Below are 140,107 nucleotides of genomic sequence, written 5' to 3' on the forward strand. Positions count from 1 at the left end.
CTGGAAGCCTTCGGCACCCTGCCCAACATGGAAGGGGACCTGGCCGAGCCCCTCACCTGCCCGGCTCCCCGCCGTAGCAGGAAAACACGCAAGTTCCTGCAAGCCAAAGGGTCGCGGCTCAACAACCACATCGCGGAGGTGTCGCCGTCGTTGTCGCCGTCGTCCACGGGAACTCAGGAACGCCCCAGTCCGCCCAGCCAGGCGTCCCCTGCCCCAGCGTTTAGCCACCCCCGTGAGGAAGAGGAGGAGGGGGCCATGTCCCTCTCACGCGCCTTTCCCTTCCCGTACGGCCTCTCCCCAGAAGACCTGGGTTCAGACGACGAGCCGACGGATCAGGAGATCCTAAACTACATGCGTCGGCTGAACCCGGAGGGGCTGCCTGTGGGTCTCGAACCGCCGGACAAGCTGGTACGCAAACGGCGCTCGCAGATGCCCCAGGAGTGTCCCGTCTGTCACAAGATTATCCACGGGGCGGGCAAGCTACCTCGTCACATGCGGACCCACACCGGGGAGAAGCCCTTCGCCTGTGACGTGTGTGGCGTCCGTTTTACCAGGTAAGGAGTAGACGTCGTCTCAGGAGGGGCTGTCGCATCTGAGGCCCTTCCCCAAATTAATCCCAGTATTATTAAGAGGCTGGGCATCGAGTAATTGGTTTTGGGTAGGCCAAAAGATTCCCCGTTCGTGGATAATTTTGAGACGGAGGGAGGGAGGGAGGAAGAAAAAAAAGGGAAGGGGGGAGGAAGGAAGGAAGGAAGGTGGGAAGGGAGGAGGAGGGAGGGAGGGAGGGAAGGAAGGGAAGAACTAAGGAGAGAGTGAAGGAAGGAGGGAAAGAAGAAAGGAAGGAAGATGGCAGAGAGGAAGGGAGGACAAAAGGGGAAAGAAAGAAGGAAGGAAGGAAGGAAGGAAAGAGTGGATAGAGAAAGAAAAGAAAGTGGAAGAGGAGGAAAGGAGAGAGAAACAAGACAGGTAATAAAATAAGAGAAAACTCAAAGCAAGTGTTTCAGTTGACAGCATAAATTTTAGACAATTGTGGTCGTAACCTGGGGCCTACCTAGAATTGCACCTCCATTTTCCTGCCATTCTAAGGCCTAGGCTAAGCGCGAAACGCCTCCCTCCACTGACCCCCGCCTCCCTTCCCTCTCCTCTCCCCAGGAACGACAAACTCAAGATCCACATGCGCAAACACACCGGCGAACGCCCCTATTCCTGCCCGCACTGCGCGGCGCGCTTCCTGCACAGCTACGACCTGAAAAACCACCTCCACTTGCACACGGGTGCCCGCCCCTACGAGTGCTGCCTCTGCCACAAGGCCTTCGCCAAGGACGACCACCTCCAGCGCCACCTGAAGGGCCAGAACTGCCTGGAAGTTCGGACCAGGCGCCGGCGGAGGGGCCCTGACCCGGAGAGTGATTCCCTGGCACCCGCCGGCATCCCTCTGCCCTCTGCTCCACTCAGCTTGACAAACGGCCGCGCGGAGGAGCTGCACCACTACTGGCCCACGGGGGCGGCCCCCATATCGCCCGCCCCCAAAGAGGAAGAGGAGGAGGAAGAGGAGGAAGAAGGGGCCATCGAGGGGTTACAGAGCGACGTCCCGATGGCAGAGGTCCAGACGGCGTGACGTCCTTTGCCGCAAGACTCGTTTGTGCACTATCGCAATTCATTCGCTCGACCGGACTGTCGGTTGTGGGGTGATACGGCACTCCCTGGACATTGTGACGTAGACCAAATGCACTAGGACCCTCTTCCCCCACTCTCCCGATTCCGTGCCTTAAGCAGCCTATAAAGCCAAGGGGAGTGGGGGGTCAAGTGGACAGGTGGGGTGAACGGTGGGCATCCAGGGCCCACTGGTGTAAGTTTGCTCAGGGCGTCTCAAATAAGCATATACAGTGGTACCTCTACCTACGAACTTAATTCGTTCCGTGACCAGGTTCTTAAGTAGAAACGTTTGTAAGAAAAAGCAATTTTTCCCATAGGAATCAATGTAAAAGCAAATAAGGCGTGCGACTGGGGAAACCACAGGGAGGGTGGAGGCCCTGTTTCCTCCCAGGAGATTCCTAGAGAGGCCCCAAGGAGGCTTCCCCCTGCCTTTTCTGGCCCTGTTCCCAGGAGATTCCTAGAGAGGCCCCAAGGAGGCTTCTCCCCACCTTTTCCGGCCCTGTTTCCTCCCAGGAGATTCCTAGAGAGGCCCCACGGAGACTTCTCCCCGCCTTTTCCAGTTACATTTTCGGAGGCTTGGGTTTGTAAGTGGAAAATGGGTCTTGAGAAGAGGCAAAAAAATCTTGAACACCTGGTTCTTATCTAGAAAAGTTTGTAAGTAGAGGCCTTCGTAGGTAGAGGTATCACTGTATATATATATATATATATATATTTATATTTGCAGGGAGGGAAGTTCAGTCGAATTTTGCTTCCCCGACCGATGAAAAAAACCCGAATGGGTTGTGGGGCAGGGAGGAGCGGGACTTGGGGTGGGGTGGGGGATATTTGGGTGGGGGCATCGCTTCACATTAGGAAGGAGAAAAGAGTAGCAACAGGGGGCGATTTCTTCTTTCCCTTCTCTGTTCAGGATATCGTTTTAGGATCAGGACGGGAGAGAAGAGACAAAGCAGATTCCTTTCCCTGTCCAGGTGTCCAGAAATTCAATGCTAAACAAATTTTCTCGCTCACAGGATCCAAGATCCATTTGAATGACATGTCAGGGCTCAGTTGTTGCATTTTGAGTGCCCCCCAAACCACCACAACTTCAGGAAGTTACAAAGAATAAAATATATTTCACCCACCCAATAAGATCATTCCGAACAGGCTCTCTACAAAGCAAGGGGGCTGACCTGGCCCCCTACTCTCAGTCCCATCATCCACCCTTGTTTTCTTCCCCCCTGCTGATAATCCTCGACTTATAAGAATTCACTTTGCGACTGTTCGAAGTTATAACAGCGCTGGAAAAAAAGGGCTTTTTCACACCTAAGGACTGTTGTAACACCCCTGGTGGTCAAAATTCAGAGGCTTGGTTCATACTTACGACATAGTGTCCTGGGGGGGTCATTTTGATCCCCCTTTTGCGACGGTCTGACAAGGGGGAGATAGCTTCACTGAACAAGACTGCGGCGCACTTAGCAATGGCAGGGATTCACTTAACAAGAATGGTCATAAAACGGGGTGAAAACGCCCTTCGACATCTATCCCCCTTAGCGACAGTCACTTTTGATTACGTCGAGGATTATATGTTACACACGCAGCTCCAATTTCCCTACCGGAGCTACAGTGTGGCCCGTACCTGTAGGAACCCAGTCACGATGTATTCCGTCGAAAGATTCCCGCCCGATCCCAGAGATCCAGTTTGGGAAATGGGATTCCTTGGATCAAAATTTGGACCAATCTCTGCACTTTAAAAATTAAACAAATAAAAAAGTTGGCTCTTCTATGACATGTGGACTCCAACTCCCAGGATTCCTGAGCTAGCATGCATTAGCTCAGGAATTCTGGGAGTTGAAGTCCACAAGTCATGGAAGAGCCCACCGCCTGCGCTCTGCTGCCCCCTGGTGGCTGCCTTGCACGGTGCAGAGAGCTGCTTTCTGAACGCTCGCTCGGATCCTTTATAGCTTGGCCCCCTAACTTCCCATGAATGTGCTGCAAAAACCCACCCCACACACCCAACTTCCTACATCCGTCCATAAATATTTAGCACATAAATATGGGAATCTCCCCCATCACTCGAGCTTTGCCCCCTCCTTCCTCAACCAAAGGTACCCCCCCCCCGTGGGAGTTTGCACAAAAAACGAATATTTTGTTTTTAATTCTATTTTTTAAAAAAGAAAACTCCTTTTTTCGGGAGTTTTAGCCCTTTTTTTAAAAGAAACTCTTTGGCATCCTTTCCCTTTTGAATTTCCTGACTTGATTGCACTAAAAATACGCCTTCCTGGTGGGAATTTTCTCACTCTTGTCTTTTATTTTTTTCTTTTGCACACTTTCCTCGCATTTTTCCTGGAGTCTGAGAGATAAAGTTAGGTGTGTATGCGTGTATATATGTGTGTTTGTAAGTGTGTGTGTGTACGAAAACCTGCAGGAAGCTCCCGCCCTCCAGAAGTATTTGCTAAGAGTTAATCTGTATTTAAGAGAGATAATATATTATATCCCCCTGTTTCCATCCACCCCCCCTCTCCTTCCAGGAAAAAGAAGAAATAACTGAATTTTCCTTAGCCTTAAAAGTGCCTTTTGCATTTAAACTTGAATTAGCTACTTGAAACCAAGGAAGGAGGAAGAGAGAGAAAGAGAGAAAGTTCCTGATTATTTTATGCAACGTTTCCTGTCTTATTTCCTCGGTTTCCCCGTTGGAAGATGGTTTTTTTTTAATGGTCTGTTGAGTAAATCACTCCTTCTCTTACAGTGTCCTACCTGGCAAGGGTGGCGCTAGTCGAAAAGTGGGGGGAAAGCATATTTACTCGGACTGTTTGGGGAAACAGGGACTGTTCCTGCTCCAGTTTTAAAGTTTTTATTAAATAAATAAATAAAACTATTGTTATTGTTGTTAAGTGTGCTGGAATTCCAGATATTATTATTATTTTTCGATCTGTGCCGAGGGCTTGATAATAAAATGGAGAGCAGGGAACCGTTGTCGCGTTGTGTGTTGTGTGTTATCTTTTGCTCATTCCCCCCCCCCCCCTGCAACACGTCCAACCTTAGATTTCTACCGTAAGGTCCAACTTATAAAACGCCTTTTTGGATGTCTTCAGAACCGGTAGTGGGAATTTGCCGCACTTCCCTTGCGGTAGGGAAATGTGAATAGCCTACAATTCCAAATAATAAATAGAAACATAGAAGATTGACGGCAGAAAAAGATCTCCTGGTCCATCTTATAAAAAGACCTCATGGTCCATCTAGTCTGCCCTTATACTATTTTCTGTATTTTATCTTAGGATGGATCTATGTTTATCCCAGGCATGTTTGAATTCAGTTCCTGTGGATTGACCAACCACGTCTGCTGGAAGTTTGTTCCAAGCATCTACTGCTCTTTCAGTCAAATAATATTTTCTCACGTTGCTTCTGATCTTTCCCCCCAACTAACCTCAGATTGTGGCACCTTGTTCTTGGGTTCCCTTTCCTATTAAAAACACTTCTCTCCTGTCCATCATCCAATCCACCCCCTCTCTCTTTCCTGCCTTCCTTCTCCTCCCTCCCTTGCCTCTACTGGTCTGTCTATTTATCTGTCCATCATTCATCCATCCATCCTGTCTATTTCCTTCCTTCCTTCCTTCCTTCCTTCCTTCCTTCCTTCCCTCCCTCCCCATCCTAAGCTGCATTAACAGAGGGATACACTCCAAGACCAGGGAAGTATTAATACCACTCTACTACACCCTGGTCAGACCACATCTGGAGTACTGCATCCAGTTCTGGTCACCACACTTCAAAAGAGACATTGAAACTCTGGAGAAGGCGCAGAAAAGAGCAACCAAAATGATTAGGGGACTTGAAACCAAGACTTACGGAGAGAGATTGCGGGAACTGGGCATGGATAGCCTTGAGAAAAGGAGGGCCAGAGGGGACATGATAGCTGTATACAGGTATATGAGGGGTTGCCACAGAGAGGAGGGGGTCACTCTATTCTCCAGAGCACCAGAGGGCCGAACGAGGAACAACGGCTGGAAGCTGACCAAGGAGAGATTCAACCTAGAAGTAAGGAAGAACTTCCTGACGGTCAGAGCAATCAACCAGTGGAACAACCTGCCTGCGGAGGTTGTGAACTCCCCAACTCTGGACACTTTCAAGAGGAGATTGGAGTGCCACTTGGCTGGGGTGGTCTAGGATTCCTGCTCAGGCAGGGGGTTGGACTTGGTCCCTGCATGGTCCCTTTCAACTCCAACAATAAATAAAACAAATATCTAGGCCAGGAGAAGAGTCGGAGCCTGGGATTCCCTCAGTAGAGCCTCCAGAGTTAGGAGTAGACTATCCTCAAATGCCAAGTGCTTGGCAACAAATCTTTTCAACTTGTAATAAGTGACCAACCTGAATCCATCTCGGGCATCCTTTCTGAGCAACCATAGCCCTGCAGTTAGAGAGGATTTCCTGGGTGCCTGGAAGATGGGGAAATAGATTTTTTTAGGGGGGGGGAGGGGGCTAGCCTGGAGATTTTTTGGGAGCCATGTGAGATTCGAACTCAGAATGAAGAAAACAGAGGATGGAAAAAGGGGGGAGAAATAATTGCAGATTTGCAATTAGCGGAATGTCTATCCTTAACCTTATTTAACCCTTTAATATATTTAAATGTTTCGATCATGTCCCCCCTTTTCCTTCTGTCCTCCAGACTCTACAGATGGAGTTCATGAAGTCTTTCCTGATACGTTTTATGCTTAAGACCTTCCACCATTCTTGTAGCCCCTCTTTGGACCCCTTCAATTTTCTCAATATCTTTTTGTAGGTGAGGCCTCCAGAACTGGACACAGTATTATTCCAAGTGGGGTCTCACCAGCGCTCTATACAGCGGGCCCACAATCTCCCCCTTCCTGCTTGTGATACCTCTAGCTATGCAGCCAAGCATTCTACCATTCTAAATAATAATGAATAAATAAAGCCGCCCCTGAAAGTAAAGTTTACTAAAAGTAAAACGAGTTTCGGGCTCGTCAGTACCAAGAATGGGAGACCACCAAGAAATCATGCTGCAAAACACATTGGAAAGCTTTTTTTCCCCCGTCCCCGCAATGGTGTTTGCGTTTTTGCCAAAAATCTGAATGCTAAAAAGATCCTTTAAAATCCCCAAGGACACCAAGATTTTGGGGCATAGCGAGAATAATTCCATATTTCGCCTGGGTTGAATCACTCTGTTTAATGTCAGGTCGATTATCTTCTCTACGTAGACAAGAAGATCCGACTACGGAGGAAAAAACCCGGAGACAGGCGGCATACAAATCTAATAAATTATTGTTATTAAATTATTATTATTATTATTATTATTATTTTCTCTTTCCCATTTTATCCGAGGGAAGTTTTTGGTCAGTTTTGACCTCTTCCAATTCCTCGCCGCTGCTTCCCTGGGCCTCGTCTTGGTAATTGAAGTCAAGATGGCTAAAAAGGAGAAAAGGAAACGCCCGCGCGTCTTCATTTTATATTTTATTTTAATTTTTTAAAAAAAATTTTATTGCTGGGAGGTTGCATTTTTGGCCCGATGGTCCCTGACTTATAAAAAAGAGTTTTAAAGCTAGCCAATATTTTGGTCTTTTTCTTCACTCAAGGGAGGGGGAAATACGTTTTAAGAATATTTTTTTTAAAAAAATTAAAAAATATTTTTTTCTAAATATATTTTCCGAATCTACCTTCTGGCCCTAGGCCAGAAAGTTTGAAACCCCTAGTCATTCGTAATTCTTTGTCTATGTTCCAATTCAGGGAACATAAACTTTGTGTTTGTGGACTTCAACTCCCAGAATTCCCTAGACAGCATCACTTTAAAACTTATGGATTTCAATTCCCAGAATTCCCTAGACAGCATCACTTTAAAACTTATGGATTTCAATTCCCAGAATTCCCTAGACAGCATCGCTTTAAGACTTATGGACTTCAACTCCCAGAATTCCCCAGCCAGCATCGCTTTAAGATACATGGACTATAATTCCCAGAATTCCCCAGCCAGCATCGCTTTAAGATACATGGACTATAATTCCCAGAATTCCCTAGACAGCATCGCTTTAAGACTATGGACTTCAACTCCCAGAATTCCTCAACCAGCATCGCTTTAAGATACATGGACTATAATTCCCAGAATTCCCTAGACAGCATCGCTTTAAGACTTATGGACTTCAACTCCCAGAATTCCCCAACCAGCATCGCTTTAAGATACATGGACTATAATTCCCAGAATTCCCTAGACAGCATCGCTTTAAGATACATGGACTATAATTCCCAGAATTCCCTAGACAGCATCGCTTTAAGATACATGGACTATAATTCCCAGAATTCCCTAGACAGCATCTCTTTAAGACTATGGACTTCAACTCCCAGAATTCCCCAACCAGCATTGCTTTAAGATACATGGACTATAATTCCCAGAATTCCCTAGACAGCATCGCTTTAAGATACATGGACTATAATTCCCAGAATTCCCTAGACAGCATCGCTTTAAGATACATGGACTATAATTCCCAGAATTCCCTAGACAGCATCGCTTTAAGACTTATAGACTTCAACTCCCAGAATTCCCCAACCAGCATCGCTTTAAGATACATGGACTATAATTCCCAGAATTCCCTAGACAGCATCGCTTTAAGATACATGGACTTCAACTCCCAGAATTCCCCAACCAGCATCGCTTTAAGACTTAATTTTTTCAGCCAACATCGCTTTAAGACCTAAGGACTTCAAATCCCAGAATTCCCTCAGCCAGCATGGCTGAGGAATTCTGGGAGTTGAAGTCCACCAATCTTAAACTTGCTACGTTTGGAGACCCCACTGTTCCAATTGGCCAGCCCAACCCATTTGGGAGGGCTTCTTTCCGAGCTGAAGCCACCGTTCAACCGATGACCTATGATTAAACCCTGACTCAGCCATGATTAAACCCTGATCCGGCCACAATTAAACCCCGATCCCACCCACCGTGTGTCGCAACCCAAGGCGGAAACCCCGGTGACGTATCTGGGCTGCAACACCTTCACTCCCCCCAGCAAAGAGAGATGCAAATTCCGTCACCCTTCCACCCCTGCAGTGCGGGACGCTCTATTGTGGGAACGGCCGATGGGAGGCAGAAGGGGGGAGGGAGAGAATTCGCTCCTCACCTTGTGTCCGTACTCAACGTACTGCTCTCGCCGTCGGAACTGGAGGACGGCTCTTCCTCGCTTCCATCACCTTCTTCTTTCTCCTCCTCCTCCTCTTCCTCCTCGTTCAGTTGTGCCAGGATCTTCCTCGCCAGCTGGGCCGGCAATGCGCGGCACCCGCCTTCTCCCTTCACGGCCCGCAGGACCCGCCCCTTCAGCAACTGCCGCTGCTTCTGCCGCTTCTCCCCCGGGACTCCGCGCAGCGCCTGGACCGCGTTCGTCCAGAGGACCAGGGTCTCTTCGTCGCTCGAATCGCTGCATGTGGGATTTTTTAAAAAAAAGAAAGTGGGGTCAGGACACTTCTTTTACTTAGGAGGGTCCCTGGTGCGAGGGGTTCCCCGGGGCTCTCTTACGCTGGGGGGGGGTGGGGGGAGTTCTGGCAGACGTTTCGTGACCCAGCTAAGGAGCATCATCAGGGATAGGAGGGAGTGGGGTTTGCTGGGAGGAGGAGGAGGAAGAAAGAAGGAAGGAAGAGGAAGAAGAAGAGAGGAGGAGGAGGAAGAAGAAGAAGAAGAAGAAAAAGAAGGAAAGAAGAGGAAGAAGGAGGAGGTGGAAGAAGAAGGAGGAGGTGGAAGAAGAAGAAAAAGGAAGAAGGAAAGAAGAGGAAGGAGGAGGAGGAGGAGGAAGAAGAAGAAGAAGGGAGGAGGAAGAGGAAGAAGGAAGAAGGAAGAAGAAGGGAGGAGGAGGAAGAGGAAGAGAAGGTGAAGAAAAAGAAGAAGAAGAGGGGGAGGAAGAGGAAGAAAGAAGGAAGAAGGAAGGAAGAGGAAGAAGAAGAGACGAGGAGGAAGAAGAAGAAGAAGAAGAAGAAGAAGGAAAGAAGAGGAAGAAGGAGGAGGTGGAAGAAGAAGGAGGAGGTGGAAGAAGAAGAAGAAAAAGGAAGAAGGAAAGAAGAGGAAGGAGGAGGAGGTGGAAGAAGAAGAAGAAAAAGGAAGAAGGAAAGAAGAGGAAGGAGGAGGAGGAGGAGGAGGAAGAAGAAGAAGGGAGGAGGAAGAGGAAGAACGAAGAAGGAAGAAGGGAGGAGGAAGAAGAGGAAGAGAAGGTGAAGAAAAAGAAGAAGAAGAGGGGGAGGAAGAGGAAGAAAGAAGGAAGGAAGAAGGAGAAGGAGGAGGAGGAAGAAGAAAAGGAAGAAAAATAAGGAGAAGAAGAAGGAGGAGGAGAAGAAGAAGGGAGGAGGAAGAAGAGGAAGAGAAGGTGAAGAAAAAGAAGAAGAAGAGGGGGAGGAAGAGGAAGGAAGAAGGAAGGAAGAAGGAAGGAGGAGGAGGAGGAGGAAGAAGAAAAGGAAGAAAAATAAGGAGAAGAAGGAGGAGGAGGAGGAGGAGAAGAAGAAAAAGGGAGGAGGAAGAAGAAGGGGAAGAGAAAGTGAAGAAAAAGAAGAAGAGGAGGGGGAGGAAGAGGAAGAAAGAAGGAAGAAGAAGAAGAAGGAGGAGGAAGAAGAGGAAAAGAAGGTGAAGAAAAAGAAGAGGAGGGGAGGGAGAAGAGGGGAAGAAGAAGAGGAGGAGGGGGAAGAGGAGGAGGAGGAGAGGAAGAGGAGGAAGAAGAAGAGGAGGTAGTGGAGGAGAGGAGAAGGAGAAGAAATAATAATTTGCAGAAATTTCATGACCGAACTGGGGGAGTGTCATCAGTGCTAGAAGGGGGTGGAGGTTTCCGAAGAAGCAAAGAGAACAATTCACTTAACAACATCCATAACATGAACCGCAGGCACTTACATCTCCTCATCTATGTCCCCCTGGTACATGAGTGGGGCCATGCAGATGGAACATGTGTTGTCGAGAATCCTGTAGCACGCAGGGCAGTAGATCCCTGCCAAGGATTAAAAATAGATACATATATCTGGTGCAGAGCTGAAGGGATTGGATACTGTAGCCTAGAGGATAATTCTCTCCCTTCTAGTCCTCCACCCTACCACAATCCTCCCCTCTTTGCTCATTTCCAAACCTCGGCACGCCGGGGTGATGCATGTCACGAACTCCTCACTCTCCGCACCCCTCTGGATCTTGCCGCAACCCATGCAGAAGGATTCGTGGATCCCCAGCATCTTCACCAACCAGCGACACAGGCGGAACCTGTGGCGGGAGACGAAAGAACGCACGGCGCCGGTGAGAAAGCGCACGAAAGGACGGCACACGAGGAAGAAAGAGCGCGACGGGATTCTCACGCATTCGCCACAATTTTAATTTAATTTAATTTAATTTAATTTAAATTAATCTAATTTTTTAATTTAATTTAATTTAAATTAATCTAATTTTTTAATTTATTAAATTTATTAAATTTATAAGCCACTCAACTCGACTCTAATAAAAATGATATAATATGACAATATAAAACGGTTAAAACTCCAGAAATAAAAAATTATTCATCCACCCATCAAATTCGTTCATCCATTCGTTTTAAAGAACCGCGTGTGTCCATATTAACCGCCCTGCAAATGTCTTACTTGGACGCAAAGATGAGTAAAATATTTTGGTGTCCTTCGTCCGCCGAGTTTTGCCGTACGGCCTTAAGCACAGCGCTTATGAGTTTGGTCCTGCGGGTCAAAATCGTATTGTAGAGGTAGCAAATCCGTTCCTAAATTGGAAGGGGAAATTTTTTTTTGTTTTCTTTAAAATTGAGAGATTGCTGCCTGCCAACATGTTAACACGATGCAGATCTCGGTCGAACCAGCTTGCAGCTTAGCTCCAAGAGACACCGGCGACATTAGTTGATATTTTTCTACCTACCTAGGTACCTATGTACCTACCTACCTATCTTCATATCTACCTTCCCACCTACCTACCTATCTACCTACCCATATCTACCTATCTACATACCTATCTACCTACCTACCTAACCACCCATCCTCTTACCTACCCACCTACCTACCCACCCACCTACCTATCAACCTACCTACCTACCTACCTTCATATCTATCTACCTACCTACCTATTTATCTATCTTCATATCTATCTCTCTATCTTCATATCTATCTACCTACCTTCCTACCTACCTACCTATCTTCATATCTATCTACCTACCTACCTATTTATCTATCTTCATATCTATCTCTCTATCTTCATATCTATCTACCTACCTTCCTACCTACCTACCTATCTTCATATCTACCTACCTACCTTCCTACCTACCTACCTATCTTCATATCTACCTACCTACCTATTTATCTATCTTCATATCTATCTCTCTATCTTCATATCTATCTATCTACCTACCTACCAAACTACCTACCTACCTACCTACCTTCATATCTATCTCTCTATCTTCATATCTATCTACCTACCTTCTTACCTACTTACCTACCTATCCTATCTTCATATCTACATACCTACCTACCTATTTATCTATCTTCATATCTATCTCTCTATCTTCATATCTATCTACCTACCTTCCTACCTACCTACCTATCTTCATATCTACCTACCTACCTATTTATCTATCTTCATATCTATCTCTCTATCTTCATATCTACCTACCTACCTACCTATTTATCTATCTTCATATCTACCTACCTACCTATTTATCTATCTTCATATCTATCTCTCTATCTTCATATCTATCTACCTACCTTCCTACCTACCTACCTATCTTCATATCTACCTACCTACCTATTTATCTATCTTCATATCTATCTCTCTATCTTCATATCTATCTACCTACCTTCCTACCTACCTACCTATCTTCATATCTACCTACCTACCTACCTATTTATCTATCTATCTTCATATCTATCTCTCTATCTTCATATCTATCTACCTACCTTCCTACCTACCTACCTACCTATCTTATCTTCATATCTACATACCTACCTACCTATTTATCTATCTTCATATCTATCTCTCTATCTTCATATCTATCTACCTACCTTCCTACCTACCTACCTATCTTCATATCTACCTACCTATTTATCTATCTATCTTCATATCTATCTCTCTATCTTCATATCTACCTACCTACCTATTTATCTATCTATCTTCATATCTATCTCTCTATCTTCTTATCTATCTATCTACCTACCTACCAAACTACCTACCTACCTATCTTCATATCTATCTCTCTATCTTCATATCTATCTCTCTATCTTCATATCTATCTCTCTATCTTCATATCTATCTACCTACCTTCTTACCTACTTACCTACCTACCTATCTTCATATCTACCTACCTATCTATCTACCTATCTATCTTCATTTCTACCTACCTACCTATCTATCTTCATATCTACCTACCTATCTATCTATCTTCATTTCTACCTACCTACCTATCTATCTTCATATCTACCTACCTATCTATCTACCTATCTTCATATCTACCTACCTATCTATCTATCTTCATATCTACCTACCTATCTATCTATCTACCTATCTATCTTCATATCTACCTACCTATCTATCTATCTTCATATCTACCTACCTATCTATCTACCTATCTTCATATCTACCTACCTATCTATCTATCTTCATATCTACCTACCTATCTATCTATCTACCTATCTATCTTCATATCTACCTACCTACCTATCTATCTTCATATCTACCTATCTACCTATCTATCTACCTATCTATCTTCATATCTACCTACCTATCTATCTACCTATCTATCTTCATATCTACCTACCTACCTATCTATCTTCATATCTACCTACCTATCTATCTACCTATCTTCATATCTACCTACCTATCTATCTACCTATCTATCTTCATATCTACCTACCTATCTATCTACCTATCTATCTTCATATCTACCTACCTACCTATCTATCTTCATATCTACCTACCTATCTATCTACCTATCTTCATATCTACCTACCTATCTATCTATCTTCATATCTACCTACCTATCTATCTATCTACCTATCTATCTTCATATCTACCTACCTACCTATCTATCTTCATATCTACCTACCTATCTATCTACCTATCTTCATATCTACCTACCTATCTATCTATCTTCATATCTACCTACCTATCTATCTATCTACCTATCTATCTTCATATCTACCTACCTATCTATCTATCTTCATATCTACCTATCTACCTATCTATCTATCTACCTATCTATCTTCATATCTACCTACCTATCTATCTATCTTCATATCTACCTACCTATCTATCTATCTTCATATCTACCTACCTATCTATCTATCTTCATATCTACCTACCTATCTATCTACCTATCTATCTTCATATCTACCTACCTACCTATCTATCTTCATATCTACCTACCTATCTATCTACCATGTCACCTGGTCCCATGGCCAGCAAGCCACACCCACAAAATAAGCCACGCCCCACAGTGTGGTAGTAACAAATTTCGTACCCTTTCACTGACTTAGGCACACTCACGACGGCTGCGTTCTAACCCCACGTAGAGCTTAGCTTAAACACACACACACACCCTTTCCTGGTTGCGAGGGAGGCCAGAAACATGGGGGGGGGGAACTCACCCGTTCCCGAGAGGGATAATACCACGCACAGAGAACTCGGCGCATCCGTTGGATGTAGGTGCCGAAGATGGCGCTGAACAAGCAGATCCCGTACATGAGACCTGGGGAAGAAAGCGTGAAAAAAGACGGGTGGGTAAGTCTTCTACGCCTCGGATGTCTGTGGGGGGTTGGAATAGATGACCTCTAGGGGTCCTTTCCGCCATGACAATGCTGTGATTGTCAATACGGCTGGCGTTGGCACCGAGTCAGAAGCAAGAGGCGTTAGTTATTTTGGGGGAAGATGAGATATGAAAATTGAATCAAAGATGGTTAGCCAGATGGCAAGATTGGTGATATGAATGATAGAAATTTTTTGATATATGTTTTACTTTAAGCATGTTTTTAATGTTTGTACTTATGTATTGTCTTTTATTCCATGTTGGAGAAAGATAAAATTTCTATTTGAAAAAGAAGAGGCGGTAGGAAGTTTGGCTAAACGTTGGGAAAAATATCTAACGTTTCGGTTGCCTGGCCGCCGCGTCTTATAATAGTCTCACTGCTCCCGTTAAAGTACGTTGCTGGAGTGCTTGAAAAATGGACCGTTTGTCATTTAAAGTACTTTATTATGGCTCTCTAAAGGTTTTCCTTTCCTTCCTTGAACTCAAACGCCGTGACCGAATTAAGACTCTTCGGCTTTTTGATCACCTGCCTCAGGCAGGTAAGAAATATTTGCATTCGGTCTCTTTGTGCTCTCGGCTTCCAAAGCCTCTCGCTTTTAAATCCACCCGTGGGTCCTCGAGTTACGACCTCGCGAGGGAGCCCAGATGCCGGGCGAGAGACGCCAACTCGGCGGGGTTCGCCCCTCCCTTGCCGCCGTTGTTTAGCGAATGGATGCAGTGGTTATGTCAGCGTCCTATGGTTGTAAAATGAATTGGGCTTCTTCCCCCGTTGACTTTGCCCATCGGACAGTCGCTAAAGGGGACGGAGTGACTCCGGGATGCTACACTCCGTCGTAAAGATGAATCGGTTGTGAAGCCTCTAAGTTTTGGTGACCGAGGGGGATGCCGCAACTGGTCGTTAAGCGGGGAAAACGGAGAAAGGCATGGTCAGCGTCTCGGCGGTGCGGTATTCCTTTCGCTTTTGCGGGGAAATGTCGATTCCCCGCTGTTTGGGGGTGCCGATTCAGTTTGAATCGGACCAGAACCTCCCTGGAAGGGAGGGGGAGAAGGGGACTTGGTTTGGTCCAATTTTGGGGGCGGCATACCCCACGGTGACCGGACCTGGCTCCTCCACCAAGAGTGGTGTGAAGGCGGTTAGCCGCCATTAGCCGAAGAGACTAATGCTGGAAAGTGTTGTTTGAAGAATTGGAAGTCATTCGAAAAAGAAAAGACAACGTAAGTTTTTGTTTCGGTGGTTGTGGCGAAGGAGAATTGACTGTTACGTTGAGCACTGAACAATTCTTCTGATTTTTTTGTTGATGGATTATTATTATTATTATTTATTATTATTATTTATTAGATTTGTATGCCGCCCCTCTCCGTAGACTCGGAAAAGAGTTTGAGAAATTGGGGAGAATGGTTAAATGGGTATTACAATTTCTAATTTCATATTGAATGCAAGTAAAAGCTAATGACAAAAAGTGGGGGAAATGGTCGTAAGTCCCTTTTTAATTCCGTGCCGTCGTAACTTTAAGCAATCGCTCAATGAACGGTCGTACGTCGAGGACTAGCTGTCCTCTGAAAAGTCCCTCAATTATTTTAAAGCCCTTCTTTCTAATCCCATTTACTGTTTTTTTATTTCTTTATTTATTTTTTAAAATTCTCCTGCCAACTCATTTTTTGGGGGAGGGAGAATGGACACGCAGGCAGAGTATCCGGTCAGTTTCACAGGGAAGGGAAAAAAATTGGTGAAACTGGCAGGGGTCTCTCCCTTGGCGAGCGGGAGCCAGAAGCAATGTCTGAAGGTCCAATTACCGATCACGAGGTAGCCGTTGTAGTCGGGCTCCGATGGACGCAGGCGGCATTTTGGGGACACCACGCTGATATTCCCCTCCTGAAGCACGTCGAAGGCCGAGACCAAGTCGCGGTAGAGTTCGCTGGTGTATCCGGAGCCGTTCACGCTGATCGTGGTGACCACTGGAGCTGCAGAGAACGAAAAGGAGGAGGAGGTGGACGCCCTGAGTCTTTCTAGGCTGACCTCTCTTTCGCTGTTTTGGGGATCATAGAGCATGGGGAGTTGTGAAATTTTTTTTCACTCCTTTCGCTTTCGTTTCCCCTTTCCTTTCTTTTCCTTTCCTTCTTTCCTTCCCTTCCTTTTGCCTTTCGTCTTCCCCCACCATCCTTCCGCTCTTAGTTTCACCTCTCCTTTCCTTCCCCCCCATTTTCCTTTTCCTTTCCTTCCTTCCTTTTCTCTCTCCCCTTTTCTTCCTCCATTCTCCTTTCTTATTTTCCCTTTCTCTCCTCCTTTTTCCTTTCCTTTCCCTCCAATTCTGCTTTAGCTTTCACTTTCCTTTTTCCTTTTCCTTCCTTCCTTCCTCTAAATGCTATTGCTGTATTGCTTTTGCTATTCTGGAAATCCTTCCTTCCTTCTTTCTTTTCCTTCCTTCCTCCCCTCCTTCCTTCCTTATTTTCTTTCTTACTTTTCCTTTCACTCTCCTCCTTTTCTCTTTCCTTTCCCTTCCTCTTTATTTCTTTCTCCCTCCATCCCTCTCACTTTCACTTTCACTTCCCCTCCCCTCCTTCCTTCCTTCCTTCTTTTCCTTCCTTCCTCCCCTCCTTCCTTTCTTATTTTCTTTCTTACTTTTCCTTTCACTCTCCTCCTTTTCTCTTTCCTTTTCCTTCCTCTTTATTTCTTTCTCCCTCCATCCCTCTCACTTTCACTTTCACTTCCCCTCCCCTCCTTCCTTCCTTCCTTCTTTTCCTTCCTTCCTCCCCTCCTTCCTTCCTTCTTTTCTTTCTTACTTTTCCTTTCACTCTCCTCCTTTTCTCTTTCCTTTCCCTTCCTCTTTATTTCTTTCTCCCTCCATCCCTCTCACTTTCACTTCCACTTCCCCTCCCCTCCTTCCTTCCTCTTTCTTTTCCTTCCCCGCAACAAACCTATCAGGTAGGCTGAGCAGAGAGAGAAAGCCACCGGCCCAAGCTACAGAAGCGTGCACCCGCGCCCATGTAAACGCCCTGCCTTCCTCTCTCTCTCTCTCTCTCTCTCCTTCTCCCTCCAGTGCCTCCGCCTTACCTCTGGCGACGATCTCGCCCACCAGGTGGTAGCGCACCAAGTCGAAGAGCCAGTAGACCGAGAAGTCCGCCACGATGAGGAGAATGACCAGGATAAACTGGCGGCAGATGCGGGCCAGGGCCAGGGCGTAGGCGATCTGCTCTTTGCGCGGCAACACCAGGGAGGCTGCAGAACAGGGGGGGGGGGGAATCAAACTCATCAGGACTGTGATGCTTCCTCTTTGCGTTGGACAGACTAGGGCCAGAGGTAGGCCAAGTTGGTTCTTCTATGACATGTGGACTTCAACTCCCAGAATCCCTGAGCTAGTATGATTGGCTAAGGAATTCTGGGAGTTGAAGTCCACAAGTCACAGACGAGCCAATTTTGCCTACCCCTGGAGTAGGCCGAAGCCATGCTGGCCCAATCATTTCCTCTTCGCGTTGGATAGGCCAGGAGAGCCCCGCAGGCTGGATCCCAGCACATCGTGGGCCGACTCCGGCCCATGGGCCTTTGTATTTGATGCCCCTCTCCTAGACGGATCTGTGGGCTCACCAATACAGGAAGTCCTCAACTTAACGACAGTTGGTTTAGTGATGACGGCACCAAAAATAGTGAGTTATGATTGGGGGCGGGCTTCAAATATTTTCGCAAGGGGTTCTCCGCCCAGTTGGCAAGGAAGGTGGTAAAACGAGACACAATGGACTGGACCCCTGTCTTGCTTAGCCTCCTAAATTTGGACCTCCCATCGCGGTCAATGAGCCGAGGACTCCCCGTCGTTGGTGACACCCGTACCCGTCACGCCGCGCCACTACGTACTTGGCCGGATGTATTTGCCGCTTTCCTTCGGCGACAAGGGCAGCACGGACGGACGCTTGCTTTTCCTCCGAATGGCGTCCATTTCGAGGAAGGATTCGGTGATATAAATATTGTCGAAGCTGTCCTCGTGTAGGTAATGTTTTCGGTACAGGAGAGCCCTGGAGGAGTGAAGAATTCTCGAATTAAAAGCTCATCTGTCTGGAACCTACACTACATATCGGACATTCTCTGTTCTCTGGTAATATTGTACTGCTAACTAAAGCATACAAAACATTTGCTAGACCAATTCTCGAATACAGCTCATCTGTCTGGGTCCCACAATGCATATCGGACATTACAGTGGTATCTCTACCTACAAACTTTTCTAGATAAGAACCAGGTGACCGTAACCACTGCTCAGCTGTCTGGCCAGGCAGGACAGTATAGGAGAGGGGTTTCCTGCTTGAGCAGGGGGTTGGACTAGAAGACCTCCAGGATCCCCGGCTCACCCGAGGTACATGTAAAGCATGACCAGAGTGGACATGTAGCCGAAAAGTCCCACCGCTTCCCTGGCCGGTTGGAGACGCTCGGACACTTCCTCCATGATGTCGAAGGCCACTTCTGAGAGCTTCTTGCTGGCGTTGACGCTGACCTCGTACTGGTGGATGGTGGTGAGGTTGAATTCGAACTCGGCCCGCACGCGGTTCAGCATCGCCACGATGGCTTGGAGTGGGCAAGAGAGATAAAGAAAGAGAGAGAGAGAGAGAAAGAGAAAGAAAAAGAGAGAGAAATTGAGAGAGAAAAAAGAGAGAGAAAGAGAGAGAGAAAGAGAAAGAGAGAAAGAAAAAGAGAAAGAGAAAAAGAGAGAGAGAGAAAGAGAGAAAGACAGAAAGAGAAAGACAGAAAGAGAAAGAGAGAAAGAAAGGAAGAGAAAGAGAGGAAGAGAAAAAGAGAGAGAAAGAGAGAGAAAAAGAGAGAGAGAAAGAGAGAAAAAGAAAGAGAAAGAGAGAGAGAGAAAGAGAAAGAGAGAAAGAGAGAAAGAAAGAGAGAAATAGAAAGTGAGAGAGAAAGAGAAAGTGAGAGAGAAAGAGTGAGAGCAAAACAAAGAGAGAGAGAGAAAGACAGAGAGAAAGAGAGAGAGGAAGAGAAAGAGAGAAAGAAAGAGAAAGAGAGAGCGAGAGCGAGAAAGAGAAAGAAAGAGAAAGAGAAAGTTTGGAAAATATCAGGAATGGTTGATGGATCCTTTTTCTCCCCCCCCTTCCTTTCCAGGGCAACCTGCCTTCCCAGGTAGGAGCACCTGATGGGTGGGGACCGTAAGAAAGGTGGGTGGGGCCTAAAGGAGGCGGGGACATATAGAAAGGGGCGGAGCCAGCCGATCCTCTTTTGGAAATGTTTTGTCGGCTGGCCCGTTGCAAGAGGCGGGATATCGAGAGGGCAAGGGAGGGGCCCGGGCGCGGCTCGGAGCTTACGTTCTGCAACTCTGCGGCGCAGGAATGGCACGATGTAGTCAGGAATGATGCAGAAGACCAGGAGGACTGTGGGAGGAAGGAGAAAGAGCCGAGGAGGGCGCGGTTGGCATGGATAACATCATCAGTGCTGGAACGAGTGATGTTACCTAGTTTGGTAATGAGATGTCCCGCAAGAAAACCCGCCACGCTGAAGAGAGCAAACAAAGACCCCACAGTTGTTGTCCTCTTCCTCCCCTCCCCACTCCTTTCTAACATTGATTGTTACATTGACTAAACAATGCCATCTGGCGGGCCCCAAGGGAAGAGCCTTCTCTGTGGCGGCCCCAGCCCTCTGGAATCAACTCCCCCTGGAGATTAGAACTGCCCCCACCCTCCTTGCCTTTCGTAAGTTACTAAAGACCCAGTTATGTCGCCAGGCACGGGGGAAATGAGATACCCCCCCAGGCTTATACAGTTTATGCGTGGTATGATTGTGTTGTATGGTTCCAATGTTGATTTTAGAATGTTCCTTCCTTCCTTCCTTCCTTCCTTCCTTCCTTCCTTCCTCTCTCTTTCTCACACAAATTCCCTCCCTCCCTTCCTCCCTTCCTCCCTTCCTTCCAATGCAGAACAATACACAATGAAGGTTATAGAGGTTATACTCGAGTACAATAATATATTAGAGAAAGAATAGAAGTGAAAATTTAGGAATAGAATATATCAATTAGAGAATAGAAGGATATTATGAGAGTAGTATAAGAAGAATAGAATAGAAGAATAGTAGATGCGATATATGAGATATAGAAGAGACAATAGCACAGGGGACGGGAGGCATTAGAAATGTTAGAAATTAGAAACATAGAAACATAGAAGATTGACAGCAGAAAAAGACCTCCTGGTCCACCTAGTCTGCCCTTATACTATTTCCTGTATTTCATCTTAGGATGGATCTATGTTTATCCCAGGCATGTTTACATTCAGTCACTGTGGATTGACTGATCACGTCTGCTGGATGTTTGTTCCAAGCATCTACTACTCTTTCAGTAAAACAATATTTTCTCACTTTGCTGCTGATCTCTCCCCCAACTAACCTCAGATTGTCCCCCCTTGTTTTATTAAAGAGTATATTTTGGATGTTCCGTCACAGCAAATAGGGAAATTGTATCTCTTTGAGGCGAGGCCAGGCCAGGCACCCTAACCCTTGACGTGAGTGACATCAAGTGAGCCACCTTTAAGCCAGCCGCCTGACCTTTAAGCCGCCTCCCTCAGTCATATGATCGTCAAGCCACTCCCACCTAGTCACATGGCCATCAAGCCACACCCACAAAATAAGCCACTCCCACGGCGCGAATGGAGGAAGCGCGCTCACTGTTAGCCAATCCGCAGAGGTATTTGAAGAGGAGGACGACGTAGCAGAGGAAGGAAAGGAACGGAATGGCGCGTTCGCACCGGTCCTTGGCGCTGTCGAAGATGCGGGCGCACTTCTGGTAGGGCCTGCCCATCTCCTCGTTGCAGATGTCGCCCATGTGGAGGAGGAAGTACCAGACGTTCCGCATGCAGTGGGCTGCGAGACAAGAGAACGGGCAGTCCGCGAGATTACGACGGCCATCGAACCCCAAAGTTATGTTTGCTGAGCGAGTCTGCCCCGTTTTACGACTTTGCTTGCTGCAGTTTTAGAATAAGAATAAGAATGAATAAGAAGAATAAGAATAGAGTTTTAGGATCAGAGTTTTAGGATCAGGGTTTTAGGATCAGAGTTTTAGGATCAGAGTTTTAGGATCAGAGTTTTAGGATCAGGGTTTTAGGATCAGGGTTTAGGATCAGGGTTTTAGGATCAGGGTTTTAGGATCAGGGTTTTAGGATCAGAGTTTTAGGATCAGGGTTTTAGGATCAGGGTTTTAGGATCAGGGTTTTAGGATCAGGGTTTTAGGATCAGAGTTTTAGGATCAGGGTTTTAGGATCAGGGTTTTAGAATCAGAGTTTTAGGATCAGAGTTTTAGAATTAGAATAGAATGAATAAGAATTAGAATAAAATAGAATAATGATGATGATGATGATGATGAAGAAGAAGAAGAAGAGAATGAATAAGATTGAGTAAGAAGAATAACAATGGGAATGGGATGGAATGAATTATTGGAATTAGAATTGGAATAGAATGAATACGAATAAGAATTGGAATAAGAATCAGAATAGAATAAGAGTAAGAATAGAATAAAATAGACTAGAATAAAAATGGAACAGAACAGAACAGAATTCTTTATTGGCCAAAGAAGTGTGAATGGACACACATGAAAATTGTCTTCGGTGCATAGGTTCTCAGTGTACCGTGTTTCCCTGGAAATAATCCCTCCCCAAAAACATTTAAACACATGCGCAGCTGATCCCCACCATTTCCTCCAGTTAGGGTTAGGGAGACAGAGCTGGAAATCTTGCTCCATGCGCCCCAAAATACTATGACCTCCCAAAAAAATAAGGCCAAGCGCTTATTTCGGGGTTAAAAAAAATAAAAATAAGACAGGGTCTTATTTTGGGGAAAAGTCGGTACATAAAAAGACAGGAGCCATGCTCCCATGGGGGTTAAGTGTGAAAAATAGACATAACTCGCTTTTTTCCCCCCAGGGTCGCAACTTTGAACGTTCGCTAAATGAATTGTTGTTGTAAGTTGAGGACTCCCCCCCTCCCATCTCACAAAGATCCATGTCAGTCGAGTTTCGATCCTCAAAAGTCAAACAGCGCCACTGGTGGTCGCAACCGGTAATGCCCAGGGAAATAATGTTTTCATCTCAGCACTTTTTTTTCCCCCCCTGACAAAGTTAGGAATGTAACTTTGACATGGAGCAAAGTTTTCCCGTCAGGCATTATAGGGTATGAGCCACACTGGCTGAGGAAGATGGGGATTGTGGTCCCAAAGAAGCAAGGAAAGGAATCCGCAGCCTATTCAGAAAGGGGTTTTTTGGGGAAATCCCTTTTCTTATTTATTTTAACTTGCAAAATCTTCCCTCGACTCACCGACGTGCCGCACTGAATCCATGACAGACCGGAAAAGTTTGCGCACCCGGTCTCCAACCACTTTGGCCTTTCTGGCAATATCCTTGATTTTCTTTAGGGCATCTAGGCAGAAAGAGGGAGGTGGAACTCATTACCGGACTCCATAGTGTCATCCCCAAACCCCCAACATTTTACCCTTAGACTATCCACGGTTGACCTCTCCAGATTCCTAAGAGGTCAGTAAGGGGCGAGTACAAGTGCACGAGAGTGCCTTCCATCCCCTGTCCTATTGCTCTCCTATATCTCCTATACCTTTCTTCCATTCCTATATCTCTTCTTCTATCCTTTCATTGATATGTTCTATTACTTTATCTTCTTTTCTATTCTTTCTTAGATATATTTTACTATATCTCCTCTATAACCTTCATCATGCATTTTACTATGTGCATATACATATTTATTTATTTATTATTATTATTATTTTTATTAATTAGATTTGTATGCCGTCCCTCTCCGAAGACTCAGGGCGGCTAACAACAATATAAAAAGACAATGTAAACAAATTTAATATTAAAAATAATCTTAAAAACCCCAATTTAAAGAACCAATCATACATACAAACATACCATGTATAAATTCTATAAGCCTAGGGGGAAGGGAAAATTTCAATTCCCCCATGCCTGACGACAGAGGTGGGTTTTGAGGAGCTTGCGAAAGGCAAGGAAGGTGGGGGCAACTCTGATATCTGGGGGGAGCTGGTTCCAGAGGGCCGGGGCCGCCAGAGAGAAGGCTCTTCCCCTGGGTCCCACCAGACGACATTGTTTAGTCGACGGGACCCGGAGAAGGCCCACTCTGTGGGACCTAACCGGTTGCTGGGATTCGTGTGGCAGAAGGCGGTCCCGGAGATATTCTGGTCCGATGCCATGAAGGGCTTTATAGGTCATAACCAACACGAGTCTGCGGAGAGGGGCGGCATACAAATCTAAATAAACAAACTAAATAAACAAACAAACACTTTGAATTGTGACCGGAAACCGATTGGCAACCAATGCAGACTGCGGAGTGTTGGAGTAACATGGGCATATTTGGGAAAGCCCATGATTGCTCTCGCAGCTGCATTCTGCATGATCTGAAGTTTCTGAGCTCCTTTCAAGGGTAGCCCCATGTAGAGAGCGTTACAGTAGTCGAGCCTCGAGGTGATGAGGGCATGAGTGACTGTGAGCAGTGACTCCCAGTCCAAATAGGGCCACAACTGGTGCACCAGGCGAACCTGGGCAAACGCCCCCTTCGCCACAGCTGAAAGATGTTTCTCTAATGTGAGCTGTGGATCGAGGAGGACACCCAAGTTGCGGACCCTCTCTGAGGGGGTCAATAGTCCCCCCTTCCCAGGGTTATGGACGGACAGATGGAATTGTCCTTGGGAGGCAGGACCCACAGCCACTCCGTCTTATCCGGGTTGAGCTTGAGTCTGTTGACACCCATCCAGGCCCCAACAGCCTCCAGGCACCGGCACATATACCCACTAAAACTCTCATTGTGTATTGGACAAAATAAATCAATAAATAAAATAAATAAAAATAAAATAACAACAGTAGCTGAACTGCAGCTCACCATGCCCAGCCAAAAGCTCAACCCCAGAGCATTGCCAGGAAATTAAAATAGTTTTTTTTCTGCCCAGCTGAACCTCACATTTGCTGTTTCCTGCAATGAAATCCCCATAGCGCCTCACAATTCTAGAATGAAATGGAAGGGAATTCTATATTCTGTATTCCATTTTATGTTCTATACTCTATTCTTTAATTGTTCTATATACTCTACATTCTATTCTGCATTCTACATTTTACATTGTATATACTACATTTTATTCTACAAGCTATTCTGCATTCTACATTCTATATTCTGTTTTGGATTGTGTGTTCTATTCTGCATTCTAATATATATTCTATATTCTATTCTGCATTCTGCCTTCTCTATTCTCTGTTCTCTATTCTGTATCCTATATTCTACATTCTCGACTACTGTAACGCTCTCTACATGGGGCGACCTTTGAAAAGTGTTCGGAAACTTCAGATCGTGCAGAATGCAGCTGTGAGAGCAATCATGGGCTTTCCCAAATATGCCCATGTCACACCAACACTCCGCAGTCTGCATTGGTTGCCGATCAATTTCCGGTCACAATTCAAAGTGTTGGTTATGACCTATAAAGCCCTTCATGGCACCGGACCAGATTATCTCAGGGACCGCCTTCTGCCACACGAATCCCAGTGACCAGTTAGGTCTCACAGAGTTGGCCTTCTCCGGGTCCCGTCAACCAAACAATGTCGCTTGGCGGGACCCAGGGGAAGAGCCTTCTCTGTGGAGGCCCCGGCCCTCTGGAACCAACTCCCCCCAGAGATTAGAATTGCCCCCACCCTCCTTGCCTTTCGTAAGCTGCTTAAAACCCACCTCTGCCGCCAGACATGGGGGAACTGAGATACTCTTTCCCCCTAGGCCTTTAAAATTTTATGCATGGTATGTCTGTATGTATGATTGGTTTTTATATAATGGGTTTTTAACTGTTTTTAGTATTGGATTATTGTTATATACTGTTTTATTACTGTTGTTAGCCACCCCGAGTGTGCGGAGAGGGGCGGCATACAAATCCAATAGATAGATAGATAGATAGCTAGATAGCTAGATAGATAGATAGATAGATAGATAGATAGATAGATAGATAGATAGATAGATAGATAGATAGATAAATCCTATATTCTACATTCTGTATCCTATATTCTACATTCTGTTCTGCATGCTACATTCGTGTTGTGTTTAGCTCTGGCCCAGCTCCTGCCCCAAGGAACGTGGAGGTGGATGTGGGGGAAACATCCACATGCCGCAGGCCTGTTTTGCTCCCGATGGAATCTGCCGACGAAGCCTCCTCTGACCAAGGAAGTGTGAGTGACAGGGAAGAGGGGAGTTTGGCAGACAGCCCAGGAAGAGATCAATCATCTGCATCATCTTTGGATTCTGAACAAGAATGTATGACACATCCACGCATGCGTAGAGTGATGCATAGGAGACAACAACTGAAGGATTATTACAAGAGAAAATGAGGCCACCTGTGGTTGGGTGGGGTTGCTGTAATTAGTGCTACAGATAAAAGTGCAGCCTGGTGTTTTAGCCTCATGGCAGTTTATCTGATTCATTGTTTCGTCAAGATCGTGGTCTTTGTGCTGTTCAAGATTGTGTGTGTGGACTCTCTGGACTTTGAATTGGACTCAATTTCCCAGTTATTGGGTGAGCAATTGGACTGCATTTAACCTGTGCCTTGTGTGTACCAGAAAATCCCTTTGACATTTAAAAAGGGAGTTTTTTCTGCTTTTCTGATGATAAAGACTTTTGGGTTTTCCTTTTATCGTGTGGTGTGTGTCTTCCTGGACTAATTACCTTGTAACTACGGGTCTAATCTATATTCTACATTCTATTCTGCATTCCACATCCCGCATCCCGCATTCTGCGTTCTACCCGCCCAGCTCCGCAGGCTTACTCACTGATCAGAGGTTCCCGAGCCCGGTGCAGCATTTCCGCCGTCTGGTTCAGCGCCAGTTCAGCCCCACACGAGACGGTGTCGGCGCTCCGGTTGAAATTCCGGATGATGTTGGCAAAGGGTCCTTCCATAGCCATTCCGAACGCAAGGAGTATCAGAACCATCTTCCCTTCTTCTGCCGGGGGAGAGAAAGAAAGAAAAGAAAATAAATGAATGCAGGTGGTCCTCGACTTACGACCGGAGCCGAGCGCCCAAAGTTCCGCCGCTAAGCGAGACGGTTTCGATTTCGTCCTGTTTGCCGATCTTTCTTTTTCCCCGTGGTTGTTAAGCGGAACCGCTGCTTTGTTTAGCGACTCGCACGGATTGTTAAGCAAATCTGGTTTTCCCACGGGACTTGGCCCGACAGGAGGTCACAAAAGCAGATCAAGTGACCACACCCCTTGGATACGGCAAGCAACATAGCTGAAGGGATTGGATACTGTAGCCTAGAGGATAATTCTCTGCCTTACAAGGCAAAGGTTGCAGGTTCAAGTCCCAGTGGGTATGGCTAGATGATGAGGCCAAAATAAGGCCAAAATAGATCTATCCTAGTCTCCCTTAATTTTCAAATTCAGCAAAAAACAAAAAAACAACACATATAGATAGAATTGTGGGCTATCAATAAAATTAACTGCCTTGGAAATGGCCCTGGGTTGGGCCGAGAGGCAAATAAGGAGCTGTGATGTTCCTTCAATACACCAGGGTGATTCGACACAAATATATATAACCCTTCCCTGGTGCAGAGCTGAAGGGATTGGATACTGTAGCCTAGAGGATAATTCTCTGCCTTACAAGGCAAAGGTTGCAGGTTCAAGTCCCAGTGGGTATGGCTAGCTGATGAGGCCACAATAAGGCCGAAATAGATCTATCCTAGTCTCCCTTAATTTTCAAATTCAGCAAAAAACAAAAAACAACATATATATAAATTAATATATATAAATTAATTAATTTTTCTCCACCTTAAAATAAAACAGACATGAATAAAAACACATAATCAATGCCTAACTATTTATTTATTTATTTTATTAATTGGGTTTATATTTATATATCCTTTAAGGCAGGGGTCTCCAACCGCCGGTCCGCGGACCGGGACCGGGCCGTTGGGGGTTTTCAGCCGGTCCGCGGCGCCAGGGCCCCCTCGGCCTTTCCGCGCTGCCCACCGCCCGCCCGATTTGCCCCCTCTGCTCCTCTGCCACCTCCTGCCTTTCACCGCAGCTCCTCCCGCACCCGGAACGCACGCCCTGCCCGCCTCACATTTGCCGAGAGCACTTTCGCCCCGGGCTCTCAGCAAGGGGGCTGCATGAGAGGCGGGGCCGGCGGAAGGTGATATTCAATGTCGGGGGCGCACGGGCGGTTTTGCGCGCGCTCCCTATCTCCCTGCTAGCCCACTCGGAATACTGTATTCAAAATAAGAAAAGCCTTCGCCGGCAAAGGCTTTTCTTATTTTGAATACGTATTCCGAGTGGGCTAGCAGAGAGATAGGGAGCGCGCGCAAAACCGCCCGTGCGCCCCCGACATTGAATATCACCTTCCGCCGGCCCCGCCTCTCAGGCAAACCCCCTTGCTGAGAGCCCGGGGCGAAAGTGCTCTCGGCAAATGTGAGGCGGGCAGGGCGTGCGCGCGTCACCGCTGAGAAGAACGGAGAGAGAACGAGAGTGAGTGAAAGCAACAGACAGCAAGATAGAGAGAAAGTGAGAAAGAGAGAGTGAGAGAAAGGGGGGGAGAGAAAGAGATAGCAAGAGAGAGAGAACAAGAGAGAGAAAGAGCGTGAGAAACAAAACAAGAGAGAAAGAGTGAGAGAGAGAGAAAGCAAAAGAGACAGAAAGAAAACAAGAGAGAGAAAGTGAGAAGAAGAGAGAGAAAGAGGGGGAGAGAGAGAGAAAGAGAGAGGGGGGAGAGAGAGAAAGAGAGGGAGAAAGAGAGGGAAAGGGGGAGAGATAGCAAGAGAGGGAGAGAGAAAGAGAGAGGGAAAGGGGGAGAGAGGGGGGAGAGAAAGAGGAGATAAAGGAAGAGGAGAGAAAGGAAGAGAAAGAAAGAAAGAGGGATAGAAAGAGAGAGAGAGTGAGAGATGCTCAGTGAGCCTTTCTTTGAAGTTGCCTTTCTTTCTTTCTTTCTTTCTTTCTTTCTTTCTTTCTTTCTCTTTCTTTCTTTCTTTCTTGCTCTTTTTCTTTCTCTCTTTTACCTTTACTTCCTCTATTTCTTTTCTTTCTCCTTCCTACCTTCTTCCCTCCCTCCCTCCAGTCCTTCCTCTCTTACTCTCCCCTTTCATAAGTTTCCTTGCTTCCTTCCTCTGTTCCTATCCCTTCCCTCTTTCCTTCTTTCTTCCTTCCTTCCTTCCTTTCCTCCCTTCCTTTCCTCCCTCCATTTCTTGCTTTCCTTTTCCTCCCTCCCTTCTTTCCTCCCTCATTCCCTTCTTTCACTCCTTCCTCTCTTACTCTCCCCTTTCACACCTTTCTTTGCTTCTTTGCACCCTTCTTCTGTTCCTGTACCTTCCCTCTTTCCTTCCTTCCTTCCCACCCTCCGTCCATTCATTCACCCATTCCTCTCTTGATCGCCCCTTTTACGGCGCCGCTGACAGCTAGCTCCCCCCCCCCCACCGGGCCATGGAAAACTGGTCTAGCTGAAAGCCGGTCCCTGGTGCAAAAAAGGTTGGGGACCTCTGCTTTAAGGAGAGCCGGTGGTCTTATAGTGGGGGAGATGTCAAGAGGGAACTTACTCGAAAAAAATTGGGGCAGCATCAGAAGGACGGTCACTCGGACTTTGAAGGAAAAGGCCATGCCGAGGCCCAGGACGATGGCCAAGGTGATAGTGGACACCAGGCAGTACCAGATGCTGTAGCCTTGGCCGAAAATGACCAAGGCCCCGTAAACCGCCGAGAGGATCATCCCCAGGATGAAGCCCCCTATACTACGGACTGTAGACCGGCCAAAAGTGTCCTCTTGAACCCGCGCGGCCCGTTTTGCCTTCTTGCTCCGAGCCTTCCTTTTCTTGCCTCCCTTTCCCAGCCATCGGAGGGAAAAAACAGCCCAGGAGCCCATTTGCGGCTCGGCTAAGGGCCCAGCTGAGCTCCGGGAAGAAGCCGAGGGGCACCCAGAGGGCACCTAGACAGGTTTGAACGAAGGAGGAAGGTGGGATTCGAATATTGTCCTATTTCCCTACAACGAGGCTGTCATTGGGAGTTGGAAATGCCAGTTAATGTCAGATTCTATCACCGGCTTCTAGCCCCACCCCTTTAATCTGCCTCTGTTTTGCATTGACTCCACCCACCGGCTGCTAGATTTATCTGCAGGCTCTTTAGCCCCACCCTTATTTGTTCTGGCTCTGCCCCCCCAGTGGAGTCTTTCTTTGTTCTAGCTCCACCCGCAGCCCTCCTTGGCTCCTCCCATCACAAGGTTGTCATTGGGAGTTGGAAATGCCAGTTAACGTCAAATTCCATCACTGACTTCTAGCCCCACCCCTTTAATCTGCCTCTGTTTTGCATTAACTCCGCCTACCAGCTGTTAGATTGATTCATCTCCAGGCCCTTTAGCCCCACCCTTATTTGGTTCTGGCTCCGCCCCCTCAGCAGAGTCTTTCTTAGCTTTGTTCTAGCTCCACCCGCAGCCCTCCTTGGCTCCTCCCATCCCCTGCACCATCAGGCTCCACCCCTTTTCTACTTTCACTTCTTCGAGTCCGGGTTTCCTTTAGACCAGGGGTAGGCAAAGTCGGCTCTTCTATGACATGTGGACTTCAACTCCCAGAATTCCTGAGCCAATCATGCTAGCTCAGGAATTCTGGGAGTTGAAGTCCACATGCCATAGAAGGGCCAACTTGTCCTACCCCTGCTTTAAGACCCCTTATGCGCCACATTTGGACCGTCGAGTCGCGGCCCCCAACTGTCCCAAAGCCTGATACATTCAATGCTGCAACCTTCACAACATTAGCCAAAAGTGTTTGGTTTTGGGGTTGGACTAGAAGACCTCCAGGGGTCCCATCTAACTCTGTTATTCCAATTGGAAAATGCCATTTTTTAAAAAAGGATTCCAGCACCAAACGGATCCGCAACTGCCCTGCCCACTTAATCCACTCAAATCCAGCTAGGTTCACTTTACTAAGTTCACTTTACCCTTATATATATCACTACATGTCTATTTTTCTTCCTATGTATTTGTGTATTGGACAAATGAATAAATAAATAAATAAATAATAAATAGATTCAACCCACTCTCCCCGGGCTGGAATGGGGAGAAAGTGACGGGAGATCTCTGGGTGGTGCCCCTTCCACAGTCATTCCTCAATCTGAGTATTGTATTGGCAGTTCTGTGTTAGCAAATACTTCAGAAAAGGATTTAGGGGTAGTGATTTCTGACAGTCTCAAAATGGGTGAGCAGTGCAGTCAGGCGGTAGGGAAAGCAAGTAGGATGCTTGGCTGCATAGCTAGAGGTATAACAAGCAGGAAGAGGGAGATTGTGATCCCGCTATATAGAATGCTGGTGAGACCACATTTGGAATTATACTGTGTTCAGTTCTGGAGACCTCACCTACAAAAAGATATTGACAAAATTGAACGGGTCCAAAGACGGGCTACAAAAATGGTGGAAGGTCTTAAGCATAAAACTTATCGGGAAAGACTTCATGAACTCATTCTGTATAGTCTGGAGGACAGAAGGGAAAGGGGGGACATGATCGAAACATTTAAATATATTAAAGGGTTAAATAAGGTCCAGGAGGGAAGTGTTTTTAATAGGAAAGTGAACACAAGAACAAGGGGACACAATCTGAAGTTAGTTGGGGAAAAGATCAAAAGCAACATGAGAAAATATTATTTTACTGAAAGAGTAGTAGATCCTTGGAACAAACTTCCAGCAGACGTGGTAGATAAATCCACAGTAACTGAATTTAAACATTCCTGGGATAAACATAGATCCATCCTAAGATAAAATACAGGAAATAGTATAAGGGCAGACTAGATGGACCATGAGGTCTTTTTCTGCCATCAGACTTCTATGTTTCTATTCCAGAAGTAGGGTTTGGATGGCTCAAGAGGTCTGTCTGAGTGGAATAAATCAAACCACCCACTTCCCACATGCCAAAACGTAGCATCCCTGACATGCTGGCTTTCTCGCTGCGGGGAGTTGGACCAATTTTGATAAAGCAGCGTTTCGCATCATTGTCGCTCCAAGTAATATAGAACACCCTCATATATATATCTATTGCCTCTGTGACATCAGCCTTCTAATAATGACTTAGCCGGAATTGATCCGTTTTCCTGGAATGTTTTAAAGGTGAATTAGAATTACTGGGGTTGGCCGTGGCTTCGAATCGGTCCAGCCAACCTTTGGGTCCACCATCGTACCCCAGACATTAATTTATTTGATTTAATTCAATTTATATGCCGTCCAACTCTCGGAGGACTCTGCGAGGGAAATATCAAAGGCTCATAGGACAGAAGAGGAAGCGTCTCAAGTCGCCCAACACGAGTGAGTCTAGAGAGAGAACAACAATATAATTTTCACAGACCTGATTTTAGCAGCCAGCCTCCAAGGCCCTAGTCCTCAAGAAAACGTGGAGTAGCAGATCCAAACCTCGGCGGGTCAGAAGGAAACAAAATGCAGTGATGACAAACCATGATAGTTAGCTAGGTGACCTTAGGGCTTCCATCCCTAACATTTTATAACCGAGATTAAAGCATTTTTAAAAAACTTTTAAAACTTTGAAACTTTAAAAAGAAAATGGATTTTGAGTGGAGTTTTAGCCTGCTGTTTTTTTCTTTCGATCCACACAATCTGCAACTGAATTGTTCTACCCCAGGAATAGTAAGATCAAAATCATATTATTATTACCAATCCGGCTTCTCTCATTGGCTTCGATTGTCGGAAATTGGCTAGGAAGGTGACAAATGAGAATTGCACAACCCCAGCATGTTAGAACCATCGTAAACACATGACAATTGCCACACTCCTGAGTTTTATATACATAGTGTATTTAATAGATAGATTAAATATAGATTAGATATAAATATCGATAGATGAGAGAGAGATGAGAGAGAGAAAGAGATGATAGATAGATAGATAGATAGATAGATAGATAGATAGATAGATAGATAGATAGATAGATAGATGATGGACGGCTAGATAGATATAGAGAAATGATAGAGAAAGAAATGATATACAGTATAGATAACAGATAGATAGATACGATATATAGATATATATGTAGATAGATAGATAGGTAGGTAGGTAGGTAGGTAGGTAGATATGAAAGAGAGAGAGATGATAGATAGATAGAAAGATAGATAGATGACAGAGAGAGAGATGATAGAAAGATAGATATGATAGATAGATAGTTATGAGAGAGAGATGATAGATAGACAGACAGACAGACAGACAGACAGATGATGGACGGCTAGATAGATATAGAGAAATGATAGAGAAAGAAATGATATATAGATAACATATAGATAGATAGATATGATAGATAGATAGATAGACAGACAGACAGACATAGATAGGTAAGTAGATAGATAGATAGATAGATAGATAGATAGATAGATAGATAGGTAAGTAGATATGAAAGAGAGAGAGATGATAGATACATAGAAAGATAGAAAGATAGATAGATGAGAGAGAGAGAAAGATGATAGATAGATATGATAGATAGATAGTTATGAGAGAGAGAGATGATAGATAGATAGATAGATAGATAGATAGATAGATAGATAGATAGATGGATGGATGGATGGACAGACGGACAAATAGACATAGACAGACAGACAGACGAGAGAGAGAAAGAGACAATAGATAGACAGATTTAAATGCATCCCACACCCAGCTCAAATATGCATCTAATCTCCAATGTAAGGAGAATTTGGATAAATTTTAAATACTATTTTAAATAATTTTCTCTCTCTTTTCCATACAGCCCTGAAACACTTCCTGGGTTTTTTCTTACCCCCATTCTTCGTTACCTTCCTGTGGAGTGAACCTGATGAATTTCGGCCGACCAAGTTTTTTCTCGGGGCCGGGCTTGGGATATTGTTTGCGTTGAGTAAGTCCACAGAATCGGAGAGTGGCAGGAGAGAATACACACACACACACACAAACCACAAACACACAAAACGGGTTGACACCCATATCGAAAGTAGTTGAATCTAATCGTTCAATTGCTGGAATCCTCAATAAATCTTGTTAAAGAAAACACCGAGAATCTGGTGGGGAAAAGAATCCTTTTGGAGGATGCTTGGGTGTTGGAATGGTGGAATAAAGTCGGATACCTGCTATCTCTCACCCCCCAAAGGATCTTCCTTAAAATCTACAATTCCTGTTTCCCAGGTCTTGCCAAAATCCTGATTTTTCCCATGACAATCAGGGAACAGACCAAAATCGAACTCGTAGCCGGCTTGGCAGGTAAGAAGGAGAAAGCGAGAGAGAAGAAATAGGGAAAGGGAAACAGAAAGGAGGAAAAATAAGAATTTAATTTTTTTTTAAAAAAAAATGAATAAAACAAAATGAAAATAATAATAACCTAATAATAATAACCCTAACCTAATCCTACGTAGCTTCTGCTCTGGCAATCTCACACTACTCACCAGAGCTTACAAAACTTTTGCCAGACCCATCCTCGAATACAGCTCATCTGTTTGGAACCCATATCGCATCTCAGACATCAACACCCTTGAAAATGTCCAAAGATACTTCACCAGAAGAGCCCTTCACTCCTCCACTCGAAACAGAATACCCTACGAGACTAGACTTTCAATCCTGGTCCTAGAAAGCTTAGAACTAAGACGCCTTAAACAAGATCTAAGTATTGCCCACAAGGTCATATGCTGCAACGTCCTGCCTGTCGGCGACAACTTCAGCTCCAACCACAACAACACAAGAGCACACAACAGATTTAAACTTAATTTCAACCGCTCCAAACTTGACTGTAAAAAATATGACTTCAGTAACCGAGTTGTCGAAGCGTGGAACTCATTACTGGACTCCATAGTGTCATCCCCAAACCCCCAACACTTTACCCTTAGATTATCTACGGTTGACCTATACAGATTCCTAAGAGGTCAGTAAGGGGCGAGTACAAGTGCACTAGAGTGCCTTCCGTCCCCTGTCCTATTGCTCTCCTATATCTCCTATACCTTTCTTCTATTCCTCTATCTCTTCTTCTATTCTTTCATTGATATGTTCTATTACTATATCTTCTTTTCTATTCTTTCTTAGATATATTTTACTATGAGTATCTCCTCTATAACCTTCATCATGTATTTTACTATGTGTATATAGATATACTGTATACCCACTAAAACCCTCATTGTGTATTGGAAAAAATAAATAAATAAATAAATAAAATAAAATATACAAATAATTAGTAGCTGTAAGAGTGTTTTGTAAACACTATTATTTAAAGATAAATACAAAAAGAGAAAAAATTACCGATAAGACAGTAGGATAACAATGCATTGAAAATGACATGTTGATTCTACAGAAATGTAAATGAACAGTTGTTTGAATGATTTATGTGTTTGTATTGTTTTAAAAATCTAACAAAAATTATTTTAAAAAAAAGAAAGGAGGAAAAAGAAAGGAGGGGAAAAACCCCAGCAATTAGTAGTTGTAAGTGTTCTGTAAATATTATTATTTAAAGACAAATTCAAAAGGGGAAAGATTATCGATAAGGCAGTTGGATAACAATGCATTGAAATTGACATGTTGATGCTAACAGGAATATAAGGGAAGAGTTATTGAATGATTTGTTAAGGTGTCTCATGTGTTTGTATTGTTCTAAAAATCAAAAGTATTTATTTTTAAAAAGGAGGGAAAAAACCCAGTACAACCCCATGGGAGATTAAAGGGACCTATGGGGTGTCCACCTTGGTTTAACCCAGGGGTAGGCTAAGTTGGCTCTTCTATGACTTGTGGACTTCAACTCCCAGAATTCCTGAGCCAATCATGCTATCTGAGGAATTCTGGGAGTTGAAGTCCACATGCCATAGAAGAGCCAACTTAGCCTACCCCTGGGTTAAACCAAGGTGAACTAGGGGGGAATCCCCCTCTGGCAGGCAGGGGTTGTTGTAAAACGCCTCTTTTGTGCTACGCCCTCTTTTCTGTCCTCCAGGCGTGGCGGCTGTTGGATGGGGCACCTCTCCGCAATTCCGTTGCGCCAGCCTCCTGGTGGTCCCCAAATTCTTGGGCAAGGAAGGACGGCTTTATATCCTCACCTACATGTTAGCCTCGGTCTATGACGGTACCAGGGTTTTTATTTGTTGGATGGGTCGATAGCCAGCCTTTGTGGCTTTTATTTTTTAAAAAAATAATCTTTATTAAGTTTTATTACAAATAAGACAGGAAGAAATAACAAACCAAATAAAGGGAGGTTAATAATGCGTATGGGTTGATATTTTTAAACCACAAAGTCTTCGGAGAGAGGCGGCATACAAATCTAATAAATTTATTAATATTATTGCTATTGCTATTGCTATTGCTATTGCTATTATTATTATTATTATTATTATTATTATTATTATTATTATTATTCCCAGCCTCCTTGTGATTGGCCCAAAATCACCCAGCCCACTTTTATGGCTAAGGCGGAACTGGAATTCTCAGTCTCCTAGTGATTGGTTCAAAGTCACCCAGCCCGCTTTTATGGCTAAGGTGGGACTAGAACTCCCAGTCTCCTGGTGATTGGTTCAAAGTCACCCAGCCCGCTTTTATGGCTAAGGTGGGACTAGAACTCCCAGTCTCCTGGCGATTGGTTCAAAGTCACCAAGCCCACTTTTATGGCTAAGGCGGAACTGGAACTCCCAGTCTCCTGGCGATTGGTTCAAAGTCACCCAGCCCGCTTTTATTTCTAAGGTGGGACTAGAACTCCCAGTCTCCTGGCGATTGGTTCAAAGTCACCAAGCCCACTTTTATGGCTAAGGCGGAACTAGAACTCCCAGTCTCCTGGCGATTGGTTCAAAGTCACCAAGCCCACTTTTATGGCTAAGGCGGAACTGGAATTCTCAGTCTCCTGGCGATTGGTTCAAAGTCACCCAGCCCACTTTTATGGCTAAGGTGGGACTAGAACTCCCAGTCTCCTGGCGATTGGTTCAAAGTCACCAAGCCCACTTTTATGGCTAAGGCGGAACTGGAATTCTCAGTCTCCTAGTGATTGGTTCAAAGTCACCCAGCCCGCTTTTATGGCTAAGGTGGGACTAGAACTCCCAGTCTCCTGGCGATTGGTTCAAAGTCACCCAGCCCACTTTTATGGCTAAGGCGGAACTGGAACTCCCAGTCTCCTGGCGATTGGTTCAAAGTCACCCAGCCCGCTTTTATGGCTAAGGTGGGACTAGAACTCCCAGTCTCCTGGCGATTGGTTCAAAGTCACCAAGCCCACTTTTATGGCTAAGGCGGAACTGGAACTCCCAGTCTCCTAGCGATTGGTTCAAAGTCACCCAGCTTGATTCTGAAATGATGGAAACAAACTTTAAGATGGATTTGCTGCACAGAAACTGATCAGAATTGCAGAGTCTATTTTGTATGTTCGTTTTTCTTTTCTTTTTCTCTTTCTGTCCTTCTGTCCTGTCCCTAAACGAGGAAAATGACTTTTTTTTCCAAAAAGGAGCAAAATGTCCACATTTCCACACTATTTATCCCGCAACGTGCATCACCCTCTGAAACTGTACCTTCTCTCTGCAACCTTGAGATATAAATAGAGACCCAGTCAAAGACATTCCGTTCTAAAAAAAGAATATTACAGTACATGCAATGTTTTTAAATCTCTTTTAAGCTGCAATTTCCAATCGGCCCACCAGAGGGCAGCACTAAACTCCCTCTTTGGGATGTTTTAATATTGTTAACGCTGTTTTGGGGACATACGTCCACACTCAGCCACTGGAGGGCAGCATTTCCTCACTTTTAAAAATAGAATAATTTTTTTCCCTCTTTTAAGCTTCAATCGCCAATGTGGACTAGCGCCTTTTCTGCCCCCCCTTTTGCAAAATTTGGAAACCTATGATTCCCCCAACTCTATAATCTCTTGCTTGGCAGGCCCGGTGGCAAATATCCGTCACAATCTCGGCGAAGTCGTGCGATCCATTAGCTGCACGGTGGAATTACAGATTGAAAACTCCAAAAAGGCTTGGAGAATTTCCTTGGCTCCGATGCGGAAGATCCTCAAAGACATGGTGGTGAGGATAAGGCGGCGTTCATACCGGCCAAGGGGCTAGTCCTCTTTGAGGGGCAGTTTAATTAAAGGGCCCCAGGGGAATTGTAAGAGCTTCCAATGCTGCTTATCATTAAAATTTCAAAATGATGGAGTGGATTAGATTAGATTAGTTTGAAGGGACCTTGTGGGTCATCTAGTCCAACCCCCCAAAACTAAATAGTAGTAAATAATAAATCCAGTGGTGCCAACGTATCTTCCTGGTTATAGGTTTTAGAGTTCCCTCTGCTATGAAAATACTGTTTGGAGGCTCATTTTTGGTGCACTATTTATTTATTTATTTTATTTATTTATTGGATTTGTATGCCGCCCCTCTCCATAGACTCGGGGCGGCTAACAACAATAATAAAAACAGCATGTAGCCTGGATTAAATAAAATCCAATATTTATTAATGTTTTTATGCTAAAAAGACACATTAAAGAAGTAACAAGGTCAAGTGTCCTTCCTTTCGATCTGCATGATTTAATAATATTTCAACCTTTGCAACTTTTAAGACGAGTGGACTACAACTCCCAGAATCCCCCAGCCACAGCGCCAGCAGGGGGAATTCTGGGAATTGAAAGTCTGCCCATCTTAAAAGTTTTGCCTTAAGGTTTAGAAAGGCGGGTTTGGACAGTGGACGCTTGCAACTCTGCTCGTACAAAGATCTTCCCAGCGTCGGTTTCTAGTCCTCATGAAGTTCCGGCTGTTTCCGATGCAGAGAAGCGGGAAGTCGCTGAGGAACGAGTCCCAAGACGTCTCTCGTTCCTTCACGGAGCTGAACAAGCAAGTGGCGAGCCGAGCCGGGATGGAGAGTCGTTTGGCGCGGGAGGCCGAAGGAAGCGCCTCGACGCAGGAAGTCTACGAGGCCAAGACGCGGATGCGTTGCCAAAGTAAGGCGCCGAGAGCAGCTGAAAGTCACCTTTAGAGTTGGGTTTAAGTTGAGATTTCTACCCCTAGCATCTCCAAACATGGGCGACTTTTAAGTTAGGGCTAGAACTCCCAGTCTCCTGGTGATTGGCCACCCAGCTGTCTTTCATGCCTAAAGCAGGACTAGAACTCCCAGTCTCCTGGGGATTAGCCCAAAGTCACCCAACTATTTTTCATATCTAAAGTTGGACTAGAACTCCCAGCCTCCTAGTGATTGGCCCAAAGTCACCCGTCTATCTTTCATGTCTAAGGTGGAACTAGAACTCCCAGTGTCCTGGTGATTGGCTCAAGGTGACCCACCCAGCTTTCATGCCTAAGGTGGGACTAGAACTTCCAGTCTCCTGGTGATTGGCTCAAAGTCACCCAACTATTTTTCATGCCTAAGGTGGGACTAGAACTCCCAGTCTCCTGGTGATTGGCTCAAAGTCACCCAGCCAGCTTTCATGCCTAAGGTGGGACTAGAATTCCCAGTCTCCTGGTGATTGGCTCAAAGTCACCCAAATGTATTTCATTCCTAAGGCGGGACTACCGTGTTTCCCCGATAGTAAGACACCCCCGATTGTAAGACGTATCGGGGGTTTCAGGGGGGTCGGCTAATATAAGCCGTACCCCGAAAGTAAGACATATGTCTTACTTTCGGGGAAACACGGGGGTACAGTAGAACCTCAACATACGTTCCCCCCCCACCGTCGTCCCCCCGCCGCCGCCTGCAAGCGCTCTGCCAGGCGGCTCTCCCCGCTCCGCGCCTCCTTTATCTCTGGGTCTGCGGAGGGAGGGAGGGTTCCGGCCTTCCGAAACGGCGCTGGGCGAAAGGGGGCGGGCGGGCAGCCGCGGAAGGTGAGAGGTGCCTCTTCGATATGCCGGAGAGCCGGAGAAGGGGGCGTCCGGACCCCCCCACCACAGCAGAAGCCATGGGGGGGGGTCCTTTCAAGCGGCGCTGGGCGAAAGAGGGCGGGCGGCCAGCAGCAGAAGGCGAGAGGTGCCTCCTTCTCCGGCTCTCTGGCAGATCAAGCGCGCGAAGAGGCACCTCTCACCTTCCGCCGCTGCTGGCCGCCCTCTTTTGCCCAGCGTCGCTTCGGAAGCCGCCGAACGCCGTCAGTGGGGCGCTTGGCGACCGCCTCTCCGCTCGCCAAGTGCCGCGGGGAAGTGCCGCTCGCCAAGTGGCGGCGGTGATGGAGGAGGAGGAAGAGGAGGAGAACGAGGGCGGCTGTCGCCCTTGAGGAAGCTGCCCTGGAGCCCTGAGGTTGAACTTGGAAAAGGGCTCACGAGGCTCCTGTCCCGCGGCTGCCCTTCTGGACTCTGGGGAGATGCCGCCTTCGACAATTTTTTTCCAATATAAGACATACCCCGAAAGTAAGACATAGTGGGGCTTTTGGGGATAAAAAGAAAGTAAGACACTGTCTTACTTTCGGGGAAACACGGTAGAACTCCCAGTCTCCTGGCAATTGGCCAAGAGTCACCTATCCAGCTCTTCTGCCTAAAGAACTGGAGAGATTCGGACCCTCCAATTCTTGGGGGCAACGTCGCGGACTATTATTTTTTCCTCGCAGGCATCATCCAGCGGGCCATCCGGCGCTGCCAAGCCTGGTTCCAGACCAAGCACGCCTCCTGCATGCAGACGATCGCGGTTCCCCTGGTCAACCACCTGCTCTGCCTCCCCATGAAATTCAGCTTCCTTTGCCATTTGGCCAAAGGTGAGTGGGGCTAGCTACCTTTGGCAAAGAAAAGCCCCTTCTGCCTCATTTTCTACCCGCGAGGACATCAGAAATGGGTCTGGAGCAGACTCACACACACACAAACACACACACACACACACACACGTCCCTTGGAAATAATTTAAAAAACCCTATTTGCGACGTGGCTCGCTTGCTCGATCTCACCGTTTTCTCCTCCCTTCTCTCTCTCTCTCTTCCACAGTGATGAACACTTGGTGCCGGGACAAGATCCCCGTGGAAGGCAACTTCGGGCCAACGTACGACCGGGTGAACGGCTCGGTGGAACATTTAAACCAAGATTTCACCGCCAGCGTCGTCATCCAGGTCTGTTGGGTGGATCATGGTTTGGTTGGGACGTATCTCAATTGGCGGGGCGGGCAACGTACACGCCGGCTTAGATTTATCGACCGTTGGTTTAGTGACCATTCCGACGTTGGCACAACACTGGAGGGGGGGGAAATAACCCAACTTAGGACCGCGATTGACCCTACTTACGACGGTTGCGGGATTTCGCGATCGGCTTTTGCGACCTTCTGACATGTCAAATCGAACGGGGACAACCCAGATTCGCTTAATGACGGTGGGACCAATTTAACAAGCGCCATGATTGGACTTAACGACTCGCTTAAGAGCCGGGCGGCCAGTTTAACCATTGTAGCGATTCACTGATTGATTGATTGATTGATTGATTGATTGACTGATTGAGCCACCCTGAGTCTTCGGAGAGGGGCGGCATACAAATCTAATTAAATTATTATTATTAATTATTATTTTGATTTGATTTGATTTGATTTGATTTGAGTGCCGCCCTTCTCCGAAGACTCGGGGCGGCTCACCAGACCTAATATAAACCACTGCATATAAACAAATCTAATTAATTAAAAACTACAAGCTTAACAACGGCGGTGAGTGAGGTCATCAAAGGGGGCCGAACTTGCGTCATAAGTCGAGGACTGCCTCTAAAGAAGCCCCTCCTTCTCTTCCCCCCACCTTCCCCTTCCAGGAAGAGCATCAGGAGATGCTGGTGGGGGCCAACCTGACTGCGCAGAAGGAGCTGGTGGAGAACGTCAACCAGCAGCTGCACGAGAGCGGCCAAAGCCTGGCCACGGCCCTGACCCTCCTGCGGGTGGTGCTCTCCTGCCTCTTCATCCTGGTCTTCGCCTCGTGGGTTGGGGACCTCTTTTACGGGGGGGGGGTAGAGGGGAGGGGGGCTCAGTTGCCTCTCTGTTTCTCTCTCTCTCATTCTTTCTTTCTTTCTTTCTCTTCCTTCCTTCCTTCCTCTTTCTTTCTTTCTTTCTTATTTCTCTCTCTCTTTCTTTCTTTCCCTTTTTTCTTCCCCTTTTTCTTCCCTCCCTCCCTTTTCCTTACTTTTTCTTTTTCTTTCTTTCTTTACCCCCTTTCCTACTCTTCCTCCCTTTTCCCTTTTTTCTTTTTTTCCTTTTTTCTTTCTTTCTTTCTTTTTTCCTTCTTTCTTTCCTTCTTTCTTTCTTTCTTCCCCTCTTCCCTGCCCTTTCTCCCTTTTCCTTTCTTACTTTTTCCTTTCTTTTTTCTTTCCTATTCTTTCCCTCCTTCCCTCCCTCCTTCCCCTTTCCTCCCTTCCTTTCCTTCCTCCATTCTTTCTCCCTCCCCTCCTTCTCTCCTTTTCTTCCCTCCCTCCCCCTTCTTTCTTTCCTTCCTTTCTTCCTCCCTCCCTCCCTGTCTTCTCTCCTTTGCTTCCTTTCTTTTCTACCTTACTCTCTCCATCTTTCCTCCCTCCCCTCCTTCCTTCCCCTCCTTCCTTCTCTCGTCTTATTTCTTTTCTTTACTTTTCTCTCTTCTTTCCTTTCCTTTTCTCTTTCCCTTTCTCCCTCCTTGCTGAGAAACCTTTCCGCACACACATAACCCCTTCCTCCTCCTCCTCCTCCCCAGGGCTTATTCCTACACCAACAAATACAACCAAGACATCCGCTTCGATAACCTCTACCTCTCCCGCTACTTCCGCCAGATTGACGCAAGGCGCCAAAAACAGGTGAGCCACCTTGATGGAGGCTGGGGGGGAGCAGGTGAGGGGGGGTCCCAAGGGGGAAAGGCATGAGAGACGTGAGAGGCCAATAGTCCCAGAAACCATGCATGACATGTATGTTATTCTCGGGGTGCTTGCACGCACCCATACTAACGGAACCTCCAGCACCAGCCGCAGTCTCTCTTGAAGCCTCTGATGCCAAAAATAAAAATAAAAAAATCTGGCAGTCAAAAGATTTGTGTAGTTTTGGTAGTTCAGCCTCAGCTTGAAAACTTCCCTTTCCCTTTACTTTTTCTTTCCTTCCACCTCCTTTTCACTTGTTCGACCTATTTTTCCTCCTTCCTTCTTTCCTTTTCTTCCCTTCCCTCTTTTCTTTCTTTCCACCTTTTCACTTCTTCTACCTATTTTTCCTCCTTCCTTCCTTCTTTCTTTCTTTCCTTCCCTTCTTTCTTTCTTTCCTCCTTTTTACTTCTTCTACCTATTTTTCCTCCTTCCTTCCTTCTTTCTTTCCTTCCTTCTTTCCCTTCTTTCTTTCTTTCCTTTCCTCCTTTTTACTTCTTCTACCTATTTTTCCTCCTTCCTTCCTTCCTTTTCTTCCCTTCCCTCTTTTCTTTCTTTCCACCTTTTCACTTCTACCTATTTTTCCTCCTTCCTTCCTTCTTTCTTTCCTTCTTTCCTTCCCTTTTTTCTTTCTTTCCTCCTTTTCACTTCTTCGACCTATTTTTCCTCCTTCCTTCCTTCCTTCCCTTTTTTCTTTCTTTCCTCCTTTTCACTTCTTCGACCTATTTTTCCTCCTTCCTTCCTTCCTTCCTTCCCTTTTTCCTTCCTTTCCTCCTTTTCGCCTGTCCCTTCCTCCGTGTCCCTTCCGAACCGTGCAGAAAAAGCGTACCCTTCTTCCCCTGCGCCGTGCGGAGGAGAGCCGGATCATCGACCCCCAGCGCCTGGCCTTCCAGCCACCGGAGACCAAGATTGTGGTGAGTGCCGGCTGGGGAGAGCCAGGGGGAAGGGGGTGGGTGGGGGAGCAAAGGGTCAGCCGGACAGTCACTGGAAGCCAGGTGGCCCTCTACATTCATTCATTCGTTAAGAGAGTTTGAAGGGACCTTGGGCAGATCTTACATCTGCCTCCACCTAGGATGGAACTCACAACCTCCTGATTGGAAGGCAAGAGCGCCACCTGTAGGCCACAGCAGTTTCAGATCTCAGCTGACTCTTCCTCCCCTCCCTCCCTCCCTCCCTTCCATCCTTCCCTTTACTTTTTCTTTCTTTCCTTCCTCCCTCACTTTGCTTTTTTCTTCCCGCCCTCTTTTCCTTCTTACCTCTCATTCCTCCCTTACTCACTCAATCACTTTATTTTCCCTTTCTTTCCTTCTTCCTTTCACTTTTCCTCCTATCCTTTCCTTTTTCTTGTTTCCTTTCCTTCCTTCTTCCTTCCTTTCTTTCCATCCATTTCTCTTTGTCTTTTCCTTCCTTCCCTTCACTTTTTCTTTCTTTCCTCCTCCTTTTCACTTGTTCTTATTTTTCCTCCTTCCTCCCTTTACTTTTTCCTTTCTTTTCTCCTTTTCACTTGTTCCTCCGATTTTTCTTCTTCCCTTTACTTTTTCTTTCTTTCCATCTCCTTTTCACTTCCCCCTATTTTTCCTCCTTCCTCCTTCCTTCCTTCCTTCCTCCCCTTCTTCCTCCTCCCCTTCCTTCCCTCTCTCCCTCCCTTTCTTTCTTTTCTATCTTACTCCCTCCATCTTTCTTCCCTCCCTCCTCCCCTCTCTCCCTTTTTCTTTTCTTTCTTTCTTTCTTTCTCTCTCTCCCTCCCCTCCCTCCTTCCCTCCTGCCTTTCCCCTCCCCAGTTGCTGGAGCTGCTGGGCTGCCTGCCTCCGCTGGTCTTCCTGCTGATGGCCTGCGCCCTGGACTCCCTCCTCTACACCATCTTCAGCACCATCCGCCACCACTCCTTCGTCCAGTACTCCTTCCGCAGTGAGCCCCCACCTCTGACCCCTATGCCCCCCTTGGATGAATCCGCACCCTGGGCCGGAAGGGCAGCCGGTTCCCCCCTCCCATGGCCCAGCCCTCAGTCCCCGGGCAGGGAGGAAATCGAACCCACGCCCAAGGGCCTCTCCCGGGCGGGTTCCTTGAATGGGATTCCGGGAGGTCAGCGGGGAGGGGGAGACCAGTTGGGAGGGACCCCCGGAGATCATTTAGTCCAACCCGTAGGGCCAGGCAAGAAATACTTGACCATTTCAGACAAAAGGGTTGGCCAGTTTCTTGTTGGAGAAGGAAGGGAGGGAGGGAGGGAGGGAGGGAGGAAAGAAAGGAAAGTAAGAAAGAAAGAAAGAAAGAAAGAAAGAAAGAAAGAGAGGGAGGGAGGGAGGGAGGAAGGAAGGAAAAGAAAGAAAGTAAGAAAGAAAGAAAGAAAGAAAGAAAAGGAAGGGAGGGAGGGAGAGAGGAAGGAAGGAAAGAAAGGAAAGTAAGAAAGAAAGAAAGAGAGGGAGGGAGGGAGGAAGGAAAAGAAAGAAAGTAAGAAAGAAAGTAAGAAAGAAAGAAAAAGAAGGAAGGAAGGAAAGAAAGAAAGGAAGGAAGGAAGGAAGAAAGAAAGAAAAAAGGAAAGAAAGAAAGAAAGAATAGCAGGATAATAGAGCTGGGGTACGGGGGACATTAGACGTCTTCCAATCCAACCCCCGATTAGGCCATTTCAGTCAAGTGGCTGTCCACCCTCTGTCCACTGTAAGACCTGAGTTCAAATCCTCCCCCCTCCACTCAACTCTAGGGATGACTCTGGAGCCAGGTGGAGAAACCCTGGTTTAACCAAAGCTGGCTTATCCCAACCTTCCCCCCTGGCAGGCAGCCACCACTTGGAAGTCAAGGTTGGTGGAGAAACCATGATGGCTCGGCTCCTGCGCAGCACCATCGGGGCCCTGAACACGTCCTCCAAAATGGAGATGGAAGCCAACAACCTGCGTAAGGGCGGATTGGGGGGGGGGAGAAAGTGGGGAGCGAGGAGGGGGGTCACACGGCCCCCAGATGGGTGGGGAGGGGACGGCTTCTGCGCAGCCAATCCGAGGTTTCAGAGGTGAGCTGCATTTTGCTGGTAGACTTCCTCTGGGGCTGGAGGCTCTACAAGGATGGAGGGACTTCAATTCCCCCAAATGCCACAGCCAGCATGGGAGGACTCCAACTCCCAGAATCCTCCAATCAGTAGGCTGAACTACAACTCCCCGAATCCCCCACCCAGTATGGTAAACTCCAACTCCCAGAATCCCTCAGACGGTATGGTAAGCTATAATTCCTAGTATCCTCCAACCAATATGGTAAACTACAACTCCCAGAATCATCCGGCCAATAGAGTAAACTACAACTCCCAGAATCCCCCAGACAGTATGGTAAACTACAACTCTCAGAATCCTCCAGCCAGTAGGGTAAACTACAACTCCCAGAATCCTCCAGCCAGTAGGGTAAACTACAACTCCCAGAATCATCCGGCCAATAGAGTAAACTACAACTCTAAAATCCCCCAGCCAGTATGGTAAACTACAACTCCCACAATCATCCAGCCAATAGGGTAAACTACAACTCCCACAATCCTCCAGCCAGTAGGGTAAACTCCAACTCCCAGAATCCCCCAGCCAATAGGGTAAACTACAATTCCCAGAATCCTCCAGCTAGCACAGATGAACTAGAACTCCCAGAATCCCTTGATAGGCTCCAACTCCTATGCTAGGTGCCCATTTCCTTTTCCCGGAAGTGGGAAGCCGGGACCCCAGACCCCAATTTGTGCTTTGTCTTGCTTCTCCAGAGTGTTTGCCCGAACCGCGAGGGATGAGCCGGGAGGAGTACCTGAAGGCTGCCATCCCGCTAGGCGCCCTGGTGATGCTATGTTTCCTGCAAGTCTACGTTTTCCGTCTCCGGAGGGTCATCGCGGCCTTCTACTTCCCCAAGGTGGGAGGGCAAATGGCTTGGGAGTCACCCTCCATCCCTCCCATGTTGCATCAGCTGGCGCCTGGTGGCGGCTGTGTGTCTTTGAGCTATGGGAGGGGCGAATTTCAACTCCCATAATCCCCCATTTTGCCATTCAGGTCCAAGAATCGGTGGATCTCAATTCAACACGAGTGAACTAAAACTCCCAGAATCCCCCAGGCAACGTTGGTGAACTATAACTCCCAGAATCCCCCCAGCCAATGGGGCATTTGATCCATATTTTTCTCCATTTCCCGACAGCGGGAGAAGAAGCGAACCATCTACCTCTACAACGAGATGTTGCGCCAGCGCATGGCCTTCGTCATCGTGCAACGCAAGCGCATCATTTTGCGGGCTCGGAGGCAGAAGAGAGTGGTGAGTAAACCTGAGCGCGCCGGCCCGTCGAGGTAGGCCAGGGGAAGAAACCAACACGGGAAGAAATATCTATTTTTTAAAAAAATATATATATATATTTTAAATTGAAATTTAAAATTTAAAAAGAAAATAGACACACAAACAATAACACCAAAGGAGAAAAAAAAAGAAAAAAACACAAATAAAGAAAACATACACACAACAATAAATTTACAAGAACAATATTATATCAAACACCTCCTTATATTCTTCTGTTTTCTCATTTTGGCAAATGCAATCGGTAAAGAGAATTTTTTCGGTTATTAATGTCTCTCTCCTATATATGCGTCTATCATCAGTTCTCGGAGAGGGGGCGGCATACAAATATAATAATAATAATAATAATAATAATAATAATAATAATAATAATAGTTCAGTCTTAGGTGCTTGGGAAGCGCCCGACTGGTGATGAAATACGAAATCCAGCATAGCGATCTCGTTTGCTGTGTTGCATTGACATAATAATTGTTATTATTATTTTATTATATTATATTATTAAATATTATTATTATTATTATTGTTATTATTATTTTATTTTATTATTAAATATTATTATTATCATTATTATCATCATCATCATTATTATTATTATCATTATTATTATAATCATCATTCCTACCCTCTTATCTTAATCATTAATACAAGATTTCATGCAACTAAAACAGTCAAATTCAATATATAATTTGAAAAAAAAAGATTGTTATTTTAATATGCTTAAATTCCTGGATATTAGTAATTCATACAATGTTACATCTGGCTTTGAGTTTTCCTTCCTTTTTTTTAAACCAATCATAAAGCGATTCGCTCAACAATTTTGGTGCGGAAGGCCGGAAAAACGGGGCGGGATCCACAATTCATTCCGGGGCCGTCGGATTCACTTTAATAGCCGCCGTGATTCGTTTTCAACAAGGTCGTTTTAACTTGCGAGTCGCAAGTCGAGAACTTCCTCTCCTCCGCCTAAAAGCCCCGATTGACGCCGAGCCAGGCCCTGTTGACCTTCCGACCGGCTATTTCCGGCCGAATTCCTGCTTCTGCAAATATTTTTGGCACGTGGAGCTTGGCTTTTGGCACGGAGTGGCATTCGAACTCTCCACCCCGCCCTATTTGCTGGCAGGCGGGGGGGGGTTCAGCCCCCCCTTCCTTTCTCCTTCGGGGCACTCCACCCTCGGGGAAGGCCCAGCCCCGGGACGGATGGGTGTCTCCGCAGGGTCGGTTTGCGTGCCCACCCGAGCGTTTGGCACCCCTGCGCTAATCGGGTGGATTGGGTAACCTTGATTTAGTTAATAAATATCCCCGATTTAGTTAACAATAACCCTGATTCACTTAACAAGTAACTCACTTAACAAGTAACCTTGATTCGGTTAAAAAATAACCCTGATTTAGTTAACAAGTAACCCTGATTCACTTAATAAATAACCCTGATTCACTTAACAAGTAGCTCACTTAACAAGTAACCTTGATTTAGTTAATAAATATCCCCGATTTAGCTAACCCTGATTCACTTAATAAATAACCCTGATTCACTTAACAAGTAACTCACTTAACAAGTAACCTTGATTCAATTAATAAATATCCCCGATTTTGTTAACCCTGATTCACTTAATAACCCTGATTCACTTAACAAGTAACCTTGATTTAGTTAATAAATATCCCCGATTTTGTTAACCCTGATTCACTTAATAAATAACCCTGATTCACTTAACAAGTAACTCACTTAGCAAGTAACCTTGATTCAGTTAATAAATATCCCCGATTTTGTTAACCCTGATTCACTTAATAAATAACCCTGATTCACTTAACAAGTAACTCACAACAAGTAACCTGGATTCAGTTAATAAATATCCCCGATTTAGTTAACAATAACCCCGATTCACTTAATAAATAACCCTGATTCACTTAACAAGTAACTCACAACAAGTAACCTGGATTCAATTAATAAATATCCCCGATTTTGTTAACCCTGATTCACTTAATAAATAACCCTGATTCACTTAACAAGTAGCTCACTTAACAAGTAACCTTGATTTAGTTAATAAATATCCCCGATTTAGCTAACCCTGATTCACTTAATAAATAACCCTGATTCACTTAACAAGTAACTCACTTAACAAGTAACCTTGATTCAATTAATAAATATCCCCGATTTTGTTAACCCTGATTCACTTAATAACCCTGATTCACTTAACAAGTAACCTTGATTTAGTTAATAAATATCCCCGATTTTGTTAACCCTGATTCACTTAATAAATAACCCTGATTCACTTAACAAGTAACTCACTTAGCAAGTAACCTTGATTCAGTTAATAAATATCCCCGATTTTGTTAACCCTGATTCACTTAATAAATAACCCTGATTCACTTAACAAGTAACTCACAACAAGTAACCTGGATTCAGTTAATAAATATCCCCGATTTAGTTAACAATAACCCTGATTCACTTAATAAATAACCCTGGTTCACTTAACAAGTAACTCACTTAACAAGTAACCTTGATTCGGTTAACAAATAACCCTGATTCAGTTAATGTAACCCTGATTTACTTAATAAGTAAACTTGATTCAGTTAACAAATAACCCTGGTTTAGTTAACAAGTAACCTGATTCAGTCAATAAATAACTTGATTGTTAGCTAAAAACCCTTATTCAGTTAACAAGTAACCTTGATCCACTTAAAAGTGACCTTGATTAGGTTAACAAGTGACTAACTTAACAATTATGATTCACATTAACGACCATGGCAAGGAAGTCGGTAAAAACGGGGCCAAACTCCTTCAAGATCTGTCTCGCTTAGTGACAGACATTAAATCGAGGAGCCCCTGGCCTGTTTTCATAAAACAGAAATCCCGAAATTGGATTTTTGACGGCTGAAAAACAAATCATAGTTATTTCATTTTGCGAAGAAGAGTCACTTTACTTGCGGGAGGCCTGCGCTATCAATATTTATCTATTTCTGGGTGGAAAAATTATTATTATTATTATCATTTGTTCCCATTTCAGAGAAAGCCGCTGGCGAACCAGATCGGGCGCTGGTGCCCGTTCCTGAAACGCTTCCTGGTCCGCCGATGCATTCTTTGCAACTGGCCCGAATCCCGCCATTCGTTGGCCTGTTCGAATCCCGAGTGCGAAACCGTTTACTGCCGAATTTGCTGGAAAGACCTCGGGAAAACTTGTTTCGCCTGCAGCCCGGAGGATTTGATTTCGGATGATGAGAGCAGCGATGAGCAAAGGGGCTACGCTGATTGATTAAATTGTGGCATTTTTTTTTCTGTCTTTGGGTATTAAATGCTTTAAAAAAAAAAAAAAGTTTTGATTGCAGTGTTTAGGGTCTGCATCGGACCAGGGATCGCTTATATAAATTGTGGATTATTTATAGTTGCAGTGAAGATGGAAAATATCACTTCATTCATTCATTCATTCATTCATTCATTCATAAATAAAGAGGCAGAAGTCATTACAATCTCCAGAACGTTTAAAATGTATTTTAAAACTATTAAAAAGTTATTAAGCTTCCGTCAATCCCTACTGACTTCGTCAGAGTGTAGTGTAGCTCGTACTCATTGAGAATTGCCCTAAACATCCAAGTTCCAAGTATAGTTATAAATATTCATTTATTTACTTATAAATAAAGAGGCAGAAGCCCTCACGGTCTCCGAACCATTTCAAATGTATTTTAAAACTACTAAAAAGTTACTAAGCTTCCGTCAATCCCTACTGACTTCGTCAGAGTGTAGTGTAGCTCGTACTCATTGAGAATTGCCCTAAACATCCAAGTTCCAAGTATAGTTATAAATATTCATTTATTTACTTATAAATAAAGAGGCAGAAGCCCTCACGGTCTCCGAACCATTTCAAATGTATTTTAAAACTACTAAAAAGTTACTAAGCTTCCGTCAATCCCTACTGACTTCGTCAGAGTGTAGTGTAGCTCGTACTCATTGAGAATTGCCCTAAACATCCAAGTTCCAAGTATAGTTATAAATATTCATTTATTTACTTATAAATAAAGAGGCAGAAGCCCTCACGGTCTCCGAACCATTTCAAATGTATTTTAAAACTACTAAAAAGTTACTAAGCTTCCGTCAATCCCTACTGACTTCGTCAGAGTGTAGTGTAGCTCGTACTCATTGAGAATTGCCCTAAACATCCAAGTTCCAAGTATAGTTATAAATATTCATTTATTTACTTATAAATAAAGAGGCAGAAGCCCTCACGGTCTCCGAACCATTTCAAATGTATTTTAAAACTACTAAAAAGTTACTAAGCTTCCGTCAATTCCTACTGACTTCGTCAGAGTGTAGTGTAGCTCGTACTCATTGAGAATTGCCCTAAACATCCAAGTTCCAAGTATAGTTATAAATATTCATTTATTTACTTATAAATAAAGAGGCAGAAGCCCTCACGGTCTCCGAACCATTTCAAATGTATTTTAAAACTACTAAAAAGTTACTAAGCTTCCGTCAATTCCTACTGACTTCGTCAGAGTGTAGCGTAGCCCGTACTCATTTTGCCCTAAAAATGCAAGTTCCAAGTATAGTTAGTTTGTTCCAAGCATCTACTACTCTTTCAGTCAAATAATATTTTCTCACCTTGCTTCTGATCTTTCCCCCAACTGACCTCAGATTGTGCCCCCTTGTTCTTGGGTTCACTTTCCTATTGAAAACACTTCCCTCCTGAACCTTATTTAACCTAATTTAAGGGAGGGGGGGGATGTTTGCTAGGAAGAGAGAAGAAAGGGGGAAGAAAGGATTTGAGGGGAAGAGGAAAGAAGGAGGGAAGGAAGGAATAGAAGAGAGAAGACAGGGAAGGAAAAACAAAGAAGGAGGAGAGGGAAGGCGTAGAGAAAAGGAAGGATACAAAAGAAAGAAAGAAAGAAAGAGAGAGAGAGAGAAAGGAAGAAAGAAAGAAGGAAAGAAAGAAAGGGAGAAAGAGAGAGAAAGAAAGAAAGAGAGAAAGAAAGAGAGAAAGAAGGAAAGAAGGAAGGAAAGAAAGAAAGAAAGAAAGAAAGAAAGAAAGAAGGGTCTATTTTTCAAAGATCCACGAAACCCCTCCCTCCCTCCCCAATCCCCCCTTCACAAGGCGGCGGGGGGGGTCCTCTCCCCCAAAAGAGCCAAGGCAGGGCGTAGTTCCCCCCAGCACCCCCAGCATTGGACCGCCTCCCCTTCCTCCTCTCCACACACACACACACAAACACACACACACAGAAACAAACATACAGACACAAACACAAACATACAGACACATACAGAGAAATACAGTACACAGAAACTCACACACATACACAAACAAGAACACACAAACCCAGAGATTTCCCAGCTGCGGCCAAGCGCATCCAGCGGAGGTTCTTCCAGCGGCGCTGCGGGGCTTTTGGGGGCGCCGCCCGCGGGGGCTTTTGGGGGGCCACTCGCCCGGGGAAGCGGAGGGAGGGGGGGGGCAGAGCCGAGCCCGGGCCGGGCGGAGGCCGCGGAAGGGCGGCCGGCAGGAAGTTCCCGGGCTCGGGCGGGCCCTGCTGCAGCTGCGGCGCCCTTGCAATGCGAGGCGGAGGCAGGAGGAAGAGGAGGCGGAGGCGGCGGGGGTCCGGGGCTCCAGCAGAGGCGCCTCTCGCTCCGGCTGCTGCTGCTGCTGCGCAGACCCACTGAGAGCCGAGAGAGAGAGACCCCCGCTCCCCTCCGTGGTTCTTCCTTCCTCCGGCGGGTCCCGAACCCGCGATGGCGCTCGGCAGGAGCAGAAGGGAAGGGACGCTGCTGCTGTTGCTCTTGGCCTCCTGGAGATGCGGGGCAGGTGAGACCCCCGAGGGGGCCCCGAGATAGGTGGGCAATGCAGAGTGGGGAGGGGGCGGCAAGGAAGAGGGTCGGAGCAGCCTGCGCAACACAGCCCCGCCGGGGAATGGAAGGAGCTAAGCTCGAGCGGAGGCGCGGAATTGGGTCTGGGGGCGTCGTGGGTCGTGGGCAGAGCCTCCCTCCCCAGTGACAGCTCCATCAGAGGCGCGGAATAGTCTCCCCCCCATACCTTGTTTGGAGACGGAATAGGGTCTGGGGGCGTCGGAGTCTTGGGCAAAAGGTTCTCTGCCCCCCATACCTTGCAAGGAGAGGGAATAGGGTCTGGGGGCGTCGGAGTCGTGGGCAGAGCCTCCCTCCCCAGTGACAGCTCCATCAGAGGAACAGAATAGGGTCTGGGGGCAACGAGAGCAAAGTCTCCCCCCTCCACGTGACAGCTCACTTGGAGGCACCTAATAGGGTCTGGGGGCATCGGAAGAAAAGGCTTTGCCCCCTCCCAGTGACAGCTCACTTGGAGGCACCTAATAGGGTCTGGGGGCCTTGGGGTCGTGGGCAAAGACTTTCCCTCTCCCCCCCCCCCCCCATAGCTTGCTCGGAGGAACGGAATAGAGTCTGGGGGCGTCGGGAGAAAAGTCTCCCCCCCTCCATGTGACAGTTCGCTGGGAGGCATGGAATAGAGTCTGGGGGCGTCGGTGGGGGGGCAAACTTTTCCCCCACCATACAGCTCGATCAGAGGCATGGAATAGGGTCTGGGGTCCGCAGAGTAGTGGCACCAGGTCCCCATCCCTGTGAGACTCCAGAATAGCTTAAGGGGCCTTTCATCGACATGGACTACATCTCCCATCAGCCCCACCACTTGGCTGTGCAGGCTGGGACCAAAGGGAGGTGTAATGCAACCTGTTTTTGGGGGGGTCCAACCAGGCTGGGGGGAAAATTGGGGTCAATCATAGAAATATTCCAACCCAAACTCCAGTGCCGTCCCGTCAGTGTAAGGACTACAACTCCCATCGTCCAAAGAAATGGGTCCTTTGCTGATTTAAAAGAATCTGCTGTGTGCTAAGGGCCTTCTTGTGTTTCTAGTCCCTAAGAGTTGGCCTAAATCTCAGCCCTTGAATCCTAGCCCCTAAATCACTGTTTCTCAATCTTAGCCACTTTAAAGGGTGTGAAAACTATATAGAGTTGCTATATGGAAGGGAAGGACGTATGGATGATTTTTCATAAGGACTAGCACCCTACGGGCAAAGATTTGGTGGCTTCCAGAGCAAATAATAGGGTGCTGGAAATAATCTGACCCCCCAAGGGAGATGTACCAAATATAATACGCCTCCAGTAGTAGTACTGATAAAAAACACGCAGGGTGGGGGATTCTGGGAGCTGAAGTCCATTTATTTTAAAAGCAATTAGTTGTGGAATTCTGGGAGTTGAAGTCCATCTGCCTTAAATCAAGTTGGGCCGAGGAATTCTGGGAGTTGAAATCTGTCTATTTTAAAGCATGCTGGCTGAGGAATTCTGGGAGTTGAAGTCCATTTATGTTAAAGATGTCAACTGGGGAATTCTGGGACTTGAAGTCCATCTGTCTTAAATCAAGTTGGCTGGGGAATTCTGGGAATTGAAGTCTATATATCTTAAAGATGTCAACTGGGGAATTCTGGGATTTGAAGTCCATTTATGTTAAATCAAGTTGGCTAGGGAATTCTGGGAGTTGAAGTCCATTTATGTTAAAGATGTCAACTGGGGAATTCTGGGAGTTGAAGTCCACCTCTCATAATTGTTCCACCTGAGAAACCCTGACGTACATCTTACAAAAATCGAAAACAATTGCAGGATGGGATCTGCGAGAATGCATTTCTTTGCTGGGAGGGAGGGGGCACAGATTTACACTCGGACCCCCCCACCACCACCACCATTGAAAGATCTCCCTCCCCATGTGTAAATCCAACTTCTGGGGCCCAGGAGAAGACCCCCACCCCTTTTTGTAGGTTTCCTGCCTAAGCACGGGGGTTGGACTAGATAGAAGACCTCCAAGGTCCCTTCCAACTCTGTTCTTGTTGTTATTGTTATTCACAAAAAACAGTGATACACAGCAAACGAGACTGCCAGGCTGGGTTTTGTATCACAATGTCACAAGTCGGACACTTCGCAAGCGTCTAGGACTGTGTTATTGATAATAATAATTTTGTTTTTATTAATAATAGGGTTTTGTTATTGTATTATTATTATTACTATTATTACTATTACTATTATTATTAGAAGTATTATTATTATTATTATTACAATTATTATTATTATTATTAATTATTATTATTATTATTACTATTATTATTATTATTACAATTACAGTATTACAATTATTATTATTATTACAATTATTATTATTACTATTATTATTATTATTATTATTATTATTATTATTAAAAACTCCATTAAAACCCTTTGCAGATTCTTCCGGCCCATCGCCTTGGAATGCCGCCCCCCTTTGTTCGTGGGCGGTCACCCCGACAATCCTACAAGCCCATCAACAAACCATCAAGTTGCAGGAGGCATCGTTGGTAAGCCCCCCACCCCTTTAAAAAAAAAACCCCATTTTTGGCAGACAAGACAAGGCAGTCAATGACAAGCTGGTTTCGGCAGCTGCTGGTTGGACCGGTTGGATGAGCTCATCTGCTTTTCCTCCTACCCCCCCCCCCCACGGCGTGCCCCCCTCCCCCCACTGCCACGGATGTTGGAAGTCTCCGGAACACTTCCGTCGATTACTTTGGGGCAGGAAAGCCCTGGGTGGGGCAGGACACCCACCCTCTGCAGACTTTGGCCCAGTGGAGACCCCACCCCAAACACACATTTCATTCCACTTTACAAGGCCTTGGTAAAGCCACACTTGGAATATTTGCATCCAGTTTTGGTCGCCACGATACAAAAAGGATGTTGAGGCTCTAGGAAGAGGGCAGAGAAGAGCCACAAAGAGGACTAGGGGACTGGAGGCTAAAACATACGAAGAACGGTTGCAGGAACTGGGTTTATCTCTAGTTTGATGAAAAGAAGGACCAGGGGAGACAGGATAGCAGCCTTCCAACATCTCAGGGGTTGCCCCAAAGAAGAAGGGGTCAAGCTATTCTCCAAAGCGCCTGAGGGTAGAACAAGAAGCAATGGGTGGAAACTAAACAAGGAGAGAAGCAACTTAGAGCTAAGGAGGAATTTCCTGATAGTCAGAACATTAATCAGTGGAACAGCCTGCCACTAGATGTTGTGAAAGTTCCAACACTGGAAGTTTTTAAGCAGATGTTGGATAACCATCTGTCTGAAGTCGTGTAGGGTTTCCTGCCTAAGCAGGGGGTTGGACTAGAAGACCTCCAAGGTCCCTTCCAACTCTGTTGCTGTTGTTATTCATTTATTAGATTTCTTGCGGACTCTGGACTCTTTCCCACAATTCTTTTCTTTCTTTCTTGTCTTCCCTCGATTCTCTTTTTTTTCTTTCCCCCCCCATTCTCTTCTTTTCCCCCCAATTCCCTTCTTTCTTTCTTTTTCTTCCCCCAATTCTCTTTTTCTTTTTTCCTCCCCAATTCTCTTCTTTCTTTCTTTCTTTCTTTCCTTCCTTCCTTTTTTCTTTCCTTCCTTCCTTCTTTCCTTCCTTCTTTCTTTCCTTCCTTCCTTTCCTTCTTTCTTTCCTTCCTTCCTTCCTTTCTTTTTTCTTTCCTTCCTTTCTTCTTTCTTTCCTTCCTTCCTTTCTTCTTTCTTTCCTTCCTTCTTTCCTTCCTTATTTTCTTCTCCCCCCAATTCTCGTCTCTCTTTTTTCTTCCCTCAATTCTCTTCTTCTTTCTTTTCCCACCAATTCTCTTCTTCTTTTTTTCCCTTTTTAGGGTCCTCAGAATTTTCCCGCTCGGCTACAACTCACTTTCGAGGTCGAAGGGGAGACTCTGCTTCTGGATTTGGGACAGAATCGGTGAGTCCTGGAGGTGGGTGGGTGGGAAGGGGGTGTCCCAAAGTTTGGGTTGAGCTTGGTGTCTCCCAGTGGGATGGGTCACCAAAATCCTAGAGCCGGGGCAGCCGGAATGAGGAAAAAAAAAATCAGTAGAGCTTCTATAGACAGGAGCAGCCTATCTTAAAACATCTTGGAAGAAGGACTAGGAGTTTGAAGCGGTGTATATTTAAAAAATCACTGCTTTTCTTTGCCGCAAAGTTTCCTTGTGGCTTGCTGGAAATAGAGAACGGATCTGGAGAAACCCAGCTGAGCCAAGACCCCAAACTAGCAGGCTTGCCGTTACGGCATTTCCGCTCAATGTTGGCTTGTTCTTCCCTTCGCAGGGAGCTGATGACGGGAAGCTCAGCGTTCGTTTACTATCTCCCAAACGGGACACGGACGGTGCATCCCACCAAGCCGGAGGTAAGGCCTACGCTTATTTTCCCGGTCCAGAGGTAGACTGTTCCTGGAGCTGGAGGTTCCATGGAGTTGTCTTTAGCAGCCCAAATAGGGAAGTGTTTGTTGAATTCACCTTTGGTCGATGTTTTGACGTAAAATGGCCCATTGAGGGGCCCCACAAAAATCCTTATTGAATGGTATGCATTTGTCGGTTGGATTTATTTATTTATTCATTCATTCATTCATTCATTCATTCATTCATTCATTCATTCATTCATTCATTCATTCATTGAACTTGTATGCCGCCCCTCTCCAGAGACTTGGGGCAGCTAACAGCAATAATAGACAGCGTACAATAATAATCCAATAATAAAAATGATTAAAAACCCATTAATGTAAAAACCAAACATGCATACAGACATACCATGCATAAAATTGTAAAGGCCTAGGGAGAAAGAGTATCACAATTCCCCCATGCCTGGCGGCAGAGGTGGGTTTTAAGCAGCTTACGAAAGGCGAGGAGGGTGGGGGCAATTCTAATCTCCGGGGGGAGCTGGTTGCAGAGGGCCGGGGCCGCCACAGAGAAGGCTCTTCCCCTGGGCCCCGCCAAACGACATTGTTTAGTCGACGGGACCCGGAGAAAGCCAACTCTGTGGGACCTAACTGGTCGCTGGGATTCGTGCGGCAGAAGGCGGTCCCGGAGATAATCTGGTCCGGTGCCATGAAGGGCTTTATAGGTCATAACCAACACTTTGAATTGTGACCGGAAACTGATCGGCAACCAATGCAGGCTGCGGAGTGTTGGTGTGACATGGGCATATTTGGGAAAGGATTGTTTTGAGTTGTGGGTTTTTAACTGGGGTGATCGTTTTAATATTTATATTTGACTTCTTTTTATTGTAAATTGTATTTTTATATTGTTATAAGCCGCCCCGAATCCTTTGGGATTGGGTGGCATAGAAGTCGAATTAAATAATTATTGTTCATTGTTTCATTGTAATATTGTTTTACTATTGTTGTGAGCCGCCCCAAGTCTTCGGAGAGGGGCGGCGTACAAATCTAATAATTTTTTTTAATTATTATTATTAACTAACTAATTAACTAACTAACTATAATAAATTATTATTATTATTAATTAATTAATTAACTAACTAGCTAACTATAATAAATTATTATTATTATTATTATTATTATTATTATTAATTAACTAACTAACTAACTAACTGATTCTGACGGGAGGGGTAGCGTTCCCCAGGCCTGGTGGTTAAACCTTGGCTTATCCGCTCCCTCCTTTGAACAAGCCTGGATTCAATAAATTAAACTGTGGCTTGTTTATATTTTCGAAACTTGCAAAAGACGAACGTTAAGGTTTGTTTCAGCCAAATCAAAATCGAAAGCTTTTTCTCTTCTCAACTTTTCTAAACATTTAAATATGTGAAAGGGTTAAATAAGGTTCAGGAGGAGGGAAGTGTTTTTAATAGGAAAGTGAACCCAAGAACAAGGGGCCACAATCGGAGGTTAGTTGGGGGGAAAGATCAGAAGCAATGGGAGAAAATATTATTTTAATAGGAAAGTGAACCCAAGAACAGGGGGCCACAATCTGAGGTTAGTTAGGGGGAAAGATCAGAAGCAACGTGAGAAAATATTATTTTACTGAAAGAGTAGTAGATCTTTGGAACAAACTTCCAGCAGATGTGGTTGGTAAATCCACAGTAACTGAATTTAAACATGCCTGGGATAAACATAGATCCATCCTAAGATAAAATACAGGAAACAGTATAAGGGCAGACTAGATGGACCAGGAGGTCTTTTTTCTGCCGCCAATCTTCTATGTTTCTGTTTCGTTCAGTTGTTTTTCTTGTGTTCTTTTTAGGAGAACTGCTGTTATCGGGGTAACATTCAAGGGTACCCCGACTCTTGGGCCAGTGTCTGTATTTGTTCGGGTTTAAGGTAAGAACGGCAAAAATAATCGGGGCAGCTTCGATCTCTCCTTCCTCTTCCTCTTTCTCTTTCCTGGTTCATTTTCACTTTCATTTCATCCTTCCCTCCCTTTCTCTTTCTCCTTTCTTCCTTGCTCATCCCCCCTTTCGGTTTTTCCTTCCCTTTATTCCCTGAACGCCAAAAGAAAATCCCAAATTTTGCACTTTTAAACACGGCCTCTCTCTCTCTCTCTTTCTCTCTCTTTTTCATCACCCAGTGGTCTCCTTACCGTCTCCCGGTTTAGAAGCTACAGCTTGGAGTCCACCCCAGACGGGCGGACGAGGGCCTACCGACTCGAGGGAAGGAAGCCGGCCACTGGCGTTTGCACGCCGAGCGGATCCTTTCACCCACACCTGGAGTCAAAGCGGGCAGCATCCCAACGGGTAGGGTTGAATTAAATTTTAAAATTTCGACTCCCGAGTAGAGGTGGGAAGAGGCCTTGGGCGATGGATCTATGTTTATCCCAGGCATGTTTAAAAATTCAGTGACTGTGGATTTACCAACCACGTCTGCTGGAAGTTTATTCCAAGCATCTACTCCTCTTTCAGTCAAATAATATTTTCTCATGTTGCTTCTGATCTTTTTACCTCCCAGGTAAAGCGAGAATTCGAGACAGAGCGTGGCTACGTGGAGCTGGTGATAGTGGCCGACCACGCTGAGGTGAGGACTGCCTTCCCGCCCCCCACCCCAATTGGCCCCCAGACCCAATTATTTTTTTTGCAGGTTGATCAAGTAATTTCCAGTAGAAATTTACAGTGAGAAAAAAATATTGCAAGGGATAGCTCATGTCAATTGAACTCTCACGTTGCTAGATCTCAGTAAGGAAGCCCTCCTTCCCTCCCTCACCCCCCCTGCCGTAGCTGGATTTCCTCAAAGTCTCAGGAATCCCCTAGAATAGTAGCCCCCCCAAGCCTTCGGAGAAGGGCGGCACACAAATCTAATTAATGATAATAATAATAATACAGCAGTACCTCTAGATACGAGTTTAATTCGTTCCAGAACGGAGCTTGTATGTCGATCAGCTCGTATCTGGAACAAATGGCTTTAGACTTTGTTTTTCCCCGCCGAGATAACCAGAAGCAAGGATTCTTGCGCCACCTAGTGGAAGCTCGGCTCGTATCCCGAATTTGAGCTCGGGTGTCGAACAGAAATTTCGCTCCCGTCGTGGCTCGTAACTTGGAATACTTGCATGTGAAGCAGCTCGTATCTAGAGGTACTTCTGTAATAATAATAATAATAATAATAATAATAATAATAATAATAATAGAAGATCTAGTAATCCCTACTGATCCCGCTCATCAATCGTTCTTCCTTTCAGTTCAAGCTGGATCCGAACCTCAACCGGACTCGAACGCGGATCATGGAAATCGCCAGCCACATGGACGGGGTGAGAGACGATTCCGACATTCCTTTATTTTTAATATCTTGGCCTGAAACCCGGGATTATTTCTCACAAGTGGCTGTTCGGTTTTTCCTTAAAAACCACCTACAAATTCTTGAGGCAAGCAGTTCCACTGGTTAATTGGTTCTCGCTGTTTAGGAAATTTCTCCTGAATCCCAGGTTGCTTCGCTCCTGGATGAGTTGCCATTCAACCACCTAGGAATAAGGAGAAATTCCCTGACGGAACAGCCTGCCACCAGAAGCGGTGGGATGCTCCATTTTAAAGGAAAAGTTGGGCAGCCCCTTGTCTGAAGCGGCATAAGGGGGTTGGACTAGAAGACCTCCGAGGTCCCTTTCCAACTCTGTTAGACTGTATTCTGAGCAAGAGGGTTGGACTACGAGACCTCTTAATCAGCCAACAAAGGTATCAAGCTTAAACACATTTTAGCTGTAATACGTAACTACAATACAGAGAGATTGCAGAGAAAAGGCAGCGCTATGAACTCCAGCTCCCCCTTGTGGCAGTCTGCAAGACCTGCAGCCAATATATTGGCAATCCAAGGGTTATGGGCAGAATCCTAACAAGCATGCGAGTGGGAAAGACTTCCCTTTAAATCTAATCTGAGTGCAACAAAGGAGATTAAAAACAGTTTAAATAGGGTTTTAAAAAATAATAACATAATAGTTTAGCATAATCATGGCCTCTTGAGTAGCCTACTCAATATGCAACTGTCCATCATTTGGTCTGTTGCAAATTATTATTATTATTGTTGTTGTTCTTGTTCTTGTTTTGTTGTTGTTGTTGTTGTTATTATTATTATTATTATTATTATTATTATTTATTTCCCTCCCAGTTCTACAGGCTGCTGGGTCTACGGGTGGCTCTTGTCGGGGCCGAAGTCTGGAATAACGGCAATCGGGTGTCGACAAATGGCAGCGCAAAAGAAGTTCTCCGGCGGCTTCTTGAGTGGAGAGAGAAAGATTTGCTGCCCCAAATTCCACACGACAACGTCCAGCTGATTGTGTAAGACGTCAGGGGCGTGCGGGGTCTTGGGTCAGCAAGAGGACTAGCAACTTGGTTTTTAAGATAGATAGATGGATGGATAGATATAGATGGTAGAAGATAGATAGATAGATGGATGGGTAGATCGATCGATCGATCGATAGATAGATAGATAGATAGATAGATAGATAGATAGATAGATAGATGTAGATATAGATGGTAGAAGATAGATAGATAGATGGATGGGTAGATACATAGATATTAAATGGACATACATTATAATTTTAGCAGAACTCCTGCCAAAGCAAACAACCCTTGACTTTCTTTCTTTCTTTCTTTTTCTTTCCTTCCTTCCTTTCTTCTTTCTTTCTTAACTTCCCTCCTTCTTTCTTTCTTCCCTTCCTTCCTTCTTTCTTTCTTCCCTTCCTTCCTTCTTTCTTTTTTTCTTCCCTTCCTTCCTTCTTTCCTTTTTCTTTCTTTTTCCCTCCTTCCCTTCCTTCTTTCTTTCCTTCCTTTTTCTTTCCTTCCTTCTTTCTTTCTTTCGTCCCTTCCTTCTTCCTTCCCTCCTTCCTTCCTTTCTTCCTTTCTTTCTTTCTCTCTCTCTTTGCATTTATTGGTGCAAACTCTCCTTTTGGGGTTCCTTTTCGGCCACAGAGGTCCTCTGTTTCCTGCCGGTGTCATCGGCGCATCAACCCAAGGCTCCATCTGCTCCAAAGGTTCTGGTGGGGTCAGCATGGTGAGTAGAAGGGGGTTTCTCGGAGCCTGGGAAACGAGGCCAGGGGTGAGGACCGGCCGTAAGCCACTGATTAACCGCCATTCTTAACATCAAACAGTTGCTGAATGAACGGTTATAACTCGGGGCCGTTTAGAAACGAGTTGTTTTCCATAGGCCATCATTCTCCTTTCCCCAAACCCTGGTTTGTTCCCTCCCCTCCCCAGGGCCATTCGGTTAGCTCTCTCATCATGGCTTCCACTCTTTCGCACCAACTTGGCCACAATCTCGGTCTGGCCCACGACAGCGACGCCTGCGGCTGTAACACTTCCATCCGCCCCCAGAGCCGGAAGTGCATCATGGAAGCACCGACCGGGTGAGGGCGCTTCCGGGGTTTTTTCCCCACTTCATTTTCAGGGGAGCTGGGAAATTTCTCTTGGCGGGATTGGAAACTCCCCTGGCGCATTGGAAGTCAAAAAACAACAAAAGAATAATAGCCGAGTGGGAAGGGGCCTTGGAGGTCTTCTAGTCCAACCCCCTGCTTAGAATGCAGAATAAAAGAGCCGGAAGGGGCCGCGGAGGTCTTCTAGTTGACCCCCAAAGTCCCTTCCAATTTTGTTATTCTGCATTCTGAGCAGGGGGTTGGACTATCTGACCTCCAAGGTCCCTTCAAATTTTATTATTCTGTATTCTGCTTAGAGGGTCAGACCATCTGACCTCTAAAGTCCCTTCAATTTTTATTATTCTCTATTCTGAGCAGTGGGTTGGACTAGATGACCTCTGAGGTCCCTTCAATTTTTATTATTCTCTATTCTGAGCAGTGGGTTGGACTATCTGACCTCCAAGGTCCCTTCAATTTTTATTATTCTCTATTCTGAGCAGTGGGTTGGACTAGATGACCTCTGAGGTCCCTTCAAATTTTATTATTCTGTATTCTGAGCAGTGGGTTGGACTAGATGACCTCTGAAGTCCCTTCCCTCAGCCTGTGATTCTGAATAGCGAAGCCAAGACCCAGCCCCTCCCCTCATTTCCCACCACCCCCTTTGTAAGTCAGGATTCCGTCTTTCCTTCCGCCAGGATTATGCCCGGTTTGGCTTTCAGCTCCTGCAGCCAGAAACGCTTCCGAGAAATCCTGCAGAGCCACCAGGTTGGCTGCCTCTTGGACCAGCCCGAACCGGCCCGTTTGGTGAACTCCCACTGCGGGAACGGCCTGGTGGAATCGGGAGAGCAATGCGACTGCGGCCTCTTTTTGGTAAGGGGAGAACGAAAGACCCCCGCCTCTCTTTGACTTCGGACTTTTTAAACAAAGTTTCAATATTTTATTTATTTATTTATTTATTTATTGGATTTGTATGCCGCCCCTTTCCAGAGACTCGGGGCGGCTAACAGCGACAATAAAACAGTGTACAATAGTAATTTGGTATTGATGATTAAAAATCAATTAATATAAAATTTTCCTTCCACCTCGAGCAGAAAGTCCAGAAATGGTTTCCAAGCAGCGGCAAAAATGTATTCTATTATTTTCTTTCACTGAAGCCATTGATTTAATCAAATTATTATTATTATTATTATTATTATTATTATTATTATTATTATTATTATTATTATTGCTGTTGTGGTGGTGGTGGTGGTTGTTTTGTTGTTATTATCAGCATCATTATCTTCATCATCATTATTTATTATGATTATGATTATTATTGTTATCATCATCATTATCATTATTTATCATCATCATTTTTTAGCATTATTATCATTATTATCATTATTATTTTCATTATCATCATTTAACATTATCATCATCATTAATTATTATTATTGTTGTTATTATTAGCAGCAGCAGCAGCAGCATTTATCATCATCATTATTTAGCATTATTATCATTATTATTATTATTATTTTCATTATCATCATTTAACATCATCATCATTATTTATTATTATTATTGTTGTTGTTGTTGTTATTATTAGCAGCAGCAGCATTTATCATCATCATCATAATTTATCATCATTATTTAGCATTATTATCATTATTATCATTATTATTATTATTTTCATTATCATCATTTATCATTATTATTATTATTATTATCATTATTATTATTTTCATTATCATTTATCATTATCATCATCATTACCATTATTATCATTATTATTATTATTATCATTATTATTTTCATTATCATCATTTATCATTATCATCATCATTACCATTATTATCATTATTATTATTATTATTATTTTCATTATCATCATTTATCATTATCATCATCATTACCATTATTTATCATCATCATCATCATTGTCATTATTAATTTTATTATTAATAACAATAATTATTATTAATTAATAATTATTAATAACAATAATTTTTTATTGTTCTCCTCCTTAAGATAAAACATATGTAAGTAACAAAACACAATGCCAATATCCAACCAAATGCCAAATGTCCATATCATTAATGTGCTTTAAGGAGTTTCTTAACTTTCTTTACTTTCTCCCTCCCGTCCCGTAACTCCATCTCTCCAACATTAAAAAGTGGTACTAAACTTTAAAAACAAGGACAAAGAAAAAGAGAGAAAAAATAAAAGAACAAAACCAAAAACCCAATATCTAACATTCTATAAATGTTATTATTATTATTGTTGTTATTGCTATTGTTTTCTTGTTGTTTTATTAATTATTATTAATTTTCCCATTCCATCTTCTCCTTCCTTCCTTCCTTCTCCCAGGAGTGTACCGATCCTTGCTGCAATGCAGCGACTTGCAAATTGATGCCCGGAGCCCAGTGTGCCACTGGACAATCTTGCTGTCACCAATGCAAGGTAAGCTGCCCCTCCGGACCCCCCCCCCCAAAAAAATGCAGGGGGAACCGCTTCCTTTCATCCTCAGGCCCCCTTCCGAAGAAAAAACCAGTATTCTGCCAGGAACTCAGTTCCTTCCCCAATCCCGCTCTCCCGAAGAATCCCGGATAAATATAAACGGATAGGTGTATAAATGCAAATATATTGTATATAAAAGTGGAAATATAAAAAATATAATGAAATGGGTAATATTTGTAAAAAAAATGACATTGTGATGTATTTTTAGTTTGTAAAGTTCTATAGGAAACTTTTTTTAGAGAAAAGAATTCCGGATTCTGTTCCCGTTCTCGATCCTCAACAGATGCTCTGCCGTTCGAAATTTCCCGCTCTTGCCCGATCCCCCCGACCCTCCCAAGTGGCGAATGTTTAATAGTTTGTCAAAGTACGAAATTCCAAAAAGAAAATGAAAATAGGGGAAGAGGAAAGGGAGGAGTCAAAAAAGAAAAGTGTTGAGTTCTGATTATTTTTTTTTTTAGCGCAGTAGAAGGAAGTAATAATGCACAACTTCTATTTCTTTTATTTTTGCAAAATAATATATGCTGACCGTTTCTACAACAAACCTTTCTGATTAGCAAAACCCCAAATAAAGATTTGGGTTGTTTAATTTCAATTTTAATTTATTTTTGCAATTTATAAGCCGCCCAATTCTTTGCGGATTTTTTCCCCGCACCTCAAGCATAAAGCCCAGAAGTGGTTTCCAAATAGAAACGAAACTGCTTCTCCACGGTGGGCGTGGCTTAGTTTGTGGGTGTGGCTTGATTATCATGTGACCAGGTGGGAGTGGCTTGATCACGTGACTGGGTGTGGCTTAAATGTCATGTGACTGGCTTTAAAGGTGTCCAACTTGACATCACTCACGTCAAGGGTTAGGGTGCCTGGCCACTCCTTGCCTCAAAGAGATAATAATAATAATAATAATAATAATAATAATAATAATAATAATAATAATAATTTATTAGATTTGTATGCCGTCCTCTCCGAGGACTCGGAGCGGTACAATTTCCCTCTCTATTTACTATTACCGAACATCCAAAATATACTATTTAATTCTATGTATATATGTTTTTAATTCTATGTATATATGCCATATGTGTACATATTACACACAGACACACAAAAATATACATTATTTACTATATCAACTGTGTGTGTATGTACTCAGACACGCACAGCTCTTAAAAAATTATACACATTCAATCTCATTTACTGCGATAGGAAAAACATACCCAGAGCCCAGAAAGGAATTAAAAGAAAAAAAATTCTAAATTTTTCTACCGGTTCTGCGGACCTGACCAAATTTTTTCACCGGTTCTGCGTACCTGACCGTACACATAAGAGCCCGTCACTACTGTGTGCTAATATATTGCTGTGTGCTAAATATTGGTATATAAATTATACTTTATGGTATTGTGTGAGAATATTATTGGTTAGCTGCTGTGTGTATAGAACTGTATATTCTGATGTCTGGTTTGTATATGATTGCTTGACCTGGATATTGTCTGTAGTTGACTGTTTACTGATTAATCTGTTGTATACGTTGTAAATAATAAAATTGAACGGGTCCAAAGACGGGCTACAAAAATGGTGGAAGGTCTGAAGCATAAAACTTTTATCAGGAATGACTTCATGAACTCCATCTGTATAGTCTGGAGGGCAGAAGGGAAACATCGAAACATTTAAATATTAAATAAAGGGTTAAATGAGGTCCAGGAGGGAAGTGTTTTTAATAGGAAAGTGAACACAGGGACAAGGGGGAACAATCTGAGGTTAGTTGGGGAAAAGATTAGAAGCAACGGGAGAAAATATTATTTGACTGAAAGAGTAGTAGATGCTTGGAACAAACTTCCAGCAGACGTGATTGGTCAATCCACAGGAACTGAATTTAAACATGCCTGGGATAAGCTATCCTAGGATAAAATACAGGAAATAGTATAAGGGCAGACTAGTTGGACCAGGAGGTCTTTTTCTGTCGTCAATCTTCTATGTTTTTATGTTTCTAATACATGTATTTATAATTTTAGTTATTAGCCCGTGTTATACACTGAGCCACCACCACTGCCACATATATACTCTGTTTTAAGTTTAGGATTCTAACATGGGTTATAAGCCCAGGGTGGAATGCTAACCCCCCCCCCCCCTTTTTCTGTGCTCCCCTTGTGTAGTTACTCAGTGCTGGACACACGTGCCGTCCGGTCCAGAACGAATGCGACCTCCCCGAATTCTGCGACGGGACTTCTCCGCGTTGCCCTTCGAACGTCTACAAGCAGGACGGGGCCTTGTGCGACGGGGGGAAGGCGGTGTGCCATGGGGGCCTTTGCCCCATGTATTTAAGCCAGTGCCAAGCCCGTTGGGGTCCCGGTAAGCTGAGGTTCGATCCCTCTGCCTCGAATGCCTTAACATACGACCGCCATTGGAAACGGTATTTCCGTTGCATCGGTTGAAGCGAGTCGCGCCCCCCGTTTTTTTTGGGGGGGGGAACCGTTTCCATTCACGGCCGTTAAGGCAGTGGCTCATGGTTGAGGTAGAAGAGGACTGACTGCAGAAAATTAAATACAGTAGAGTCTCGGTTATCCATCTTCGATAATCCGACATTCTGGATTATCCGACGTCGCAGCTGCTTGGGGGCGTGGCTGTAGGCAATTCCGCATCCCACAGACACGCCCCCAAACATAGCAGCCGCAACAAGAAGCAAGCTGGGAGGAGGGAAGCGGGCGAGTGAGCCACAAATAGTAGAGTCTGGATTATCTGACATTTTCGGCTATCCGGCTATCAGCCCGCCCGTTTATGTCGGATAACCGAGACTCTACTGTATGTCCGTGTTTAATGAGACCGCTAGAACTCCCTGTCGCTTGGTGATGGATCTGAGGTCATCCAATCCAGCTTTCATGTCTAAGGCAGAACTAGAACTCACAATGTCCTGGTAATAAGCTCACCCAATCAGCTTTCAGGCTTAAGTCAAGACTACAACTCCCAGTCTCCTGGTGATTACTCCAAAGTCATCCAAACTGTCACTTGGTGATTGGCCCAAAGTCACCCAATCAGCTTTCATGCCTAAAGTGGAACTAGAATTCACCGTCTCCTTGTAATTGGCCCAAAGTCATCCAGCCAGCTTTCATGGCTAAGGCGGGACTAGAACTCCCGCCTTAATTGCCCAATTAGCTTCCATGCCTCATTTGGAACTAGAACTCCCAGTCTCATAGTGATTGGCCCAAAGTCATCCAATCAGCCATCATGTCTAAAATGGAACTAGAATTCACTGTCTCCTTGTAATTGGCTCAAAGTCACCCAGCCTAAGGCGGGACTGGAACTTAGCATCTCCTAGTGATTGGCCTAAAGCCACCCAATCAGCTTCCATACCTAATTTGGAACTAGAACTCCTAGTCTCCTGATAATTGGCCCAAAGTCACCCAATCAGCTGTCACATCTAAGGTGAAACTAGAATTCACCAGCTCCCACTTTCCTAACCCTAATTGGTTTTTTTTTTTAAATTATCCTAATTAATTGATGACTCTTTTATCCTACTTTAGTTGAGGAATGGTCACGTTGGGAGCCCTGTAGCTGGATCACAGTTATTGGCGATAATTCCCCCTTTTTTAATGTTTAATTTTTTCAATTTTAATAATTAAATTAAATTAAATTAAATTAAAATTTTAATTTAATTTAATTTAATTTAATTTTTAATTTAATTTTTAATTTAATTTTTAATTTAATTTAATTTAATTTAATTTTTTAATTTAATTTAATTTTTTTTAACCCAGATACAATTCCCATGTCGGAGGGCTGCGTGGCGTCTCTAAATCAGAGGGGAGATGCGCGTGGAAACTGTGGGCAGAATCGCGACGGATCCTACATCTCCTGCGCTAAGAGGTAAGTTCTGTCTTTGTTCCCCACAACTTGTGGGTTCTTTTAACACATACACACACACAGAGTGAAAGCTAATTTTTTTTAAAAATACACAACCGCGAGAAAAATAGTTCAAGATCAGAAGGCCAAACTGCCTAAAGAGAGGACGTCACTAAAATGTAAGGGTCACATTTAGATTTGGCTGCAGAAATGGAATATCAGTCGGTCCCCGACTTACAACGGTTCATTTAGGGACCAAAGTCATAACGGCACTGAAAAAATATAGGTATATTTGTAAGGATACTGTAGTGATACTATATTTGTGTTGATATTGTAATGATACTCTGCGTATTTGTTTTTTTTCTCTTTTAAATAATAAACTTTATTTTAATAAATAAATAAATAAACCTGAGGACTAGAAACATGAAGCTAAAACGACTCCCGTCTCTTTCCCACAGTGACGCCCGGTGTGGTCAGCTGCAGTGCGAGAGAAAACGGAATGGAACGGTTCGGACGTCCAACTGCCTACGTGATGCTTTGAAAACCGTCGTTGCGAGCGACGTTGTAGAGGAGGCCGGGACGTTATCCGGGACAAATTGTGGTCCTAACAAAGTGAGTGAGGGACTTTTGTGGCCGAGATTTTGGGGAGTGGGTCAGGCAGGGGGGGTGTCACAGAGAATTGCTCCCCTGCCTTAAAGGGCCGCGGGCGAAGTCCTTGCATTACAAGGACTTTTGGAAACTTCAGATCACTTTTTCAACATCGTCGTAACTCCAAACAGTCATTAAATGAAAGTCATAAAATTGAAGGCCACCCACATTTTTTTTTCATAGGTTTGTATTAACCAGCGATGCCAAGAAGTTTCCTCCTTAAAATTACCCACATGCCAGTGCAATGGACGTGGGGTAAGTGAAATTATATATACAGTATATATATATATATGTTTTTCTTCCTAAATCTCCCTTCCTTTTCATTTTAACAAATAGAAATTTTATTTTTTCTCCATCATAAAATAAAAAAAACAATACATAAGTACAAACGCTGAAACCATGCTTAGAATAAAACATATATAAAAATTTTCTTTTTCTATTAATCATTAAAACGGAGGCTTATTTTCTTCGATTAAAAAAAACATTCTACAGGACTTATATAAATAAAGAAAACCTCAAAAAACCCCAACTTTTTAAAAAAATGTAAGGTATTACATTACAAAAATGTAATACCTTACCTTTTGTAAGGTATTACAAAAAATGTATTTTTTTTTAATATAAGGAGGTTTTTTTCCCACCTGACATTTAAAAATTATATTAAATCAGTCTAAACCATATCAAACTCTATATTATGCCCATCTTAATTCAAACTTTCATGTCTACATTAGATTAATTAATTAATTCAGTATCAATTTATCCTGTAATTACTAGAGGTTCTATATATATATCTAAAATAGAACAAAATACTACCTTCCTTTTCATTATCAGCAAAAATATGTTACACACACAAATACACATATATATTATATGTAGATTGTTGTGTGTTTGGGTTTTTTCCCCGTGTAATATTTTGAGTGTCAAAGACTCACAACAATCTACATAAATATACTTGTGAAAATCTACAAAAACAAATACACATACACACACATATATATATATATATGTAGATTGTTGTGTGTTTGGGTTTTTCCCCGTGTAATATTTTGAGTGTCAAAAACTCACAACAATCTGCATACATATACTTGTGAAAATCTACAAAAACAAATACACACACACACATATACCTGGCTAATTTTCTCTTTTTCCTACCTCCCACCACTTTTGTGCAAACAAAAGGAAAACGTTGAGGACTAGAAACTTGTAAGAAACGCAGAATTGGGAGGGGGGAGTGCGAGAGTAGACCTGCCTTGCAAGATATCGATCCAAACGCTAAACCCATAATCAGTTAAGGAAAGAGCAATTTACAAAGGGGTGGATGGCTGGAAACTGAGGACTAGAAGCTTGAAAGATGCGGTGGGGGGGGAGATCGTCAAGAAAGGAGACTTAAACTAGGAAACTTTTGAGTTTTTAAGAAACTCGGAGATCCTACAGCTACGTCCACAACAGGCCGGGTTAAACCCTGTATGAATTCTTGTCTGTTCCCCTTCCGTCTTATTCCGGTTGGACCCTCTTAAGCCTTTTCTTTTCAACCTCCAGATTTGCAACCACAAAGGGCACTGCCATTGCGAGCCCGGCTGGGCGCCCCCTCACTGCCTGGCGGGAGGCCTTGGGGGCAGTGTGGACAGTGGGCCCCCCGCCCCGGGGGAAGGTAAGTCGAGGGAGAGCGTGACGCAGTCCGCTTGCAAATATTTTATTTAGCTTCCCGTGAGCTTCCGGAGTGCGAAAAACAGACCGACGGGCAAACCGGAAGGGCATTTTTTGAACTTCCGGTTTGCCCGTTGGGCTGTTTATTTCATGTCCCAAAAGGTTATTATTATGATTAAAAGTTATTATTATTATTATTATTATTATTATTATTATTATTATTACTATTTATTAGATTTGTATGCTGCCCTTCTCCGAAGACTCGGGCGGCTCACAGGATACAATATAAAATAGTGAATACAAAACAAAGTTTAAAAACTACGTAAGATAAAAATCCAGATATTAAAATCAATCAAGCAATTCAATCGCAGTCATACATTGCATTCATCGGTCAGGGGATCTAGATTTAATTCGTAAGAGTCTTGAGACTCTTGCGAAAGGCGAGGAGGGTCGGGGCAGTACGAATCTCCAAGGGGAGTTGATTCCAGAAGGACGGGGCCGCCACAGAGAAGGCACTTCCCCTAGGCTACGCCAAACGACATTGTCTGGTTGACGGGACCCGGAGAAGGCCAACTCTGTGGGACCTAACCATAGTTTCAGGGATGGGTTCGGACCGGTCCACCTGAACCGATAGTGACCCACTGGTGATGTCACGATAGTGTCGCGGAACCGGTTCCATTGTGCTTTGCAATTACTCCGGGCCCAACGTCGTCTCTATCCCCAGCTCAGCTGCCGTCTCTTTTCAGAATTGTCTCAACGTTTCGCCTCCAACACGTTAACCTCGGCACTGGCAGTCAAACCAGGAAATTTTTCCACCGAGCGCGGAACGCGGGAACGATTTCTCTTGAAACTCCCCCTACGTCGACTTTTAAGGAACACATCTTTTTTTAAAAAAATAATCTTTATCGGTTATATACATTAAAAAACAGAGAGCACAGGGGGAAAAAGGAAAGAAAATAATATAATATACAATTTCCATAATGTAATTGTACGTAGCACATATCATAAAAGAAAGAAATATTAAAAACATAGAAACGTAGAAGACGGACGGCAGAAAAAGACCTCATGGTCCATCTAGTCTGCCCTTATATTATTTCCTGTACTGTATTTTATCTTAGGATGGATCTATGTTTATCCCAGGCATCTTTAAATTCAGTTACTGTAGATCTACCAACCACGTCTGCTTGGAAGTTTGTTCCAAGCATCTACGACTCTTTGGATCAAATAATATTTTCTCACGTTGCTTCTGATCTTTCCCGCAACTAACCTCAGATTGTGCCCCCTTGTTTTTGGGTTCACTTTCCTATTAGAAACACTTCCCTCCTGAACCTTATTTAATGTAATATGACTATTGTGCGACTAAATAATAATAATAATAATAATAATAATAATAATAATAATAATTTATTATTAGATTTATTAGATTTGTATTGGATTATTTTTGCAGTACATCGAGTTTGTCTGTTGTAACGTATCGCTGTATAGTCGATATACGTATAAATATATAAATATAAATTTATAAAATTTGCATTTCCCTCCATATTCTTTGCGTATAGATTATATATAGTTAATTTTAATCTTCATAGATTTATGAAAGAAGGCGTCTCTTGCAACAGTGTTGTGAAAAGCCCGGTTGTTAACGGGAGACAACATACAAGGGCCTCCTTTGTGTTAGCCCGATGCTCAGCCGCCCATGTCGTGCGCCGTTCAGCCTTGGCATGGGGGTGGGGGTAACACTGGGGGCCTTTGTCCTTTTGCAGCCAACAGGGCAACGTCGACGGCGCTGGTTGTGGTCGCTCTTCTCCTGGCGGTGTTACTAGTTGTGGGTCTGTGTTGTGCCAAGCGGCTGAGTCTACACAAGCGCCTCTGCCAATTCGGCAAGGGCACGAGTTGCCAGTACAGGTAAGTCCTCTTCTTCTCCCTCCTCTTCCTCACCCCCCCGCTCCGAGGGGTTTTAACTTTCCCGAGCAGACGTGGCCTAATTGTATTTATTTAAGAATAAATTGGCCACCGTTTCTCGTATACGACGACATGGTGGCGGCTTAAAACGTTTAAAGCAGGGAAGGAAAAATATTGCAGTCAACACTCGTGGCACACAGAGGGACATGGGAGGTGGTTTGAGTTGGAAGGGACCTTGGAGGTCTTCTAGTCTAACCCCCCTGCTTAGGCAGGAGGCTCAGTAGCATTTCAGGTAAAGTGCTATTGAAAAAGCCTCCTGTGATGGAGAAGGGAGGGAGGAGGGAGGAAGGAGGGAAGAGAAGGGAAGAAGGAAGGAAGGAAAGAAGGAAGGAAGGGAGGGAGGGAGGGAAGGAAGGAAAAGGAAGGAAGGAAAGAAGGAAGGAAGGAAGAAGGGAGGGAGGGAAGGAAAAGGAAGGAAGGAGGGAAGGAAGGAGAAAGGAAGGAAGGAGAGAAGGAAGAAGGGAGGGAGGTAAGGAAGGGAATGGAGGGAGGAAGGTAGGAGGGAGGGAAGGAAGGAAGAAAATGGAGGAAGGGTGGAGGAAGAGGAAGGAAGAAAGGAAGGAAGTAGAAAGGAAGGAGTGAAGGAAAGGGAGGGAAGGAAGGAAGGAAGGAAGGAGAGGGAGGAAGGAAGGAAGAAGCAAGGAGGGAGGGAGGTAAGGAAGGGAAGGGAACGGAGGGAGGGAGGGAGGGAGGAAGAAAAGGGAGGGAGGAAGGGTGGAAGAAGAAGAAGGAGGAAGGAAATGAAGGAACGAAGGAAGATAGTACAGGAGAATAACAGAACAACGGAGTTGGAAGGGACCTTGGGAGATCTTCTAGTCTAACTCCCTGTTCAAGTAGGAGACCCAATCCCATTTTTGACAAAGGGGCTGTCCAGTCTCTTTTTTAAAACCTTCAACGGTTGGAGTTCCCCTCAACTTCCAGTGGCAAGCCATTCCACCGTTTTAATTGTCCTCAGCTTTTAGGAAGTTTCTCCTTAATTGGAGGTTTCTTCTCTCCTCGGTTAGTTTCCCTCCGTTGCTTCTCGTCCTGCCTTCAGGGGCTTCTTTGTGGCAGCCCCTCCAATATTGAACAACGCTACCACATACCACCACCACCCCCTCATTAAACTAGACCTCCCCAGTTATAAACAAACTAAAATTCCCACGGAGAATTTGGGAATCCGAGCCGTTTAGGGGGGAAAATTAAAAAGGCAACAAATTCCTGTGTTGTGCATTCACTCTGCAACGCTTCCTCCATAGGACCGAGCCCGAATCACAGGTCCAATTCCTTCAGCCATCCGAAAGGTGCGGGGGAGTATGGGCTTTGGGGTACCCTCGCTCTGCATGCGAAAAGGGTGGTAGGGTCTTTTCCGGTTCGCAGGGGATGGTTTTTTTTCTTGGCTCTGAAGGGTGACAACGCTGGGGGGTGGGGGGGATTTACGCCTGCAAGTAGTCCTCGATTTACGACCATTCCAAGGCAACTGGGGGGGAAAAGTGACTTACGACCACTCCTCACACTTATAACCATCGTGGCATCCCTACAGCAAAGGTGTCAAAATTTCAGCCAGCATGTCATCATCATCATTGTTGTTGTTGTTATTATTATTATTATTATTATTATTATTATTATTATTATTTATTAGATTTGTATGCCGCCCCTCTCTGAAGACTCGGGGCGGCTCACAACAAACAGTGTACAAATCCAATTTTTTTTTAAAAAAAAATACAATTTAAAACCCTTATAATAAAATAATCACACAATCCAATCAAACCATGCACCAACCTTGTGTGTGTCAATTTCCCTGTGCCTGGTGGCAAAGATGAGTTTTTAATGACTTACAAAAGGCGAGGAGGGTGGGGGCAGTCCTAATCTCCGGAAGGAGTTGATTCCAGAGGGCCGGGGCCGCCACAGAGAAGGCTCTCCCCCTGGGTCCCACCAGACGACATTGTTTAGTCGACGGGACCCGGAGAAGGCCAACTCTGTGGGACCTAATCGGCCGCTGGGATTTGTGCGGCAGAAGGCGGTCCCAGAGGTATTCTGATCCGTTGCCATGTAGGGCTTTATATGCCATAACCAACAATTTGTGGGAATTATAGCACCCCGTGGTCTCAAATTCCAAGGCGTCGTAAGTCGAGGACTATTTGTGAATCCTTCCTGACACCCATTCATCTGAGAAGTCGGCGCTCAACTTCCTGCAAACCTCTGCAGGAAATCGCTCAAGGGGATGATGGGAAGGAACGTGGGGCCCGGGTTGTTGAAACCATGGTTTTTCTACTTTCTTAAGCTTAGTTTTATCGCCCGGATTGGCATTCTGCAAAACCCACCGCTCTGCTTTCTTTAAAAAGTTGTGCTTTTTAAAATTTTTGTTCTTTGGGTAGAGTCCCCTCTGAATTTGGCCCGCTGTGGCTTCCTGGACAATGGCTTAAACTGCTTGTGAATCCTTGGCTTAGCCCAGTGCTTCTCAAATAGTGGGGCGGGACTCCTCTGGCGGGACTTCTCTGGCGGGGGTGGGGTACGGAGCGATGCCGGGGGGGGGGCACATGATCCCCAGAACATGCGCTTTTTTTTTTTGCCGAAGGGAATAGCAGTTTTTTTGCACCAAACAATAGCGCACAGCACAGAGCAGGAGATATGAAGTACAGATAACAAACTCTTAAGAGACACCGTGGGAAATTTTTTTAACAGGGATGATAAGAAAGGAGGAGAGCGCCGGAGATCATGAGACAAACCTACAATATTTTTCAGAATATAAGACTCACCTTTCTCCTCCCTAAAAGAGGCTGAAAATGCTGGTGCCATCTTCTGAATGTAGCTTTTTTCGAAGCATTTTCCCCCTGCTAATGATCTTCCCAGGTCTTACCTTGCAGGTTCTTTCATTGTTACTCTTTGTGAAGAATGTTTTCCAAGCTCTAAGTCTTTGCAGGGTGTTTTTTTCCCCATTGCTCTAACTTGCTCCAAATGTTTCTTTCCAGCCCTAACCAGGTGCTAAAAATGTTCCCAGCTCCTACCGGCTTGCAAGATTTTTCATTGTTACTCTCTGCTAAGAATGTTTTCCAAGCTTTAAGTCTTTGCAGGGTGGTTTTTTCCCCCATTGCTCTAACTTGCTCTGAATGTTTCTTTCCAGCCCTAACCAGGTGCTAACAATCTTCTCAGCTTCTACCGGCTTGCAAGCTCTTTCATTGTTACTCTTTGCAAAGAATGTTTTCCAAGCTCTAAATCTTTGCAGGGTTTTTTTCCCATTGCTCTAACTTGCTCCAAATGTTTCTTCCCAGCCCTAACCAGGTGCTAACAATCTTCCCAGCTCCTACCGGCTTGCAAGCTCTTTCATTGTTACTCTTTGCGAAGAATGTTTTCCAAGCTCTAAGTCTTTGCAGGGTGTTTTTTTTTCATTGCTCCACTTGCTCCAAATGTTTCTTACCAGCCCTAACCAGGTGCTAATTATTTTCCCAGCTGTTAGCCGCTTGCAAACTCTTTCATTGTTACTCTTTGCAAAGAATATTTTCTTTCCAGCCCTAACCAGGTGCTAACAATGTTCCCAGCTCCTACCGGCTTGCAAGATTTTTCATTGTTACTCTCTGCTAAGAATGTTTTCCAAGCTCTAAGTCTTTGCAGGGTGGTTTTTTTCATTGCTCCACTTGCTCCAAATGTGTCTTTCCAGCCCTAACCAGGTGCTAAAAATGTTCCCAGCTCCTACCGCTTGCAAGATTTTTCATTGTTACTCTCTGCTAAGAATGTTTTCCAAGCTCTAAGTCTTTGCAGGGTGGTTTTTCCCCCCATTGCTCTAACTTGCTCCGAATGTTTCTTCCCAGCCCTAACCAGGTGCTAACAATCTTCCCAGCTCCTACCGGCTTGCAAGCTCTTTCATTGTTACTCTCTGCGAAGAATGTTTTCCAAGCTCTAAGTCTTTGCAGGGTGTTTTTTTTCATTGCTCCACTTGCTCCAAATGTTTCTTACCAGCCCTAACCAGGTGCTAATTATTTTCCCAGCTGTTAGCCGCTTGCAAACTCTTTCATTGTTACTCTTTGCAAAGAATATTTTCTTTCCAGCCCTAACCAGGTGCTAATTATTTTCCCAGCTGTTAGCCGCTTGCAAACTCTTTCATTGTTACTCTCTCCAAATAAGGTTTTTTTTTAAAAAGCCCTTAACCAGGGGATAAAATATTGTGCTGAAGCTGACCAAAGATGCTAGCCAGATGAATACCTAATGAGCAGATTCTTTCCTCTTTTGTTCCTCCCCAAAAACTAAGGTGTGTCTTATAATCCGAAAAATACGGTGGTAAGTCTCCTGTAAACAAAGACGAGGAAATATGACGGAGCGAATGTAGCGCTTGGCTTTAATGTGACTACAGTGTGAGACGAGGGAAGAACGATATGTTTGCTGTGTCTAAAAATATTGGCAACAGACAGCATGAAGCCAAATACAGCAGTACCTCTAGATACGAGTTTAATTCGTTCCAGACCGGAGCTCGTATGTCGATCAGCTCGTATCTGGAACAAATGGCTTTAGACTTAGTTTTTCCCCACCGAGATAACCAGAAGCAAGGATTCTTGCGCCACCTAGTGGAAGTTTGGCTTGTATCCCGAATTTGAGCTCGGGTGTCGAACAGAAATTTCGCTCCCGTCGTGGCTCGTAACTTGGAATACTCGCATGTGGAGCAGCTCGTATCTAGAGGTACTACTGTATATTAAATTGCTTGAGTTTTTTCAGCGAAAATATGTTGAATATTGTAAATTATCGTCCCGGTGGAGTGTTCGGGGGGGGCACGTGAATTGTTTACTTCTTCCTGTGGGGGGAAAGGGCATAAAGGAAACTATTTATTATTATAAATAACTTATTTATTATAAATAACAAACAATTGAGAAGCACTGCCTTAGCCGAACCTCTTTCCACGAATCGGATCCGCAAACGGCTCGGGAGCAGGCCGCGTGGCATGGATTGCTTGCATTCGCGGCGCTTTTCGGTTTTCCAGGCGGCAGAAAGTGGTCTCCTTGGAGCGCGCCCCGAAACCGGGATTAAAATCCTCCAACCCTCGTTTCTCTAGGATCGCCCAACCGGAGCCCCGAAGTTATAGCAAAGCGCCGCCAAACCGACCTCGCCCGCCGCAGTGGAAACGCAGCACGGAGCTTCAACTTATGCCAACGTCTAAGGTAAGTGCGGGGAGGGCAAAAAAACAGGAACCCTGTTTTTTTCCCCCTTCTTCTCTCGCCCCCCCCCCAAAAAAAGCCAATATTTCTTTCCGCAGAACTGGGTTCACCCAAGGAAAGATTTTTAATTTAAGATTAAAAAGAAAAAAGAAAAACTCTGGCACCTATTTAGAGGTAGAGGTATCACAAGCAGGAAGAGGGAGATTGTGATCCCCTTATATAGAGCGCTGGTGAGACCACATTTGGAATAATACTGTGTCCAGTTCTGGAGACCTCACCTACATTGACAAAATTGAACGGGTCCAAAGACAGGCTACAAGAATGGTGGAAGGTCTGAAGCATAAAACGTATCAGGAAAGACTTCATGGACTCAATCTGTATAGTCTGGAGGACAGAAGGGAAAGGGGGGACACAATCGAAACATTTAAATATGTTAAAGGGTTAAATAAGGTTCAGGAGGGAAGTGTTTTTAATAGGAAAGTGAACACAAGAACAAGGGGACACAATCTGAAGTTAGTTGGGGGAAAGATCAAAAGCAACATGAGAAAATATTATTTGACTGAAAGAGTAGTAGATCCTTGGAACAAAGTCCCAGCAGACGTGGTTGGTCAATCCACAGGAACTGAGTGTAAACATGCCTGGGATAAACATCTATCCATTGTAAGATAAAATACAGGAAATAGTATAAGGGCAGACTAGATGGACCAGGAGGTCTTTTTCTGCCGTCAGTCTTCTATGTTCTATGTTCTATTTGCAAAATAAGAATAGCCATTATAATAAATAAAAAATGAAAGAGAAGATAAAACTTTCTTTCACACCGTTCTAGTTTCGGGGCTCACAGATTTCATATCGAGGAATCGCGGGGCTCCTGAAACGAGACCCGGATGTTAGAAAACCTCACACAGAAATAGTTTGCCAGAAATCGTTTCCGCGTGCGGAAAGAAACCGCTGAAAATCAGCGAAATCTCGCACGCGAGAGCATCTTCGCGGAGGAGAGCATCCTCATGCGATATTTCACTTGCACATACGCAGAAGCGTCAAGGGCGCGGAGATGTGCAGCGAGTCAAATCTCACACGAGAAGACTCGCGCGTGAAATTTTGCCAATTTTCGCTGGGTTTTTTTGCCTGCCCGGAAGATCAGTGAAACCTCCCGCGCGAGAGCATCTTGGCGCAAGATTTTGCTTGCTGAGCACGTGCACAAGTGAACTCTTGCGCCGACGCACGCCCACGACGATCCCAGAGGGCATCCCGGTAGCATCCGGAACCCTTTCCTGGCCCACAACACGAAGTCTTTCCCGCACCCCGTTTTGGAGGACGAGCAGAGTCGTGTCCTTTCTTCGGCTCGCCACAAACGATCTGCGAGAGCAAGCAGAGGAAACGGGGCGACGCTGGTCAAGGCCCCGGAGCTTCCCCGTAAAAATTTGGCTCCTGTGTCTCTCTGTCTGTCTTTATCTTCTCTTGCCCGTCGGTGCATGGCGCATGGCGGCCCCCAACCACGCATGGCCTCGTCCTGACTTAACCTCCAGCATGTCCGCCCGTCCACATTTAGGCCTCCATTGTCCACTCTTTCTCTTTCTTTTCTTCCCCGTCTCTCCGGGCCTCTCCTCTTTTCTGTCTCTCGCTGCAGCAGGCCATTGAGCTGGGTGCCGCGCGGCCTGAGCCCCCCTCCAAGCCGTTGCCGCCTGACCCGATCCCGAAGGATCCACAGGTAACCGAGCCGGGAGAAAAAGGAGAGGGAATTGGGGTGGGCCCTTGAGGCTGCGGCATGCACCTTGCATGGATAACGCATGAAATAATAATAATAATTCTTCTTAATAAATTGACCGTTTCTTTATTTCCTTTCTGAGGAAAATTAATCCCCCTTCAACCTTGCATGTCGTTTCTTTGCTATCTGAAACTTTTTCTGCCCAGGATTCCTCTGGGGACCGACCAGGGCCTCCTATCCGCCCGTTGCCTCCTGACCCTATTCCCAAAATTCAGGTAATGGTTTCGGCCTTGCGACCATAGAGATGAACTGAGCTGGGGGGGGGGGGCGAATGGACTCCATTTGCAAATTGAAAGGTGGGGTGGACATCCAGGATTTCTCAATCTTGGTAACTTTAAGATGGGTGGACTTCAACTCCCAGAATTCCTCAGAAACATAGTTTAAGATAGATGGACTTCAATTCTTAAAATTGATGGACTTCAATTCCTAGAATTCCTCAGCAACATAGTTTAAGATAGATGGACTTCAATTCCCAGAATTCCTCAGCCAACAGGGCTTAAGATTGATGGACTTCAATTCTTAAGATTGATGGACTTCAACTCCCAGAATTCCTCAGCAACATTGTTTAAGATAGATGGACTTCAATTCCCAGAATTCCTCAGCAACATTGTTTAAGATAGATGGACTTCAATTCCCAGAATTCCTCAGCAACATTGTTTAAGATAGATGGACTTCAATTCCCAGAATTCCTCAGCAACATTGTTTAAGATAGATGGACTTCAATTCCCAGAATTCCTCAGCCAACAGGGCTTAAGATTGATGGACTTCAACTCCCAGAATTCCTCAGCAACATTGTTTAAGATAGATGGACTTCATCTCCCAGAATTCCTCAGAAACATTGTTTAAGATAGATGGACTTCAATTCCCAGAATTCCTCAGAAACATTGTTTAAGATAGATGGACTTCAATTCCCAGAATTCCTCAGCCAACAGGGCTTAAGATTGATAGACTTCAATTCTTAAGATTGATGGACTTCAATTCCCAGAATTCCTCAGCAACATAGTTTAAGATAGATGGATTTCAATTCCCAGAATTCCCCAGCAACATAGTTTAAGATAGATGGACCTCAACTCCAAGAATTCCTCAGCAACATAGTTTAAGATAGATGGACTTCAATTCCCAGAATTCCTCACCAACATGGTTTAAGATAGATGGACTTCAATTCCCAGAATTCCTCACCAACATGGTTTAAGATAGATGGACTTCAATTCCCAGAATTCCTCAGCAATATAGTTTAAGATAGATGGACTTCAATTCCCAGAATTCCTCACCAACATGGTTTAAGATAGATGGACTTCAATTCCCAGAATTCTTCAGCAACATAGTTTAAGATAGATGGACTTCAATTCCCAGAATTCCCCAGCCAACATGGCTTAAGATAGATGGACTTCAACTCCCAGAATTCCGCAGAAACATAGTTTAAGATTGATGGACTTCAATTCTTAAGATTGATGGACTTCAATTCCTAGAATTCCTCAGCAACATAGTTTAAGATAGATGGACTTCAATTCCCAGAATTCCTCAGCAACATAGTTTAAGATAGATGGACTTCAACTCCCAGAATTCCGCAGAAACATAGTTTAAGATAGATGGACTTCATCTCCCAGAATTCCCCAGTAAGTGTGTTTCTGCTCCGAGTCCACGGAGAGGGGCGGCATACAAATCTAATAAATTATTATTTAAGACAGGTGGACTTCAACTCCCAGAATTCAATGTACCAGCTCTCCTAACTTATCCCCACCCTTCTAAAGTGGCCTCCAGCTCACAAAGCAAAAAAAACACGGTTGGGGAATTCTGGGAGTTGAAGTCCACCCTCCTTCGAATCACGAAGATTGAGAAACGTCTCTGCCCCCCCAGACTCATTTGCCCCTGGAGGGATTATTTGAATGCTGGGCCCTGTTTTGATTCAATGACTTCTGCAACGTTGGCTGTTTTTTTTAAATTCTAGTCGCCGGGCCCCACCAAGCCTCCCCCTCCCCAGAAGCCGCTGCCTCTGGATCCGCCCCATGCCACGCCCAGCTGTGACCCCCAGGTCCAGATGTTGCCATCCAGGTGAGTCTAAAGGTGGGGGGAAAAGGTATTTTGGGGTGGTTTTTGCTCTTTTTCCCCCCCTGAAAAAATAAATATTGCAACTTGCAAGTCAATATTTCTTTCCTGCAAAACCGCAGGATACTCCAAACCGTCGTAAGCGTGGGTCGGCTTCCCAAAATGCAGTCATGTGATGTCAATCCGTTTAGTGACCGAAGTCACTGAAGTAGGGAAAGCGAGTCGAATGCTTGGCTGCATAGCTACAGTTATCACAAGCAGGAAGAGGGAGATTGTGATCCCGCTGTGTAGAGCGCTGGTGAGACCCCCATTTGGAATAATACTGTGTCCAGTTCTGGAGACCTCACCTACACAAAGAGATTGATCAAATTGAACGGGTCCAAAGATGGGCTACAAAAACGGTGGAAGGTCTCAAACATAAAACTGATCAGGAAAAACTCCATGAACTCCATTTGTATAGTCTGGAGGACGGAAGGGAAAGGGGGGACATGATAATAATAATTTTAATTAATAATAATTTATTAGATTTGTATGCCGCCCCTCTCCGAAGACTCGGGGCGGCTAACAACAATAATAAAAGACAATATAACAGTGAAACAAATCTAATATTAAAAGAAAAAGATATATAAAACCCCAACAATTAAGACCATGCAACACATACATACCAAACTTAAAATATAAAAGCCTGGGGAGGATGTCTCAGTTTAAATGATAGAAGCATTTAAATATGTTAAAGGGTTAAATAAGGTTCAGGAGGGAAGTGTTTTTAATAGGAAAGTGAACACAAGAACAAGGGGACACAATCTGAAGTTAGTTGGGGGAAAGATCAAAAGCAACATGAGAAAATATTATTTCACTGAAAGAGTAGTAGATCCTTGGAACAAAGTCCCAGCAGACATGGTTGGTAAATCCACAGTAACTGAATTGAAACATGCCTGGGATAAACATAGATCCATCCTAAGATAAAATACAGGAAATAGTATAAGGGCAGACTAGATGGACCAGGAGGTCTTTCTCTGCCGTCAGATTTCTATGTTTCTAAGTCACAATGACACTGAAAAGTGACCGGTTTTCACACTTAATTGGCGTTTGTAGCTTCTCGGTAGGTCACACGATCAAAAATCAGACACTGACTCGGATTTACGACATTTGCAATGTCCCAAGTTCAGGTGATTTCCCGCTTTGGCGACCTTCAGATTCGCTTAACGGACGAGCGAGTTACCGGTAACTCCCCCGTCGCAGGGATTCGCTTAATCGCCGCGGCAAAGGAAGGTCGTACAACGGAGCAAAAATTCACTTCGTAAATGTCTCGCTTAGCGACGGAAATGGAGTCACTCCTTCTCTTTCTCGTTTTTTCTTCCAGGCCGGCTCCTCCGCCCCCTCCCACGTTGGCGGGCGCTTCCAGCGGACACACTCACGAAATATAACTTGGCTCGCTCGCACCGAGAGCGCTTAATCGTCATTTGCACAAGGCGCTTCTTGCGGAAACGACCGCCATCTTCTCCCCGTCGCTCGCTTTGGCTGTAGATTTCGCAAGAGCGCCCCGCTCCATCCGTCGCAAAGTTCGGGGCAGCGATTATGGGAGGGGGGATCGTCCGGGATGGACATCGGGTCCATTTAGAGACCAGAAGCTGGATGTCCGAAACCTGGTGAAACGGACGCCGTTTTGATCGTCTCCTGCTTTCCAAAACTCTCGTTCTGGGGGAATTCTGGGAAAAATTTGCACTAGCAAGGCGAACTCTCCGCGGAGATGCAGTTGTGGGCATGTGCAATGGGGACAACACACCTTCGTGTGTGCAAAGGGAAAGCTATAATTCTCCCAACGGAAGTAGATTTCATCGTCACTGGAATAGATCTACTCGACGGGCTGGGACGCCATCTTCCTTTTTTTTGTTTTCTTAATAAAAAACAGACAGAATTTGATTTCAGGGGCAAATTCTCTGGTTTTTGGAGCAAAGAAAGAATGGCTCAACTTATAACCCGTCCGTTTAGTGACCACGGCTCTGGAAAAAAAGTGATTTATGGCCGTTTTCCATGCTTAGCGACCATCCAAATTGAAACTCTTGGCAACTGACTTGTACAAGGCCAGTTTGCAGTGAGTCTCATTTAATAATAATAATAATAATAATAATAATAATAATAATAATAATTATTATTATTATTATTATTATTATTATTATTATTATTATTATTATTTCTATTTGTATGCCGCCCCTCTCCGAAGACTTGGGGCGGCTCAACTGGAAGCCATTCACGTCAATAAACGCGGCGAGAAAAAGTCGTGAACGTGGGCTCAAACCTGACTTAGGGCAAATGTCTTGCTTAGCAACAGACATTTGGGGCCCTGTTGTGTTCGTAAGTGTAGTGCCTCTACAGCGGTACCTCTACTTATGAACTTAATTCGTTCCCTGACCAGGTTCTTAAGTAGAAAAGTTTGCAAGAAGAAGCCATTTTTCCCATAGGAATCAATGTAAAAGCAAATAAGGTATGCGATTGGGGAAACCAGAGGGAGGGTGGAGGCCCTGTTTCCTCCCAGGAGATTCCTAGAGAGGCCCCACGGAGGCTTCTCCCCGCCTTTTTCAACCCTGTTTCCTTCTGGGAGATTCCTAGAGAGGCCCCATGAAGGCTTCTCCCTGCCTTTTCTGGCCCTGTTTCCTCCCAGGAGATTCCTAGAGAGGTCCCACGAAGGCTTCTCCCTGCCTTTTCTGGCCCTGTTTCCTCCTGGGAGATTCCTAGAGAGGCCCCACGGAGGCTTCTCCCCGTCTTTTCCAACCCTGTTTCCTCCTGGGAGATTCCTAGAGAGGCCCCACGGAGGCTTCTCCTCGCCTTTTCCAGCCCTGTTTCCCCCTGGGAGATTCCTAGAGAGGCCCCACGGAGGCTTCTCCCTGCCTTTTCTGGCCCTGTTTCCTCCCAGGAGATTCCTAGACAGGCCCCACGGAGGCTTCTCCCCATCTTTTCTGACCCTGTTTCCTCCTGGGAGATTCCTAGAGAGGCCCCACAGAGGCTTCTCCCCGCCTTTTCTGGCTCTGTTTCCTCCCAAGAGATTCCTAGAGAGGCCCCACGGAGGCTTCTCCCTGCCTTTTCCGGTTACAGTTTCGGAGGCTCGGGTTTGTAAGTGGAAAAGGGTTTTTGAGAAGAGGCAAAAAAATCTTGAACACCCGGTTCTTATCTAGAAAAGTTTGTAAGAAGAGGCGTTCGTAGGTAGAGGTACCACTGTATTGTCTCTCCCCGCCCATTCCTGCTCCTGGGATTTTGTGTCATTTGTCCACTAGATGGCGCCTCAGTCCACTTTCTCCTCTCCCCAAAGTTGCCTTTAATTTACGGTAATTTGTTTTGATTTATTCAATGGACGGAAAACGGAGCTGCCGTCACCCAAAGTTTAAGGGAAAGAAAATGCTGAAGGGCTGAAATTTTTTACAACCTGGCTTGCCGCAGTCGTTAAGCGAATTGCTGCAGTTAACTCAGTCAGACGGTCATTAAGAGAGTCTTGGCTGCTCCGGTGGTCCCAAAAGGGGGATAGCATAACCCCAGGATACTGCAGCAGTCATAAGTGTGGAAAACGGTCCTGACCGAGTCATTTTTTCAGTGTCGTCGTAACTTTGAAACGATCACTAAATGAACTGACTCTCTTTGCAGGGTAACGGAGGCATCGTCAGCCCGAAAATGGGAAGGTCTAATGAGAAATTCCAGATAAAAACATAGAAACGTAGAAGATTGACAGCTGAAAAAGACCTCCTGGTCCATCTAGTCGCCCAAGTGGGAAATCACCTGACTTTGGGACATTGCAAATGTCGTAAATCCGACTCAGTATCTGATTTTTGATCGTGTGACCCGCCGAGAAGCTACAGATGCCAATTAGGCGTTAAAATTGACCTTTCAGTGTCATTGTGACTTAGAAACAAAGAAGATTGACGGCAGAAAAAGACCTCCTGGTCCATCTAGTCTGCCCTTATACTATTCCCTGTATTTTATCTTAGGGTGGATCTGTGTTTATCCCAGGCAGGTTTAAATTCAGTTACTGTGGAATCTTCCTTCCTTCCTTCCTTCCTTCCGTCCTTCCTTCCTTCCTTCTCTTTCTTTCCCTCCATCCTTCCTCCCTCATTCATAGAAACAATGAAGATTGAAGGCAAAAAAAGACCTCCTGGTCCATCTAGTCTGCCCTTATACTATTCCCTGTATTTTATCTTAGGATGGATCTATGTTTATCCCAGGCATGTTTACATTCAGTTACTGTGGATTTATCAACCACACCTGCTGGACGTTTGTTCCAAGCATCTACTCCTCTTTCAGTCAAGTAATATTTTCTCATGTTGCTTCTGATCTTTCCCCCAACTAACTTCAGATTGTGGCCCCTTGTTCTTGGGTTCACTTTCCTATTAAAAACACTTCCCTCCTGAACCTTATTGAACCTTTTCACATATTTACGTGTTTCGATCGTGTCCCCCCTTTTCCTTCTGTCCTCCAGACTATACAGATTGAGTTCATTAAGTCTTTCCGGATACGTTTTATGCTTAAGACCTTCCACCATTTTTGTCCCCTGTCTTTGGACCCGTTCAATTTCATCAATATCTTTTTGTAGGTGAGGTCTCCAGAACTGGACACAGTAGTATTATTCCAAATGGGGTCTCACCACCGCTCTACACAGCCGGATCACAATCTCCCTCTTCCTGCTTGTTATACCTCTAGCTATGCAGCCAAGCATTCGACTCGCTTTCCCTACCACTTGACCGCACTGTCCACCCATTTGGTCAGAAATCATGACCCCTCAATCCTTCTCTTCGGAAGTTTTTGCTAACACAGAACTGCCAATACAATGACTTGCAAGCCATTCATTTAGCGATGAAAGTTAACAATGGCGCTGTTTTTTAAAAAAGCAATTCGTGGCCGTTCTTCGCCTTTACGACCATCGGAGAGTTCTCCGCAATCACAGGATCGGAATTCGGGCACTGACCGGGCGACCAGTTTGTATTTAAAAATGGTTGCATTTCGAAGTCCACCCACTACAACCTTCCCAGCTGGCAAAACCAGCCAGATTCACTCAACAAGCGTGCCAAAATAATAATAATAATAATAATAATAATAATAATAATAATAATAATAATGAAATACGAAATCCAGCATAGTGATCTCATTTGCTGTGTTGTATTGACATAATAATAATAATAATAATAATAATAATAATAATAATAATAATACTACTGGTTAGGTCCCACAGAGTTGGCCTTCTCTGGGTCCCGTCGACTAAACAATGTCGTCTGGCGGGACCCAGGGGAAGAGCCTTCTCTGTGGTGGCTCCGACCCTCTGGAACCAGCTTTCCCCAGAGATTAGGATTGCCCCCACCCTCCTTGCCTTTCAGAAACTCCTTAAAACCCACCTCTGCCGTCAGGCATGGGGGAATTGAAACATCTCCCCCTTGCCTATGTAGTTTTTGTGTATGATTTGATTGTGTGCTTGTTTTTTATATACTATTGGGGTTTCTTTTTTGGGATTTTTTAATCTAAAACAGTAATTTAGATTGCAAAATATTAGATTTGTTACTATGTTTTGTTTACCATTGTTGTGAGCCGCCCCGAGTCTGCGGAGAGGGGCGGCATATAAATCCAATAAATCTAATCTAAATCTAATAATAATAATAATAATAATTTATTAGATTTGTATGCCGCCCCTCCCCGAAAACATGAGGTTATTTTTCTCATTCATTTTAACAGGCATCTTGCTTTGACCACCTTTTTCCCCAGTTTCTTTTTTCAAACTTTTGTAAACAACAACAGGCCTCCTGATAATATCGCCAGATGTTGACCCATCAGTATGGAGATTCGGTTTCCTTCAGATAGACTGCCTTTGGAGTTGGAGGTTCTGGCCGATCCAGCTAGACAACTCCGGGCTTTGCAGGTGGCAGGTGACACCCCTGCTACTCACCTACACAGCAGGTGACACTTCTCTACATAGATTAGAAACTCTAGAAACAAACATTTATTTTCCTGCTAAATTTCTTTGCCGCCTGCCTTGTTGTTAAGGGCTACTCTAGGCTCAGTAAGTCCATCTTTTGGGCAAACGGGGTTGAGAACATAAGAGCCTAAGAAGAGCCCTGCTGAATCGGGCCAAAGCCCATCGAGTCCAGCATTCTGTGTCCCACAGTGCCCCCCCCCAATTGTCCATGGGGATCTTGAGCAGAAAGAGAAAGCAAGACCCTCCCTTTCCCCTGACCCCCCAACAAATGGGACCCAAGGGAACCCTGCCTGCCTAAACCAACAGAGAGGTGGCACCTGGACACCCATTTCAATAACCACCTATGATACACTTGATATCCTTGAGTTGGGGGTTGGACTAGAAGATCTTGAAGGTCCCTTCCAATTCTATTAGTCTCTATTCTGAGAAGGGGGTTGGACTAGATGACCTCCAAGGTCCCTTTCCAACTCTGTTATTCCGTCTTTTTGATCAAGGGGAGTTGGATTAGATGACCTCTAAGGTCCCTTCCAACTCTATTATTCTCTATTCTGAGCAGGGGGTTGGAGTAGATGACCTGCAAGGTCCCTTTCCAACTCTGTTATTCCGTCTTTTCGATCAAGGGGAGTTGGATTAGATGACCTCTAAGGTCCCTTCCAACTCTATTATTCTCTATTCTGAGCAGGGGGTTGGAGTAGATGACCTCCAAGGTCCCTTTCCAACTCTGTTCCGTCTTTTCGATCAAGGGGAGTTGGATTAGATGACCTCTAAGGTCCCTTCCAACTCTATTATTCTCTATTCTGAGCAGGGGGTTGGAGTAGATGACCTCCAAGGTCCTTTTCCAACTCTGTTATTCCGTCTTTTCGATCAAGGGGAGTTGGATTAGATGACCTCTAAGGTCCCTTCCAACTCTATTATTCTCTATTCTGAGCAGGGGGTTGGAGTAGATGACCTCCAAGGTCCCTTTCCAACTCTGTTATTGTGTCCTTTTGAGCTGGGGGTTGCTAGAAGACCTTGAAGGTCCCTTCCAGTTCTATTATTATTTATTCTCAGCAATGGGTTGGACTAGATGACCTCCAAGGTCCCTTTCCAACTCTATTATCCTGTCTTTTTGAGCTGGGGGTTAGACTAGAAGACCTCCAAAGGTCCCGCTCCATTCTGATGGATTGAAGGGAGAGCAGAAGCAGGAGGGAATGTTGGTGCCCCCCTCCCAAAAACGCCCCTCCCCTCCCTCCTCCCGGCCCTCCCCTCCCTCCCTTTTAGCCAGCCGAATGAATGGAGGCAAAGAGTTAACCTCCCCCCCCCCGCCCGCCTTTCTCCTCGCTGCGAAGTTTGGCTGAAAGTTTTGTTTTTCTTTCGGGGCTCCAGCGCGGCTCCTGATTGGCGGAGAAGTTTTTTTTGGGGGGGGGGGGAAGGCGGGGCCGAGCTTCTTCCCTCCCCCCTCCCGCCGCGACTCCTCCGGCCGCCGCCAACGCTGCGCCCCCCTTTTTTCCCCTCCCGTCGGAGCGATGCGCCCCATTGAGGCGCTGCTGGTGCCTTGGGGGCTCTGCCTCTTTGGGGGCGCCCTCCTGGGCCGGCAGCCGGTGCGGGGCCTCCGCCACAGCGTCTACTGGAACGCCAGCAACCCCAGGTAGGGGAAAGGGTTCCTTCGCCCATCCGCCACTGCCAGGGCTCGGGAATGGCCAGCACCCCCCCTCTCCCCAAAACCTTCCTTCCTTTCCTCTTCCCCCCAAGTCCTCTTTTTCCTTCTTTCCTACCTTTCCTTCCTTCCTTTCTTCTCCCCAATTCTTCCTTCCCTCCTTCCTCCCTCTAATCCTTGCTTCCTTCTTTTCCAGCACCCGTTCCTTTTTTTTTCTTCCTTCCCTCTTGCCTTCCTTCCCCCTCTAACCCATCCTTCCCTTCCTTCCTTCCATCTCCCCCTCTAACCTTCCCCCCTTCTTTCCCTCCCTTCTTCTCCCCCTCTAATACTTCCTTCCTTCTTTCCCTCCCTCCCTCCTTCCTTTCCTCCCTTCCCTCCCTTCCTTCCTTCTCCACTTCTAACCATCCCCCCTTCTTTCCCTCTCTCCTTCTCCCCCTGTAATCCTTCCTTCTTTCCCTCCCTCCTTCCCTTCTTTCCTTCCCTCCTCCCCTTCCAATCCTTCCTTCTTTTCCATCTCCCTATCTTTTTCTTCTTCCTCCCCTCTTGCTTTCCTCCTTTCCCCCTCCAACCTTCCTTCCTTCCCTTCCTCTCTCTCTCTCTGTGAAACCCCCCCCCTTTGCCCCCTCAGCCCTTTACAAGCTCTTCCACCCCAGAGGGGCCTCTCCCTCACAACGCTCCCACCTCACCCCAATATCCCCAAAACGCCCCTCCCTCCTTTCCAAAATCCCCGGGCGCCTTTTGTCCGAGGGCAGGAAGAAAACCCTGGGGGGGGGAACCCTTTATCTCCCCGCCACCCACCCTACCAAAAAAGGGGGGACCCCTCCCAACTCAATCCTTCCAACCCCCAAATTTCTTTCCAAGACCCCCCACCCGCCTCCCTCCTTTTCAAACTTTCTGAAAACTTTTGCGGGAGGGAAGGAAGGAGTTAAAGGCGGGGGCGGGGGTCGCGGGGAGATGGGGGGCGAGGGGCGGGGGGGGGGCTTCGGCTGTGCCCGGCTTCCATGTTGCCGCGCTCAGCATCTTCTTTGTTCCCGGGCCGCTCAGGTGCCCGCGGCTTTCCAAGCCCCCTCCCCTCCTTTCTCTTCCCTCCGTTTGGAAGTTGGCCTTTTCCCTTTGGTCTCTCCTAAGGGGAGGGGGCCAGCCTATTCCCCCCTCCCTTGCTTTGCCCTGGGGAAGGGGGGCCAAAACCACCCCCACCTCTGGCATTTTGAGCTGAGACAGGCCTGGATATTTTTTTGGGGAGTGGGGGCTGAGATTCATCTTTTATAATTTTGGGGAGGGGGAAGGTTAAGCAGGTTGCTGTTTGATACACACACACACACACACACACACACACTTCTCTTTGCAAAATGTGCATTTTTCTCCCCCCCAATAATTGAGGCTAGGTGGTTGTCTTTTTACTTTCTTTTATTCTTCTTTTCTTCTTTCATTCTTTCATTCATTCTTCTTATTTCTCCTTCCTTTAGATACCTGTTTTCTTCTCCCCATCTTGTTTTTCTGGCTATTATTTCTGTGGTGGTCTCCAGGGTTTTTTTTTTTAATTAACCAATTGGCTGGTTCTTTTCTCCTTCTTTTCTTCTTTCATTCATTCTTCTTATTTCTCCTTCCTTTAGATACCTGTTTTCTTCTCACCATCTTGTTTTTCTAGCTATTATTTCTGTGGTGGTCTCCAGGTGTTTTTTTTAATTAACCAATTGGCTGGTTCTTTTCTCCTTCTTTTCTTCTTTCATTCTTTCATTCAGCCTTCTTATTTCTCCTTTAGATAACCTGTTTTCTTCCCCCCATCTTGTTTTTCTAGCTATTATTTCTGTGTTTGTCTCCAGGTTTTTTTTTTAATTAACCAATTGGCTGGTTCTTTTCTCCTTCTTTTCTTCTTTCATTCTTTCATTCATTCTTCTTATTTCTCCTTCCTTTAGATACCTGTTTTCTTCTTCCCATCTTGTTTTTCTAGCTATTATTTCTGTGTTTGTCTCCAGGTGTTTTTTTTTAATTAACCAATTGGCTGGTTCTTTTCTCCTTCTTTTCTTCTTTCATTCTTTCATTCATTCTTCTTATTTCTCCTTCCTTTAGATACCTGTTTTCTTCTCACCATCTTGTTTTTCTAGCTATTATTTCTGTGGTGGTCTCCAGGTGTTTTTTTTAATTAACCAATTGGCTGGTTCTTTTCTCCTTCTTCTTTCATTCTTTCATTCATTCTTCTTATTTCTCCTTCCTTTAGATACCTGTTTTCTTCTTCCCATCTTGTTTTTCTAGCTATTATTTCTGTGTTTGTCTCCAGGTGTTTATTTTAATTAACCAATTGGCTGGTTCTTTTCTCCTTCTTTTCTTCTTTCATTCTTTCATTCATTCTTCTTATTTCTCCTTCCTTTAGATACCTGTTTTCTTCCCCCCATCTTGTATTTCTGGCTATTATTTCTGTGTTTGTCTCCAGGTGTTTTTTTTAATTAACCAATTGGCTGGTTCTTTTCTCCTTCTTTTCTTCTTTCATTCTTTCATTCATTCTTCTTATTTCTCCTTCCTTTAGATACCTGTTTTCTTCCCCCCATCTTGTATTTCTGGCTATTATTTCTGTGTTTGTCTCCAGGTGTTTTTTTTAATTAACCAATTGGCTGGTTCTTTTCTCCTTCTTTTCTTCTTTCATTCTTTCATTCATTCTTCTTATTTCTCCTTCCTTTAGATACCTGTTTTCTTCTCACCATCTTGTTTTTCTAGCTATTATTTCTGTGTTTGTCTCCAGGGTTTTTTTTAATTAACCAATTGGCTGGTTCTTTTCTCCTTCTTTTCTTCTTTCATTCTTTCATTCATTCTTCTTATTTCTCCTTCCTTTAGATACCTGTTTTCTTCCCCCCATCTTGTTTTTCTGGCTATTATTTCTGTAGTGGTCTTCTGTTTCTTCTTCCTAACCAGTTGGCTGGTTCCTTTATTCTTCTTTTATTCTTTCATCCTTTCCTTCAGTCTTCTTATTTCTCCTTCCTTTTAGATACCTGTTTTCTTCCCCCCATCTTGTTTTTCTGGCTATTATTTCTTTGGTGGTCACCTGTTTCTTGTTACTAACCAGTTGGCTGGTTAGTAGTTCTAGTTAGTTAGTTCTTTTATTCTTCTTTTTTTCTTCTTCCATTCTTCTCTTCTTCTTTTTTCATTCTTATTATTTATTTCTCCTTCCTCTGATACCCATTCCCCCCCCCCCATCTTGTTTTTCTAGCAATTATTTCCGTTCAGTGTCCTCCTTTTTGTGAAGAAAAGGGGACACAATCTGAAGTCAGTTGGGGGAAAGATCAAAAGCAAACACGAGAAAATATTATTTCACTGAAAGAGTAGTAGATGCTTGGAACAAACTCCCAGCAGACGTGGTTGGTAAATCCACAGGAACTGAATTTAAACATGCCTGGGATAAACATAGATCCATCGTAAGATTAAAAAATACAGGAAATAGTATAAGGGCAGATTAGATGGACCATGAGGTCTTTTTCTGCGGTCAGTCTTCTATGCTTCTATGTTTCTAAAAGTATTTCCTGGACACCTTTTTGAAGCCAGTGATTGCATTCCTTCTAACAAACCAGGATAAGTTCCTGAAGCTGGCTGCAGAGGTTGCATTTAACCAGCTTCCCCACCCCATCCTGGCTTATGTAATTGAAAAAGATAATAACAATCCAGGTTTCTTGTCTCTGAACAAACCCAGGTTTACTTGCAGGACCAAAAAAGAAAAAAGAAAAAATGCTTAAAAGTTAGCAAAAGTGGAGAAAAACAAAATGTTTTTGTTTTTCCACAATTCTTTCTCAGCAAAATTTTTGAAACAAGAGAGAAGAGAGAGAGAGAAGGACTCCTATTATACACTGCTCAAAAAAAATAATAAAGGGGTCATTTAAACAACAGAATATAACTCCAAGTTAAATCAAACTTCTGTGAAATCCAACTGTCCACTTAGGAAGCAACACTGATTGACAATCAATTTCACCTGCTGTTGGGCATCTTCAACTTTGTACAGAACAAATATTCCATGAGAATATTTCATTTATTCAGATCTAGGATGGGTTATTTGACTTTTCCCTTTATTTTTCTGAGCAGTGTGTGTGTGTATATATATATATATATATATATATGTATATGTATATGTATATATGTATGTGCATATATCTATATATCTACACTGCTCAAAAAAAAAATAAAGGGAACACTTAAACAACAGAATATAACTCCAAGTAAATCAAACTTCTGTGAAATCCAACTGTCCACTTAGGAAGCAACACTGATTGACAGTCAATTTCACAGGCTGCTGTGCACATTCAACTTTGTACAGAACAAATATTCCATGAGAATATTTCATTTATTCAGATCTAGGATGGGTTATTTGACTGTTCCCTTTATTTTTCTGAGCAATATATGTATGTATGTATGTATGTATGTATGTATGTATGTATGTATGTATATATGTATGTGCATATATCTATATATCTAGACTGCTCAAAAAAAAATAAAGGGAACACTTAAACAACAGAATATAACTCCAAGTAAATCAAACTGTCCCCTTAGGAAGCAACACTGATTGACAATCAATTTCTCCTGCTGTTGTGCATCTTCAACTTTGTACAGAATAAAGTATTCAATGAGAATATTTCATTAATTTTTTTGAGCAGTGTATATAAAACATCAAAAAGATTTTTGGGGTCACTTGAAGGCTGAACTGGACGGCCAACATCTGTAGCAAAAGGCTACAGATGTTTAACTTCAAGTAGCCCTCGCCTTGCAGTGACAGTTTGAGCCCAAGATTTATACCGCTAAGCAAGGCCTTTCTCAAGGGCATTTTGACTCGCTCTACGACCCCCCTTTTCTTGCCATGGTCGTTAAGCGAATCACCGCCGTGGTGGAAATGAGTCCCACGGCGGCTCAGCAAATCTGGCTCCCCACATAACATGCGTTGCCAAGCTGTTGTCACTTTGGTCACTTTAAACGAACTTCTTGTAAATCAAGAATTATTATTATTATTATTATTATTATTATTATTATTATTAATTAGATTTGTATGCCGCCCCCTCCGAAGACTCGGGGTAGCTCACAATAACAAAAACAAATCCAAAATTAAAACAGTTTAAAACCCATTAATATAAAAACAGTCATACATCTCATAAATTTCCCCATGCCTGACGACAAAAGTGAGTTTTAAGGAGTTTGCGAAAGGCAAGGAGGGTGGGGGCAGTCCTAATCTCCGGGGGGGGGGGAGTTGATTCCAGAGGGCCGGGGCCGCCACAGAGAAGGCTCTTCCCCTGGGTCCCGCTAGACGACATTGTTTCGTCGACAGGACCCGGTGAAGGGCCAACTCTGTGGGACCTAATCGGTCGCTGGGATTCATGCGGCAGACGGCAGTCGCAGAGATATTATCGGTACTCTGGGTGGGAATTTGATCCTGGGCTATAAAACGTTAATATTTTTCTTATCCCCTCCTTTATACACGCACACACTTCAGAAAGCCTCCACCTGGGTGGTTGGTGGAAGGAGGTGTGCTTGTGTGTCGAAAAAAGTTGCGTTCCTGGGAGATCAGACTACATTCCAGCTTGTTTTTTTTCCCTGTGCTCAGCAGCGTGGGAGAACTCGGTTGGCAGCAAATTTGAGGCCTGGTTTAAACCCACACCAGAAGGGCTGTGGGAAGAGCTAGCCAGCCACTCCCGCTACCTCTTTAGGGAGGGGTTCACAGGTTTGTTTTTAAAAAAAAAAAAAAAAAAACACCTCCCAAACAATTTTGTTCCCATTGCACAATGTCGGGCCTTTTCCCCGCATGGAGAAATCTACTCTCTCAGGGAGGCAGGCGGCTTCCACTCGTGCCTTTTCCTTGCAAAATCAGCATGCTTGATAGATTTGGTTTAGGGGACTGTATATAACAGTGTTTTTCAACCAGTGTGCCGTGGCACACTAGTGTGCCGTGAGACATGGTCAGGTGTGCCGCGAAGCTCAGAGAGAAAGAAAGCAAGAGAGAGAAAAAGCAAGAGAAAAAGAAAGCAAGAGAGAGAGAAAGCAAGAGAGAAAGAAAGCAAGAGAGAGAGAGAAAGAAAGCAAGGGAGAGAAAGAGCGAGCGAGAGAGAAAGAAAGCAAGAGGGAGAAAGAGTGAGAGAGAGAGAAAGAGAACAAGAGAAAGAGAAAGCAAGAGAGAGAGAGAAAGCAAGAGAGAGAGAAAGCAAGCAAGAGAGAAAGAGAACAAGAGAAAGAAAGCAAGAGAGAGAGAGAAAGAGAGGGAGAAATAAAGCAAGAGAGAGGGAGGGAAGGAGAGAGAGAGAAAGACATAGAGGGACGTAGGGAGAGAGAGAGAAAGAGAGCAAAAAAGAGAGGAAGGAAGGGAGAGAAAGAGGGAGGGAGAAAGAAATAGAGCGAAGGGGGGAAGGAAGAGAGAGAAAGAATTTTTTTGTCCAAACTTTTTTTAGCCCACCCACCCACCCACTCCATGTGCCCCAGGGTTTCGTAAATGTAAAAAATGTGCCACCGCTCAAAAAAGGTTGAAAATCACTGGTATATAATATACAGTGATACCTTGTCTTACAAACTTAATTGGTTCCGGGACGAGGTTCTTAAGGTGAAAAGTTTGTAAGAGGAAACAATGTTTTCCATAGGAATCAATGGAAAAGCGATTAATGCGCGCAAGCCCAAAATTCACCCCTTTTGCCAGCCGAAGCGCCCGTTTTTGCACTGCTGGGATTCCCACAAGGCTCCCCTCCATGGGAAACCCCACCTCCGGACTTCTGTGTTTTTGCGATGCTGCAGGGGAATCCCAGCATCGCAAAAACAGGCGCTTCACTGGCAACGGAAGTCCGGAGGTGGGGTTTCCCAGCGAAGGGAGCATCAGTGAAATCGCAGCATCGCAAAAACACCAAAGTCCTCGAAACCCCACCTCCGGACCTCTTGTGTTTTTGTGACGGTGCAATTTCACTGAGGCTCCCCTCTCTGGGAAACCCCACCTCTGGACTTGCGTTGCCAGCGAAGTGCCTGTTTTTGTGCTGCTGGGATTCCCCTGCAGCATCATAAAAACACGGAAGTCCGGAGGTGGGGTTTCCCATGGAGGGGAGCCTCGGGGGAATCCCAGCAGTGCAAAAACGGGCACTTCGCTGGCAACGGAAGTCCGGAGGGGGGGGCATCCAAGTGGTGGCGGTGGGTTTGTAAGGTGAAAATAGTTTGTAAGAAGAGGCAAAAAAATCTTAAACCCTGGGTTTGTATCTCGAAAAGTTTGTAAGATGAGGCATCACTGTATGTGCAGCTTGCAAAGAAAAAAAAAATGAGAACGTTGGCTTTCTCCCCTGAGATGCTAGATTTCTAAGTGCGGGGAAGGGGCGGACAATTTTGCAACAGGGTGAAAATACACGACTTGGGTTTTTATTTTATAAAGTTTATTTAATTTTTCCAATGCAATAAAAAAAAGAAAGAAATCTCATTCTATACATGCAGATCATTACCCGTTTCTATTTCAGTATACAAATATTCTATTTCTAATTGATTAAATTCACCATTGAACAGACAAATAGGAGAATAAATCGATATTGTCTTGTTAAATGTAAATATTTGTTTGTTGTTATCTAAATTTGTACGGGTCTTTTATCGTTTCTTTGGGTTATTCTATTATGAATCCAGTTAATAATAATTAATAATAATTTATTGGATTTGTATGCCGCCCCTCTCCGCAGACTCGGGGCGGCTAACAACAATAATAAACACAACATGTACAATCCAATAATAAAAACAACTAAAAACCCCTATTATAAAACCAAACATACCATGCATGACTTGTAATGGTGTAGTGGGAAGAGCTATCTCAACTCCCCCATGCCTGGCGGTATAAATGAGTCTTGAGTAGTTTACGAAAGACAGGGAGGGTGGGGGCAGTTCTAATCTCCATGGGGAGTTGGTTCCAGAGGGCTGGGGCCGCCACAGAGAAGGCTCTTCCCCTGGGGCCCGCCAAACGACATTGTTTAGTCGACGAGACCCGGAGAAGGCCAACTCTGTGGGACCTTATCGGTCGCTGGGATTCGTGCGGTAGCAGGCGGTTCCGGAGGTAATCTGGCCCAATGCCATGTAGGGCTTTAAAGGTCATGACCAACACTTTGAATTGTGACCGGAAACTGATCGGCAGCCAGTGCAGGCCACAGAGTGTTGCAGAAACGTGGGCGAATCTTGGAAGCCCCACGATAGCTCTTGCGGCTGCGTTCTGCACGATCTGAAGTTTCCGAACACTTTTCAGAGGTAGCCCCATGTAGAGAGTGTTGCAGTAATCGAATACACGTCTTGGGGTTTTTATTTTAATTTTTTTAAGTTTATTTACGGTAATTTTTCCAATGCAAAAAAAAAGAAAGAAATCTCATTGTATACATGCAGATCATTACCCGTTTCTATTTCAGTATACAAATATTCTATTTCTAATTGATTACATTCGCCATTAAAAAGATAAATAGGAGAGTAAATCGATATTGTCTTGTTAAACGTAAATATTTGTTTGTTGTTATTATCTAAATTTATATGGGTCTTTTATCGTTTCTTTGGGTTATTCTATCCTGAATCCAGTTGTACCATCTATCCCATGGTTTGTATGTTTCATCAATGTTCATACCGGGGTTTTTTTATTTTATTTAGGTTTTATTTTTTAATTTAGGCACATGGATTTGTCACTCAAAGCAGCTTGTGAATCGAATGCAAACTTTAAAACTTTAGAATGTAAGCCCGAAGGAGGACACAAATGTTTAAATCAGAAACATGGTTCAAAATGATACAACAGGAACATTAAAAGCAGGCGGAATTAAAATGGAAACAGGGTTCCAAACCACAGAAAAGAGACATTTGAATAAAAACCATGGCAAGGGCTTGCAAATATTAAAATGGAAACATGGTTCCCGACAAACAGAACAGCCAAGTTAAAACTACATTGTTATCGGATGTAACAAAAAAATAAATAAATTGGGGAACAATGTTATTTTTCCTTTCCAGAAAACAATAACCAGTAAAAACTCCCTTTTTTCAGTTTGAACGTCTGTGGCCAAACAGCAATTTTATTCATTCCTTCCATCTCTGCAACGATGCCACGATCCTAAGTTTAATTACAATTGTTTTCCCCATATTTTTCTTTTTAAAGAAAGCCTGCCAGGGTTAGCTTGGAAATGCAAAAAAAAATGCAGAAAATCTTGGCAATATCGCACTGCAAAGTTTACAAGCCCTGTTTTATAATTCTGATCCATTATTTCCCCCTCCGTCCAAAGTGGAATCCTAAGAAATATTCTTACACCAACACTCCGCAGTCTGCATTGGTTGCTGATCAATTTCCGGTCACAATTCAAAGTGTTGATTATGACCTATAAAGCCCTTCATGGCATCGGACCAGAATATCTCCGGGACCGCCTTCTGCCACACGAATCCCAGCGACCGGTTAGGTCCCACAGAGTTGGCCTTCTCCTGGTCCCGTCGACTAAGCAATGTCGTTTGGTGGGACCCAGGAGAAGAGCCTTCTCTGTGGCGGCCCCGGCCCTCTGGAACCAGCTCCACCCAGATATTAGAGTTGCCCCCACCCTCCTTGCCTTTCGCAAGCTCCTTAAAACCCACCTCTGTCGTCAGGCATGGGGGAATTGAAATTTTCCCTTCCCCCTAGGCTTATAGAATTTATACATGGTATGCTTGTATGTATGATTGGTTCTTTAAATTGGGGTTTTTAAGATTGTCTTTTAATATTAGATTTGTTCACATTGTCTTTTTTATTGTTGTTCGCCGCCCCGAGTCTTCGGAGAGGGGCGGCATACAAATCTAATAAATACAAATACAAATTCTTGCACCCCAAAACTGGGAATGCATGAGAAAAAGGCCAAAAAATTTTACATGTGGTTTTTCTGCTCAACAAAAGGGCGCCCCGTTTTTTTCAGTCGGTTTATTTGCCATCAAGCGCAATGTGACTTTGAGACGGCTGGGAATCTGGTTTTAGAGCTTGCAGGAAAAGGATGGAAAGTGACATTTGTAGAGAGGAGGGGGGTGCCCCATCCTTCCTGCTCTGGATTTGCAAAGGAGCATCAGAAATCAACTTTCCAGCTTTGGAAAGTCTGCTGTTGCCACCCACAAACTTTTCCACCTTCTTGAATATGTCAGTTGCCAAGGAAAATGGATGGGGTGCATTTAAGAAGCTTAGAACTACGACGCCTTAAACATGATTTATTTATTTTATTTATTTATTGGATTTGTATGCCGCCCCTCTCCGTAGACTCTTAAGTACTGCCCACACGATCATATGTTGCAATGTCCTGCCTGTCAAAGACTACTTCAGCTTCAACCACAACAACACAAGAGCACACAACAGATTCAAGCTTAACATGAACCGCTCCAAACCTGACTGTAAAAAAAAATGACTTTAGTCATCGGGTTGTCGAAGCGTGGAACTCATTACCGGACTCCGTAGTGTCATCCCCTCACCCCCAACACTTTACCCTTAGACCGTCCACAGTTGACCTCTCCAGATTCCTAAGAGGTCAGTAAGGGGCGTCCATAAGCGCACTAGAGTGCCTTCCGTCCCCTGTCCTATAGTCTCTCCTATATCTCGTATTTCTTAGAAACATAGAAACATAGAAGACTGACGGCAGAAAAAGACCTCATGGTCCATCTAGTCTGCCCTTATACTATTTCCTGTATTTTATCTTACAATGGATATATGTTTATCCCAGGCATGTTTAAATTCAGTTACTGTGGATTTACCAACCACGTCTGCTGGAAGTTTGTTCCAAGGATCTACTACTCTTTCAGTAAAATAATATTTTCTCATGTTGCCTTTGATCATTCCCCCAACTAACTTCAGATTGTGTCCCCTTGTTCTTGTGTTCACTTTCCTATTAAAAACACTTCCCTCCTGGACCTTATTTAACCCTTTAACATATTTAAATGTTTCGATCATGTCCCCCCTTTTCCTTCTGTCCTCCAGACTATACAGATTTCTTCTCTGCTATATCCTCTATAACCTTCATTGTGTATTATTGTGTACTAGACAAAATAAATAAATAAAAAATAAAAAAAAATAAACTTTTTTGGGGGGAATAATCAATATTTGACACTGTCCACTTGGATTCCAGATTTGGGGGTGCTCTTCCCCAGTCTGGCTCCAGAAATGTGAGGCTCAAACTTTTAATCTCAGCAAATCTGACGTGCAGCGAATCCCAAATAAATAAATTATTTATTTATTTATTGGATTTGTATGCCGCCCCTCTCCGCAGACTCGGGGCGGCTAACAACAGCAATAAAACAGCATATAATAATAATCCAATACTAAAACAGTTAAAAACCCTTATTATAAAACCAAACATACGTACAGACATACCATGCATAAAATTGTAAAGGCCCAGGGGGAAAGAGGATCTCAATTCCCCCATGTGGGTTTTAAGCAGCTTACGAAAGGCAAGGAGGGTGGGGGCAATTCTAATCTCTGGGGGGAGTTGGTTCCAGAGGGCCGGGGCCGTCACAGAGAAGGCTCTTCCCCTGGGTCCAGCCAAGTGACATTGTTTAGTTGACGGGACCCGGAGAAGACCCACTCTGTGGGACCTAACTGGTCGCTGGGATTCGTGCAGCAGAAGGCGGTCCCGGAGATAATCTGGTCTCAAACAGGGTAAAAAGTGGTTTTTACTTTGGGCAACGTCCCACCAACGCCTTGCCCATCATAACCGACGACAACCCCTCCCAAAATAATATCGCACCGGACACCTATCACAACCAAGGAAAACAAACCCCTCCTGGTTGACTTTTAAAGATGGCCAACGTACTAAAATACATGTAGACATCTCCCAAAATTTCCTCTTTGAAGATGGAGGAAACCGAAACGGATCAAAATTACACCAGGAGCAATTCAGTGATGCTGTTTTTGATCATGGAGGTGGTCCTTGAGCTACGACCACTCAGCATCACTTCAAGGTTACAACATTCTAAAAGGAAGGGACTTGCAGGCGGTCCTTGAAATTTGATAATATTTTCTGATGAGCAGTTTGGGGTAACAGGAATTGGATAAGATAGAAATAAGATAGGATAGAATAAAGAATAGAATAAGAAGGATGGAATAAGAATAGAATGGAAAAGAAAATAAAACAAAGAATAGAATAAGAATAGAATAAGAAAAATGGAATAAGAATAGAAAAGAAAATAGAACAAAGAATAGAATAAGAAGGATGGAATAAAAAAATGGAATAAGAATAGAAAAGAAAATAGAACAAAGAATAGAATAAGAAGGATGGAATAAAAAAATGGAATAAGAAGAATAGAATAGTAGAAAAGAAAATAGAATAGAATTCTTTATTGGCCAAGTGTGATTGGACACACAAGGAATTTGTCTTTGGTGCAGAGGCTCTCAGTGTACATAAAAGAAAATATACATTTGTCAAGAATCATGAGGCTCAACACTTAATGATTGTCCTAGAGGTCAAACAAGCAATGAAGAAACAATATTAATAAAAATCTCAAGGATAAAAGCAACAATTTACAGTCCTACAGTCCTAAGTGGGAGGAAATAGGTGATAGGAATGATGAGAAAAAACTAATAGTAATAAAAAATATGATTTCAACAATCGAGTTATCGAAGCGTGGAACTCAATTGTGTCAACCCCTAACCCCCAACACTTCTCCCTTAGACTCTCCACGATTGACCTCTCCAGGTTCCTAAGAGGCCAGTAAGGGGCGTACATAAGTGCACTGGTGTGCCTTTCGTCCCTTGTCCAATTGTCTCTCCTTTCTCTCACTTATCATATATATTCTCTTCCTTTCATATATCCTCTCCTCTAAGTTCACTTTACCCTTATATATATTACTACATGTCTATTTTTCTTCCTATGTATTTGTGTATTGGACAAATGAATGGATGGATGGATGGATGGATAGATAGATAGATAGATAGATAGATAGATAGATAGATAGATAGATAGATAGATAGATAGTAAAAGAAAACATTTAGCAAATTTTAAACCTGTAAATCACAGTTTTAAGGTAGCCAACATACAATTTGGGGCTTTTTCGGTGCATCTACCTGTGAAAATCCCATGATTTATTTTATTTTCTCTCTCTCTAGAGAATCAAATCCACCGTCTCTCCGTTTATATTTACAGTGGCTTTTGAAGCTTAAGCCGCCTTTACAAGATTCCACATGTTGGCGGCTTAGAAAGTACAACAGCATTTCAAGTTGCACGCCTCTTTATAACGCCATCCCTAAATCTTTGATCCTTGGGTGTGGGGGCCAGAATTCCTAAAATTGGGAAGAGGAGAAGCCAAAATGTTTCGTCTCAAGAGGCGAAACATCCCCGGTTCTCGCATCTTCCTCCTCCATCGGAAAACGATCTTATAATTTGCTAGCGTTTTTTTGGGACTTCGCCTTTGAGGTTGCAAAATCCCTCCTTTTGAATCGGCGCTTGGTTTGGGCTGGTTTGCTGGGTTGACTCACTGAGGTCTTGTGACGCCGACGCTGGTTTTAATGTGGGGAAAGAAGTATTAGAAACTTTGCTGAAGGAGAGAGAAAGAGATGGGTTTAAACTCACCGGCGCCGGTCCTTTGGCAAGCTAGAAAGGTGTTAAGCTCGGTGAAAGCCAGCCAAGCCGCAAAACCTTGAAATAAAAATTAAAAAACAAAAAAGTTATCAGGATGAGAACAGAGTTCTTCAAACCACGTGCCCAGGCGTCACATGGGTGGCGTTTTTTGTATTTAAAGTTTTCCTAAAAACAATTAGAAACATAGAAGACTGACGGCAGAAAAAGACCTCATGGTCCATCTAGTCTGCCCTTATACTATATTCTGTAATTTTATCTTAGGATGGATCTAGGTTTATCCCAGGCATGTTTAAATTCAGTGACTGTGGATTTATCAACCACGTCTGCTGGAAGTTTGTTCCAAGGATCTACTACTCTTTCAGTCAAATAATATTTTCTCACGTTGCTTTTGATCTTTCCCCCAACTAACTTCAGATTGTGTCCCCTTGTTCTTGTATTCACTTTCCTATTATAAACACATCCCTCCTGAACCTTATTTAACCCTTTGACATATTTAAATGCTTCGATCATGTCCCCCCTTTTCCTTCTGTCCTCCAGACTATATAGACTGAGTTCATTAAGTCTTTCCTGATACGTTTTATGCTTAAGACCTTCCACCATTCTTGTAGCCCATCTTTGGACCCGTTCACTTTGATCAATATCTTTTTGTAGATGAGGTCTCCAGAACTGGACACAGTATTAGTCCAACTGGGGTCTCACCAGCGCTCTATACAGCGGGATCATAATCTCCCTCTTCCTGCTTGTTATACCTCTAGCTATGCAGCCAAGCATCCTACTTGCTTTCCCTACCGCCTGACCGCACTGTTCACCCATTTTCAGACTGTCAGAAATCACGACCCTTAAATCCTTCTCTTCTGAAGTTTTTGCTAACACAGAACTGCCAATACAATACTCAGATTGAGGATTCCTTTTCCCCAAGTGCATTATTTTACATTTGGAAACATTAAACTGCAGTTTCCATTGCTTTGACCATTTGACCTTTGACCATGCTGCCAACTTGCCTCCCTCTGAGGAACACTATACTGACCGAGTCAAAAAGAGGGCAGTGAAAATATTTAGTGACCCCTCGCATGATCTTGGACACAAACCGTTGCAACTCCGACCCTCAAAACATCGCTACAGAGCCCTGCACACCAAAACAACTAGACACAATAAGGGTTTTTTCCTGAACTCTGCTAAACAAATAATTCCCTCAACACTGTCAAACTATTTACTAAATCTGTACTAGTATTTTCTCAACATTCCTATCATCCTTTTCCTCCCACTTAGGACTGTATGACTGTAACTTGTTTATTTTATTAATTTATATATTAGCTTTGTATGCCGCCCCTCTCCATAGACTCGGGGCGGCTCACAGCAATAATAAAACAATGTACAACAAATCTAATATTAAAAGTAACTAAAAACCCCTTATTTCAAAAGCAAAACATACACACAAACATACCATGCATAAACTATATAGGCCTGGGGGAGATGACTCAATTCCCCCATGCCTGACGGCAGAGGTGGGTTTTAAGGAGTTTATGAAAGGCAATCAGAGTTGGGGCTGCCACAGAGAAGGCCCTTCCCCTGGGTCCCGCCAGACGACATTGCTTGTATATTTGTATCCTAAGTTTTTTATTAATATTGTTTCCTGATTGCTTCTTTGACCCCTGTGACAATCATTAAGTGTTAGACCTCATGATTCTTGACAAATCTATATTTTTTTCTATTGCACACTGAGAGCAGCTGCACCAAAGACAAATTCCTTTGTGTGTCCAATCACACTTGGCCAAGAAAGAATTTCTATTCTAAACGAGAACGTCCCATCCCGAAACATCTCTTAGAAGGACAGGTGCCAAGCCTACCAAATACAGGGAATTCCTTGACTTATAGCTGCGACGGACCCCAACATTTCTGTCGCTAAGCGAGACAACTTGACTTTTTTGCCACTTCCTTTTGCCCCGCTGGTGAGGTCACGCGATCGTTGTGCGAATCTGGATTCCTGGTTGATTTTTTTTATCGGAAGGTCGCGACGGGTGAAAACCCAGTGACCCGTTGTAAACACGAATCAGTTGCCAGGGAATTTCATTCACAGGGATCCAGCGACAGTCGTAAGTGTGAAAAACGGCCCTGTTTAAAATAAGTGCCGTCCTCCTAACTCCAAAAACTTGCAAATCGAGGGCCGCCTGTTGCAATTCGGGTCCCGTTAATCTATTTTTTTTCCCCATCCCTATGCACACAATTTTCTCTCCGTGCAAATACATGGAGGGTGTTTTCTTTATTTTTAGCCCGCTAATCCCTTCTAATAAAACATTCTCCTAGCTTGAAAAGTCCCCTGTATGTCAATATTTGGGGGGAAATATTCATTTTGTCCACACTAAAGACCTCTGGTTCACCAGCGAGTCCAGCCAAAGGTAGATTTTGGTTTTTTTCTGATACAGTAGTCCTTGACTTACAATGGTTCCTTCAGTAACCGTCCCAAGTTACAACAGCCCTGAAATAAAAACTTGTAAACGGCCAGGGTTTTTTTTTTTCTCACTTACTGACGTGATGTCGTGGCATCCCCTGGTCAGGGAATCAAAATGGACAACCAACTCATATTTATTTATTTTATTTACTGTATTTTTTGGACTATAAGACGGGCCTCAGTTTTTGGGGAGGAAAATAGGGAAAAGAATCTGCTTACCAGGTATTCATCTGGCCAGCGTCCTTAGTCTGGTCAGTTTCAGCACATTATTTTATCCCCTGGTTAAGGGCTTTAAAAATACAGTGGTACCTCTACTTACAAACTTTTCTGTTCAAGAATTTTTTTGCCTCTTCTCAAGAACCATTTTCCACTTACGAACCCGAGCCTCCAAAACTGTAACCGGAAAAGGCAGGAAGAAGCCTCCGTGGGGCCTCTCTAAGAATCTCCTGGGAGGAAACAGGGCTGGAAAAGGTGGGCAGAAGCCTCCGTGGGGCCTCTCTAGGAATCTCCTGGGAGGAAACAGGGCCTTAAAAGGTGGAGAGAAGCCTCCGTGGGGCCTCTCTGGGAATCTCCTGGGAGGAAACAGGGCAGGAAAACGTAGGGAGAAGCCTCCATGGGGCCTCTCTAGGAATCTCCTGGGAGGAAACAGGGCCTTAAAAGGTGGAGAGAAGCCTCCGTGGGGCCTCTCTAGGAATCTCCTGGGAGGAAACAGGGCTGGAAAAGGTGGGCAGAAGCCTCCATGGGGCCTCTCTAGGAATCTCCTGGGAGGAAACAGGGCCTTAAAAGGTGGAGAGAAGCCTCCGTAGGGCCTCTCTAGGAATCTCCTGGGAGGAAATAGGGCTGGAAAAGGTGGAGAGAAGCCTCCATGGGGCCTCTCTAGGAATCTCCTGGGAGGAAACAGGGCCTCCACCTTCCCTGTGATTTCCCCAATCGCACACATTATTTGCTTTTACATTGATTCCTATGAGAAAAATTAGCTTCTTCTTACAAACTTTTCTACTTAAGAACCTGGTCATGGAACGAATTCAGTTCGTAAGTAGAGGCACCACTGTATTTGGAGAGAGTAACGATGAAAGAGCTTGCAAGCCAGTAAGATCTGAGAATATTTTTAGGGCTTGAAAGAAAAAAATTCTGAGCAAATAGAGCAATGAAAAAAACCTGCAAAGACTTAGGGATTGGAAAACATTCTTTGCAGACAGTAACAATGAAAGACCTTACAACCGGGTAAGAGCTGGGAACATTGTTAGCACCTGGTTAGCGCTAGAAAGAAACATTTGGAGCAAGTAGAACAATAAAAAAACCTACAAAGACAGGGTTTGGAAAACATTATTCACAGAGAGTAACAGTGAAAGACCTTACAACTTGGTAAGAGCTGGGAACATTGTTAGCACCTGGTTAGAGCTGGAAAGAAACTTACTTGGAGCAAGTTAGAGCAATGAAAACAACCCTGCAAAGACTTAGGATTTTGAAAACATTCTTTGCAGAGAGTAACAATGAAAGAACCTGCAAGATAAGAGCTGGGAACGTTGTTAGCACCTGGTTAGGGCTGGAAAGAAACTTACTTGGAGCAAGTTGGAGCAATGAAAAAAACCCTGCAAAGACTTAGGATTTTGAAAACATTCTTTGCAGAGAGTAACAATGAAAGAACCTGCAAGATAAGAGTATAAGATGCATCTGGATTATCATCCTCTTTTAAGGAGGAAAAAAGTGTGTCTTATATTCCAAAAATTAGGCTAGTTAATCAATCCTTTTTTGCGACCTTCCGATAAGCAACGTCAAATTCAAATTAATGACCGAGTTGCTAACTTAACAACTGCAGCGATTCGCTTCAACAACCGCAACAAGAAAGGTCGTAAAAAAGACCCCCAACTCACAGGACCACAACCTGTTGTAACTATGAACCAGTCGCCAGGGTGTGTTTGTGTGTGTGTCTGAATTTTAATCACATGACTATCGGGATGCTACGATGGTCGTAAGTCTGAAACACGATCCTAAGTTTCCCTTATAGTGCCGTTGTAACTTGGAACGGTCACTAAATGGACACTGGAGGATATCTAAATTAAAGTCGAATGAAAAAATTGTCGTGAATTCTTTTCTCGGCACCACCGGAAGTGATGCTTAATTTTTTCCACTTCACAACATCCAAACAGGTCAGTTGGCATATCTAATTATTTAGCGGCAGCCTCCGTCTTATTTTTTAACCACCTGAAACATCTCCGCCACAATGGCGTGTCTTGCACAATTGTGGTTTGTGCATCCTTCTTCAAAAAGCCGGTGTGTCAATTCCCGGGCCACACCTGAAAATACTAGGCTGGGAACTCACCTGTAATTTTTTCCCTGGCGGAAAAAAAAAATTGCAGGCAAGAAATAAACAGACCATAGGAGCTACGGTGGTTTAATTTTTATTTTAAAAAAATGATTTTCTTTATAGACAAATATTAAAAACATTGGACATAGTGTGAGCACCCTGTTTCTTTACATATTGACATGAATACAATTATTGTGTATCATGCATTACAAATATAAACAATATCAAATATTAAATAATTCAACACTCCGTGGCTTGCATTGGCTGCAGATCAGTTTCCGGTCACAATTCAAAGTGTTGGTCATGACCTTTAAAGCCCTATATGGCATTGGACCAGATTACCTCCGGAACCGCCTGCTACCGCACGAATCCCAGCGAACGATAAGGTCCCACAGAGTTGCCTTTCTCCGAGTCCTATCAACTAAACAATGTCGTTTGGCGGGCCGCAGGGGAAGAGCCTTCTCTGTGGTGGCCCCGGCCCTCTGGAACCAACTCCCCACGGAGATTAGAACTACCCCCACCCTCCCTGTCTTTCGTAAACTACTCAAGACCCACCTTTGTCGCCAGGCATGGGGGAGTTAGGATATTCCTTCCCCTAGGCCATTACAAGTTATGCATGGTATGTTTGTGTGTATGTTTGGTTTTATAATAAGGGTTTTTAGTTGTTTTATTAATTGGATTGTTACATGCTGTTTTTGTCATTGTTGTTAGCCGCCCCGAGTCTACGGAGAGAGGCGGCATACAAGTCCAATAAATAAATAAATAAACAAATATCAGTCTCGCTTCCTAAGTGGACAGTTTGATTTCACAGAAGTTTGATGTACTTGGAGTTATATTGTGTTGTTTAAGTGTTCCCTTTATTTTTTTTGAACAGTGTATATGTATATATAAAGGGAACACTTAAACAACACAATGTAACTCCAAGTAAATCAAACTTTTGTGAAACCATAACTGTCCACTTAGGAAGCAACACTGATTGACAATCAATTTCACGTTCAACTGTACAGAACAATGAGAATTCAATTCAATTCAATATTCAATGAGAATATTTCATTCATTTAGATCTAGGATGTGTTATTTGAGTGTTCCCTTTATTTTTTTTGAGCAGTGTATATATGCATGAGAGACCAAAATGGCAATTCACGATGCTCATAATCAACGATCATGGATATATATATATATATTCCTAATTGTTGATTATTGAAATATCTAAACTTATCCAATTTCCATTCTTCAGATCCTTAATTTCTACTCCTCTGACTCATTTTTCTCTTTTTTTCTATCCATTGATAACAACTTGTCCCATACTTCAATTATTCTCTCACCCTTGTTTTTAATCTCTCATGTTACAACAGCAAGAAGAGACTACCCGTTGCCTCCCTGTATGAGTTGCTGCTCTATTGTTTAGAGGGAAGAGTAGATAATTTGAGGAGTCTACCTGTTGCTTTCCCAATTCAACAGTGGTTTCAAGAGAGAATTAAGTCGATACGGTGATTAAATAGTGAGAGGAAGAATCTATCCGTTGCTCCCCTGTATGAGTCACTGCTCCATCCTCTTTAAAATACGGATTTATTATTATTTTTAATTCATTCCGGTGACCTCGTCCAAAGCCGTCTCTCGTTTCCGCTTCCAGGTTCTTCAATTCCGACGGTGGCTACGGCATTCAAGTCTCCATCAACGACTACCTGGATATCTATTGTCCTCATTATGACCGGCCGCTGGTCAGTGGAAAGCCAGAATCCTTCACTCTGCTTATGGTCAACGCCGAGGGATACCACGGATGCTACGAAACGCCGGGGGCTTTCAAACGTTGGGAGTGCAACCGGCCGTATGCCGCCTACGGAGCCGTCCGGTTCTCGGAGAAAATCCAGAGGTTTACGCCATTTTCGCTGGGCATCGAGTTCCAGAGCGGTCGGGAATATTACTACATATGTGAGTTAAAGGAGTTTTTAAACTTATTTCATGTTTATGAAATATAGGCTGAGCAGAGAAGGAGAGAGAAAAGAATAGCAAAACAAAAGAATATCAGAGCTGGAAGGGATCTTGGAGGTCTTCTATTCCAACCCGAAAGAAGAGAGGAGAAGGAGAGGGAAAAGAATAGCAAAACAAAAGAATATCAGAGTTGGAAGGGATCTTGGAGGCCTTCCACTCCAACCCGAAAGAAGAGAGGAGAGGGAGAGGAAAAAGAATAGCAAAACAAAAGAATATCAGAGCTGGAAGGGACCTTAGAGGTCTTCTAGTCCAACCTGAAAGAAGAGAGGAGAAGGAGAGGGAAAAGAATAGCAAAACAAAAGAATATCAGAGCTGGAAGGGATCTTGGAGGCCTTCCACTCCAACCCGAAAGAAGAGAGGAGAGGGAGAGGAAAAAGAATAGCAAAACAAAAGAATATCAGAGCTGGAAGGGACCTTAGAGGTCTTCTAGTCCAACCTGAAAGAAGAGAGGAGAAGGAGAGGGAAAAGAATAGCAAAACAAAAGAATATCAGAGTTGGAAGGGATCTTGGAGGCCTTCCACTCCAACCCGAAAGAAGAGAGGAGAGGGAGAGGAAAAAGAATAGCAAAACAAAAGAATATCAGAGCTGGAAGGGACCTTAGAGGTCTTCTAGTCCAACCTGAAAGAAGAGAGGAGAAGGAGAGGGAAAAGAATAGCAAAACAAAAGAATATCAGAGCTCGAAGGGATCTTGGAGGTCTTCTACTCCAACCCGAAAGAAGAGAGGAGAAGGAGAGGAAAAAGAATAGCAAAACAAAAGAATATCAGAGTTGGAAGGGATCTTGGAGGCCTTCCACTCCAACCCGAAATAAGAGAGGAGAAGGAGAGGGAAAAGAATAGCAAAACCAAAGAATATCAGAGCTGGAAGGGACCTTAGAGGTCTTCTAGTCCAACCTGAAAGAAGAGAGGAGAAGGAGAGGAAAAAAATAGCAAAACAAAAGAACATCAGAGCTGGAAGGGATCTTGGAGGTCTTCTACTCCAACCCGAAAGAAGAGAAGGAGAGAGAAAAGAATAGCAAAATAACAGAATATCAGAGCTGGGAGGGACCTTAAAAATAGGTCGCCAGGCATGGGGAAATTAATATACCCTTAGCTCTTTCGTTTTATGCATGGTTTGCTTGGGTTGTATGATTGTTTTTTAATAAGGGTTTTTAAAACTGTTTTAATATTGGATTTGTATACGATGTTTTGCTTGTTGTGAGCCGCTCCGAGTCCTCAGAGAGGGGCGGCATACAAATCTAATAAATTATTATTATTATTATTAGTTATTATTAAGAGAAGGAGAGAGAAAAGAATAGCAAAATAACAGAATATCAGAGCTGGGAGGGACCTTAAAATTATGTCGCCAGGCATGGGAAAATTAATATACCCTTAGCTGTTTCGTTTTATGCGTGGTTTGCTTGGGTTGTATGATTGTTTTTTTAATAAGGGTTTTTAAAACTGTTTTAATATTGGATTTGTATACGATTTTTTGCTTGTGAGCCGCTCCGAGTCCTCAGAGAGGGGCGGCATACAAATCTAATAAATTATTATTATTGTTATTATTAAGAGAAGGAGAGAGAAAATAATTGCAAAATAACAGAATATCAGAGCTGGAAGGGACCTTGGAGGTCTTCTAGTCCAACCCCAAGGAAGGGAGGGGGGAGGAGAATTAAACCAAGTTAAATTGTGATTTCAAGTCGGCAGGATTCATGCAATTACACATCGTTTCTTCTATTCTTCCCTGGAGTCTTAGACGACTGTTCCTAAACTCCGGATTTAGGACAGGATAAATCTGCCATCCCTTTTAGTCTGGCAACAACGACAACCTGGCAGGGTAGGTTGGATTGAGAAACCAGGATTGATTTCCAAAGCATCCCACTCGGATGCTAGTTTGGGGTTTTTTTTTTCATCTGTCATCAGCCCAGATTTTAAACCGCCGTTTCTCCGTTTTGCAAAAAAAACTGCCCAGTTTTGGAATTTTATCCTATTCCGTCTGATCAAAATGTTGTCCTCTCTCCCTGATTCGCTGCGCTCAAATTAAAAATGTAAAAAAAGTTTTAAAAAACAGAACACATGCATGCCAAGAACGTCACGCTACTGTCGGCTGGCCTCCACCGCCATGCCTTTTGCGATGGATTTATTGAAATAAACACGCCTGTTAGGAGAACTCGCTTGATCCTCCGCCTGCTTGGAATGCAGAAAATGAGGAGGGGGACGTAAAAATTGTCATAGCTGCAACCTGCATTTTGATGCCCTCTGAATGCCATGGGCGCATTCAAAACAGTGATGCCTCTACTTAAGAACGCCTATACTTAAAGAACTTTTCTAGATAAGAACCGGGTGTTCAAGATTTTTTTTTGCCTCTTCTTAAGAACCATTTTCTACTTAAGAACCCGAGCCCGGAAAAATGTCCCAGGAAATTTGAGAGCGGCATGAAGGCCCAGCCAGTTTCCTGCCATTCCCCCTTTAATCCCGGCCATCTCAGGCTTTTCTGGGCTGCCAGAGGAGCCTTTCGGTGGCGCTTAAGGAGGCTTTGGCAGCCCAGAGCGAACAAAGCATTTTCCTTTCTCTGGGCGCTTGGAGAGGGAATAAACTTCTGCCAGCGCCCAGAGAAAAGAAACGTTCCCTTCACTCTGGACAGCAACTATCCTCCTCCTCTTCCTCCTCCAAATTCCGAGCTTTTATTTCTTTCCTAAGGGGTTTGCACACATTATTTGCTTTTACATAGATTCCTATGGGGAAAATGGCTTCTACTTACAAACTTTTCTACTTAAGAACCTGGTCACGGAACGAATTAAGTTCGTAAGTAGAGGTACCACTGTATGTGCATATGCTTTGCTCAAAAAAAAATAAAGGGAACACTCAAATAACCCATCCTAGGTCTGAATGAATGAAATATTCTCGTTGAATATTTCATTTGCACAACTATTCCATTTGCACAACAGCAGGTGAAATTGACTGTCAATCAGTGTTGCTTCCTAAGTGGACAGTTTGATTTCACAGAAGTTTGATTTACTTGGAGTTATATGGTTGTTTAAGTGTTGCCTTTATAGTTTTGAGCAGTGTATATATATGTATGTGTATATGTATGTATGTATGTATGTATGTATGTATGTATGTATATATATATGTGTGTGTATATATATATATATATATATATATATATATATATATATATATATATATATGTAGATTGTTCTGAGTTCGGGTTTTGCCCTGTGTAATGTTTTGCATGTCTATGCGACGTTTCGGCGAAATCACATTCACCATCATCAGATTGGAACTCCAGCCTGATGATGGTGAATGTGATTTCGCCGAAACGTCGCATAGACATGCAAAACATTACACAGGGCAAAACCCGAACTCAGAACAATCTACATACATATACCCGTGAAAATTTACGAAAACAAATATCTTGCCTCTACGGGGAGGACACTTTCCTACTGACTAGGACCTATGAAAAACTTGAAGTCAGAAAAGCCTCCATCTTATGTGATCTCACATTCCTACGCAACTGCAGGGACAAAAAAATAATTCCCAAATACTTCCAACTAAAATTCCACCCAAAAACCCCAACCATAGAGAGGATCCTAAAAAGAACTGAATTAGCCCTAATCAGAAATGAACTCCACAAAAAAAGATTCATACTTGATGAAATCAACAAAAGCCTACTCTCTCTTCACCTCAAAATCAGTAACCAAATACACCCTTTACTCTGGGATAAATTCAAACAAATATCAATCTGGAGGGCAGAAACAGAAACCCAATACAAAACAGACACACATAATAAGAAACTCCAAATACTAGAGGTACAGCAAAAACCCAGCCCTCCACAACAACTTATGACCAAAACAGTACATAACATATCAGACAAGATACTCACCACTACAGAAACCAATATTCTTTCAAAAGGATTTAATTTTGCAATAACTCCAAGACGAATACCAACTGAAAATATCATATGTGGAATTGAAACAACTTTACATAAAATCAACCCAGATACTGCTAACAAAATCAGACTCCAAGTCACTAATATTCTGTGCTCTAGTAAACCTCCAAAAAGCAACATACAGCAGGAAGAAAGAGAGGCACTTATCAATCTAAAGAAAAACCAGGATATAATAATCCTCCCAGCTGATAAAGGAAACTCCACTATAGTAATGAACACAGCAGAATACAAGGAAAAAATGAAAAATCTACTAAAAAACCCGGCCTACAAACTCCTAAGCACAGATCCTACCACCTACCTAGAAAAAACCACCAAATCTAAAATCAAGGCCTCTCCCATCAGCGAAGAAATCCAGCAAAAAATCATCCCCAGAGAAAAATCTTCCATATGTCCAAAACTCTATGGCCTTCCAAAAATACACAAAGAAGGAATACCTCTCAGGCCAATAGTCAGTTCTATAGGCTCCCCTCTACAAAACCTTGCCAAATTTTTAGCCAAATACCTTCAACCATATACAGAAACTATTACCTCATATGTTCAAAATTCATCCCACTTTATACAAATAATTAAAAAACAAAACCTACAACCCGATGACCTACTTGTAAGTTTCGATGTCGTGTCCCTGTTCACACAAATACCTATTACAGAAGCCTTGACAGCTATCCAAGACAAACACAAACCCCCCAAATATATCCTAGACCTTACCAACCACTGCCTGACCAATACATACTTCATCTATAATGAACAAAGATATAAACAAATAGAGGGAGCCCCCATGGGATCACCTCTATCACCTGTCATAGCCAACCTCTATATGGAAGATTTCGAAAATAATGCTTTAGAGCAAGCCAAATACAAACCCAAACTTTGGCTGAGATATGTTGATGATACCTTTGTAATTTGGCCACATGGTAAAGAAAAACTAGACAATTTCCTCACTCATCTCAACAGCCTACACCCCAAAATACAGTTTACTATGGAAACAGAAATCAATGATCAACTTCCCTTTCTAGATGTACTGGTCTATAAAAAACCCAATGGCAGCCTAGGACATACTATCTACCAAAAGAAAACCCATACCAACCGTTATCTAAATGCACACTCACACCACCACCCCGCACAAATCACCTCAGTGGCCAAAACTCTCATCACCAGAACCAAACGCTTAGCTGACCATGAGCACTTAAAAACTGAATTGAACAAACTCAAAGATGTACTAATTTCTAATGGATTCAAAGAGAAAACAATAACAAACCTAATCAATAAAGAGACACCCCCCAAAAAACAAGATCAAGAACAGGACAATGGCACCACCATCCTTCCTTACATCAAAGGCACCACGGATAAAATTAGTAAAATTCTACAAAAACATAACATCAAAACCTCATTTTGCACTAACCAAAAAATATCTAATATCCTAAGGAGCCCCAAAGATAAAATCCAATTAGAATACCAAGGAATCTATGAAATCCCTTGCAAAACATGTGCAGCCACATACATTGGACAAACTAACCGAAGAGTGAGCCAGCGCATGGCAGAACATATGAATGCAGTCAAGAAACAGGAGAAGACCTCCTCCCTTGTCCAGCACATTAAAAGAACAGGGCACGAAATTGACTTTGAAAAAACTAAATTACTCCACAAAACAGAGAATTTATATAAAAGAATCTCTCTAGAAGCTATCGAAATTGAAAAAAGATCTTTTTGTTTAAATAAAAGGGATGATACCTCGCGCCTGCCAGAGATTTGGAAACCAGCCCTAAACAAAATAAACACTTCATTATAATCAATATGTCAATCCTTTAATTATTATGATTTTAGAATTTTATATTTGGAAATCAGACTTAAACAAAACACTTCATAATCTTCATGCCATTCCTTCTATAACCATGATTACACCAACCAATCAGATCACGGAAGCATAGTCACCCAATCTATTTGCTACATTCAAAGCAAATCTCCACCCCCACACTACATGCTAAGAAGAAATGTCAGTTGCTAATATTCATTTGCAAAAACACAAAGATTGGAACTCCAGCCTGATGATGGTGAATGTGATTTCGCCGAAACGTCGCATAGACATGCAAAACATTACACGGGTCAAAACCCGAACTCAGAACAATCTACATACATATACCCGTGAAAATTTACGAAAACATATATATATATATATATATATATATATATATATATATATTTGTTTTCGTAGATTTTCACGGGTATATGTATGTAGATTGTTCTGAGTTCGGGTTTTGCCCCGTGTAATATTTTGAGTGTCTATGCGACGTTTCAGTGAAATCACATTCACCATCATCAGGCTGAAGTTATAAGCTTCGTGCTGCTGTAAATATAGTTTACATATTTAAACTATATTTACAGCAGCACGAAGCTTATAACTTCAGCCTGATGATGGTGAATGTGATTTCACCAAAACGTCGCATAGACACTCAAAATATTACACGGGGCAAAACCCGAACTCAGAACAATCTACATATACACACACACACACATGGCCTTTTTCAGGAATCAACCTGTCTGGAATGTGTGCCCACTTAATCAACTACAGTTGAATTGATTAATCTATTGATTGAAAAAAAAAAAGGGGTGCAAACTTGGATATTATATTGGATATTTGTTTCTATAGGTAGTCCTCGACTTATAACAGATGATTTAGAGTAGAATAGAATAGAGTAGGTTGGAAGGGTCCTTGGAGGTTATTATGATAATAATAACAGAGTTGGAAGGGACCTTGGAGGTCTTCTAGTCGAACCTCCTGCTTAGGCAGGAAACCCTACACTACTTCAGACAGATGATTGTCCAGCAGCTTCTTAAAAACTACCAATGTTGGAGCATTCACAACTTCTGGTGGCAGGCTGTTCCACTGATTAATTGTGCTAACTGTCAGGAAATTCCTCCTTAGTTCATTCTGTTTGATAGCGCCCAATGTTGAAGTCTGTCCAGATCCTTCTGTATCTTGAGCCTATTTTCCAGTTTGGTGTTTAGGACCAAACGAGAATGAAAATAAATGCATCTGGTTGATTTTGCTTGGTTAACTTGGATGTTAGGCCTTCTAACCACCATTCATGGTTCGTTTTTCGTTCCGACAGCTATCCCTTCACCGGAGAGTCTTGGCCAGTGTTTGAAGCTACGCGTTTCGGTTTGCTGTAAAGCCACCACCAGTAAGTTTGGTCTGTCCGCCCAGGTTGTGGGTGTACGCTATTGTGGGTCTTGTGAAAACAAACCAGGATGAATCGTGCAGTCGTGAAGCGAATCCAACTTGGTTGGGAAGTTCTACCAATTGGGATTACAGATGTAAGTGGGAGAACCAATCGTAAGTTGGGTTTTTTCCCAGCACCGTCATAAATGGGAACGGTCATTAAAGGAAACGTCGTAAGTCGAGGACCACCTCCACCGCTTCCCTTAATGCCCTGGTCGCCTGGGGATGATGGGGCTTGTAGTCTAAATCACCTCGGACCAGGAGGCTAGATTGGTGAGGATTCCGCTTAATGCAGAACTGTTTTAGAAATGTGAAATCTTTCGGTTTGTCCCTCTGGGGTTGGTTGATGTGCATTTATTGAGACTCTGCACGGGGGACAAGAGGGAAAGGGGACCACCGGGTGATCACTGCCTCGTTCCTCTTTCCTTTCCAGCTGCAGACCCCGCGACGGAGCCCCCCAAATCTCAGCCCCGAGCGAGAGGCAGTCCAGAAAGTGAGTTTTGGGGGGAAATCTCTGCGTTTGAAATGCAGAAAACCAAACGGCGTACGAATTAAGTCGTCGTGTGAATAAGTAATTATTTTGCTAATGGCGAGAAGCGTGGGGAAATATCCCTTTTCTCAGTCGCCGTCGTCACTTCCGACGGCCACTGTCATAAATCGAGGACGACCTGAAATTCAATTCTCAATTATTGTGGTGTGTGCGTTACACACTCCTGTGTTCACACTCCTTTCTGTCTCTTTTCTCCCCCCTACCTCTAGAAGCAGTGGTCATTCGTGGACACAGCTCTGCCCCGATCCGGCTTGGCGTCGCTTGGCTGTCTCTCCTGGTGGTGCCCTTTCTCTGGCTTTGACTGCCGGGAATTCGGACCGCGTGCCTCACCCCAAAAGACTCGGGGCGGTTAAGGAGCGCTGGCGGAAGAATTTCTCCTCCACCCCACTGTTATTCCCCGCCGCGAAGATGCTGACCGATCGCTTGGCACTTTAGACTTTGCCGGACACTCCCCCCTCCTCAATTCTCCTTCAGTTTGACCACAAGGGCTGACTTTTGGGATGGACAGGTAGCCAAATCCCAAATAAGGAACGCTACTTTGAATCCGAGATGATCCTCTCCGCTCCCAATTCACACCCTGGAGGATTTTCGACGAGAGCGTAAGTCTTGGGTAAAAGGGGTGGAATAATGAGAGGGGGGTCCTTGGAGGTCGTTTAGTCCAGCCCCGAGTTGGAGGGGGGAGTAGCATCCCTAACAGGTGGATGTTTGTTTATGCCGAAGCACTGGACCTTGCCATAGAGAACCTCCAAGGTCCCTTACAACTCTGATAATTGATCTATCGATTGGCAATTTCGGCACCGTCATAACCCGGAACTGCCGCGGAACCAGGGAGTTACTAAGTAAACGCCCCTGTAACATGCGCTACCATTGCTGCGCAGGTTCCGCCTAACCTTTTGGAATTCAGACATTAAAAAAAAAGGGCAGATCTTAAAAACAGCAAGAAAAAAAACAAACCAAAAGAAATTGAGCTCATCGCAAAATGGCCGACGTCGCCCGCCGGGCCGCGGCAAAGGCCAGCCGAGTGGCAAGGAAGAAAGCAGAAAATTACAAAACAAATTGGATAATCTGTCGAAATCAAATCAGGCAGCCATGAAAATGTCAGAAGTCAATACGAAGGAGGGGAGGAGTGGAAAAAAAAGGAGAGCGCCGTTGTCAGCAAAGGACGGCCTTTGAGAAACGATAGCCGGGAGAATCGGGGCGAAAATATCTATACATATTAAGAGCGCGGAGCAAATTCATTCGCTTCCCCCTTTGCCAGGCGGCCTGCGTTCGTCCCACCTGGGGATGGGTGGGCTTGGGGGTATTTTTTTTGTTAAATGCAAAAGTAAATTCCTTTTTTTATTTTGTAAATGGCTTGACAAAATATGTATTTCTCTGCCGGGGTTTGGCCCTGCAACTTTGCTTCTTGCAAACCGAGGGGGGAGAGAAAATTGATTGGCGGGTAGGTTTTATATAGGCGGGTGGTGGCGAAGCTTTTTTGGTCCGCGTGCCTACGCACAATCTCCCCCCCCCCTGTCACCGCAGATACCTGGGACGTGGAAAAAAAATGCCCCCCAAAAGCAAACCGGAAGTTTGGAAAAACGCACTTCCTGTTTGCCCGTTGGGCTGTTTTTTGCACTCCGGGGCTTCGGGAAGCTTCCCTGAACCCTCCCAAGTGCAAAACTACAGCACAGCAGCAAACAGGAAGTGTGTTTTTTCGAACTTCCGGTTTCTCCGTTGGGACTTTTTTTAATTTGCCTCCGGGGCTTCGGGAAGTTTCCCTGAAGCGTCAGGCAGGCGAAACGGCCTTTCGCAAGGCCGAAAATCAGCTGACCAGCGCACGCACGCATGCTGGAGCCAACATAGGAATAATTATTATTATTATTATTATTATTATTGTTGTTGCTGTTATTGCTACTGGTGTTGTTATTGTTATTATTATTATTATTATTATTATTATTATTATTATTATTAATTAGATTTGTATGTCACCCCTTTCTGAAGACTCGGGCCGGCTCACAACATAACAAAAATACAATACTTTCCTGTTCTTTTTCCTTTTAATTATTATTAATATTATATTGATGGTCTTTGACCGTAAATAAATTTTATATATATACTACAAATTAATATTTAAAAATTTTAAAAAACTAATTTAAAATACATTAAAGTCTACAGAGAGGGGCGGCATACAAATCTAATAAATAATAATAATAATAATAATAATAATAATAATAATAATAATAATAATAAATAATCTAACTAGTCATAATACAAGAGTTAGAAAAAGGGGGGTCATTAATTCCCCCACACCTGGCGACAGAGTATTTTACGGGAAGCCAGGAGGGTGGGGGCAGTCCGAATCTCCGGAGGGAGTTGATTCCAGAAGGCTGGGGCCCCCACAGAGAAGGCTCTTCCCCTGGGGCCCGCCAGACGACATTGTTTAGTCGACGGGACCCGGAGAAGGCCAACTCTGTGGGACCTAATTGGCTGCTGGGATTCGTGCGGCAGAAGGCGGTCCCGTAGGTATTCTGGTCCGATACCATGAAGGGCTTTATAGGTAATTACCAATACCTTGAATTGTGACCGGAAACTGATCGGTAGCCAGTGCAGGCCGCGGAGGACCAAACATAGGCGTATCTGGGAAGGCCCATGATTGCTCTCACAGACACATTCTGCACGATCTGAAGTTTCTGAACACTCTTTAGAGGTAGCCCCTCTATATGTTGAGGACTAGCTGTGTGTATAGCTGTACTGCCTTGGAAATGGGGGTTCTGACTGCCTTCCCCCGCCTGGCGAGAGTTTGGTTAAGAAAAGTGTATTTTGCGAGAAAGTTGTACAGATACACAATCCATTTTCTGCAGGGAGGAAGCGAACGTGTAAACGTACCCCCACCCCAAAAAGGGGAGGGAATTAAAATGGGGGAGATTGGAAAGCAGGGGGAGGACAAGGATTAATTGCGGGCTGGGTTGGATCTCAAATTGGCTCTTCGTTGCAAAATAATGGCATGCGGAGTGCGAACCTCGCGTCCGAGAAGGGTGTAGATCGCTAAAATTCCCCCCACGGGGAAAAGCGAAACGGAAAATCCCGGCTGAATTTTCTTCGTGATCTTTTCAAATGCTGAGTTTGGGGCTCTCAAAAAAAAATAAATTAGAATGAGTCTTTGAAAACCGTCACGTCCCCTGCTCAGCCCGGGTCAAATGTCCGTGTCTGAAAATCTCGCTGCCTTGTGCTCTCGTAACAATCCCTCTTTCTCCGATCTTTCCCTCCAGGCGTTTTGCGTCGCCTTCCCACCGGATGTCAAAGCTGTGCTTTCTGCCTCCGTGTCCGGATGGAGACCCCCACCACTGCCGAGTTGGCTTCCCCACGTCGACAAAAATATCCAGATTTTAGCCGAAAATGATCTCTCCAGGACCCTACGCCAAAGAGAGGAGATTTCTCCCTGTTACTCCGTCGGCAAACTCCGATGACTTAAAACCGTGCTGCTTAAATAGAGGAGGTTGGCTTTGTGTACCCCACCCCAAAATTTCCTCTTTTGGGTGAACGTTGCTCCCCCCACGCACCCCAAAAAACTGCCCTCTGGACCGTGTCAGCCTCCCCGCGCTTTCAGTTCTCGATGAGAACGATCCTCTTGACGGACGGCTCCGTTATTTTATCTTCTGTGAAGAAAGCAAACTTCCCGATATTCTTGTTTTTTTGTTTTTTTTAAACTGTGTTTTTAAATTTGGTGGTCCCTCCGGCTGAATCCGGGATCATCGGTGACTGAGCCAAACAATAAATCTGTTTTAGAAACGAGGGTCCTCGTTTTCCCACTCCCGGCTCCCCACCTCATTCCTTGAAAGGAAAAAAAATTGCAAAATGTTTAGGGAGGAGGGCAGAGGAAAGAGGAGCAATATCGGGGAGATTGTGGTGGTGAGACTGAAGCAAAGAGGATGACAAGAGAGTATCATTGATGATAGCTGCGACGGGACAATATTGGGGAGATGGTGGCAGTGAGAATGAAGTGAAGAGGATTACAAGAGAGGATCATTGATAATACCATGTTGGGACAATATTGGGGAGATGGTGGCGGTGGGAATGAAGCTAAGAGGATGATAAGAGAGTATCATGGATAATAGCTGTGTCGAGAAAATATTGGGTAGATGGTGACGGTGAGAATGAAGAGGATTACAAGAGAGTATCGTTGATAATAGCTGCGACGGGACAATATTGGGGAGATGGTGGCAGTAAGAACGAAGTGAAAAGGATTACAAGAGAGTATCATGCATAATAGCTGTGGCAGGACAATTTTAAGTAGATAGTGGCGGTGAGAATGAAGGGAAGAGGATTACAAGAGAGTACTATTGATAATGGCTGCGACGGGACAATATTGAGTAGATGGTGGCAGTGAGAATGAAGCGAAGAGGATTACAAGAGAGTATTGTTGATAATAGCTGCGACGGGACAATATTGCGTAGATGGTGGCGGTGAGAATGAAGCAAGATCTTGGCCAATGCTTGGCAACTAGTTCATATTTATGACGGACAAGGTGTTCTAGGTTCATGCCACCCCCCCTTTGGCGAAAAAAGCCTCACTTAACAACTCCACGACTCACTTAACAACAAGGAAAGGAAATAAGGAGTATCTCCCTCAGCAACGTAAATTTGGGGTCGTAACTTGAGGACTTACCTGTGTTGCAACGTCTCTGCTTTTCCAGCTCATGGGTAACCCCCCCAAAATTACAGACTTGCCAGGTTGAGCCCCCAAACACCCATGCTGGTTTGTCGGGGTGGGTGAGGCGGGGGGGGGGGGGCATTATCAGAGTTGGTCTCCTTCCCTAACCGAGGATAGCTGCGGTTCCTTTCCCTTGCGGAGATTCCAGCCGATCACAGCAACGCCATTCTCCCCCCACCTCCGTGCTTGTTCAAAATGTGAGTTTTCAACCCATGTTTCCCCCCCCCCCCCCTATTAGTGGAAATCTCTTTTTTCCCATCTGGGCTGTTTTGCAAAAATAGCCAAATGAAGACCGAGGGAGGGGCTTCCTCGCCCACCGTACTGCTGTTTCGATTATTTCAAAACAGGTGCTTGCAAAAAAAAAAAAAAAAAAGGACCCAGCTTTGGAAATAAGAACAAATGATGGTTTGGAGACAAACCAACCGTTGGCTGCTTCGGTCCTTCTTCCTCCCCACTTCCACTACCCCCCCTCCGTGCCCCCCCCTCTTCTCTCTCCCTCCCCAGCCTTGTTTCCTCCGCTGCACTCGCTCGGGCTCCGCGACCTTCTAGGCGGCTGGGATTAATTGCAGTGTTTGATATTGAGATGTCGGGGAAAATGTCAGCGTGGAAGTTTTAATTACAGATCGGCTGCCAGCAATTAAGCGCGGATTCGCACACGAGACGGGGTCGGGAGGAGACGCCGGCGCTGTGGCAACCGCCAGACCCCTAGACTCTTCTTTTTTCGGCGAGTCGCTTGGGGAGGCGGGGGTCTTCTAAGTGGAGAGTGGGGTGCAGCTAGAGAGTCTCGCCCCAATTTTTTTGAAAAACAAGGACGGAACCATTGGAAAGAACGACGTTGATTCCGTGATTCGGTTTTGATTTTGGTTCAGTTTCTGTCGCTGCGTGAAACCCGAAGTGCGTTTGGCCTCTGGTTTTGTGACCTTCTGCGCCACCCGTCGCTAAGCAAATCCAGGCATTGTTTACGGGCGTTGAGCAAATCGAGCTTCTCCCTTGGCTTGGCCTCAAACGAAGCTGTGTCGCTAGTCCTCAACGTCCGACCGAAACTGAGACCTAGATTTACGCTGCTAGGCTGGGCAGTCCTTAAGCGAGTCGTGTGCAAATGTTGCGATTTCCCTCTCCCCCCGCCCCAAAGTTCTTAAGCAAATCATTGCAATTGTTTAGTGAATCAGACCGTCATTAAGTGAATCCGATTGACTTAGTCACAAAAGGAATCACTGCAACCGTTATCTGAGCCATTCGCCAAGTTGTTTGAATTTTGAACTCATGACACTGGACAGTGCAGTAGGGTAGTCCCCGTTTAGTGACCTTTTCATAATTATAACGGTGCTGAAAAAAATGACTGATCACCAGTCCTCACACTTACAACCAATGCACCGCAGCTCGTGGGATCAAAATTGGGGTGCTTTTGCAGCATTCTGGGGGTCACATAATCTTCAGTTGCAACCTTCACAAGCAAAGTCAATGGGATTCGCTTAACAACGGCTGGATTCACTACAAACAACGGCAATGACTTGCTTAAGAACTGCATCCAAAAATACAGTGGTACCTCTACCCAAGAATGCCTCTACCTATAAACTTTTCTAGATAAGAACCGAGCGTTCAAGATATTTTTGCCTCTTCTCAAGAACCATTTTCCACTTACAAACCTGAGGCTCCGAAATTGTAACCGGAAAAGGCAGGGAGAAGCCTCCGTGGGGCCTCTCTAAGAATCTCCTGGGAGCAAATAGGGCCGGAAAAAGCAGGGAGAAGCCTCCGTGGGGCCTCTCTAGGAATCTCCTGGGAGGAAACAGACCCAGAAAAGGTGGGGAGAAGCCTCCGTGGGGCCTCTCTAGGAATCTCCTGGGAGGAAACAGACCCAGAAAAGGTGGGGAGAAGCCTCCATGGGGCCTCTCTAGGAATCTCCTGGGAGGAAACAGACCCAGAAAAGGTGGGGAGAAGCCTCCGTGGGGCCTCTCTAGGAATCTCCTGGGAGGAAACAGACCCAGAAAAGGCAGGGAGAAGCCTCCGTGGGGGCCTCTCTAGGAATCTCCTGGGAGCAAATAGGGCCGGAAAAAGCAGGGAGAAGCCTCCGTGGGGCCTCTCTAGGAATCTCCTGGGAGGAAACAGACCCAGAAAAGGTGGGGAGAAGCCTCCGTGGGGCCTCTCTAGGAATCTCCTGGGAGGAAACAGACCCAGAAAAGGTGGGGAGAAGCCTCCATGGGGCCTCTCTAGGAATCTCCTGGGAGGAAACACGGCCTCTGCCCTCCCTGTGGTTTCCCCAATCACACGCCTTATTTGCTTTTGCATTGATTCCTATGAGAAAAATAGCTTCTTCTTACAAACTTTTCTACTTAAGAACCTGGTCACAGAACGAATTAAGTTCGTAAGTAGAGGTACCACTGTAGTAATAATAATAGTCATCAAATTTGCACCCGATTCGCTTAAATTGCCTTGCTTAGCAACAAAAATCCTGGTTTCCGTTTTGGTCCTTAAGCTGAGGACTAGCTACGCAGCTTCTTGGAGGTTAAGTTTAAGAAATCAACCTCCCCCCACTTTTTTTTTAACTTGCTGAGTCAAACGAATCAAGCAGTCGGCTTATTGTTGGAACTCATTGTGTTGCATCCTGGAAAAAACAACAGCACTACACCTTGCCCAGGTGTGGAATTCCATCTTGAGCAATTTGGAATCTACTTTGCTCGCCACGCTCGGGAAAGGCCAAGTTGCTAGTCCTTATGGCGGCAGGCGTGACGATCCAAGGGCAGAGCCTGTCGGTGTCTTAACCGAGCATCGATTTTCTGTGTGTGTATTGCAGAAAGGGAGTCAGAAACAGGGATAAAACACACATTTTCTGCGCAAAATTGTCGTGTTTCATCCTGGGTGTGCAATGGGGAATTCCTTACGCCGATGCACTCTCCTTAAAAGAAAAATTCCGTGTTTTTTAACGCGCCATTTTTCTCCCCCGAATTGCCGTCCGCGGGGTTGCCGGCGTGTGATAAGATGGGAGGGAAAAGGCGTAGGAAATACCCCTGGCTCCCTACACAAAGGGAAGAAAACAACAACAACCACCGCACACCGCAGTGTGGGTGTGATTGTGCCAGAATCCGCCCTCGGCGCCGAATTCCGCAACTCCCCGGCTCTTCCCAATAACCCCCCTTTTCCTGCACAGTGGGGAATTATTGCCGGATGCTTAATAGCTACCGACCTACAAGTGCACACGCACACACAGATACACACAAAAACAACAATTGCGGCAATGCACAAATTGGGGGGTGGCCGTAAAACTTGTAGGTGGCATTTGTGTCTCTTTGCTGCGCCTCTGCCCGGTTCCCCCCCCCCCTTGAGCCTTGCAATGCAAGAAAATAAGCCGCATTGCAGATAGGGGGGGGGGGGGTGTTTGTGTGTGTGTGCACACACCTGTCGCAAAAAGTCTTCCGTTGTCGCATTTTCCCCCGTCCGGGACTTCAGAGCTGAGAAATGGTGGCGTGGGGGCGCATGGAAGCGGCATCGCCTGTAGGGGGCAGTAGGAAGAGAGTGCCGTTTCATAGGTTTTCCTGCAGGCCCTGAGCATGGAGCATAGAACATCCTCCCAGTCAGAAGGTACCTTGGAGGTCATGTAGTCTGACCCTCTGCCCTAGCAGGAGAGCCTAGAACAATCCTTCCTTCCTTCCTTTTTCTTCCTTCATCCTTCCTTTCTTTCCCTTCCTTCCTTCTTCCTTCCTTTCTTTTTCTTCCTTCATCCTTCCTTTCTTCCTTTCCCTTCCTTCCTTCTTCCTTCCTTCCTTTCTTTTTCTTCATTCCTCCTTCCTTCTTTCTTTTCCTTCCTTCCTTCTTTCTTTCTTTCTTTTTTAATTTGTTGATTGATTGATTAGACTAATATGCCGCCCTTACCCAAGGACTCCAGGCGACTCACAACATATAAAGGTACAAAAACCAGCTCAAAAGCCCAGTATTTAAAACAACCTAAAACCCCAGATTTAAAATCATACAGCCCTACTCACTCACACCACAGTTGTATTAATATGACTACTACATACAGCTGCCCAGTCTCTTTAAAAAAATAAATAAATAAAATTCCAGTGATGGGGCCACCTCTCCTTGTTTAGTTTCCACCCATTGCTTCTTGTTCTACCCTCAGGTGCTTTGGAAAATAGGTTGACCCCCTCTTCTTTGTGGCAACCCCTGAGATGTTGGAAGGCTGCTATCGTGTCTCCCCTGGTCCTTCTTTTCATTAAACTAGACTTACCCAGTTTCTGCAACGTGTTTTCACGGGTCGGGAAGTTCCAAAGGGACCCTTGAGGTCTTCTAGCCGGGCCCCTTTGCTGGAGGGTGTCCACTCTTTGGAGAGGGGCGGCACACAAATCTAATAAATAAATAAATTAATTAATTAAACAACAACAATAATAATTTTTTTTTTGCACGAGGCCCCAAAATGGTACTTTGGAAAATTGGACATGACCTTCTCAGCTTGAACGCGGCTGGGATGCAGAAATATTTTGACTTTTACAAAAGTTACAGGCATAACTAGATGCTAAAATTACACTTAAGAGAGACCCCAATTTTGATTTTCTAAATCTGGATTCCCTAGTGTTGTGTAAAAACTAGGTCCTCTTCCCTTCCTTCCTTCCTTCCTTCCTTCCTTCTCCTCTTTCCTTCCTTCCTTCTCCTCTTTCCTTCCTTCCTTCCTCTCTTTCCTTCCTTCTCCTCTTTCCTTCCTTCCTTCCTTCTCCTCTTTCCTTCCTTCCCTTCTTTCTCCATCTGTATTTATTCCTTCCTTCCATTTCAATGGGCATCTGACTCCTTCCTCCCTTCCTTCCTCTTTCTTTCCTTCCTTTCTTTCCTTCCTTTCTTTGCTTCCTTCCTTCTTTCTTTCTTTGCTTCCTTTTCCTTCCTTCCTTTTCCTTCGTTCCTTCCTTCCTTCCATTCTATCTCTCCCCCCCCCCAATCTTTGTCTAGGCTCTTAGCTTTTTCTCTTTTAAAATCACCCATGTTTTTTCAATAACTCACACGAGATTGCATGTGTTAAATGAGGAAAAATAATTGAGTTTCCAATGGATTTATTGTGCTTTCTTTGTTATCTGGGTTTTGTGTTTCGTTTTTTTCTCCCAGGCCGTGGTGTGTAGAATCTGGGTGGATTTGAGCATGAAAGCCTGGTTAAACGGGTGAAAATAATTTACTTTAAAACCAATTTATTGCGTTTTGGGTTATCGGCATGCGTGTGAGATTCTGGGGTGGGTTTGAGCATCGAGGCCTGATGAAATAGGTGAAAATAATTTAATTTTGTGGGTTTTTAAAGAAAAGTGATTTATTGGGTTCGGGGTTATCTGGACAAGGGCGTTGTGTGTAGAATCTGGGTTGATTTGAGCACAAAATTTGGGTGGTGTGGCTTTTTAAAAACCTTTTAAAAGAAACCCTGCTGGCCAACCTGATCCGACACGCCTGGGGGTTTTAATCGGGGTGCAGGGGGGTGAGCCGATAAATGGCTGTGTCAGGGAGAGCTTGGTACAGTGTGTTGATTTCACAGCCTTGATGTACAAACACAATTTACTTTCCTCTGCATAGCTACTCAGCAGTAGTAGAGGGCTTGGCTGTGCGACCTCCCTCCATCCGCATCTCGACCATGTAACGGGTCATGTACCTCTAAACCGAGGCTTATCAACACCAACCAATTTATTATTATTATTATTATTATTTATTAGATTTGTATGCCGCCCTTCTCCGGAGACTCGGAGCAGCTCACAACGATAAAACAGTACAAATCCAATAGTTAAAGCAGTTTAATAACCCTTAATATAAAAAGCAATCATACATCTCATATAAACCATACATAAAAACGAAACGGTCCAGGGGAATTGATTTCCCCATGCCTGATGACCAAGGTGGGTTTTAAGGAGTTTGCAAAAGGCAAGGAGGGTGGGGACAATCCTAATCTCCGGGGGGGGGGAGTTGATTCCAGAGGGTCGGGGCCGCCACAGAGAAGGCTCTTCCCCTGGGTCCCACCAGATGACATTGTTTCGTCGACAGGACTTGGAGAAGGCCGACTCTGTGGGACCTAATACCATATGTATTTATGTATGTAAATAAAATTTATTTAAAAAATTTAAAAATATATCAACATCAGCCAACTGGAAGACCTGGGGGGAGACTTCAACTTCCAGAACTCCCCAGTTTGCTCACCGATGGATTGGGGTCGCTTCGGACCACACACCACCCCAGATCTGACAACGGATACCCTATTTCAGCCGTTTTACAATCTCTTTCTCCCCCTCTGCAAAAAAGGGGCAACTTTGGTTTGGCTCAAGTACAATCGGGATGGAGGGGAGAAATCACCCAGGCTAAGCCAGAAGAGGAGATCAAAGGAGGAAGTTCTTGTTCAATATGTAAATATTGTAATGTTGAAAGGTTACCCAAACTTGGGTTCCTGAGAAGAAACTGTTTTAGTTAATTGGCAGAGAAAGGAGAGAGAGCTGGAGAGAGAGAGAGAGAGAGAGAGAGAGAGAGAGAGAGAGAGAGAGAGAGAGAGAGATGAAAATTATAGAGATAGATAGATAGATAGATAGATAGATAGATAGATAGATAGATAGATAGATAGAGTAGATAGATTAAAATGATAAAGTAAAGAAGGGTGGATGGATGGATGGAAGATAGAGTAGATTAGATAGATGACAATGATAGAGAAGATAGAGAAAGGTGGGTAGGTAGGTAGGTAGGTAGGTAGGTAGATAGATAGATAGATAGATAGATAGATAGATAGATAGATAGATAGATAGATAGATGGAGTTAGGATGAGTTATAGAGAAGAAAGAGAAAGGGAGAAGCCAAAATGAGAGGGTGGGTGGATAATGAGAGTAGATTATATAGATGAGAGAGGTTATATAGATAGGTAGGTAGGTAGATAGATAGATAGATAGATAGATGTAGATAGATAGATAGATAGATGTAGATAGATAGATAGATAGATAGATAGATGTAGATAGATAGATAGATAGATAGATAGATAGATAGATAGATAGATAGATAGATAGATAGATGGATGGATGGAGTTAGGATGAGTTATAGAGAAGAAAGACAAAGGGAGAAGCCAAAATGAGAGGGTGGGTGGATAATGATAGAGTAGATTATATAGATGAGAGAGATTAGATAGATAGATAGATAGATAGATAGATAGATAGATAGATAGATAGATAGATAGATAGATAGATAGGTAGATAGGTAGATAGATAGGTAGATAGATAGGTAGATAGGTAGGTATTGGTAGATAGGTAGATTGATAGGTAGATATTGATAGATAGGTAGATTGATAGGTAGATATTGATAGATAGGTAGATAGGTAGATTGATAGGTAGATATTGATAGATAGGTAGATAGGTAGATTGATAGATGTTGATAGATAGGTAGATTGATAGATATTGATAGATAGGTAGATTGATAGATATTGATAGATAGGTAGATTGATAGATAGATATTGATAGATAGGTAGATTGATAGATATTGATAGATAGGTAGATAGGTAGGTAGATATTGATAGATAGGTAGATAGGTAGGATTAAATGCATTCCACACTCTGCTCAAATAGATGAGAGATGAAAGAGTGGATGGATGGATAAATAAGAGAAGAGTAGATTAGATAGATGAGAATGATAGAGAGAGGTGATATGAAAGGATGGGTGGATAATGATAGAGTAGATTATATAGATGGATGGATGGATAGATAAGTGGATGGATAAAAAATAAAAGTAGATGAGATAGATGAGAATGATAGAGAAGAGAGGGAGAGAAAGAAAGATCATAGAGATGAAAGGATGGGTGGATGATAGAATATATTAATTAATTTATTTATTTATTTTGTCCAATACACAATACATATGAAGTATTATATATAAAGATAATATGTAAAAATAGAGGAGAAGATATATGAAAGGAAGAAAAGATATGTGAGATAAGGAAAGACAATTGGACAGGGGACGAAAGTCACACTAGTGCACTTATGTACGCCCCTCACTGACCTCTTAGGAACCTGGAGAGGTCAACCGTGGATGGTCTAAGCAGGGAAAAATGTTGGGGGTAAGGGATTGACACTACTGAGTAGGTGATATTACATAGATGAGAGAAGTTGGATGGATGGATGGATGATATAGGTGAGAGGCGGTAGAGAGAAAGAGACCTGATATTGTTAAAAGGTTGAATTTTACTCTTTGTTTACCTGAAGCCCCAAACTGTTTCTTCCCCTCCCCCTCCCCCTTTTCTTTTTTACCTCTTTCTTTTTGGCTCGTCCTTTCCCGCCTTTCCTTCTAACCATCAACTCTACCCGTTACCCCTAGAGGGCGCTCCAGACAACGCCAATAGGAGCGGCGAGAAAAAGGCCGAGGCGTTCGCGTCTTCCCTCTCCAGGTCAGCTGACCGAGGAGAGCCAATCCGATGCCGCCGCTTGCTAGTCAACATGCCAGCCTTTTGGCTCCGCCCACATCCCCACAGCCTGCAACGCTTTTCCCGCCTTTTTGTTTTGCTTCCATTTTAGCTGCTGCTAAAGGTAATTTTGGCCTTTCTGGTCTTGCCACGCAAACCTCAACCTGCCCCTGTTGGTTGGGCATGGGAACTGCAACGGAGAGGGGCGGCATACAAATCTAATAAATAATAATAATAATAATAATAATAATAATAATAATAATAATAATAATAATAATAATAACAACAACAACAACTCCTGCCTGGGGGGCGGGGCCTATAGACCTGGGGGCGGGGATGTTGCTTCCTCAGTGGACAGTTTGACTTCACAGAAGTTTGATTTACTTGCAGTTATATTGTGTTGTTTAAGTGTGCCCTTTATATTTTATTTTTTGTGAGCAGTGCATTTAAGAACCAGTCATTCCCATTCATTGCCTGCCACCAAATTTTTTAAAAAATTATATTTTGCATTTGCATTATAGTTTGTTGTGATGGGTTGTGTGAACGGTAGTTTAGCTCTTGAGAGAAGCCGGGGCGTTGCAATGTCTTCCGAGAAAGGAAGTTTGTGGGACTGTGAGAATGCTTGGGTCGGAAGCTATGGTGGTTTCTATCGTGGTTTATTAGAGGAGGTTATGCTTATAGGAATGTGAAGCTTTTCTGCAGTTCTGAATACCACCCACCAAATTTAGAGGGCCAGAAGGTCAGAAAAACAGATTAATTTGATGCAAGATAATCCAATAGATCAGAAAAAAACAGATTGATGTGATGCAAAAAAACCCAATAGAGCGGAAAACAGATTAATTTGACGCAAGATAATCCAATAGATCAGAAAAACAGATTAATTTGGCGCAAGATAATCCAATAGATCAGAAAAACAGATTAATTTGACGCAAGATAATCCAACAGGTGAGAAAGTGGATTAATTTGAAGCAAGATAATCCAACAGGTCAGAAAGTGGATTCATTTGATGCAAGATAATCCATCAGAAAACAGATTTAATTTGATGCAAGAAATCCAACAGGTTAGAAAGTGGATTAATTTGAAGCAAAATAATCCTAACAGGTCAGAAAAGAACTGAATTTGATGTAAGAAATCTAACAGGTCAGAAAGTAGATTAATGTGGAGCAAGATAATCCAACAGGTCAGGAAAGAGATTAATTTAATGCAAGGATTCAAACAGGTCAGGAAAACAGATTAAGCTGAATCAAGATAATCCAACAGATTAATTTGATGCACGAATTCTAAACAGGTCGGGAAAGAAATTAATTTGAAGCAAGGCTTGGACCCTCTTTTTCTCAAACCCACCCTCCCATTTCCTCAATTACGGGCTGAAACCCAACCGGTGCAGAGTTGCAAGACTGGTGACCTCACCAAAGCTCCCCTAGAGTCTCAGTTCCCAGTCTCCCCAGTTTAGGAAGACTGGGAACTGTTGGCTTCCTGCCTGCCTCTCCTCCCCCCAACCTCCCCCCCTCCCCTGCAAGGGGCTGAGGTCTTGCCCTCCAGGAAGGAAGGTGAAATTTACTGGCCCCCTCCCACCCTTTCCCCAAACTCTGCAGATGAGAAATGGCCTCAATAAAAGCCAATTGGTGGCAGAGCTGGCTGGGCAAATCGAATTGGTCTATATCTCCCCCCCTACTTTCTCAAATTGGGGAGGGGGGATTTGTGAGCAGTGCTTCCACCCAGCCAGCCTGTGGCTGCCCCAAAATTGTAATCTATGAAACGGTAAAAATTACGCCAGCCGTGAAATTTTCCTGCCCAGGCTCCGGGGGGGGGGGGGGGATGCCCCCAACATACACACCCCAAAAGACCCCAGACTCAATATTTGTAAATGAGAAGGGGAAGAGGGGTAGTTGTGTGTTTGGGGGGGGGGAGGCGAGCGTGCAAATGGACAATGGGCCTGTGGATGAGAAGGGCATTTGGGGGTGCAAGGCAAACCCTCAACGAAATTCCACCTGGTTGTGGCTACTACGCTTAGGACGTAAAACGCCCGTCGTAATTCCCAAAAATTCCAAAAAAAGAAAAATAAAGAAGATTGGCGGCAGCAAAAAAAAAAAACCCTGGTCCATCTAGTCTGCCCGTATATTTTATTTTATCTTAGGATGGATCTATGTTTATCCCAGGCATGTTTTGATTCAGTTCCTGTAGATTCTTCCTTCCTTCCTTCCTTCCTTCCTTCCTTCCTTCCTTCCTTCCTTCCTTCCTTCCTTCCTTCCCTTTCTTTCTTTCTTTCTTTCCTTCCTTCTCTTTCTTTCTTTCCTTCCTTCCTCCCTCCCTCCCTCCCTTCCTCATTCATAGAAACATAGAAGATTGACAGCAGAAAAAGACCTCCTGGTCCATCTAGTCTGCCCTTATCCTATTCCCTGTATTTTATCTATGTTGGATCTGTGTTTATCCCAGGCATGTTTCAATTCAGTTCCTGTGGATTCTTCCTTCCTTCCTTCCTTCCTTCCTTCCTTCCTTCCTTCCTTCCTTCCTTCCTTCCTTCCTTCCTTTTGGGGCCTTTGATGCTCACCTCCGGAGCAGATGAATTGGGGGGGTGTAGTCTACCCCTGGAAGGGGAGGTTCCTCTACTACGCCTTTCGGCTAATAGGGCTTGGGGTAGGCTGCCCCTGATAGGGGAGGTTCTCCCGAGCTGTAAAACTGTCTTAAGTTAGGGAGGAGAAAATGTTTGACTTTTGACTTAGCCATTCTTCAAGCCAATGTTAGAATGGCACTGTTTATAATGGCGCTTGCGGTCCATCCTCGCACTTAAGACCGACGCCGTATCAGAATTTGGGGGATTGGGGTGACCTTCCCATCCACAAGCAGGAAGCCAGGGCTGGACTAAAAGACGTCCAAAATCCCTTCCATTTTTCTGTATTTTGAGCAAGGGTGGGGTCAGACTAGAAGACCTCCAAGGTCCTTTCTAACTTCGTTTATTTTGATCCAAAAGCCCTCTAAATAAGGGAGGACCTTCTGATCTTGCAGCCGGCTGCTTTTCCGCCCGCCATGGTAGACTGCTCTTAGCACTGGAGGCTCTACTAAGTGGTGGTCCAGAGCAACAATCAAGGACTCCCTTTGACAGCTGGGTAAGGAAGACCCTCTTTTCGGCTATTTTGGGGTCGATAAATGCGGCCAGCTCTCCCCCTTAAAAGCTCCTAACAATGTCATTTATCTTCTTCCTTTTGCTCTGACCGCCTGGAGTCTCTTTTTTTCCCCTTGCTGCTTTCTCAATTTTTTTCCTCCCCTTTGTTTTCCCCAAAGTTCATGGCATTTGGGGGGGGGGGATAGCCCCCTGCTCCAAAGGCGAGTGGGAATGGAGCCAGCCCAGGGGTGGGGGTTCCATCCCATAATTTCTCCCGGATCCTCAACTTCCAAAATTCATTTTTTAAAAAATTGGGTTGTTGTTTTTTTTAAAAGGGGGTGGGTTTAAAAAAACGTGCATGGGTTCAACTTTGTGATGTTCACTCAGGTAGACTGCTCCTGACCCAGCCTGCTTAGTAAAAAAATAAATAATTGTCGGTTTGCTGCAATATCCTGCAACCTTGAAGGGCCCATAATGGGTGGACTTCAACTCCCAGCATCCCTCAGCCAGCATGCTTTAAGAGGAGTGGACTTCAACTCCCAGAATTCCTCAGTCAGAATATGTTAAGATGGATGGACTTCAACTCCCAGCATCCCTCAGCCAGAATATGTTAAGATGGATGGACTTCAACTCCCAGAAGTCCTGAGCCAGCTTGTTTTAAGAAACATGGGCATCTACTCCTAGACGGACTGGGGGATTCTGGGAGTTGAAGTTTAGTCCACCCATTTTAAAGCATGCCAGATGGGGAATTCTGGGAGTTGAAGTCTATCCATCTTAAAGCAGCGTGGCTGGGGGATTCTGGGAGTTGAAGTCCTCCCATTTTAAACCATGCCAGATGGGGGATTCTGGGAGTTGAAGCCCACCCCTCTTAAAGCATCCTGGCTGGGGGATTCTAGGAGTTGAAGTCCTCCCATTTTAAACCATGCAAGATGGGGGATTCTGGGAGTTGAAGTCTATCCATCTTAAAGCATCCTGGCTGGGGGATTCTGGGAGTTGAAGTCCTCCCATTTTAAAGCATGCCAGATGGGGGATTCTGGGAGTTGAAGTCCCCCCATTTTGAACCATGCAAGATGGGGGATTCTGGGAGTCGAAGCCCACCCCTCTTAAAGCAGCGTGGCTGGGGGATTCTGGGAGTTGAAGTCCTCCCATTTTGAACCATGCAAGATGGGGGATTCTGGGAGTCGAAGCCCACCCCTCTTAAAGCAGCGTGGCTGGGGGATTCTGGGAGTTGAAGTCCTCCCATTTTAAAGCATGCCAGATGGGGGATTCTGGGAGTTGAAGCCCACCCCTCTTAAAGCATCCTGGCTGGGGGATACTAGGAGCTGAAGTCCTCCCATTTTAAAGCATGCCAGATGGGGGATTCTGGGAGTCGAAGCCCACCTCTCTTAAAGCATCCTGGCTGGGGGATTCTGGGAGTTGGCCCTCCCCTCTTAAAACATGCCAGATGGGGGGGATTCTGGGAGTGGAAGCCCACCCATCTTAAACCGGCCTTGTTTGAAGAGCACTAGCTTCCTGACACAAATTCCATTTTTCTCGCGCAATTCCCTCCAGACGAAATCATTTTGGATTCTCCTCCTGCTGGCCCGACTCTCTCTCTTTCTTTCTTTCTCTCTCTCTCTTATCGATTTTTAATTTTTTGATTTCTATTCGCTCTTCTCAGCCAAGCTAGAGTTCTCGGAGCCACTTATAACAATTAAAATCCGAGGCAGAGGTATTGACAAGTCCGCGGACGAGACAGAGAGAGAAAGAAAGAAGGAGAAAGAGGGGAGGGTACAGATTCGAACGTGTCTTTTCCCCGGTCAATTTCAAGAAACTCAGAAACGTGATCGGACGGTTAGCGGCGAGAGGCCGAAACGTTCCAGCCCATCATCGCTTATATTATTATATTAAATTATATTACATTATTCCAAAGTCCCTTTTTCTTTTCTTTTTAAATATTCTTTATTAATTTTCAAAGAAATTCCAAATATAGATACAAAAAAGAAAATAAATAAAAATATTTTAAAAAATTAAACAAAATTAAACAAGTCCAAAATATGTACAACTATAAATAATAATAATAATAATAATAATAATAATAATAATAATTTATTGGATTTGTATGCCGTCCCTCTCCGTAGACTCGGGGCGGCTAACAACAATGATAAAAACAGCATGTGACAATCCAATAATAAAACAACTAAATATTAAAGGCACAATACATTTTACGGTAAATTGTGTCAAATATATATATATATACATTTTACGGTAAATTGTGTCAAATATATATATATATACACAAACACACTGCTCAAAAAAATAAAGGCAACACTCAACCCATCTTAGATCTGAATGAAATGAAATATTCTCATTGAATATTTCATTTGCATAACTATTCCATTTGCACAAGAAGCACGTGAAATTGATTGTCAATTAATGTTGCTTCCCAAGTGGAAAGTTTGATTTCACAGAAGTTTGACTTACTTGGACTTATATGGTGTTGTTTAAGTGTTCCCTTTATTTTTTTTTTGAGCATGGTGCTAAAATCCAGAATTCAAATTGAATGGAATTCAAATTGAATGGAATTCAAATTGAATGGAATTCAAATTGAATGGAATTCAATAAATGGAATTCAGTAAATTGAATCCCATTTATTGAATTCCATTCAATTTGAATTCCAATTGAATTCGAAATAAATTCAATTTGAATTTATTTATTTTTAAAGCACCAAACCAGACATGAAGCTTGTGGAACTCTCCGCCACAAGGTGAAAGGCTGGTTTTTAAAGCCTGGGGACTCCCAACTTTCTTTTCCCTGTTGTTCCAAAAGAAAAAAGGGTCCAACCTTTATTTAATTTGGGTCTGCTGGGTGGAGGATTTGACAGCAATTTTTGTGTGTGTGCGTGTGTGTGTGGCTGGAAGCAAAGACGGGATTGACAAAAAGATTAAATCTGCACCTCCAGACTTTGATGTCTGGCACCAGGAAAAACCCTCCTTCCCCCCCCCTCCCCAAAGCCATTTTCTTATCTTTATTAAAGCCCTAAACTTCATGCTTTGTTTTGGTTTTTTGGCAAAGGTGAAAAAGAGACAGATGTCCTGGAATCCCGTACCTATCATCCTATCTCTCCTGCCCATCTGCCCTGGAGGAATGAAGGGCCTTTGAGTCTCCACATCTGGAAGGAGAACCCCCAGGGTCATCCTTTTGGAAGGTAGCTGTTTGTGCAAAGAAACAAAAAAAAAATCAAAGTATTTCATTTATTTTGATTTAATTCGATTTATTGAAGAGTGCAAAAGTATTTGCTAAGGAAAAAAAGACCCAGAATCCACAACTGGTGTCAAAGTCTCCGATGCGTATAAATCCTGGGAACTGCAACCACTAGGGAGATGGAAGGGACCTCGGAGGTCCTATAGTCTGACCCCAGCTCTAGCAGAATAATAACAGAATAATAAGAGAATAAGAGAGATGGAAGGGACCTTGGAGGTCCTGTAGTCTGACCCCCTGCTATAGCAGAATAATAACAGAATAATAAGAGAATAAGAGAGGTGGAAGGGACCTCGGAGGTCCTATAGTCTGACCCCAGCTCTAGCAGAATAATAACAGAATAATAAGAGAATAAGAGAGATGGAAGGGACCTTGGAGGTCCTGTAGTCTGACCCCCTGCTCTAGCAGAATAATAAGAGAATAATTAGAAAATAAGAGAGATTGAAGGGACCTCGGAGGTCCTATAGTCTGACCCCCTGCTCTAACAGAATAATAAGAAAATAAGAGAGAGATGGAAGGGACCTCGGAGGTCCTATAGTCTGACCCCCTGCTATAGCAGAATAATAACAGAATAATAAGAGAATAAGAGAGATGGACGGGACCTCGGAGGCCCTATAGTCTGACCCCCTGCTCTAGCAGAATAATAACAGAATAATAAAATAAGAGAGATGGAAGGGACCTTGGAGGTCCTATAGTCTGACCCCCTGCTCTAGCAGAATAATAACAGAATAATAAGAGAATAAGAGAGATGGACGGGACCTCGGAGGCCCTATAGTCTGACCCCCTGCTCTAACAGAATAATAAGAAAATAAGAGAGAGATGGAAGGGACCTCGGAGGTCCTGTAGTCTGACCCCCTGCTATAGCAGAATAATAACAGAATAATAAGAGAATAAGAGAGGTGGAAGGGACCTCGGAGGCCCTATAGTCTGACCCCATGCTCTAGCAGAATAATAACAGAATAATAAAATAAGAGAGATGGAAGGGACCTTGGAGGTCCTATAGTCTGACCCCCTGCTCTAACAGAATAATAAGAGAATAAGAGAGATGGAAGGGACCTCGGAGGTCCTGTAGTCTGACCCCCTGCTCTAACAGAATAATAAGAGAATAAGAGAGATGGAAGGGACCTCGGAGGTCCTGTAGTCTGACCCCCTGCTCTAACAGAATAATAAGAGAATAAGAGAGATGGAAGGGACCTCGGAGGTCCTGTAGTCTGACCCCCTGCTCTAGCAGAATAATAACAGAATAATAAGAGAATAAGAGAGGTGGAAGGGACCTCGGAGGCCCTATAGTCTGACCCCATGCTTGGGGGGAACCCTATATGCTATTTTTTGGGGGGGGACATGGCAAGTTGGGTTCGCCGTCAACTCAGCCCGGTTGCAGCTGATGCATTCAGCGAGATGGACTCATAAAGTAGGCGCCACAAACTCTGTGACCAGCGCCGTGGCCCTCGCCGCTGGCTGTAAGGCCTAACATTGCCGGCGATGGTTTTCCACGGGGAAAAAAAGGGAATTCTTTCAAGGGAGACAGTGGCAAGTGCTGAACTGGTTTCTGCCTCCTGGCACGTTTTGGCTGTCTGGCCCCCCAGTTTTCTGCCGCCGGTGCCCCCCTCCCCCCTCCTCTCCGGGCTAAGCCTGATGGACAGTAATCTCCGGCAGCCGGTTGGAAGCTTCGCCTGTCCAGCCCGGGTCTTTATCTCCGGTTCTGCCACTTGCATGCTAAACCCAGTTTTCACGACCCCCAAGAGGAACACTAAAAGGCCGGGTTTATTGCATCCTGTGTCTCTGTGTGTGCGTGTCTTGATTGCGAGTGCATTACTCTGCACAAAAAAGTTTTTTTTTTAATTTCCTTGGAAGGGAAGGGAAGAAAGAAAATGGGTGGGGTGGGTGGAAGGGAGGAAGGAAGGAAGGAAAATGAGTGGGATGGATGGGTGGGTGGAAGGAAGGAAAGGAAGGAGGGAGGGAGGAAGGAAGGAAAATGGGTGGGGTGGGTGGGAGGAAGGAAGGAAGGAAAGGAAGGAGGGAGGAAGGAAGGAAGGAAGGAAGGAAAATGGGTGGGGTGAGTGGATGGATGGAAGGAAGGAAGGAAAGGAAGGAGGAAGGAAGGAAGGAAGGAAAAATGGGTGGGATGGATGGACAGATGAAAGGAAGGACGAAGGAAGGATGGATGGAAGGAAGGAAGGAAAAATGGGTGGGATGGACAGATGAAAGGAAGGACGAAGGAAGGATGGAAGGAAGGAAGGAAGGAAAAATGGGTGGGATGGATGGACAGATGAAAGGAAGGACGAAGGAAGGATGGATGGAAGGAAGGAAGGAAAAATGGGTGGGATGGATAGATGAAAGGAAGGACGAAGGAAGGATGGAAGGAAGGAAGGAAAAATGGGTGGGATGGATGGACAGATGAAAGGAAGGACGAAGGAAGGATGGATGGAAGGAAGGAAAAATGGGTGGGATGGACAGATGAAAGGAAGGACGAAGGAAGGATGGAAGGAAGGAAGGAAGGAAAATGGGTGGGATGGATGGACAGATGAAAGGAAGGACGAAGGAAGGATGGAAGGAAGGAAGGAAGGAAAAATGGGTGGGATGGATGGACAGATGAAAGGAAGGACGAAGGAAGGATGGAAGGAAGGAAGGAAGGAAAATGGGTGGGATGGATGGACAGATGAAAGGAAGGACGAAGGAAGGATGGATGGAAGGAAGGAAGGAAAAATGGGTGGGATGGATGGACAGATGAAAGGAAGGACGAGGGAAGGATGGAAGGAAGGAAGGAAGGAAAATGGGTGGGATGGATGGACAGATGAAAGGAAGGACGAAGGAAGGATGGATGGAAGGAAGGAAGGAAAAATGGGTGGGATGGATGGACAGATGAAAGGAAGGACGAAGGAAGGATGGAAGGAAGGAAGGAAGGAAAATGGGTGGGATGGATGGACAGATGAAAGGAAGGACGAAGGAAGGATGGATGGAAGGAAGGAAGGAAAAATGGGTGGGATGGATGGACAGATGAAAGGAAGGACGAAGGAAGGATGGATGGAAGGAAGGAAGGAAAAATGGGTGGGATGGATGGACAGATGAAAGGAAGGACAAAGGAAGGATGGAAGGAAAATGGGTGGGATGGATGGACAGATGAAAGGAAGGACGAAGGAAGGATGGATGGAAGGAAGGAAGGAAAAATGGGTGGGATGGATGGACAGATGAAAGGAAGGACGAAGGATGGAAGGAAGGAAGGAAAAATGGGTGGGATGGATGGACAGATGAAAGGAAGGACGAAGGGAGGATGGATGGAAGGAAGGAAGGAAAATGGGTGGGATGGATGGACAGATGAAAGGAAGGACGAGGGAAGGATGGAAGGAAGGAAGGAAGGAAAATGGGTGGGATGGATGGACAGATGAAAGGAAGGACGAAGGAAGGATGGATGGAAGGAAGGAAGGAAAAATGGGTGGGATGGATGGACAGATGAAAGGAAGGACGAAGGAAGGATGGAAGGAAGGAAGGAAGGAAAATGGGTGGGATGGATGGACAGATGAAAGGAAGGACGAAGGAAGGATGGATGGAAGGAAGGAAGGAAAAATGGGTGGGATGGATGGACAGATGAAAGGAAGGACGAAGGAAGGATGGATGGAAGGAAGGAAGGAAAAATGGGTGGGATGGATGGACAGATGAAAGGAAGGACAAAG

At 44.3% G+C, this 140,107-nt stretch overlaps 5 protein-coding genes across 16 annotated transcripts in view; 4 read left to right on the forward strand and 1 right to left on the reverse strand.

Moving 5' to 3' along the window:
- ZBTB7B (zinc finger and BTB domain containing 7B) overlaps positions 1 to 2,445 on the forward strand; it is an 18,165-nt gene extending 15,720 nt beyond the window's left edge. For all 4 annotated transcript variants that reach the window (XM_070766789.1, XM_070766787.1, XM_070766788.1 and 1 more), the window contains exons 2-3: positions 1 to 554; positions 1,153 to 2,445. The exon at positions 1 to 554 is cut by the window's left edge and continues 440 nt beyond it. In XM_070766789.1, the coding sequence (XP_070622890.1) occupies positions 1 to 554; positions 1,153 to 1,618 (1,020 nt within the window). In that variant the 3' untranslated portion in view covers positions 1,619 to 2,445. The remainder of the gene's footprint in view (positions 555 to 1,152) is intronic.
- A 4,354-nt stretch (positions 2,446 to 6,799) lies between these two features.
- DCST2 (DC-STAMP domain containing 2) lies at positions 6,800 to 22,763 on the reverse strand. Its single transcript, XM_070766792.1, has 13 exons — positions 22,668 to 22,763; positions 21,028 to 21,222; positions 19,680 to 19,745; positions 18,720 to 18,933; positions 18,232 to 18,389; positions 17,437 to 17,601; positions 16,179 to 16,346; positions 14,227 to 14,327; positions 11,227 to 11,357; positions 10,728 to 10,855; positions 10,499 to 10,592; positions 8,754 to 9,047; positions 6,800 to 7,053 (listed from the first exon to the last, which is right to left on the reverse strand). The coding sequence occupies exons 1-13, from the start codon at positions 22,687 to 22,689 to the stop codon at positions 6,942 to 6,944; spliced, it is 1,848 nt and encodes a 615-aa protein (XP_070622893.1). The 5' UTR covers positions 22,690 to 22,763; the 3' UTR covers positions 6,800 to 6,941.
- A 12,457-nt stretch (positions 22,764 to 35,220) lies between these two features.
- Positions 35,221 to 49,683, forward strand: DCST1 (DC-STAMP domain containing 1). 3 transcript variants are annotated; one of them, XM_070766784.1, is made up of 13 exons: positions 35,221 to 35,433; positions 37,221 to 37,360; positions 38,097 to 38,268; positions 39,856 to 39,999; positions 40,223 to 40,344; positions 41,024 to 41,184; positions 41,929 to 42,028; positions 42,901 to 42,996; positions 43,864 to 43,990; positions 44,855 to 44,971; positions 45,807 to 45,949; positions 46,229 to 46,342; positions 49,378 to 49,683. In XM_070766784.1, exons 1-13 carry the CDS (start codon positions 35,412 to 35,414, stop codon positions 49,621 to 49,623), a joined length of 1,704 nt encoding a protein of 567 aa, XP_070622885.1. In that variant the 5' UTR covers positions 35,221 to 35,411; the 3' UTR covers positions 49,624 to 49,683. The 3 variants fall into 3 exon arrangements, with proteins under 3 accessions (XP_070622885.1, XP_070622886.1, XP_070622887.1); XM_070766785.1 differs by having other exon boundaries at positions 35,293 to 35,413; XM_070766786.1 differs by lacking the exon at positions 37,221 to 37,360 and having other exon boundaries at positions 35,343 to 35,433.
- A 2,115-nt stretch (positions 49,684 to 51,798) lies between these two features.
- On the forward strand, positions 51,799 to 83,395 carry ADAM15 (ADAM metallopeptidase domain 15). Of its 6 annotated transcripts, none has more exons than XM_070766555.1 (25): positions 51,799 to 52,158; positions 54,594 to 54,703; positions 56,009 to 56,091; positions 56,454 to 56,532; positions 58,382 to 58,458; positions 58,706 to 58,871; positions 59,083 to 59,148; positions 59,807 to 59,875; positions 60,724 to 60,893; positions 61,527 to 61,608; positions 61,812 to 61,960; positions 62,662 to 62,836; positions 64,313 to 64,405; positions 66,607 to 66,802; positions 68,203 to 68,311; positions 68,746 to 68,899; positions 69,119 to 69,190; positions 70,472 to 70,583; positions 72,340 to 72,481; positions 73,777 to 73,821; positions 77,559 to 77,664; positions 79,289 to 79,369; positions 79,573 to 79,641; positions 81,375 to 81,478; positions 82,836 to 83,395. In XM_070766555.1, the coding sequence occupies exons 1-25, from the start codon at positions 52,086 to 52,088 to the stop codon at positions 82,897 to 82,899; spliced, it is 2,646 nt and encodes an 881-aa protein (XP_070622656.1). In that variant the 5' UTR covers positions 51,799 to 52,085; the 3' UTR covers positions 82,900 to 83,395. The 6 variants fall into 6 exon arrangements, with proteins under 6 accessions (XP_070622656.1, XP_070622657.1, XP_070622660.1 ...); XM_070766556.1 differs by having other exon boundaries at positions 79,292 to 79,369; XM_070766557.1 differs by lacking the exon at positions 73,777 to 73,821 and having other exon boundaries at positions 51,827 to 52,158.
- A 5,435-nt stretch (positions 83,396 to 88,830) lies between these two features.
- Positions 88,831 to 120,790, forward strand: EFNA4 (ephrin A4). Of its 2 annotated transcripts, none has more exons than XM_070766433.1 (6): positions 88,831 to 89,049; positions 108,966 to 109,264; positions 116,360 to 116,431; positions 116,903 to 116,962; positions 117,229 to 117,618; positions 120,271 to 120,790. In XM_070766433.1, the coding sequence occupies exons 1-5, from the start codon at positions 88,928 to 88,930 to the stop codon at positions 117,318 to 117,320; spliced, it is 645 nt and encodes a 214-aa protein (XP_070622534.1). In that variant the 5' UTR covers positions 88,831 to 88,927; the 3' UTR covers positions 117,321 to 117,618; positions 120,271 to 120,790. The 2 variants fall into 2 exon arrangements, with proteins under 2 accessions (XP_070622534.1, XP_070622535.1); XM_070766434.1 differs by having other exon boundaries at positions 88,866 to 89,049; positions 117,232 to 117,618.
- Positions 120,791 to 140,107: the final 19,317 nt, after the last annotated feature.

This window comes from Erythrolamprus reginae, chromosome 13, assembly GCF_031021105.1.
Source record: "Erythrolamprus reginae isolate rEryReg1 chromosome 13, rEryReg1.hap1, whole genome shotgun sequence".
Lineage (NCBI taxonomy): Eukaryota > Metazoa > Chordata > Lepidosauria > Squamata > Dipsadidae > Erythrolamprus > Erythrolamprus reginae.

Excerpts from the sequence above, each read along its gene's own strand:
- DCST2 (XM_070766792.1), bottom strand. The coding sequence starts at position 22,689 with ATGGATTCAGTGCGGCACGTCG. Across the intron at positions 16,347-17,436 it reads GGGCGAGATCGTCGCCAGAG|CTCCAGTGGTCACCACGATC; the intron begins GTAAGGCGGAGG and ends CGTTCTCTGCAG. Across the intron at positions 7,054-8,753 it reads ACGTTGAGTACGGACACAAG|CCATCTTGACTTCAATTACC; the intron begins GTGAGGAGCGAA and ends TCTCCTTTTTAG.
- ADAM15 (XM_070766555.1), top strand. The coding sequence starts at position 52,086 with ATGGCGCTCGGCAGGAGCAGAAGGGAAGGGACGCTGCTGCTGTTGCTC. Across the intron at positions 66,803-68,202 it reads CCAAGCCCGTTGGGGTCCCG|ATACAATTCCCATGTCGGAG; the intron begins GTAAGCTGAGGT and ends TTTTTAACCCAG. Across the intron at positions 69,191-70,471 it reads GCCAGTGCAATGGACGTGGG|ATTTGCAACCACAAAGGGCA; the intron begins GTAAGTGAAATT and ends TTCAACCTCCAG.
- DCST1 (XM_070766784.1), top strand. The coding sequence starts at position 35,412 with ATGTTAGCCTCGGTCTATGACG. Across the intron at positions 42,997-43,863 it reads CACCGGAGACCAAGATTGTG|TTGCTGGAGCTGCTGGGCTG; the intron begins GTGAGTGCCGGC and ends TCCCCTCCCCAG. Across the intron at positions 43,991-44,854 it reads CGTCCAGTACTCCTTCCGCA|GCAGCCACCACTTGGAAGTC; the intron begins GTGAGCCCCCAC and ends CCCCCCTGGCAG.
- EFNA4 (XM_070766433.1), top strand. The coding sequence starts at position 88,928 with ATGCGCCCCATTGAGGCGCTGCTGGTGCCTTGGGGGCTCTGCCTCTTT. Across the intron at positions 109,265-116,359 it reads TCGGGAATATTACTACATAT|CTATCCCTTCACCGGAGAGT; the intron begins GTGAGTTAAAGG and ends TCGTTCCGACAG. Across the intron at positions 116,963-117,228 it reads AGCGAGAGGCAGTCCAGAAA|AAGCAGTGGTCATTCGTGGA; the intron begins GTGAGTTTTGGG and ends CCCTACCTCTAG.